This window comes from Paramormyrops kingsleyae, chromosome 11, assembly GCF_048594095.1.
Source record: "Paramormyrops kingsleyae isolate MSU_618 chromosome 11, PKINGS_0.4, whole genome shotgun sequence".
Taxonomy (NCBI): Eukaryota; Metazoa; Chordata; class Actinopteri; order Osteoglossiformes; family Mormyridae; genus Paramormyrops; species Paramormyrops kingsleyae.
In genome coordinates this window covers 28,285,659-28,428,673 of record NC_132807.1, presented here as the reverse complement: position 1 = coordinate 28,428,673, position 143,015 = coordinate 28,285,659, and the positions used below count along the sequence as shown (strand labels likewise).

The 143,015-nt window shown below is 45.0% G+C and overlaps 5 protein-coding genes and 2 long non-coding RNA genes across 12 annotated transcripts; 3 read left to right on the top strand and 4 right to left on the bottom strand.

Moving 5' to 3' along the window:
• Positions 1-15,782: 15,782 nt before the first annotated feature.
• cebpa (CCAAT enhancer binding protein alpha) lies at positions 15,783-18,109 on the bottom strand. Its single transcript, XM_023845571.2, has one exon. The coding sequence runs from the start codon at positions 17,838-17,840 to the stop codon at positions 16,947-16,949; it is 894 nt and encodes a 297-aa protein (XP_023701339.1). The 5' UTR covers positions 17,841-18,109; the 3' UTR covers positions 15,783-16,946.
• A 2,827-nt stretch (positions 18,110-20,936) lies between these two features.
• cebpg (CCAAT enhancer binding protein gamma) lies at positions 20,937-25,187 on the top strand. The gene is made up of 2 exons (XM_023845576.2): positions 20,937-21,101; positions 23,272-25,187. The coding sequence occupies exon 2, from the start codon at positions 23,377-23,379 to the stop codon at positions 23,818-23,820; it is 444 nt and encodes a 147-aa protein (XP_023701344.2). The 5' UTR covers positions 20,937-21,101; positions 23,272-23,376; the 3' UTR covers positions 23,821-25,187.
• A 32,116-nt stretch (positions 25,188-57,303) lies between these two features.
• abcc12 (ATP-binding cassette, sub-family C (CFTR/MRP), member 12) lies at positions 57,304-72,523 on the bottom strand. 2 transcript variants are annotated; one of them, XM_023790447.2, is made up of 31 exons: positions 72,484-72,523; positions 72,136-72,204; positions 71,877-72,040; positions 71,271-71,417; positions 71,029-71,176; positions 69,792-70,025; positions 68,714-68,887; positions 68,322-68,469; positions 67,761-67,909; positions 67,568-67,675; positions 67,034-67,255; positions 66,669-66,740; positions 66,338-66,462; positions 66,058-66,130; positions 64,992-65,195; positions 64,556-64,690; positions 64,294-64,384; positions 64,137-64,208; positions 63,724-63,813; positions 63,540-63,643; positions 63,107-63,307; positions 62,248-62,474; positions 62,025-62,162; positions 61,714-61,900; positions 61,292-61,381; positions 61,012-61,201; positions 60,291-60,450; positions 60,056-60,134; positions 59,757-59,870; positions 59,091-59,255; positions 57,304-58,876 (listed from the first exon to the last, which is right to left on the bottom strand). In XM_023790447.2, the coding sequence occupies exons 2-31, from the start codon at positions 72,190-72,192 to the stop codon at positions 58,784-58,786; spliced, it is 4,161 nt and encodes a 1,386-aa protein (XP_023646215.1). In that variant the 5' UTR covers positions 72,193-72,204; positions 72,484-72,523; the 3' UTR covers positions 57,304-58,783. The 2 variants fall into 2 exon arrangements, with proteins under 2 accessions (XP_023646215.1, XP_072574463.1); XM_072718362.1 differs by lacking the exons at positions 62,248-62,474; positions 63,107-63,307; positions 63,540-63,643; ... (17 more) ...; positions 72,136-72,204; positions 72,484-72,523 and having other exon boundaries at positions 62,074-62,162.
• Positions 72,524-74,928: 2,405 nt separating this feature from the next.
• On the bottom strand, positions 74,929-79,072 carry LOC111861195 (uncharacterized). Of its 2 annotated transcripts, none has more exons than XR_002842193.2 (5): positions 78,976-79,072; positions 77,664-77,867; positions 76,926-77,037; positions 76,478-76,578; positions 74,929-75,332 (listed from the first exon to the last, which is right to left on the bottom strand). It is a non-coding gene; the product is annotated as an uncharacterized lncRNA (long non-coding RNA). The 2 variants fall into 2 exon arrangements; XR_002842194.2 differs by having other exon boundaries at positions 77,803-77,867.
• Positions 79,073-80,625: 1,553 nt separating this feature from the next.
• On the top strand, positions 80,626-118,671 carry fhod1 (formin homology 2 domain containing 1). Of its 4 annotated transcripts, XM_023790336.2 has the most exons (25): positions 80,626-81,016; positions 82,918-83,024; positions 85,653-85,717; positions 96,111-96,178; positions 96,723-96,828; positions 97,215-97,309; positions 97,586-97,697; positions 97,818-97,912; positions 98,186-98,329; positions 99,266-99,531; positions 101,729-101,839; positions 103,528-103,623; positions 104,886-104,936; positions 106,299-106,429; positions 107,680-107,772; positions 108,838-109,721; positions 109,955-110,110; positions 110,548-110,730; positions 111,375-111,494; positions 111,756-111,917; positions 112,711-112,901; positions 113,359-113,551; positions 114,228-114,393; positions 114,588-114,761; positions 117,375-118,671. In XM_023790336.2, exons 1-25 carry the CDS (start codon positions 80,852-80,854, stop codon positions 117,452-117,454), a joined length of 4,014 nt encoding a protein of 1,337 aa, XP_023646104.2. In that variant the 5' UTR covers positions 80,626-80,851; the 3' UTR covers positions 117,455-118,671. The 4 variants fall into 4 exon arrangements, with proteins under 4 accessions (XP_023646104.2, XP_023646106.2, XP_023646105.2 ...); XM_023790338.2 differs by lacking the exon at positions 101,729-101,839 and having other exon boundaries at positions 80,627-81,016; XM_023790337.2 differs by lacking the exon at positions 104,886-104,936 and having other exon boundaries at positions 80,627-81,016.
• On the bottom strand, positions 97,361-100,476 carry LOC140593468 (uncharacterized). The gene is made up of 3 exons (XR_011993877.1): positions 100,277-100,476; positions 98,023-98,245; positions 97,361-97,849 (listed from the first exon to the last, which is right to left on the bottom strand). It is a non-coding gene; the product is annotated as an uncharacterized lncRNA (long non-coding RNA).
• Positions 118,672-119,377: 706 nt separating the features above from the next.
• Positions 119,378-142,806, top strand: slc9a5 (solute carrier family 9 member A5). The gene is made up of 16 exons (XM_023790377.2): positions 119,378-119,850; positions 124,398-124,700; positions 124,904-125,067; positions 129,112-129,190; positions 129,575-129,752; positions 131,692-131,912; positions 132,380-132,582; positions 133,720-133,809; positions 135,043-135,113; positions 135,362-135,488; positions 138,098-138,189; positions 138,891-139,017; positions 139,118-139,276; positions 139,676-139,748; positions 140,334-140,471; positions 140,721-142,806. The coding sequence occupies exons 1-16, from the start codon at positions 119,505-119,507 to the stop codon at positions 141,260-141,262; spliced, it is 2,913 nt and encodes a 970-aa protein (XP_023646145.2). The 5' UTR covers positions 119,378-119,504; the 3' UTR covers positions 141,263-142,806.
• The last annotated feature ends 209 nt before the right edge of the window (positions 142,807-143,015 follow it).

The following is a 143,015-nucleotide window of genomic DNA, read 5'->3' as shown; positions in this document are numbered from 1 at the left end:
TCCTGGGGGACTTTGTGGTCCAGCAGAAGTTATTTGCCCCAAGCCGGGCCTGAAATATTTTCACATAGTACATCTGGTTGTTCTACTGAAATCGGGCCAACCAGTCCGGGCCGAGAATCTCAGCTCTCCGAAAGACACTTTCTTACGGTGGTTAATGAAGTGATGTTGATGTTTTTATCTGTCCTTTTTGACGACTCCTGACTCCAAGTTGCTAAATGTAGTTATTCAGATGGGTATCAAATAGATGCAAAACAAGGGATTTAAATCGGAGGCAGGCCCAGAAAACCCAGCTGCATCACCGTCGACAATCACACTAGCACAAATGCAGCAATGTACGACCATAGATCCGTTGACATACGCAACCGCCACGCCCGATTAGTCAAGCCACAAGAGGCAGGCACAGACATCTTCATTTCCCCCTCTGCTTCTGAGGCGGTCTCCTCGCTGACATCGGCTGCGGTCCCGTTTCACACACCCTTTATGAGAACCTGGCAGCAAATCACAGCACCTAGAGCTGAAACTGAATGTACTGCAGGAAAGCCAACATCATGCACCAATTAAAGTGCAATCAGCATTCCGTATTCCTTTTAGAATTCCTAAATATAAACAATTAAACCAAAGCATGTCAGTAGAAATCTACAGTTTACGGTAAATTCCTTTGCAAAAAAAAACACACTTAAGGGGGCAGTAGATAGTGAAAATAATTATGAAATTAACTGCTGTGCGATGCATTTCACATCTCATGCCTTTCATGCCTGAAAGCCACTGGTCAAGAGACTGGAGGAGGAGACCACCATCGGTGTGTCGAGGGCGTTCGGCGTTCCTGGTACATTCCTGCATATTGGGGGGAACTGAAATGTCACAGGCACTGCGGTTGGTGGCGGCCCAAAGAGTCGGGGCTCCGTGCAGCTCATAAGGATAATAGCGCTCCGGTGCTTGAGCTGTTTATGCATGTCAAGTCCCATGAACAGAAAACAGCTCCGGTGGCGAGTCTGACCCCCGTGCCGCATCCTCGCAGCTACAGCTGACCGGGTGGAGCCGGCCATCAACACGGCGCGCTAGGAAGCGGTCCAACAATCGCTATCCGCACGGCGTAAAAGCTGTGGGTGTAAACGGTGCACCAATAAGTGAGCTTAATGATAACTCCAAAGAAAGAATGCTCTCCTTCTAAATTGCTGTTCATTTTCTCTTTTTTTCTCCGCTTTTTCCTCCCCCAACTACTGCCTCCTGCTTCTTGACAGCGCTGCCAAAACTCAAACAATAGTGTAAACCCCCAAGGCCTCCTGGCATGAAGCTGTACTATCAATCACAAGGAGTCTGTAACGCAGATACTCAAATTTATTAACTAGGCAAACTCAAGAGAAGACAACAGATCCAAACTGCAGGTCTTTATCAGAGGAGCCAACGTGGATGTCCGGAGAAGGATCCTCACGGTTGGGTATCGCATGGGACACTGCGCAGTGGAACGGTGCTGGTCCACACATGAGATGCATTACCATGCAGAAAGACACTCCCACACAGGCATAGTGCAGGTGATGCATTATTGTTCTGGGATCTGTAAAAGAATTGGGGCCGTGTGCAGCTCAGAGGGATAGAACCTGTGTCTGTATTTGTCTGTGGGTTTGAATCCTACAGCCAGCAGGTTCAAGGGCGTAACTTTGGACTGAACATTGGGGGAGTGAGGTCCCCACCCATTCATCATGACAATATGATTATTTGGGGAGGGTTGTATTGGCCAGTTATGATTATTGGGGTTACAACCCCCCCCCCCATAATTTACACCAATGAGCAGAGTAATATGTGTATGTGTCATGGAAAGCAAGATTTTACAACTACCTAATTTCCCTACAGTGATCAGGACTAGCGTGTCTAGGAATCAGTGCTGGATGGAAAATATTGTGAGTTTCCATTTGACTTAGAGTCAATTATAGGGGGCGATTCCAACAACGTCAAGAAGGCTGTTGGCTCTCCATCTGGGACGTAGGTAGGAGCTGGTGGTGCAGCAGGTATGGCTGTGAGCTTTGAACAGGTTGTGACAGATACAACACATCTATGTTCACTAACATAGAATGACCCTGGAATCACTCATTGGTTGACTGGGCAGCAGTTTCTTCCTCCTTTCATAAGTTTACATTACAGATTGGCTAATTGAAGAGCAAATCTGGTTTAGCAAGTGCCCCCCCCCCCCCCTGTTCTGTGGCTGTCCATTGGGTCACCTGTCACATTGTTGAAAGTGGCATTGAATACTATCAGCTCAGAATAGCCTTGCATTCAGCAGGTTTTCCAGATGTTTCTCTGGTATTGAGACAGCCCGTCTAAGATTCCGTGACAGAGGTCATTAAAATCGGCCATTGTGGAATGACTTACACCCCCCTCTGAGCACACATATTGCACACACCTGCACTCCCTTCCATTGCAAACAGACACACACCCACTTCTCCATTTATTCAGTTAGATATTTTACTGAACAATTTCCTGTTCCTAAAGGTACAACAGCAGGTACCTTGCTGGAAATTGGAACAGTAAGCTTTGGGTTACAAGTTAATCTCCTTAATTTAACTGCCCGTTACCTTCTCTGTTGACACCTGGTTGAATCCCGCCATTGGCATTTTCTGTGAATGAATGATTCAGAGTATAATATCTAATGGTCCCAAACAAGTCTTGGTAACACATAACTTAAAGCTGTCATCTATAATGTATTATAGATACCTTCATAATGCATTATAACGGTTGGTATAAGAATTAATAAAGCATTTATTAAGCATCTTCTATTGACAGTCATAAGGCATTATAGTGTTGATTATAATACTTCATAAGCTCCAATGAAGCTGTCATCTAAAATGCATTATAGATAACTTCATAATGCACCATAATGGTTGGTATAAGAACTAACGATGCTTTGTATTGCTTTATGAATCTAAAGTGCATTATAGATGAGAGCCTCATAAAGAATTCATATTCCATAATACACATAGCTATAATGTGTTATGCATTTATATAAATATAAATATTTATAGCCATGTTTACAGTGCTTTATGAATGCATTATACTGTGTTATGAATGTGTTCATAAATTTTTATACACATGGCATTCATAGGAAGTGTTACCGACGTCCCTGTATACATGCTGAGGGTAGATGTTAGGGTGAGAGGATCCTCCTGTCACTAAGATCACTGCTTGGTCCTTCTTTCTCATGGTGCTAAACTGCTGCAATGATCAACTGAACTTGACACTTTACAGATTTACACAAAGTAGTACCTTTCATCAAAGCACAAAAAGAGCACAATGGCCCCATTGTCCGCTGCTGAAGCGATTAACTTATCATAGTTCAGCACACTGATCACTCAAAGCAGGCTCATCGCAATCCTATCAGAAATATCAGCTTTCAGCAAACGGTTGCTAACCTGAGAACAATCAAACACAAGGAGGATGCAGTCGAATCGCAGCCGGTAAACCGAATAATAGTTGTGGTATTACATTTTCTTCATATTATCTGCTGTGCATCACTCTGACCCATTCCTCCTGGGCTGCTTGACCTGCAGTTCCGTGACCCTGGGCCAGAGGTCACGCCGCAGCCAGATAACAGCAGGCCACAGTGCATATGCTGTCGCTGGGCGCAGTCCAGGCAGCCGTCAAGCCTCCCCGCCGCCTCTGATCTGTGGTGGCGCCTGAGCCGTGTTCTCACGCAGGGTAATAAACACGACGGCCTGCTGAGATACGGACACAAGCCCCGCTGGGCTGCACAGCGGAGTTTCGACCAAAGATAAGATGAACAGAGGAATAACATGAAACCCCAACTGAGGAAGAGGGCAGGCGATAAAGACTGTAACCGATGATACATTGAGGAATAAACTCGTGGGCGGAGTGAGGAATACCAATGGCAAACTGAGGGGTAACACAGGCATAATGAGCCAGGCATCAATGATACCTTTAGGGATAAAACCCAGGGATAGAGTCAGGAATATCACCCTTCAAAACCAATCAACCATGGGAAAAAAATCATAAACTTCAGAACACGATCAATGTCAAATTAATGAACACTGCCAAAGCTGAAATGTGAAACAAAATAAAGCTAATGTCAAAGATATATTGGTAACACCTTACTTAAAGCTGTCATCTGTAATGCATTATCGATACATTCATAATGCATTATAATGCTCGGTATAAGAATTAATGAAGCATTACACTATCTTCTATTGACAGTCATAAGGCATTACTGTGTTGATTATAATACTTCATAAGCTCCAATGAAGCTCTCATCTACAATGCTTTATAGATACCTTCATAGTGCATTATAATGTTTGGTATAAGAATTAATGAAGCATTACAATATCTTCTATTGACAGTCATAAGGCATTATTGTGTTGATTATAATACTTCATAAACTCCAGTAAAGCTCTCATCTACAATGCACTATAGGTACCTTCATAATGCATTATAATGGTCAAGTCAATTTAAGGATACTTTGTATTGCATTATGAAGGTGTCTATAGTGCATTATAAATGAGAGCTTCATAAAGCATTCATACTACATAATAAACATGCTATAATGTGTCTTTTTGTAAATATTTATAGCCATGTTTAAGATTATTTTGAATGCATTACAATGTACCATTGATTATTATAGATATGGCATTCATAAAAACTGTTCTTAATGTCACTATATACATGTTGTAGGGAGCTGTTAGGCTGAATCACCATATCACCATATACTGTATAATATGTTCATAGATTCTTATAGACATGGCATTCATAGAAAGTGTTACCGAAAATTCTGTTTGTATGATGCAAACTAAATTTACCAATGAATTTTATTGCGCTTCCCTAATGAATCAATGGCCGCCTGAAAGTTCTGATTAATCAAACAGAATTGATTATTTTAAAAAGTATTGATTGTGAATATAAGATCATTTATCATATTCATTTTGTCTGAAAATTCCAGCCCTTTATCTGCCTGCAGATCTACAGTAACCTGTTGCCACATAAGGAATGTTTCACCTCATTGTGTACAGTTTGCCTCTATTTTAAAAACATACACTTTCCATTGGCAACAAGCACATGCAGAAGCTGCAAATAGCAGATCTATAAAACAGAAACCAGAGACCCACTGAGTTTAACGCGAAATCGTGAGGCTCCCATATTTGTGTCATCGCTTCTTATCCAATGCTGCTAAGCTGAAGGTTTCTTTTGGTCAAACAAGCTTTTATCAAATAACAGCCAATAATATGAAAGGCCGGCACCCTGTCTGACAGAGCCCACATTCAGGGTATCAAATTGACCGTGCTTTTTGGACTTTTGGCATTGATTATTGGACAGGCGCAGGAATGCCGCTAGCTGGAAGAGGGGCAGGTATCAGCTTGAGCACCGCAGAACTGCCTGCTGCTAAAACTGCAGGCTACAAAGAGGGGAACAGGTCACATGTTCCACATTCCCCGCTGCTCACCCAGGGTGGTGATGCTCCACAGGGACCCATTGTGGAGGAACATCTGATGGGTGGGGGGGGGGGGGGGACCAGAAGGGGTACAGGCCCTCGTTTTCCTCCCTCGTTACGTGTGATTATTCCTGAAGGCTCTCTGACACCCCCCCGCGGAGGCCAGGGGTGCCAAGGGTGCCCACGGCTGTGGTCACAAGCCTCTGCGTGGGCTGCTGCACGAAACACAGCCTCCCCATTGCCCCCTCCCACCCCCTTGCCCTGGGTCCCGGACCAGGAGCTAAAGCGGTGCTCAACTCCCAGGGGAACCCGGACAATCCCTCTGCTGCCAAAAGCAATAAAGCCCCAGGACTTTCTATCCAGGGCCTCCTTCAAAATCACACCCCATAATCAGTCCCGTTTCCTAGGACACAGGAAACCTGAACCTATAACCAAGTCCACTGGATCTGCGAATGAGAACAGTTAATATGTATTATTAAATCCATACAAGAATTTCGGAGCTTTAAACATCAGCCGTGACAGGCTATTTTTTATCTGCAGGTCTGCTAGCCGCCAGCGGTCATGTTGCATTTTCTCGTATTTTTAATCAGTCTGACCCCTTTGCACCAAACGCTTCATTTAAAGCTGCCTCACAGTTGGATGGTTGCAGATCAGTTTTGCACGAGTGCCACAGTTTATCCAAGAAGTGTACAAGTTTGGTTGTCTTTCCAAACTGGATCAGATCACAGAGACTTTTCACTCAGCAGCTCTTCTGGTTCATCAGTAGTTTTTGATGACACTTGATCCGTAACTGATCCAAAGAAAAATTTTATAATTTATTGTTAAAAACAGGATAATTTTTGCCATTTTAAAATATACTGGGAGACCGATTTGAATAGACCTGAAAACCGTGACCCAAACCAGTGGCTGCAGTATAAAGTCAGGAGAAGGAACTTATTAGTCAACCATAGGAAATTCCTGAACTGTGTCCACAGTTAATCACCTGCTCTAAGATAGGGCCGTGATTACATCGGTGGTCCCGACTATGTTTGTGAACCTGAAAAGTCCTTCTCTAACTGGTCTCCTACTGATAGTTACAGAAGAGTTAAAGCTTCTTGCAGGTACAGCATTTTTTTTCTGTCCTGCGTTTTTCGGTCTCAGTTTATTTTCCCACACAGTTCCCACAAAGCCCCAACAGGCTCTGTTAGCATAATATTGGCCTTTCTGCTCTCTGAAACTCGACCACAACGCATTTATGTCCACTAAGTACAGAGTATTAAAGAGCCCCCGTTTATAGAGTCAGTCACGTTAGGAAATGAATGGTGAGCCTTTCTCTGAGTGACAGCCGGTGACCACAGCAGCAGACAGACAGACATTGTAGCCATCGAGACGCTGTGTCTTAACCACGGGCCCGCTGCAGAAATACAGGGAGCCCCCCCATTCAAAAGATAATGAAGTGAGTTTGAGGGGGGGCTCTGAAGGCTGACTGACATTTACTGAAATGTTTATGCACTATAAATATATCTAAAAGAACAGCATGACGAAGAAAACATCAAAGTCCCTTAAGATCTATTGTGTTACATGGTTTAAATAGCTTTTGTATGAACATCTTTACTTTTCAACTTAAAACTTATACACCTTCACATTTAAACAGAATATTAATGACTTAAACATTTTAAATGAAAGGATTAAAGCAGATCTGCAAGCATGGTTTAAGGTCTAAAAGTTACAGTGAAAAACTGCATAGACTACAAACTCGGTGTTCCTCCTTTGAGGTGTTTGTGTACTTTCTCTGGCTCCAAACACACTCTGTGTCCTCTGCTTGGTCACAGAGCACCTTAAACACAGTAAACCTGTTCCCCGTCTCCATGGATACCTATCAGAAGAGTTTCTGAAAAACAAAAGGCCAAATATGTTATGCTATTCCGTAGAGACTAGTCAAAGAACTAGCCAAAAGTCACATCAGGCCACTGATTGTTTAAGCATTATTTCTGCGCACTTTGCTAGATTTTGCCACAAAATGACTAAATATATTAACTTTAATGAAGGAAAATTATGTGATCTCACTGATTGTATCAACGATTATTCCTGACACATTTCAACTCGTGATTCGTGCCTGAACCTGTCACCAAAGATTTGTCGCCAGGGGCGTAGGAACCAGGGGGGATGGGGGGGGACATGCAGCCCCAGTATTTAATTTAGCCCACCCTAAAATACCTTTGGATTGAAATTATTAAGCGGTGTCCCCTCCCCAGCACCAAACTCTTGCAGTCGCCATACCGGCAGCGTTCGTGCACATCCGACACACGGTCACGAGCGGTCGCAATTTGGGAAAGGCCATGCCAGGACATGGCCGCGCTCACTGAGTTTTCTGTGGGTTGGGGGCGGGGGGGGGGGCTTATCTCGCCATCACCTCAGGAACATGGTGCCGGCTTGAAAGGGGTCTTTAAAGAGCGCCGCCACGCATCGCGGCAAGGCGACTGTTCTCACGAAGTGGCCCTTCAACAAGCAAGATGCTATCGCCCACCCACCCCCCCCCCCCACTACCCACAACCACCACCATCACCCCCACAACACTCCACCTACTTCCACGTCATGTTACCCGGCTGAAGGGCGTCACAGTCCGCGTCTTGCCACTAAAAACAAAACACAATAACAACACTGAACTGCATGCAGCGCCCTGACTGACCTGCGCCCCCCCCCCCCCCTCTCTGACTCCTTCATTGGAATCAGTGGGTGTTTTCCTAACCCTCTTCTCACGCTGGAGACTAGTGGTTGCACACTGAACAATAGCCTTTTTCAGGGGGTGGGCATCGAGCGTGGCTGTGCACCACCGCAACGTCGGAGTGAAATATGGAGTGGGCATCAGCCCCTCAGTTCGTCTGCGCAGACGGACTGGCATGCCGGCTCGCGTCTGTCTGCCACCGTCTGAATTGCACATTCCCCCTTTCCGCCAGTCACTAAATGAGTACATTTCTGGTTTGAGGTATTCCACCCCCCCCCCCCCAGGATGTGTGCACGGAGACGTAAACACTCGCCATATGTCTTCCCGCAGCCGGCTAGCCCTAATGACAAAATGAGCGCTCAGCGAATGCGGCTCTCGCAGGCCTGCGTACGTCAGCGTGCTTTTGCTGCTTCACAGCGATGCATCAGCTGAGCTGCACCATGGCAGGTATACCTGCAAACCTATTAATTCCATAAATAGGGCATGTGAGTGTCACTGGATTATACAGATGTCACATCACTGGAATTCAACCCACCCCAAATTTAAAGCAAGGCTGAAGCACGATTAAACACTATAGTGGGGGACTTAACCGTTCTGTTTCCTTTTACACAAGAGCTTGAGGCTTTGTTAGCGGTGGAGGCTCACAGAAGGTTGCTGGTTTTGGTCCCTCAAGGGGGCCTGCTGTTGTACCCATTCCAGGGGGCATGTAATGTTCCAGATCCATAAGAGTGCTTTTCTCAATTTGAGACATATAGTTGTGTAAAAAGTACAGCCAACCCTGGATCTCACAATTAAACCAAATAGATCTTTCGTAGCAAACATCTAACAACCACTACAGGACAAGCTCTGTATTTTTTGTGTGTGATTGATAGCAGGGCCCTGTAATTCATTCAGGCACATGTGTAGCAACAATAACATACTGTAGCTTTATCATTTTAGAGATTTGTTAATTGAATTATTTAATTGATTTCTCCACCTGGTTAAATAATGTTGGTTAAAAGCAGGTGTGAGACTCAGTAAGAGCCTGTCCTAGCTGTTTGAGCGTACTCAGTATTTTAAATAGCTCACAGATGTTTGATACATTCTCTCTGTTTGGGTTTTTTGTTTAGTGGATGGAGTTTTGGGAGGGCCCACTGCCCACTCAAATGCACCAGGGAGATACAAAAGCAGAATAGAGCAGGAAAATAGCATGAGGTGTGTGAAAAAGCAGGATTGGGTGTACAGTAATTTTACTGTCAGAAATCACTAAATCTGTCATCTCAGAGTTTTGAAAAGAACACAAGCCTCGTGAGGCTGGCTACGTATGCAAAAAATACATCTAAAAGGGCGTAATCCCAGGTACAGAACCTGAAGTGAAATGACTGTAGGAATTTATGGCTGTCTGGAGAGCTAGTTGAACACAAGGCAGGTAAAACCGTAAATGATATTTTATGTTGAAATGCCTGAGAAAGACTGGTGCCCAACCCTGGTACTAACAAACTGGAGCTTCTGTGGGATTCCAGTCCCACACGGTCTCTAACTGAAAAGCTGGAGGTTCTGCTCCAAAGCCCTGAGAGGACATCTGTGCAAGCTGCTGAACCTGACACACGCCAGGAAAACACATAGGTGCATATGTTGTATATGTGTGTGTGTGTGTATATATATATATATATATAGACAAACTGACAGCATAAATGCACATAGACATCTTCATTTACCAGAGCATCATTTTTTGAGTATGGAAACCCAGGTACCCGCACCCAGGACGCCTAACATGACAACATTACTCGCTAAGCCTCTGTGCCACAGCTGCCCGCACATCCTGAGCCACTTTAATGTTTTTTCCTCCGCTATCAACAGACAGGCGACACCTGAGTACTGCTCAAAAAATGTAAACACAATAGGTGAATGGGGGACAGTCATATTGACAAATGGGGCCTCCAAAGGTGAGGCTCCTACATTAATTAAACAAGAAATATCTCAGCGTGCTTAGGGTCAGGAATGAAAAAAAAATAAAAAATTAGAGTGATGATACGCAAGGCAGAAGTAGTCGATCTCAGAGATGCTGTGAAATAATGAAATTGATTCGCGTGTTTTTCAGTGAACAACACAACTCAATCTGCTAAAATGTTATGAGTCACAGTGTGATTTAAGGTAAGGGAGGCAAGGGAAAGAAATTATTAGAAATGGAGGAAATTAGGCAGAAGGGAGCAGCCGTAGATCACTTAAGGGTGAATGTTAAACAGCTCTGCTGCAGTCAGCTTCATCGCAAGCATGTTGTAGCTGGAGACTCTTCACACTGGTGATATTGCTGTACACTACATGCTGCCTGTAGGGAGACAGTAGACAGTCTTTTGTCATCATCATCATCGTCATAGTTATCGTCCCCACAACCATGACATGACAAACTTCACGCTCATGCCACCGTCGCACATTACATGCAGCCCTGTTGTGTGTAGCTGAAAGTCAAAGCATAAAAGACCATAATAAAAGAACTCACTAAACTGCCAAACTCTATAAACGACAGAAGCATTCTTTTGGGATACAAGAAAGACAAGTCTGGACTGAAACCAAAGAAAATAAACAGCAAACGTCTGGGAAGAAAAACCAATGGCACCTATAAAAATGTTTAAGTTCTCGCAGCTGGTTTTGACTGTCAGTTACATACCTGCACTCCGTGTAACTGTGTGACTTTCTTTATCTTTAAATACCATGCATTTCAATGCCATGTAGACCGTCCATCCACCTTACGTACAATTTAGCCAGTACAGTACTATTGTACTATTGTAATCCAGACAGAACATACATAACCCACACGCAGAGTTAGAGGCGTGACGCTGGAGTGCTCAAACATGGACAGAACATACATAACCCACACGCAGAGAGTTAGAGGCGTGACGCTGGAGTGCTCAAACATGGACAGAACATACATAACCCACACGCAGAGACTTAGAGGCGTGACGCTGGAGTGCTCAGACATGGACAGAACATACATAACCCACACGCAGAGACTTAGAGGCGTGACGCTGGAGTGCTCAAACATGGACAGAACATACATAACCCACACGCAGAGAGTTAGAGGCGTGACGCTGGAGTGCTCAGACATGGACAGAACATACATAACCCACACGCAGAGAGTTAGAGGCGTGACGCTGGAGTGTTCAGACATGGACAGAACATACATAACCCACACGCAGAGAGTTAGAGGCGTGACGCTGGAGTGCTCAGACATGGACAGAACATACATAACCCACACGCAGAGAGTTAGAGGCGTGACGCTGGAGTGCTCAGACATGGACAGAACATACATAACCCACACGCAGAGAGTTAGAGGCGTGACGCTGGAGTGCTCAAACATGGACAGAACATACATAACCCACACGCAGAGAGTTAGAGGCGTGACGCTGGAGTGCTCAAACATGGACAGAACATACATAACCCACACGCAGAGAGTTAGAGGCGTGACGCTGGAGTGCTCAGACATGGACAGAACATACATAACCCACACGCAGAGAGTTAGAGGCGTGACGCTGGAGTGCTCAGACATGGACAGAACATACATAACCCACACGCAGAGAGTTAGAGGCGTGACGCTGGAGTGCTCAGACATGGACAGAACATACATAACCCACACGCAGAGAGTTAGAGGCGTGACGCTGGAGTGCTCAGACATGGACAGAACATACATAACCCACACGCAGAGAGTTAGAGGCGTGACGCTGGAGTGCTCAGACATGGACAGAACATACATAACCCACACGCAGAGACTTAGAGGCGTGACGCTGGAGTGCTCAGACATGGACAGAACATACATAACCCACACGCAGAGACTTAGAGGCGTGACGCTGGAGTGCTCAGACATGGACAGAACATACATAACCCACACGCAGAGAGTTAGAGGCGTGACGCTGGAGTGCTCAAACATGGACAGAACATACATAACCCACACGCAGAGAGTTAGAGGCGTGAGTGCTCCCCACTGAACCACCATTCCACTGCAGTCAAGACGATCTGAGCCAAATAAGCTACCACAAGTAAAGTCATTCTGGTGCCGGCTGTCAAGAAAATGTTGATTAAGATGTCATGGTTTCACTGTGGTCGACAGAACAGCCAAATCATGTGTCTTTCTCCTCAAAGGTGGCTTTCTGCTGATTCAGTACCTCTTGGAATACTTCAGAAATCCACAAGGCTTCACACCGGCATCTCCACAAGGCCTGGTGAAAAAAATTCTTTCTCAGTGGGCAGGATCCTTTCAATGTATGTGGGAACCCCGTTCTCATGACAAGCTTCCAAGATCCATCCACCCATTTTCTGTAACTACTTCTCCTACTCAGAGTCGCGGGGAGAAGATCAAAAAACTATGAAAACAAATGAATAAAGAATAAATAAACAATAAAATTATTTCTGCAGCACAGTGCAGGGGTTGTATACTGAGGGAAAAAAAACCTGAATCTCAGGGCCTTAGTTTCTTGTTCTGTACAACTACACCACTGTTAATGTAAGGTCATCCCTTTTGTCTTTGCTGAGTGCAACTAACTATGGTTTAAGGCTCCTTCACTAGTTGTAAAGACTATATCCGAGCAGAAGGTATATATTACAGCATGGGATTTGAAACATAAATAGGGACACTGAAACACACGCACACATAAACTCACACATTAACAAATACTGTCGACATTTCATTGTGCAGGTTTGTCCACGTAGAAGAGGAGTTAGACCCTCCCAATCAAGGTTTTCAACTGCATGTTTTTATTACAAAAATCTGAAAGAACTGTTTCAATCCTCTCCAAAGCAAATTGAGTCAGTTACCATGTTTGTGCTAAATCAATGAATTAATTTCCCCGAGAACATTAATCTTAAAACTAAGCCCTATTTTTTACCCTTGGTAAAGGGCCAGTCCTCCAAAGGAATCACACAAATATACTCCCTCGATAGCAAACTCATCTCAGCATTTCCAGCAGTTCAATGAAGTGGCCTTTGCCATTGCAAAACACATTAATGTTACTACATATGAAAAGTCCATGGGGCTGCCAACGCTTCAGTAAATGGAAAGGAAAACATTCACTCAAACTGCTTGTGATCCTGGAGTGCTGGTATTCAGCACGTTTTCCATCCTACCTGGTCTCTGATGAACCACATCTGATCTCAGGCAGATAGTAACTCATCAGGTAAGATAGAAAACCTGCTTGATACTGACATTCCAGGATCAGGGCTGCCTACCCCTGATGTAATGCTTAATTCCCTCCATCCACTGCAAGGTCCTCTTTCCAAAAATCCACAAATATGCTAGCAAAGTTTTATGATTATTTCTAAGGAAAAAAAAACAGCAAAAACAGGATGTGAATTTTTGAAGCATACTTGTCAGCTCTAGATGTGCTTTGCAGGTATGTGAGCCTGAATTCCCAAGGGAGCCTGCTGTTGTACGTTCAAGATCAATGCTGAACTGCACCTGAATCGCCGCAGTGAAACATCCATCTAATACAAAAGGGTAAAATTCACTGTGCATAAATGCAGCAGCAAAACGACGAGATGTGAATGAGATGAGGAACATCTGAAACTCTAGTGTAGGCATCCAGACTGTGGTGGAGAAATTTCCTTTGGATGGAACCTGATGGACCAGTTATGACTGATGCTGGTGACCATATCCATGAATTTGGGAAATGTAATGAGCTGCATTTCACAGATGGGTGACAGAACCTGCGTTTTTCTTTATTTGTTTCCTCAGATACTGTCCCTCTAAATTTGGCTGTTTCGAGTTCTAGCGAGAATAAGGTGACACAACATTTGCGCTCCTCTGTTTTGCTGTCTTGTCACAATGCCCACTTATTGTGGAAATTATATGGCAGGAGAGCTAAGAAACCTGTTGGAGAAGTGAAAAAAAAAACTTCTGATGGCAATTAGCCATCTGCAGGTACCTGGCAGGTAACAGCAGTCAGAAAAGACACCCGGCCAACCGTACAGGGATTTACAGGTCTACCAGAATCCAATGGTTCGGCAAATTTTTTTAAGTTAAGATAAATTTGGTTTTTTAGGAAGGCGTCAGCTTTTAGTGTGTAACAGAATTCCTGGGATGACTACCTCACGTGAACATGGAAACCTCAGTCTTGCCACACCTGACATGAGGTGACCCTGATCTGTGGCCAGCAGGACTGTCTGAAGGGGAAGAATCTGTGTGTCTTTTACAGCCGTCATGTGGATGCTCAGGAATAAGGCACCGACAGCCGCTCCCAGTGGTGTGGAGCTTAGATACTACCAGTCAGAGACTGAGTGATGAGAACAGTGGTGCCTTTGGTTTGCAAGCAATAATATTGTTTTTTGCAGCTCCACCTTCCAGAAAAGAGAGCCCTGCATGCATCATTTGCAGGGGAAATAAATATTAAAAGTACAGGCATTTGAGATCCCCCGCTGGCTGTCAGTATGAAAGACAGGAATATCTGATCACACTCAACTTACCAGGCTGAGGCGAATTTCTCAGGTGTGAACATTTTGTCGCAATGTCAGCACAGGAATGACTCACAGACAAAAAAGTGACGCTAACTCAGTCTGAATAAATACTGTCTTCTTGCTCTCGCTATCAGTGTAAACGTGTTCCTCCTTCTTCCTCTAGATTACTGTGCTGTGAATGTACCTCGGGCTTACTCGGCGCTGCGTGTCTCCGATCATTGCAAATTCAGTGACAGGAATCTGATACTGAGGACGTTATTTATCGTACTGTTGTCGTCAGTCAGTGAGTCCCGCACTGCTGGAGCGTACTGAAATATCCGCTGACATTATTTATGGCAGTATACCTGGTATTTATCTTAAATACTATACATATATAAAGTTTTGCACGAGCAAATAAGTCACCTGCTGCACCCATAACCCCTGATTCAGCACATACCTGTCTGTCGACGGTGATTCCATTGAAGAATCTTGGAAATTTTCTACTGAAATATGGAGCATCGATGTCTGCCTCCACCGATAAAGCTAACGAGCTGAAATCCTATAAATAACCTCAAATCAACCTTCATACGAGATATAAGTGGCACATACACATAAACAGAGTTTTTGTCATTTAGGGAAATTGTATAATTTATTCATATATCCATTCACCTTCCCGCTTGTCCTGAACATATAGTCATACGTATGAACGTGGGTAATCCATGAAATCTAGAGACTATGCAATCATACTTATGTCTTTCAGACTTAATAAGATTAAATTGTATCTGTTTCAATACATTATAGTAAACGGCATTTGAAAAGAGAACATATTGTTTCATCTGGTTTATTTAATTGCCTGAAGTCAACTATCACTTACAAAACGCTTGACAAGCGCCACCTACCGACCACATCTAAAACGTGACGATTTCAGAAATAAATGTATTATCCAAAACTTGATTTAAACTTGATTTAAACGATCATTTAAATTTTACATAAAAAATAATAAATTGTAGATAGAGTAAGTATGCAAACACGTGGTACATCATTTGTTGATTGGCCTGAATTGTAAAAAGTAATAAAATGGAAAAGGAAGCATGCATATTAAAATATAAGACTTGCACTGTCTTCGGTGTTCTTCGCCTGGGGGGTTATAAGTTCTGAATTATCTGTTCAACGATTCGCATGCAAAACGTAAACATTACAATATGCTTAACAACTGAACAATTTAAATAACACTAAATGAAAACATTAGACATTGTAACAATGTTCTTTATTAGAATTCATGATTTTTTTGGCATATATAATGTTCATTTTACAATTAGAATGTATTTAAACATTTGTATTACATTGGCAATATGATATTTGTAAAAAAAAAGTGCTTTTTTTCTTACTGTATATTTGTAGAATGAAAACATTCAACCAGTGAAAAGACGAGAGCAACCGACACTGAATTCCGACTATTGCCCTAGTATGATCGTTTAAAAAAATACAGTTCGTCCTACTCTAGATATCAGGCTTAAAACAGTACCTCACTGAAATCGAGTGAGAAAGCTCCGTGTAGAAAAATCATGAATTCGGCAACAGACGTTGTATTAGATGCACCTTTCACATTTTGAAAAATACAGCATTAATATAAAGCTTGAACCCTATAAAGCTTGAACCCTATAAAGCTCGCACTGAGAGGCGTTCAATATAGGAGTACCCGAGCCAATGGCAATTTCCAAAATACAATGTGCTTTATTCGCCGCATTTTGACGACATATAGTGCATAATACAAACTGCTTATATCAAGCAGATACCACAGTATTGCAGTTGCGTTCCAGTCCTTTACTTTGGCATATAATTCAGACTAACACTTCCCAAAAATATCAAATCAATTTTATGACATAATGTAAGAAAGGGTGTTTTGTACCATAAAGCTAAAACAGCTTGATTTAATTCGGGGTCAAAACATATCAAATACGAATCTCTGCACTTATCTATCCAGTTTTGGGGAAAAACGCGCCACCTGAAAGCACTATAGACTTTTGTGGACAGTTTAATATAGTTCAAAACGAAACAGCTCATATTCGATTTCGAGTAGAAAGGACATCCAAAAATGCTGTTTAAAACGAGACATATTAAAATGAAATTTATAGCCTAGAGTTTGATGCACTGATATGTTTTGCATAGCTAAAAACACACATTCAAGCATATCGTTACGTTAAGGCAAAAGACAATCGCACATCCACTGTTTACACAGTATACACAACTAAATGTTTGAGAAAACGAGCTTATTGTTTTGTACAAAAGGCACATACATGTATATTTCAGCTGCCTTGCTCCTTTAGAGAATCTGTCAGATCTATGGCGAAGATCCAACAAGATACAATTAAAACAGTTTGATAAGTCCTACGAACTTCAGGTTCATTTTTACGAACAGTTCCCCATGGCTTTGACAAAAGAGCCGTCGGGGAGCTGCCGGAAGATGCCCCTTAAAGTCTCCAGTTCACGCGTGAGATGCTCCACTCTCTTGCGCAGTCTGTCGTTGTCAGACGTCAGCTCTATCACCTTCTGCTGCGTCTCCACATTGCGCATTTTCGCCTTGTCCCTACTCTTCCTCACGGCGACATTGTTTCGCTCTCTCCGCAAGCGATATTCTGGACTGTTCTTGTCGATTTGCTTTTTGGTCTTTCCCCGGTCGTTGCCACCCATTATCTTCATCGATCCGCCGGGCAGGTTGTTCTGTTGGTGGTGGGGGCTTGGCACCGGGGTGGGCGGAGGGGTCGGGTGGCCAGGCTGGAGGTGCATGGTAGTTTGCGCACAGTGCGCGACCTGGTACTGGAGATGTGGTAGATGCTGGGTGTGATGATGGTGAGAATGATGGTAAGTTGGTGGCATGGACGACGGACTTGCGTCTTCGTCTTCTCTTGGTTCTTGCTTGATGGCCACAGGTCGGATTCTTGTGGCAGAAGTGTTGTCGTACATTGGTTCCTCCTTTGAGTCCATGTAACTGGCCATACAGCCGTAAATTTGTTGGTGAGCCCCAGGCGCGTTGCTGCTGCCGTGGGTGTAGTCGTAATCACCGCTGGCCAGCTTGGCTTTCTCTTGTTTCGAGCTGTGGTGAAACAAATCTGCCAGAAATTCGTCGTTAAATGCAGCGGGATCGATGTATGCACTAATGTCAATCGAGTTCTCGTTCTCGCAAATCTCACTCAGGTCTCCAGAAACTGGAGGTTCTTTGTAGTAGAAGGCACTTTGCTGATTCTGGGGAAGGCTGGTCATCGGTGGTCGAAAGGCGACCTCGTAGAAGTTCGGCTGCTCCATCGAGTATCTAAAACCCGCCAGACATGGTGAAGAGCTCCGGGAATCCAGCTTGGTCGCAGTACCGGAGAAAGCCGCAATGGCAAGGCGAATAAATCAGTTTAGTACAGGTGTTCTCGCTAGGCAAACTGTGAATGACAGATCAACAGTTAGCTGTAGCTACAAAGACCTAGAAGCCTTTGACAGTGCGCTTTGGAAAAGTGGATGGCTTCTCAGAGAAGGTCTAAAGTACTATCGACACCTCTAGTGGTCTCTAGGAGCAGCCGTAGATCACTACTGACTTACTTCTCTGAACTTAACCTATTTATACAAAACTTTCTGGCGGCATCTCCTGGGTCCTAGCGCCACCCCTTCCTGTCACTACACGGTGATTATTCTTCGCAACCGATTGAGCTGTCGGCATTTAAATAATTAAAAAAAACTTTAAAACCATGAAGTATTTGGCATAATCAGTAGAGTTTATTTTAAGCATAATCAATATATAAAAACCTATTACCTAAACAGTACTTGATAGTTTATATTTCAATTTTTTGGTTTACAGTAATTTCTTGCAGGTCTTAATCAATTGGTTAACATTAGCTTAGAGTCTGCCCTAATTTAACAGTGAAAAGTATGCTAATTTATTGAATTTATATAGTCAAAATGGTCGATAGTCACGGATTAATTGATTCTAGAAAATCATTTGAACTCGTATGCGTCATGTGTCTACATATCAAATTTATAACAGAAGTGAGTGCATATCTTGTAATACATATAGGCTATACATCGGGAAGGGATATATATATATTCATATGTTAATATTATTTCTTGCATACTACCAGCATTCTGATTCATTGTGGTCCTTTATGCTCGCCATGTATCATCACTGAATCGGGGTAAAGTACCACACATTTTAAATGCACGGTACGTGCTCAAAATATTGCATATGTTGTTTGCTTTGGACTTTTGTATAATTTACTGATTATATCAATTAAACAAACGTCGTCGAAGGACTTTTTTTTTTTTTTTTTGCAGATGCATGTGAACATGAAGTTCATATTAATCACCTAATCTGGGAGCATTTTGGTTATTGCCCCAGATCATCTTTAGCATGAACATGCTGGTTTTCTGTGTAATATGTTATACCGCATGCCGTCGGGTTAGTCCGGTCGCATTGTGTTTTAATGCTGTTCTCCGTATACGTACAACAACGTGACCAGCCTAGTCGTGTTGCTCGTTTTGCTGAAACTCTCGAAATGCACATGATTAGATACCTGCCTCTCGTTATCGGGACAGTCTTTTCATTTATAACAACGGGGGACTCCTGATTGCAGGACGATATTATTCATTATTTAAGAGTGTTAATTAATTAATGGTCACTTAGAACACATTTGTGACTGGTGTAATGAAGTAACTTTCAGCGACATTTGTCCATTAAACTCTGAGTAAAAATAAATGAAAATATGCAAGCCGAATCTACAATTACGATCGGTGTATTTAAAACCGGAGACCAACTGTGTGCATCCTATTGCTACTTACTATATGTCTTAGCCAAATCTCCTATAGCGACTTGGATACTATTGCATTGTGATTCTATAAAACAAATATATAACAAACACATGCTATACATAAAAACTCCATATAGGAGTAAGCATTTTTTTCCAAGCAATATCAAGTATAGCTTAAAGAAACACAGAAGAACCAGTCTCCTGTAGTTTGCTGTATTTTATTTAATTTTACACAAATAACAATGACAACGGTAATGAAAAAGGCGTTCAGGCTAATGTCCTCGGGTTGTCTTCCACAGTGTGAGAATGTAATACTTGCAGGCACAGGGCAGGGAACGGAGCGTGCGCGAGTCTCGCCTGCTCGGAGCTCCCTCTGTTGTTTAACGAAGAACAATGTATAAGGCTCTAGTTAATCGTTTGGCTCGTGGGGAAACTGATGTAGTGTACTAAAAAACAAATACGTAATTAAAAACTGCAAATATAATCCACATTCTTTTAAATTATTCTATAATCAGATGATAAATGATTTATAATAGATATCTAGTATGTTAAAGAAATCAGATAAATGTTAAAACCATTAATAACACTGACAAGTTGGGCACTTTTGTTTGTAGGTAGCAACGAATGAAGTCGTACCATTAGTGAAACGAGTGTCACAGACCCTAGGGCTTCACAGATGTTGTACTTCACGGGCGTCACGTGAAATTAGTACCAAGCGAATGACGTCAGAAACGCCTATTCGTCAGAGCTCAGTAATCTTGTCAATTTGTACCCGAAAAATATTATTTGAACTGTAGACGTTAAAAGAGGGGCTCCATACACACTTCCTTGAAAGTGCAATAAAATATAGAAAACAAAAAAAAACAGTCCTTTTAATAGCTTCCAGTATTCTTTGTAATTTCATTATGAATTATGAAGCTGGTTATTCGTGGGAAACCTAAAAAGGTTACAAATAAGTTTCTGACTTCCTATAGCACTACACTCCTGATACATTAGAAATCTTGACTAGCATTGATTAGGATTATAAGAAGCATACTTTAATCTAAAATACAATTTACAGTTTAAGTGTATGGTAACAATAAGTGTTGAATGGACATCACTTTTGGTCAAAAGATTAATAAGTTGCTATGCCTATCACATATATCTGATGACAAATATGAAATACGTGCATCCAGTTTGTGGTTTGGATCTGCAGTTCTTGGAGTGGCCCCGCTGGCCAGTTAACCTTGTTTACTTAAGTAAAAATACAGAGCTATACAAGACGTTAGTTCTCAAATGAAAAAATGTAGGCATAATGATGTCGGTTTTTTTAATATAAATAAGAAAGAAACTTTCACTAATTAAAAAAATACATATCGATCAAACATTCGTTAACTCTCTAACTTTTTCTTCTCACTCTCCTTCGTGGCTTCTACTCCTTTAACGTTTTAGGATACTAAAATAAATAAGACTTCCGTTTTTAGCACCCCAGTAAACGTTCCTGTTTCATAACTGTAAAATAGGAGTCATATTTTAATTCCACGAAACGCCCTAGAAGCTTCTCTGTCGTGCTATTGGCTACAGGAACCGTCACTCATTCCGCATGTTGCGTCACCTTCTCGGACACGTTGTATCCATTGGTTCGGCTGCTACATTTCCCTACATGGTGAATAGATTTCGCAATGCCATGCGAGTCTCTCTGTTCCCAACAAAAACAGAAACAAAAGTTTTAACAGAAAGGGGATTCAATTAAGAAATTACCATCGACGGACTATTAGTGCGATCGACACGTTTTAAGGTAATGTGTTTATTTACGGTTGTATTTCAAGAGAGTTGATCTGGTCTAGCTAGAGCCATATTTGGGTTGTTTTTTTTTTGTTTCACGTACGTGGTGGTGTGTACAGGGACAGATGTTAGCGATGATTTTTTCCCCCAAATATTTCATAAGTGTCGTGTTGGATAAACACACAACATGTTGTTATGTGTGAAAATTGCCGTTTTACACGAGTCCGAGCCCCCTATATAGCTGGCGAGATGTAGGTTATCAGAAGTACCCCCTGTCGCTAAGCAGCAGTCAGTGGGCGTATCTCGGCGGTGTGTCCATAACTAGCTAGTTAGCTAATCTCCTTTGGAACTTGTTGCCAACTTCAGCTACGATGCGGTTAGTTACTTATACAGCTGTCTGTGTTATGACAGAAGAGTAGGTGACCCAGATCCCTCCTTCAGCCGTCTAACTGAACACAGTCGGCTATATCGCTCAGGGAGGCACTTGCATGGACGCTGCCGCTCACTTTAGGAGCGACCCAGGAATTCCCCTTCCTGGTGGCACAAAGGACCTAGGGGCGCGAGCGGGCGATGACGCGATCCGCCGGCAACGCGCCGGTGACGTCAGCGGCGGCAGTTGAGCGCCCGTGGCGGTGGGCGGGGCTTCTCTCAGCATGAGAGTCGTGCGCGCGCTAAATAGCGGGTATTTCTCTTGTGCCATCAAGCTCATTAGAGCTGTATTCTTGGGCAGCTTATTTGCAGTCAAAAGCATGTTGAAAAGTTTGTACGCTGCTATGTTTGTCTTGAAGCTCTTTTGTTTGGTGGCGCCATCCCAGCCAGAGAAATTGAGCTGTATGTATTGATACGAATCGGGATTAAAACGCGTCGGAGTGTTTGTGAGTTCGAGACCGGTTCTTGGCTTCGTGCGCGTGGACTTCAGTGGATTGGCATGTCTGAAAGGCCCTACTGAGTTTGTGTGCACGGAGATGGACTGGCACACCGCCCAGAGTGCCCGCCGCCTAGTGCCCTCTGTTTCCCGTGATTAACTCCAAGCTGACCTCCGACCTTGTACTAGATGAGTGGTTAAGGCACAGGGTTGAATAAACGGCATTAATAACGATGTACTGTAGAGGTACAAGAAGCCAGACTACTGCCTTTACCTGGGTGTCAGTCATCATATTAAATATGAAAATGTTTCATTCAAGTAATTGCTTTATCTAAACAGCATTTTTTTACAATAACATTGAGTTTTCAGTCTTCACTACTTATCACCTGGAATTGCAGCAGTTTTTGTTATTGTAATGCAGACAGGGTTGCACTTGACTGTGGGGGTGTGTTCATATGCATTCAGTGAAATACTGCCCCAGGTTATTCATGTCTTTGTGGAAGGCTGTAGTTATGTAACCTAATGTCTACATATAGATATGCATGTGTGTGGCACAGTGGTTCAGTGGGCTGCACTGTGGTCTCACACCTCCATGGTTGAGGGTTTGATTTTTTTTCCCCCTCATTTGGTTGTGAACAACGGTCTCCCCACGTTCTCAGTGGTTTCTTCCTACGGTTCAGAAACATACAGTGTAGTTGAGCCCTCTAAATGCCCATAATGAGTGTATGTGTTCTGTGATGGACTGGCATCTAGTCTAGGTGCCTCCTGCCTTGTGCCCGGTTTCCTTGGCATAAGCTCCAGTCTTGCAGGGACTCTATTAGATGAACATCCATTCATCTGCCAAACGCTAAGTCTGGTCAGGGTCACGGGAGGCCTGGCGCCTTTCCCAAGCGGCACAGGGAACAAGGCTGGGCTACACCCTGTGTGCGATGCCAGTCCATTGGAGGGCACATAAATGCATGCACAACCATGCACTAGCACCAGTTTAGAGAAACCAATTAGCCTAACTGCATGACTGGTCTGCGGAAGGAAACGCATGCTTCACAGAGACAACATGCAAACTCCACACACACAGAGCCACGGGGCTACCCTTACTGATCAACATCTATGTGAAAATGAATAAATGATTTGTTTAAACAATTTAAAAATGTGTATTTCAAAGGAACAAATTATTCCAAGATTTAAGCATAATGACATTCATACTAGAAGTTTATATGATACTGTTTCTCTAATTAATTCACCGGAATAAACTTTCTCTTGCTTGAGCATATAAGTGAAACCTTTTAATGCCGATATATTTCTTTTTTTCTTTTCTCAGATTGTTACACAGTACTCTGTTGCTGTGACCCCCGTTCCCAAAAAAAGGCCACCGTGTGACACACTGGGGTACTTAGTGGCTGAGAGTGGCAGACACGTGGCGCAAATGAGCAGGCAGCCCGCGCAGAAGCTGACCACAGACCAGAACGGCGTGAGCGTGATCCAGACTCAGGGCCAGGCCCACGCCAGCGGTCTGCAGCAAGTGCCGCAGCTGGTGCCCGCCAGCAGCGGGGGAGGCGGCAAGGCCTCGCCCCCCAGTAAGGCAAGGAAGTCTGGCGGCGACAAGAACAGCGAGGAATACCGGCAGCGGCGCGAGCGCAACAACCTGGCCGTCAAGAAGAGCCGTTTGCGCAGTAAGCAGAAGGCCCAAGACACGCAGCAACGGGTCAACGAGCTGAAGGAGGAGAATGAGCGGCTGGAGGCCAAGATCCGTCTGCTCAGCAAGGAGCTGAGCGTGCTGAAGGACCTGTTCCTAGAGCACGCACACAACCTGGCCGACAACGTCCAGCCGCCGGGCACCGAGACCTCTGGCACCAACAACAACCAATGAGAGCTGGAGGACGGTCCAGAGGCTTGGTGGGTGATGGGGGAGATTTGGAGCCGCTCTTACCGCCTCTCTGCTTTTTACACTCCTAACAGTCTACTCTCCATCAGCCGAACAGCACATCAGCGATTCCACGTAGCACTTCTTGGTTCTAGAGATACATTTCTGAGACATCATGCCCTTGATACATTGTCTCTCTTCATCGGCTTGCTCTCATGACGTTTGACAGGTTCTGTTTGCCCGGCAACACACCTTTATGTTTTCACGCTTTTAGAAGATGTCAGTCTAAACCAATCAAATTCATGCGAAGACCCTCATTTGATTAGTGATTAGTCAATAATATGTTTAAGACCTAAATGATTAGGTCTGTACAATCTTTTATACATTTTTAGAGAAATGCACTCTACATCAGGATTAACTGGATTACATCCACCGTGCAGTTTGCTTGAAATCAGTTTAATCAATCCAAAGTTAGGGTGCAGGGGACTCCCTCTCAGCTCCTCCTTAAGGCTTTGCAGCATGTACATTTGACAAATTGTTCTGCGGATTAGCTGTTTTGGAACATTCGTGCCGCACAGGGAATGAAACCATGGCGTCTGACATACAGAAAGCATACTGGCTCCTGAGGTTTTTTTGGGGATATCAGGGTATTTCTGCTCCTCGAGCTTTTCTGCCAAGTGCCGGGCTGGATTGGTGACTTGCCTGAGGCATCAGAATCGCAGTTAAATCGTCTGTCGGGGTTCAGCGCTCTTCCTGTGCTGGCGGTGGTGGTTTCACTCACTTGGGGCACAGTGGGACGCGTTTTGGCCTGGACTGGGAGGAAGCTGTCAGGCTGTATGAATGTGTGCTGCACAGCAGAGGAGGGCCCCGCTTTTTTGATTGTCTGCGCTAACTTTGGAATTGCAGCTGTCATCGGATGCATTTCTGTGCCGAACAGGTCATTCTTTGTAGAAAACTGACATTGAGTAAAGGAAGAATACTCACCATTAATAGTACTTCAGGATATTCAAAGGAGGTTTGTTCCAGTATGTCTTTGTTACAAATATTTCTATTTTGTATTGAACAATTGCATGGTAAATGCTGTCAAAATATTCTGTTTGCACTGCTGAAACAAGGAACAATATTGTAACACTTAATATTTTGTAGGTGGATGGTTTAAAATAAGTAATAATGTGGACGAAATATGTGTAAAAATAACTAAGGCAGATTTTTCCATTTGGAGATCTGGTTGATATATTTTACTAAACTACGAATGTTGCTGGGCAGCGTTTGTCTGTAAGTTGTGACATGCTTTTTTTTTTTTTACAATAAAAATATTAGGTGTGATGCATACTGTAAATTAAAATCAAATAAATGACCTTGCTTAAAATCTCTGCCAGTCTGTTTGTTTTTAAGTTTGTGTCAATGTGCGATCCAGCACAAACAAGAAGATGAGATGAATGGAAAATTCAGTGCGATTAACCTCGATTAATTCAGTTAATTTGTCAGCAAGTCATATTAACCTCAGTCACCAAATCTATTATGGTAATTATACAATTAAAATAGTTGAAGTGATGATAAACATGAAATTGGTGTGGGTTTGCTGTTCAATACCACAGTCCAACACTACAGTCCTAGGTATCCCTTGACCATTAAAACCATGTATTTATGAAGCTTTGTTGATTTACTGGTTCCTTTGTATGAATTCAAAATCAAAACCAAACGCAGTTGAGTCGGGGTTGTAGACCTTTATGCTTTAAGTGGAGTAAAGAATGCAAGGCATTAATTTGGAAATGTGGTTATTTAGAAGAAGGTGAAACCAAAAAAAAAAAAACATTATCCATGCAAATGTGCGTGATAAAAAGCAGAGGAAATACCAGAGCAATTAAACCTTGATTAAAATGAAAAAGTCACGTACTAAGAACATACAGCTGGAGAGCTTGATCACAAACAAAGCTGCATTTCGAAATCGAGCTGGATCAAAAGGATGCCCTCAGCGGCGTGTGAATGTTTTCAAGAACTCATAAGGTGTAGCCAGGCCAGGGGACCGTATGTACAAATCCCACTCTGTCACTCCCCATTCCCAACCAGGATCTGATTCCAGAGACTGTGTAAATGAATACAACTCGTTTAAGCCCTGAGCAAACAGGCCAGGTAAGGAGAGGTGCTGCCATGAAGAAATGCAGGACAATAAAGTCAGGCTGTGACCACTGCAAATATTCAGTCGCTCCATTCACCCTTTGAACTCCCAGCCTCCGCTGATTTAGTGTGGCTTGTTCTGCCAAAAAATCATTTCTCCTCAAAGTCGTCCTGGAGACATACACAGCCACAACATGGGAGATGTAAGGACTTTTAAAGAGGTCTGTTGTGATTATTTTAGTGGCAGAAATGGGGATTAGCAAATCGAGTCATCAATCACTTGGTCTAAATAACGAGTGGATTTGGACGCTGACCCAGTGAAATGCGGTTTCCAATTGAAGGTTGTTCATCCTGGGCAAACTACACAGCTTACACCTTGCATGTGTTCCCATATACTTGGACATTTCACTTTTATCACTGGAAAAATAAAATGAGATGCTTCCCTTCAGTTTAATGCAGCAGGGATCCTCAGTCCACAACAGGCACTCGAACCACGCCAACAAATAATCCCAAAGGCTCCCAGTGCTCACTGGAGCCTGTCCTGCTCCAATATCAGCCATTTGAACTTGATTCAGGTAATATATGAAGATATGAGTTATCGGGTTTCCATTCTAGAGTGATGTAACATGGGTGGGGCCTGGTTTGATTCTCTAACAACCCTTTTTTATATGATGTAGTAAAGACTTTATTAAGGGCAGCTCAAACGTTGTTGCTGGAACGCCGGGCCCATTAAAATCGATATGACACAAGCCAGCCAGAGCCATTCTCGCTTTTGTCCATGCGGAACCAGAGGCCCGCACTGCAATAGCTACCATCCTCCTGCGCACACTGACTGTCACAACTGCACACAAAGCAAATCCGCACATCGGAATGAAGATTTTTTTAGAATTTACATTTTTTTATTTAGAAGTGACATGCCAGGGACATTTCTGCTTATTTTATTTTTCTTAATTTATGTTCTGTGTCATCTGAATGTACGCACCAGTGCTGCCAGAACAAGTCCCCAGTACGTCCAGGTGTACCTGGCAACGTGAATTCTGATTCTGATAACTAGGGAAATAGTCAGACCTTCTGCGCCCCCTGACAAAATGCCACCTTTGACCCTCGTGCCCAATTTTACATATTAGATTACATTTTATCTCGCTGTACAGCAAGTGGAAGATTTCTGAACTCCCCTCAGGTGGAGATTGCACTAAGCTTGAAAATGGCACTGGAGGTAGCTCCTTGAGCAGTCATGGTCAGTGGCACCCTGAACTTTCACAGGTGGGGGCCGCCTGTCCTGGATAATTAGACGCCGTAGGTGCGGTGGTGCACGGAGGGCGTTGCGGCTTGTAAAACCCACTCGGTTTCCCAGCACAGCGGAAATAGGGTTGGAACACGGTGAACCAAGCGGCAGAACCCCCCTCCCCCCCCCATCCACGTCCCACCGCGGTCTACACGCCTCCCCGCCAAATCTGGCCAGCACGAGTTTACATAGGAATGCCTTATCGCTCTTGACAGAGGTGGACCGATGAGGAGGTCAGTCATGGGACTATCAAATATACACTGAGTAAATTTGCTCTCGGGAAGCACAAATGAGAAACAGAGAAGCTGGGCTTTGGACCGCGTCCCAGCCCAAATGTAAACTAGGCAGGACGGTGGGGAATCAAGCCCGCAAAGTGCTCTCAAATCCTCAGTAGGTCCATCTTTAAACAGGCAGGGTGATTTAAAGGGTGAGGGTGAGTGTGACGTACCAGTTGCTTTCCCTGGGCAGTGCCCCCCCCTCCCCACCCCCCACCCCCAGTGGAGATGTGACTCACTGCAGTGCTGACTGTATGTTCTCAATCGGCGAGGGTGTGGGGGGTGAGGGGTGGCTATCACCAGTATCCAGACTCAGCTGGTTTGGATCAGCACGTGGCCAGTTTGGGGACAGTGGCTGCAAGCCCAGGTGGCAGATCGGTGGCAGACCTGCAGACACACGGCACAGCAGTACCACGCACATACACACCCACCTGTCCCCTTTGCACGACTCGCCTGGAGACAGAGAGGAGTGCCCGCGTAACACATTAACCAGAAGTGGGTCAGCGTTGGGGATATTACACTATTACACATTAACAGACCTGCAGGTTCAGTGGAGCACGAGCACCTCTGTGCTGTATCTCTGTCCTGAAACTTGTGCTGTCTATTATCCTGCTAAAAAATTAAAGATTAATAGACAGAATACCCGGTGACTATTCTGAATGTGATTAAAATCACATCTAAAAGTACAGCTGAAATGACAAACGGCAAAAAAAGAGGACCATCTATGTTCCTTAGGGGTGAGGGTGAAGATGCTTTGTTAGAACCCCCTTCCAAAGAGAGTGAGCTCTGTCCTGTCTGAGCTGTGATAAATCTATTGGGTTAATGTCCCGCGTGCCACGTCACTAAAATAATCACCCCATCTTCTGACACGGTCAATTAAAAATATGATGTGTTCTATCACTCTTTTTTTTCCCGTATTTCGACCGCCAAAGGAATGCGTTGCCGTCTAGTGCCTGAAAGTTTTTTTTTTTCCACCTTCTCCCCAGGAAAGATATTTGCTCCGGCCTTATCTGTGGTGTCGATAACAGCGTCTTATCCGTGTCCTCAGACGCTGGTGATAATCGTGTTAGAAGGAGTACTCAGACGGGCTGTCACTTCACACCAGGTAGATAGGGCACGCTCAGTCCCCGCTCACCTGTATCACTCCGAATCCTTGACGTTTCAAGGAGCTGTTGTCTGTGCTATCACTGGATAACGCTGGACAAATATGGCATAGCGCAGGGAAACAATGTGGCCCCATCTGCGGCCACGGCGGTACGAATGGAGAACGTGCAGCGGCAGGGCCCAGTTAGATACACTCTCCTTCTGCGGAAACAGAAACAGGTGGAGTGTGTCTCGCACTGTACATGCACGAGGAGTGCAGGAATTCTAGACATGTGGAAGCTGTTTACATGAAGAGGCTATCGGACTTCCTCCTGGGTCTCCATGCAATGATTTAACCATTTATGGGGACAGCTGTATCACTTATGCTCACTGCTGCAGTAACCGGTGTCAGCCAGTGGGAGGTAATTAACGGCACACTTGACAATGATTGGACTAATCATCTTGTTAGCATTTAAACTGGGTCAGCTGGTTGAAGGTGGGGGATCTAAGGCTTGCTTTCTATGTTGTGGCTTACGTAGTTTTTACCCCCTAATTTAAATAAAGGGGTGTCTTAGGATGGCTTTATCAATGAGCTTTCTTAAAGTGGCAGCTAAACAATTTCATATTGTAGTTTGCTTGTGTGTGTGTGTGTGTGTGTGTGTGTGTGTGTACATGCTTTGTTTATTTGTTGTACTGTTCAATTTTAATAGCTTTAGTTGTCCATCCCACCTTTATAACAGTCTTAACAGTCTCCACCCCCTGTGCCACTAATCCTAAATCACCCTGTGGATACCCTGACCACCAAATAATCATGAAATCAGAAGTTACAAACTAATGATATGATCTCATATTTTCTGTGCGCTTTAATCAAGAGTCAAAAATTAGTCTCTTGTGTTTTTGCATGGTGAAAGTTTTTGTCTTGTTCTCAATCTGAGTACATCAACATTTACAGTAAACTGGAGATTACTTGCAGAATGAATAATCCTCCAGAGTACAGCAGAACACGAAACCTGTAGCTGAACGGCAGATAAAATGGTTGATTTGTGGTGATATTGGTTTGCTAGTAGAAATAGTCCCTGACTGAAGCGATTCACAGGTTCCCGCGCCAAGTGGATGCCGTAATGGTAACCGAAATTGGCTCCCCTGAACATATTTGTGATATCTGCAGGCGGGGGCAGTGGACAGTATGTGCCAGGCTGTCTCTGGAACGTACATGTGGGCCAAGTTATTCTGACGAGGTGTCTAATTTATTACAGCTTTTTTTCTTGTAATTATGTCATTCTTTGTTTTTCACAAAGGTGCGCATATGTCCTGCACAATACTCTGAAGCATTCAGCAGAAATATCATTTTAAACTTCCTTAAATTCCTTTAAGGAAACTCCAGGGCAGGTCTGTTATCCAAAAAGCAGGTCTTGCCTGTGTAACTTCCATAGCTCCCCTGATACAGGAGTGGAGAACATTCTTCCACAGAGGCTTGTATCATCTATGTTTTTGTTTTGCCTTTCTCATAGCAACACCTTTGACGCCAGGTGGACATAGATCGCATTAGTTCGATCCCCATTCACTGATACTGGCCAAAGTCCCTTGACCAAACACGGTGGGATGGGAGTCAGTACTTCTGTTAGACTGACTGTTCCCAGAAGCCATCTGCTCTCTTTGTGCTATTTACAAGCATTTGGAGAAATGGCTCGTAAATGTTTTAACATGAAATATCACTGAAAGACTGAAATATTATTGCATTTAATCTAAGAGTTGTTCTTTCGTATCATTTTCCTAATGGGAGTTGCTACACTGGGAGATGCTGTCCAGTTACTGTTTTTATTGGGTGCTCCCAAGATGAAGATAATTGCACATTATGTGTGGGGCCTTTTTGCCCAATAGAAAGTTGACTCTTTCAAACGGTGAATATGCAATGACAGTAGGATGAACCAATCAAATTCCGGTTTACGTGGCTTCACCTGACTAATGATATTACTGCTGGTTAGCTAGCTTTCAGGGTCAGTTTGTGTGATATTTCTGTGGAGAAACACAAAAAACACACACAAAAAAAGGTTTCATTAGGAGGAAACTGTTATAATTTCCATTGTAAGGCGGTAGAGAACAAAATGTGTACCCTCTGTGGATAGATATTATTTTTAAGTCAGTGTCATTCTCTTCCATTTTTGTTAATTCTTTAGAAAATAGGAGGAACTGAGAGTACATGGACGAACCTGCAGAGGGAGAACATGCAAACTCCACTCAGAGAGCTGAGGTTACATTCACCCTCCCAGCCCTGATCGGGTGACATTTAGAGCTGTGTTGGCAGAGGCTGTATGAAATGTACACTGGTCCTGTACTGGATAAGCAACTGGAAAATAAATGGCTCCCTCCACAAAATGCGTGCACAGAAGGAAAAGTTACTAAAGAGTTGTGATGTATGTAGGATGGATCTAGGAGATCTAGACATGCATGATCAAATCCCTCTGCTTGCTAGATGACGTACGCCAACTGTCACGCCCAGCTCCGTACAATCCTCATGTGTGCCACGCCCACCTCATTACCTCATGTTAATCCCTGATTGTGATCACCTATGTCCTGTTCCTTTTGACTTGTCTGGTGTATATCTCCCACTGTCTCCCAGATCCGTCATTGTATTGTTTCATGTTCGTGGCCTGTCGTCTCCATTAAACCCCGTATTCCTGAAATCACGGCTCTCTCGCCTTCTCCCTCATTCGCCCGTCCACCGAATGTGACACTAACATCTGACTTTGTTATTTGTTGTGTTCCTGCTCATGGAGCAAGTTGTCACATCCTGTGCGCCACATCTGCCTGACCTCCCCCGTCTCCTCCCTCACGGGGCCCTAATGGGCCACACCTGATGCCACATCTGCCTGACCTCCCCCGTCTCCTCCCTCACGGGGCCCTAATGGGCCACACCTGATGCCACATCTGCCTGACCCCCCTGTCTCCTCCACACCTGATGCCACATCTGCCTGACCCCCCTGTCTCCTCCACACCTGATGCCACATCTGCCTGACCCCCCTGTCTCCTCCACACCTGATGCCACATCTGCCTGACCCCCCTGTCTCCTCCACACCTGATGCCACATCTGCCTGACCCCCCTGTCTCCTCCACACCTGATGCTTGTTGCCCCACGTTGGTCTTTGTATTGAAGTACCTGTTTGTCTCAGCCTCACTAGTCCGGTTATTACCCTCGTCCTTCCAAGGTCTAGCCTCCTCGTTTAGATCCCTCATGGTCCAGTTTAATTGCAGTGCCTGTTTGTTTAGTCTTGTTCTAATAAAGCCCCTTTTGTTTCGCTCGCAGCCGCCTGCCCTCGAGTTGTTCGCTCCTCCAGCTGTGACACAGGTGCTCACAGCACAGCCTATTGAGGCGCTTTGATTGGGGGGGCGGGGGGGCTCTGTACCAGCCCTCCCAGTATGCACAGTGGCTGGCATTACCACCCCAAAATTGTACCTTTGCTTGTCATTGGCACTGTACCCTCAAGTCTGGCAATTTTAGGCAGGTAATTGTACCTTTTAAGGAACAGAAATGCATTCTGAGGAACATTTCTGTACCATTAATGGTACATTAATACTATTTATATCTTTGGGATGTTCCTCAGAATCCATTTCTGTACCTTAAAAGGTGTAATCGCAAGGGTACAGCCCCAGTGACAAGCAATGCTATGAAGTTTTACCCTGTTTTTCTCAGAGTGTAGTAAACACGTGGCCACCCCTGTTGTTACCGCAACAACAAAATTTGGATTATTTTCTTAACAATTCATATTTCATAGATAAGACATAACGCGGCACAGCCATCCCCATAAATAACTGGCCCCCAAAGTCAAAATTTTTCTGCGGCCCCCACTGAAGTCATCATGGAAATGTTGAGGTCACATGTACATCACTGTACATTTCATTTATTTTAGCAGGAACTTTTATCCAGAACAAAACACGTTTTTTTAGCCGGTCCTTGGAGCACCTGGGGGTTTGCGGCTTGGCTCAAAGGCCCAAAGGTAGGATCACTCTGCTCAGCCTGCCATTTGACCTCATGACCATCCTGTCACAGCCAGACACAGCGCCCTAGTCCACTGAGCCCCACGCTGACTGCATGGTCGCGCTCGATACTGCCAGCCTAAACGGGCCGTCACCTCGGCTTTCACATAAGCAGATGAACCTTCCAGCAGTTCCAGGGCCCTCTGCCCTGTTCCACACCTCCAAAGTCACCCTGTGCTATTATCAATATCTTTAAATAACTGATTGCAAAAAAAAAAAATGCTAAGTGTAAATTCTTTAATTCAGGTGTGACTTGCAAGCTGCCTTAACAGATGGACGGTGTCTAAAAACACTTCAAACTTTAAACAAAAAAAAGAACCACAAATGTTTTCTCACGAAGGCTTTTGTTCGGTGATGATTCCAGATAGTTTTGCTTAAAGCAAACCTCCTTGAAGAATTTGGCGCGCAACCTGTGGCCAGGGAACATCTGGAAAACATGTCCTTTTTTGCCTTTTAAAACGAAAGGCCTTTAATGGTTTTTATAATTTAGCATAACGTTAGGGGTATTAGTTTCTGTAATCTTTCATTCATGGGGCCTCACTCATAAAATACAGTTGTGCTGGGCTGTCAATGGTGACAGAGTATTCGGACTTGTGAAGCCAAGAACACTGTGTTTCATTAAGCAGTTCAGATAAGGCAACAACAGAGGTATCATGAGAAAGATCTTCCTTCCAAAAATTTGTTCATGATGCTCTTTTGCAGGAAGCTTTATCTGGTGCCTCTAATACTCGGGGTCCAAAGGGCACGCTGCTCTTACACGCTTCATTAGCGTAACTGGGGAGAAACGGCCAGATCAGAAGGACACCTTAGAGCTAGAGAGGCTGCCAAGCCGCCGTGATATTCAGCTAAGCCACGCAAAGCGTTTCTAACCGGAAAGTTCCTTTGCTGCCACCTTGGCTGTGGTTATGCATAGAGCAAGAAAACATCAGAGGAAACAGAAAAGGAAACTTCTAATCCTGGGCCGAGCGCAGTCTACCCCGGTGCTGACAGTCTGCATCCTGGGCCGAGGGCGGTCTACCCCGGTGCTGACAGTCTGCATCCTGGGCCGAGCGCAGTCTACCCCGGTGCTGACAGTCTGCATCCTGGGCCGAGGGCGGTCTACCCCGGTGCTGACAGTCTGCATCCTGGGCCGAGGGCGGTCTACCCCGGTGCTGACAGTCTGCATCCTGGGCCGAGCGCGGTCTACCCCGGTGCTGACAGTCTGCATCCTGGGTCGAGCGCAGTCTCCCCCGGTGTTGACAGTCTGCATCCTGGGTCGAGCGCAGTCTCCCCCGGTGCTGATAGTCTGCATCCTGGGCCGAGCGCAGTCTACCCCGGTGCTGACAGTCTGCATCCTGGGTCGAGCGCAGTCTCCCCCGGTGCTGACAGTTTGTGTTGCGGCCTTTGGCCCATCTGTGTTCCAATAAAATCTGTGCTGCACAGCTACCATTGTCAGATACTCGGGGCGCTTCAATAAACTCTGCAGAAATGGAGACAAAATTAAAACAAAACATTCCCCCTTTGGGCCAGGAAAAGAACCCTCCTCCAGAATACAGCGCCACTCACACGTGTCTGAAAGAGGAAGGGGAGAGAAAAATACAGCGCATTTTGTGCAGACATGCAGGCTTCACCCCTGCGCCTGCCAACAATGTGAAGTTTGTGCAGACACAGCTCTGGATATCGCAGGCCAGAGATAAATGGACAAATTAGGGGGAAGGGAGTCGCCCGACCTAAGCCCTCACTCTCTCGGAGCGGAGTAAATCCCGACCCGGGACCCGGTGCCGTGGCTGGGATCTCTCACGCAGCCTGAGGGCCCCAGATAAAGCTGTGGGAAGGAGAGAAGGACCCGTCACCACAGGGGTGACATTGCACATCTGCCGCCGCTGCTTTGCCCTTCCATGCGGCTGACGCGGCCCATGACCCTTTTCTCCGTACTGCTACGCGGGAAGTCACATGACCGGAGGCAGCGGGCGTGACAAGGCGGACGCTGTGTGGCCAAAGCTCGGGCTGTCAGAAAGATCCACACACTTCTTCCCTCATGCGAGCAAGTAACATGCATATTCAGGAATGGGTAAACAGAATAATGTCAGCTGATAAATTATTCCCAGCATTTTGGCTCCATAAGCATGGCCCAGAACCAACTCATGTAGAACAGGCCAGCATGGACAAAGTCCAGATTGACAGGCATGTAGGCAGGTATATGGATTAAAAAAAAAACAGTGAACCACCTTGCTGTTGGCCTCATCTTCAGCTGCCTCAGATTTGGGAGAAGCTGTAGAGATACAAGAGGCTCCACTACACAGCTGGGTGGGGGAGGAGGGGGTGAGGGAACTGGTCCAGTTATGTGTGAGACAGGCATGCATTACTGGGTCCTGTTGCCGGGGAGGAATCCCTATTCATGTTTGAGAAGCACAGAATGCTACAAGAATAAAGTATCCTCAAAGGAAACGGGAACCACAGGCCAAAGAAGCTTCTCTCTCTTTCCCAACAAAAAGTTTGGGTCCAGATCTTTCAGGCTGTTTCTCAGTTTGTCACAGTCATACCCAGCTGTGTTTCAGCTCCTTCTGGCTGTCACTGTGTCACCCTGTGTCACTCTGCTCTTTCTGGCTGTGTCACAGTGTCTTGAGGCTGTGTTGCAGCTCCTTCTGGCTGTTGCTGTGTCACCTTGTGTCACTCTGCTCCTTCTGGCTGTGTCACAGTGTCTTGAGGCTGTGTTGCAGTTCCTTTTGGACAGAAAACCCTGGTGAACAATGAGAACGTTGTTCTTTTAATGTCTGGCAATCAGAATCACAAAATTAGTAGGAAAAACTACTCCTATATAAATACTAATTTAACAGCCAGATTTTATCTAATCAAATATTATATGTGAGTTCCTGCATTCTAGTTACATCTGTCCAAAGATTTTGCGCCGCCAAATGGAATAAGATACTTTAAAGCATGAAAAAGAGCAGCTGGGATCCCATAATAATCACACGGCAAACATCAGTTACATCAGCTCCATAGAGACCGCCCCATATCTGGCTAATTGTAAAGCAATGTAAAGAAGAACAATACAGACACTCCAATCAACATCAATTTAACAATAAAACTTTGGATTGGTTTGGTCAACAAAACTGTCAGAGAGCAGACATTTCTTTTGTTTTCAAGTTTGTTGAGCTCTGCACGAGAGCCCGGACAATATCTGGTTCAATAAGGTGATGACTTCTAAGGTCTGTCTAAGATTAAGTCTAAAGCATATAGTGGAATTTGTTCTCATGTAGACCTCTTTCAGCAAGAAACTCATAAAAAAAATAATAATTTAGGTGTCACTTTTTAAGAACTGAAGAAAAAGGAAGCAATGTGCGAGAATTTGGTTTGTGCCTTGCCGGTATGAAAAGATACTGACATTATAGTCTAAATTGTGGCTGACATTTGAGGGAGGATTAAAAAAATTAAAGTCTTGAGTTAACTCTTTTTCTGAAGGCACAAATGCCAAATCCTCCACACGTGGACTTTATATCTGTTGGGCACTAATGCAGTCATTTAAGTGAATAATGCAGAGCTGCAGACACAGACTGTAACTTAATCTGAGCACATAACCACAAGGCTAAAAGCCTTTGTTGCGACCAAGTCTGATATTTACATAACGTGTATTAGAGGTGAAATGTGCTGTCTCCAGGGTTACCGGATAGATGCTCTCTTGTAAGGATATGGAAGGGAATCACCGATAGGGCATTCCACCCAATTACCCACTACAAGGAACATCTGATCTGCTGACAACAGGTTTGTGTGAATCCATGTGGTTTGGAGGGCGTAAGATTAATGGATGCGATGCCAGTAATGCCTCACAGAAAGCAAAAAATGATCTGTCACTGTTTTCATATTTGTTCTCTACAGGGCAAGGATGATTGTGATAAATCACAATCATTTGCACAATCACAATCACTCACACGGTTACAATCAATTAACACAGGGCTGCCAAACTGTCACAAAAGGTTGTTGTTGGTGAATAATAATGATTGAAAAATGGCAGAATTTGCCATCAATCTGGTGGTGCAGACAACCTTCTAACAGGTAGATGCACTATGAAGACATGCTACGTAGAAAAGGGAGAGTTATGGCAACGTTTTGTAAACAAGTCCTTTAGCTCTGCGTGTAGGATACCCTTCGTGTCCATGGTCTGTGTGCTGTTACTGCTCTGAGTGCTCAGGCAGGATCATCTATTTCGTGCACATGGATCCCTGATTTGCTCTGGTCTCTCTCTCCCACACAGAAAGTCGTGCTCTTGGCTGCACTCTTGCTGCACACTCCCTTAGGACCTCCTGCAACATCACCTCTCCGTAAATACAGTCAGAGATGATAGTAGCATTCCAATTTCATTTTATAACAGCAGAAGACTAAATCCCATCCCTAAGATTAAATGTGGGGGTGTGAAGGGTGGGGATGCTGGGGAAGGTGGAGCTTAACTCTCTCTCCCCCCCCCCCCAGCCCAAACGCACCCACCCCTTGTGCATTCTCCACAATTCTCCATTTCCAACATTAGGGGGATTTGCTGTTTATTACAGGGAGGGGTTGGGGGGTTGGCTTCAGAGGTTGGATCAATACAAATAACCTTCAGTGCTGGGGTGGATTACCCAGGCCCGAGGTTGTGCAAAAAGAAAACATTTGGACACGTTAGCCCGATTCCGATCTAAAGACCTTGGAGAAACTGGCTGATTGGGGGGTAAGGTCTATGTTTAAAGGACCTATTGATCAAGAAACAAAGCAGAAGAAAACTGTCAAATGTCCAGATATCTGCAAGCAATCAGAACACATTTGATTGATGAGGCCACAATAAATAAATTATGCTGCAGTGAATTATGGGACAGACACATGTGACTCGTAATTTGAGTTGCAGCTAGATCGACGCCTTGTTGCTGGAGATGCATGTTTCTAGTTTGCCTGAGATATTCAGATTTATGTGTCTGATATCACTGAAGCATTTCAGGCCCATTTCTTGTTTTTTTTCTACACCATTTGTCTCACCCCATCTAGTGCCCTTTAGTTCAATATTTTTTTAAATAGATTAGTTGGTTTTTCAGCTTTTCCTCACGATCATTTGCTGTTTCTGAAGACCAAAGACCGCAAAGTGTTAAAGGGCGGGTAGGAGAGAGCACCAATCATGCTGTGTTTTTGTTAGAAATAAAGCAGCAATGGGTTTCTATTAGTAATTAACAGCCAGGCCACAGAGGGTCCCAGATGCGAGCGTCGGAGAGCTGATGAATGTAAGATGAAGGCTACCGACTCTTGGACGGAGCTGCCGGCAGTGATATCCAGCTGGAAGTCATCTGACACTGTCCATGAGGAAATACTGAAGCCAGGGGCCGCTCTGCTTGGGTCAAGCTCCGCTTCTCTTTCGGTCCAAAAATGTCCCTCCTCTGCCAGACTGTTGGGATCCACGTGGCCAGCGGTTGGATCGTTTGGGGGTCCGGGGACTAGGCCGCAAGAAGGCCTCACCTCAGCAGGGGCAGCTGCGGGGCTCACAATGAGACGGCATGTGTCCTTGGACTCCGCACCCCCCCAACTCTCCCCCTCGCGCACGCATGCCGGGGCCCGTGCCCAGGAAAATATGCCAATGAGCCATCTGCCGGCCTGCCCCTGGATGGGCCAATGAGAGAGAGTCGCGTCAGCCAACCAAAGCGCATGCATGCGACTGCATAGCAACTGGAAGGTGGATGGGGGGGAAGATACGAGTGCGTGTTCATTGGCTGCTGGGGAGACTTTGACGCTCGGGCAACAGGCGAAGCTGTCAGATGCTGGGGTTAGGGCTCTCCTCTGGGAGCCAATGACAGTCACCCTTTGCGAAAGATGAACCTAAATAAATACGAACATGCAGAGACCAAAATGCCTGCTTTGCCTGCCCGACCTCAGCCACGGTGCGTTATCAACTGATTTTAATGAACGAGAAACTCAAACATGCTCCGGGCCACAAGGAAGGGTCCAGCTGATAAAGCGCCGTCAGAAAATAATTAAACTGGGCAAACAGGCTTCGTACAAACCTGCAGTAGTGGCCTAGCACCATTCGTTGCCATTATCAAGCTCCCAGGATTATGAATTGCTCCGAAATGGAACCATGTAGATGCAGACCGACTAGTAAATTGGCCCCGTTTACACCAACTGATCGTCCTGGTGTCCGAATAGACGGGAGAATAAAGATGCGTTTTTTTCATCCTATACGAGCCAGATAGGATTGTCTGATCATAGGTCACTGTCTGCTGTAAGACTCGTGTGCATCTGAACATTACATCATCCACAACGGAGTCGCAGTTGCAGGCTTAAACATTCACAGCGACTAATCTCACGGCTTAAAGCCTGGTTCAGCCGTATTAGCACTTGTTTTGCAGCTCCGCTCGTGGAGAGTCACACGTATTGGGGGCTCGGGGACACGCTACAGCCGGCCTTATCCGGTATGTTTCCCCGGGGGGGGGGGGGGGGGGGGGGAGGTTTGTATTACTCAGTCGTCACATTTTCAGTGTTTCCCATGCTGACCTGTGACGTGTGTGACGGGCCTGTGAGACAGTCGTGTCTAGCCGGGCCGTGCAGGAGGGTCCGTTCACCGGGTCCGTTCACCGGGGTCACGGGGGCTTTGTGTGAATATCCTGCCCTTTGTGCTGCCAGATTGTGGGCCTCCTTTCCCGGTTCCTTGTTTTTGCCTCATTTTCAGATGATCTGACCCCCCCTCCCATCGTCGGACATGAGGGACTTAGGTCAGGCATTTCTTGAACACCAGTCGTATGAGCCAGCCGGTTCACGGGCCACCTTCGGCTCCGTGAGCCACGTCGAGGGGCACGTTTCGGGCTCTTCTGGATCACGGTGACATGTTTGCTCACGCGTTGTTTTCCCAGCCCGGAGACCCCCTAACCCTGTACTGCCGCAGGGCGTGTTCAGTCGTTAATGCAAAGCAATAGGGTAGAGGTCAGTTTCATTTGCCTGGACACACTCACTTTGTAACCGATTTCACAGTTGGGATTCTGAGTGACACGTCTAGGAAGGATGCCAGACCATCGTGACCACAAACATTATAGAAAAACCTTTTCCATATTGACTGGCTGTGAAAAGAACAGCTAGCATAGCATATCAGCAATAGGAGCGATGTAAAAGGCTACCCCATCTGACTTCATAAGCCTGATACGGTGGATAACAAGCGATCTTCAGGAGCCGGGTTGTAGATATTTTTCCATACATGTGCTTTATAAAACAATATAATGACATATTAGGTGAAAAGCATTGCATTTATTTGCTGAAATATATTACACTATCAACTCTTGGGCTGTGGCTTCTTATAAATAATATAGCTATGAGTATTAGCTTTTGAATCCAAAAGTGATGTTTCAAATAAATTCTAGCTCCAGAAAGTGCTTCACAATAATCCACGGGGCTTAGAGAAAATAATACTCCTTCTCTAGCGTAATAGTTAAAGTACATATAGATAAAGCAGCCAGAATCCATCCGTCCAGTGTCAACAGCAGCACTTCCAGTGAGGTCTGCAGTGGTCCATACAAAAGGGGAGCAGAGGGTCTGTTCTGCAGGGAGTTCAGGTCCACAGAAGGGGAACTGCAAACAAACCTTTCCTAAAAGCAACTTGCAGGCACAATTATATCCAAACTGCGCATGCTTGAACCTCAGGAATAATCACACACTTATGGAGCTGAGGCCAAATTTGAACCTGAAACCATGGAGCCTCAGTACAACAACGTTACCCAATAAGCCACTGTGTCATCCAAGCGGCCTGTTCAGTGTCACATGCCGCTTTCACGTTTGTAAAGGAAAAGAAGCGTCTCTCAAGGTGCTACCTCAAAAACTGCCAAATCCACAGGCAATATTTCCTAAATACAACTTCCTTAACACAGGAACTGGCCTCCTGTGGGCCAGAACAGGAGCATTCCTCCAAGATGTGCTTTCGTGGACATACACAGCATCTTGGTAAGACACTGGGCCCCTTGTTCATGCAAAAAAAGAGAAATTTGGAATATTTCCATAATCGAATGAATGGCAAGACGCAGACGGGGCAAAGGACGTATCCAACCTTGCAACGCGCATCATCAGATAATATTCAAAGCCCTCCGAGGTGACTGTTGTCACAAGGCTGTGCCACGCGGAAAAGCGGGCAGCCAACGGGTCCAACCCCTAATCAGAACAAAATGTCAACTCAGCATCTTTCAAATTTCCACGGGACTGATGAGTAAGCAGCTGAAACGATCCCATATAAATATTACAGCCTGTGTTTACTGGGATTTTCAACAAAGGGCTAATGCCAGAAACAGAGGAGCAACGGCAGAGGGGGTAATCGGTTTGATCAGGATTGCAGTTTGGGGGTTAGGGTGACCCTTGCCACCAAAATGTGGAAATGTCTTTTATTTCCGCTGGGGGCACTGGGCGCACGCTCACTTCTTCTCTGGGGGACAGCAGGAGCTACTTAAGAAGTCAATCAGCGTTACAGCAAGCGGAGCCTCGCGTCCGTAGGTGCACCGCGTCTCCGGGACATGCGAGCGCGGCACATCTGCGTGTGATATTCCGGCGCCGCCAGTCCAGGCGGCCACAGGAAATCAGCGGAGCCGCTTCGCGGTCGAGGGACCAGGCAGCGAGGCATTGGCGCGGAATGCCGAGGCCTCCAGCGTTGCCGGCGGCGATTGACAGGAAGGGTGTCGCTGCCCATGGATGACAGATACAGTGCTGTGTGAAACTGGGCACACAGGAAGGGGCCTGTCCACTTGGACTGCAATCAGGGTACAGAATTTGCCGAGCTCTGTTTGACTAACTGGTTTTTAACTTGTCTAAACAATAGTACCTCTTGTAGTTAAGCAGAACAATCAGTTCCCTCACCTAGGACCCCCCCAGCTCCTTAATTGATCTGACACCTGTTGCCAGATGATCTCAGAAAGAGCCCAATGCACTGACCAAAAGTCTGGGTGCTGCACCACTTTGCATCGTGCTGGGGGGGCCTTTCTTTCTGCTTCGGGGGCCAACCTGGTTAACAGCACATCGCATAATGGTTAAACCTGGATAATGGGACACATGACCTTCAATCATTCAGTGAGTTCCTGTCACTCCCAGTATTGTTGCCACCTGAGCCTCCAGCCGTCTTCCATAAGAGCGTATGCAGTATGGATTGATGTACTGAGATGCCAGTTCACCAAACTGCATGTCCTTGGATGTGGGAGGGAGTCGAAAAAACACAGGGAGACCATGCAAACTCTAACCCCAACATGGCAACCTTAACCCCTACCCAGCCCTAACCTTAACCATAAGCAACCAAACAAAATGCAAGACTTTTGGCATTTTTAGTTTTTCGATTGCAGTCAGAGATCTTTGTGGGGACCTGAAAAATGGTCCCCACAACGTCAAAATCTCCGGTTTTTAATACATTGTGGGGAACACACAAACACACCAACGCACAAAGCCCAGAGACAGGATTTAAAACCAAAACTTGCAAGTGTGAGGCAACAGTGCTGCCCACTGCACCAGCATACCTCCCCTAATTAAATTTAATTCTTAAATTAATAATAGTCACAGTGAAACCCATATTGCTCTAATTCTGACGGGCTCTGGGGCATACTGTAAGCTTGCAGAGAAAAACGCACGGGGCAATTTTAGCCGGATTCCAGTGGATCCGGTGTCTGCAGTGGGGGACCCACAGCTGCTGGTTTCGACTGTTGGTACTAATATCCCTCAGGTGCCACGTATCACATCTCCGCAGTGACTCCAGTTATCGTCTCCCTTAGAGCCCTATCGCATAATTCTGTTTCCAGGCTATATCTTGTGCATCTCGACAATGTCTTCGGTCTGGTAAAACCAGAGGCTCCCTGGGGTGGGGGTTGGGGGGGCCTAAACTGGTTCAGTCAAGAAATTTAGATCCTTCTGGTTCAGACGAGCCATTTGCCCACAGACACCGGGCACAGAAGGGCCTGGGCTGACTGACCCTTGGCCTGAATAGCTGTGCACACATTCTGCAAAAAGGCCTGACTCCTGCACCGGCCGCCCACCCACCGAGCCGCAGTGGGCCCCCAGGGTGGCGGAGGGATACCATCGTCATGGGAACCCCCACTCCCAGCTTGAGCAAGCTCACTGCACATAAGCAGTGCCCGTCATACGCAGGTGTTGCGCTTTGCTCTGCGGGGTGATCTGGAACCCCGGCCCTCTCACCTCCTCCTTAGTGCGCCTGAGGTCTGCCTGGATGCGGCGACAGCTCTCTGTGTCTTTCTGACAACGGCGCAATAAACAGAGACAACGCAAACAGGGGCTTGCCGAGGTATGTCTGACTCTGATGCCAGTCCATCCGCCGAGGTCCGGTTAGGGGACAGAGCCTGGCGGGGAGGGGGTTTATCCAGTCTGGCCAGACGCCGCTGGGGCCCAGGAGCCTTCTGCAGAACTGGTGGAGAGTTCAGACGGCAGGGCCGCACAAGGCCACGCGCTCCCCGATTGCTCAACGCCCCCACATCGAGGCAACGCCGGGCCGCTTCAGAGCGAGGACGCAGACGGAGAGCAGGCCGGATAGGGAGCTCTGTTGCAATGGCCCAGTTTGGACCACGTCGGAGAGGCCGTTTGTCAGATAGGAATGGGCGATCGGAGCCCCAGGCGTGACAGCGCACTGGAATGGGCCATGTGGCGTTTGCCACTGGACACACGCTCAGTCACACACCCACACACACAGCAACATCTCAGTACACACACGCGCGTGCAACATGCACACATTGACTCAAACGTTTGCTCACGCACAACATCACACACGACACCTACATACAGACACGTGGTCCCATAGGTTGAGACACCGTGCGGGGCACATTGGCTCTAATCTGCACCAGGAAAGTCACAGTGTGGTGGCCACGTTCACTCAGGGTGCATAGCAGGTCAATGTGGACGGCCATATCTCCCTTCTGCACGTCCAGCGTCTCGCACACGGAAGCGTGAATCATAACCCAGCTTCAGAGAAAGTCAAATGAATCTTTCCTTTCGTATCATGCTAACTGGCCATATGTCTGCAGTGGGTAAAAGTTCAAAGAGGGTTTCATTCTGAAACACTGCCTGGCTGTCAGAACAAAAGCTCAGGTGGCGGTAGCTGTCAAATCTGAAGGGAGTCTGTTGGAGACAGCAGTGTTCAAACCTCTTGTTCCAACTGATAATTGATAGCGTCTTCCCCTGTGCAGTTGAGAAAGCCCATATACATTGGTAAACGTCCTAACTTGCTCAATCTCCCTCTCTGCTTCCTTGCTTGAGTAGAAGACAATAGACTGTTAGGTGGGGGGTAGGAATGGTGTGGATGTGAGCGAAGATGCATGTCCTCACACTGCTCTTCCTGTCTTCCCTGGAACCTGAATGTTAGACATAGATTATGTAGGTTCTTGTCTAGCCAGTGTGCTGTCATCACTGGAAGCCTTTGCTGCCTTGTCTCTGGGGAAGGTTGGTTAATCATGCAAGTTAATCCTCCATTCCTCATGAGGTGCCTCAGAGCACAATTCTGTATCTGTCTGTTTTAAATGTGCTCCGTAAGAGATTAAATGCAAGTTCTGAATAATTAACTTTTTTACCTTAGGTAACAGTGTCACTATCTGTTGTACTTATCAAGTTAACAGTTTTTCGTATGCTAATTAGGTTTGTTTATGTGGATCGCATGCAGGTATTTGTAAAAGTTACAACAAAAGTTGTAAAACTTTACTCAATAAGAGGAGGAGAAACACTGAGTGGGGCCAGGGGTTATACTCAGAGAAGAAATGAAAAACCTTTAGATATAGAGACAGACTGAATTTCTGTGGTGGGTCCAGGTTGAATTCTGGCCTTGAAGGCTGCATTGAAGCATAAGCACTCTGTCAGTGCTTGAAGATCAGCCTAGATGAACCAGAAGCTCATACCTTCACCACCACACCCCTCAGGAGGGCCAGCTGCCTTCCGCCCCTTTGCCGGGGTCCCCTAGGATGAAATCCTTTGGCCAGTGAAAGCATTAATATCAGTGTATTCTGCAAAACCTTATACCTTCAGACCAGCCCTGATCCGTCTCTGAATGTATGTAAGAGATGTGACAACCACAGAATGACTATATATAAAGATGATAATAATATGACAGGGAGTGCAATACCGTGGTTAAAAATGCCAGGTTCTGTCGCCAGATGGTTGTGGGTTCTATTCCCAGAATGGGACTCACTGATGTGCTTTTGGGTCTCCAGCAAAAAAAAAAACAAACTCTGTCTAGCTGTGCAACAGAAAACAGAATAATAAGCAGCAGAACAATAAATTTTCCTGTCACTGTTCCTATTGCATATGGGGACTCATGATGTCCCCATATGCAAATAGTCCAGTTGTTCAGCCCACGCAGGGGGTTCCGGTATTTGGCTCAGGTGGGGAGGAGACCAGCCATCCTTTGAACAGAAATTAGGAAACTTCCCCTAGTTTGGCCTTTATCAGCACACTTTTCTGTTTGGGTCGGGGTGGGGGTGGGGTTGTCTGATGTGTGCTGGGGGTGCTTCCTGTGTAACGGGGTGCCCTAACCCCCCCTGTTCATTAAACCTTTTATTACCCACAATCCCCTGTCAGTCGCTACCTTCCAAAGATTAAACAAAGCAGTACAGTAGTTCAGTCGCTGTTGTTTTAACCAACGTCTCTTGTGTAACCAAAAATCATTGTGAACAGCAGAGGAAGAGATGGGAAAGAGACCCACATTTATTGGTAACAGAGCCGTAATAATTCACGCACAGTTACACGACTGTCCCCCATCCAAGAAACTGAAACAACAGTTTTTCCCCTAAGTAGTCTGTCACCAGTGTGTAATTTGGCCTTTGCTGTCAGAAAATGGAGACGCACTGCGCCTTCATGCTCAAGCTCTGCACTTTAATGAGATTTATCTTTATATATTCTCTGGGCGCTGAAGGAGATCTCGCATGGATTCTCTCGGGTGAGGACTTGTTTGTTTGTCACAAGGTCTTCTGCTGTTTGGGCTTCTCCAAACCCCCTCTTCAGGAGGGAAGTTCTTCATCAGCCCACGGTGCCGAACATCTGTGAATGTCGACCTCAAAGCCAAGCTTCCTTGCAGCACAGAAGGTCTGAGCGAAGCTGAGGGCGCCCCGGCGACTCGATTCTTCTGCGAGGACGGTTTCGGCTGTCGACTGGCGGGGCCGCGTGCATGACCGGGCGCGGGGCGTCAGGCAGGGTGGGCAACTATGTGGGGTGAACTCTGCCTGTGCCAGCTGCCGTCACACCGCGGCACGATTTACTGCACTTGGCACGTCCCCTGGCCTGCACAGCTGCCTTATCTCCTGCCAGTGAAGCGGGCGGGGTGAGTTCGGGACAAGTGCAGCCTTAAAGGAATTAGTTGATCTCAGCCATAAAGTGAGGCGAGCTGTAACCTCTGAGGGCGAGCCGGTGCCGGGCCCCACCAGGGCGCCATTCGCAGGGTGCGCATCCGGCCGCGTATTACACACCAGCTCCGGTGTGAAGTCCAACGTCGCGTCAGGCTCCGCTGTCTCCATGGCGAGGACCAGTGACAAAAAAGCAAGGCGTGGCTCAGGGTGGAGTGGCACTGGTGTGATTGGTCGAGAACTCATTCTCCTGTAGAGCTAACTGGGCTAAATCAAATTCTACATTCATATTTTTATTACGCTCTCATTATGTATTTGCTGTTTATGAAGAGCGACCGACCAAGGGATGGGTCTCCCAGCGAATCGCAACAAGTGAAATCACAACATCGCAAACGAGGGAGGGGGGCTGGGGAGTGGCGTTTCTATAAAGGGGTTTCAAAAAAAGAAAAACCTGGATACGACCCATTCTGCAGGATGGATTCGTTAAACCCGATAATTCATGTCAGATTTGTCGAGGTTGAGCGTGACAATGTCGGACGTAAATCTTGACGCTAACTCGACGCAGGTTTTTGCGTTGCGGGCGCGGGCCCGCGCATGCCGCAGGTCAGAGCAGCGTCCACTCACACGTGCACGCATCGTCGCCGAACAGCGCAGTGACAGCTGAGTCCCTTCCAGCTGATCGGGATAGCATGTGCTACGTGTTTTTCCCCGCCGCAGCAATGATTGATGCAGTGAAGAATTTTTTTTCCTTTTCTTTGCCTGTCATGCATAATTACATACAGTTTTATCATCCGTAACCCTTCATGGTTTCCACTATAGCATAGGTCAAGTTTTTCCACTGAGATAATAAAGAAATCAAATAAATCTTCTATATTTCATATATTTTATAACATTTTACCGGACATTAAGTCTGACTAAGCTTTTTGTTTTCCAAAATCTAGTCCTGCTTTCCTTTTTGCATGACAAAGTCCCTTAATCAGTTCAAGTCACTTTTTAAAAAATGCACTTCAACATTCAATGCCTTAGACATGACGATTCAGTATGCATGCATCAGTGACATAGCCTCAAACTTCATAAGCGTAAAACATCGTCCGCTGAGGTATTCTGCTTTCACTGCATGGAGATAATGCCTTCAAAGGTCTTTCTGGCCAGGGAGACACCATTTTCACTAGAGAGACTAAGACATGCTGTCATTACGGAAGAAGACAGAGGGTAGCGGTTAATTATCCAGCCACACTTTCGGCTCACTTTGTGCGGCAGGGAAATCTTGGTTTTTTTTTTGACTCATTTATGAGTCAGCTAACCTGACCTTCTTAAACACCCCCTGGCAGTGCCCCGTTCTGTGAATCGCAGGAGCGAACTGTCAGGCAGGGAAACATCAAGTGCAAGCCCACCCTGCCTGGGTTACTATCTGTTGCCATGGGCCCGTCTCCCAGCTGTCTCCTACAGTCCCGGGACGCTGTAGATGCCTCTCCGAGACGTCCCGATCAGTGTGATAACCAGAATCCAATGCGCAAGTGTTATATTGATAACCCACCTCCCATTTAGGAGGTGCAAAAAGACCAGCGAACTTCTGTGTGCTCTCAGTGGGTCCTGTTTGGGCCGGTACCTTTTTCCGTGACTTTCCCTTTCATCTCATTGGATATGGCTGGGTGCAATCCTGGCACCTGAGATACAGCCTGAAGTGAGTCAGAATCTCTATTTTTAGTTACCAGATTTTAATTACCCCCATTTCACAATCTTGGAGCCATGAGTCCTCTTCAGAAGGTCTCCCTTTTATATGTTTTTAAGATCGATGAACATTCAACCCCTTGCCCCTCCCATTTCTCTGGCTGTTATGAAAAGGTTAAGAGGAGGACTAGATGATGGTAAAATCCTCACTGGGAATTATATGAAATCGCTGGCCGCTATGCTCACGCCAGTGAACGGCGTACGAAGATACTTATTTTATTGACGTTACTTAGAAAAGCTGAACAACCTAAAAGCACAACATGTGAAACCGATGAGATTTCCCTTTAAGACGGAGGAATGGGTTGGATTGAAAGCGACCGTGCACATCACCCTCTTGGGACCGAGTTCAGCACTCCCGGGATGCAGTTGGCTCAAGGAGAATCCCCACCATCTCCACAGATATCCAAGCAGCCTTTCTGATTCATGCATCTGTGACTTACACTGGAATAAGGCTGCAGTTCCAGCTTACTTTTGTTGTTATGTAAAAACACAATGGGCGGACAAGAAAACATCCTGTGAGCAGACCAAGTGAAAACGTAAAACATTCGATGTCGGGTGTGAGTTGAATATATGAGGGGCCTAAAACAGCCGGAAGAAGTCGGGTTTGAGAACGCAGGATTGGGTGGCAAATCAAATTGGATAAGCCAGTAATCCTGTCACAGCAGTGGCCCCTGGTGATGGGCTTTAATCCCTAATGGATATCTGCAGGACAAGGCTGTCGACAGGAGGGTCAGTGGCTCCCCAGTGCTGCTACAAATGCCCCCCCCCCACACACACACACACACACACCCCAGACCTCATCTATCAGTCTGTCTGCGAGACAGAGACAGCAGACATTCGGAGATCGCAGTTCTGTTTGGGTATTTTTCAGCGGGGGTCGTGGTGGGAGGGGGGGGGGCGGGAGGAGGAGGCCATGAAAATAGACAGCAAGCATGTCAGTGAATCACACGCATCTTGGCCGGAGTTAAATGGAAACGTGTTAAAAAGCTGCTCCGTCCTCAGCAGCTGCTGTGATCATCAGGTGGCAGCCAGTTTGTCACGCATGACAGAAGCTCCAGGCCGCGCCGGAAGGTCGAGACACTCCAGCTAGTGATGTTTCCACATGCGGCTAAGTCCCTTAGCCCTCTGGAGTTCATTCTTGGAGGGGGGTAATCAATTACCGCCTGACAAATTTACATTTATTTAATTAGCAGATGCTTTTATTCAAAGTGACGTTTAATGAATGGAACAGCGTCAGCCAGTCCTTGGAGCAGTTAGGGTTAAGAACGTTGCTCAGGGGTCCAACAGCAAAACCACTCTGGTGACCCAAGGATTTGATCCAGAGAGGAACTGAACCACATGCCACCCTGAGCCAAAAGCTGGAGGAACAACAGGTCATTTGTTTATGTTGCCAAGGGCAGCATTGTTATTTTCAGGATGAACTTCAAACCCCCATTACCCCACCCCCCCACCCCCCCACAAAGCAGCAGTTTTGTTTCAGGTTCGTAGACAAGGGCTTCAGTCTGTTCCTTGAGTGATAAGAAGGTAATAATGGCCATGGGTGTGGTCCAGGACATCGACAGCAAGACGAGTGGGATCCAGCCCTAATCTGTCTGACCCCGCAGGGGTGGCCAGGTTCATGATCTCCCTGATAACCAGCACTGATAACAAGGCCTCAATCACATGAGCCATCCTAGTACTCTGAGCTCAGCTCTGCAATGATATCCAAATTCCAAAACTTTATCCACCACAGAATCAGGACTCCACTCAAAAAAGTGTCCATTACTTTTTCTCACAGGTCAAAGTTGATGCTGGACTCCTTGACCATATAATGTGATTCCTGTACAGGCATGTATCTGTCTATATGTCTAATTATATGCATCCATCCATCTTCTGCAACTGCTTGCCCTATTCTGAGTTCTCTGCCAAAGGCTACAGACGCAGGGCAGGGAATAACCCAAGATGGGGCACCAACCCATTGCAGGGCAGGGAATAACCCAGGATGGGGCACCAACCCATCGCAGGGCAGGGAATAACCCAGGATGGGGCACCAACCCATCGCAGGGCAGGGAATAACCCAGGATGGGGCACCAACCCATCGCAGGGCAGGGAATAACCCAGGATGGGGCACCAACCCATCGCAGGGCAGGGAATAACCCAGGATGGGGCACCAACCCATCGCAGGGCACACTCACACACCAGTCACACATACCTATTGACAATCAGGTAAGTCCATTTAACCGCAGCGTGTTTTTGGATTGTGAGGGGAGACCAGAGTACCCAGAGGAAATCCCACGACGACACGGAGAGAACATGCAAACTCCACACACATGGAGGTGGAGACTCAAACCCAGGTCCCAGAAGTGTGAGGCAACAGCAGTAACCACTCTGCTGCCTATCCAATTCTGTTATATGTTATATGTAAGGAACATTCTAATTTTGTCAGCACTTACACACACTGGGTGATGTGACTTGTCATGGACGATCAGTTATGGTGACGTCCTGTTGACAGACCACTTCACAGCTGCCTGCACAGCAACAAACACCAAAATGTGATGTGAACCCAGAGGCTCAGCTGGAGTCACTGCACATGTCTGCACCTTATCCAGTGCTGGCAGCTGTTCCTCACAGGTAGCAGGGAACAAGGTGTCCAGATAATTTTATGACTGACCCCCATAAGATGATGGTGCCTGACGTGTGCGGCCAACGTGTTGTAATCGAGAACATAAATATCACCGCTATCTAGCAGTCTGATGTCCTCTCTGACTATTGCAGAACTGCCCTCTTTCCCTGTGCCCTGTTTTCTATTAAGTTTCACTCATTTTAGGGAAGGGGGGGAGAGGGATGTAGTGCAAGATGCTATGGGGACCCTCCCCCTCACCCAGGCCCACCGGGACTCCCAACCCCCAAGACTGTACCTATAGCGTCTATTAAGACTAAGCTATCGACGTTTGCTACATCTGACTTTGCGTACCTAACATATGAGCTTTTCCTCAAAGCAGTGCGGACACTTTAGACAGTTTTAGCTTCTCCCTCATGTATGTTAATCTGAACAATATCTGGAATGTAACCGGGGCTCTGGTCATGCTTGAGTTGGTTGTGCCTGTATCAGACTGTTACCCTTTTACACTGTCACTCTTTCAGGCTGTTACACTTTCAGACTGTTACTCTTTCAGGCTGTTACACTTTCAGAGTGTTACTCTTTCAGGCTGTTACACTTTCAGAGTGTTACTCTTTCAGACTGTTACTCTTATAGACAGTTACTCTTTCAGGCTGTTACACTTTCAGAGTGTTACTCTTTCAGACTGTTACTCTTATAGACAGTTACTCTTTCTGGCTGTTACACTTTCAGAGTGTTACTCTTTCAGACTGTTACCCTTATAGACTGTTATTCTTTCAAGCTGTTACACTTTCAGACTGTTACTCTTTCAGGCTGTTACACTTTCAGACTGTTTTCCACCAGCAGGTCAGCAGCGACTGGACAATGGGAACCGTTACCATGGAGATGTTTCACATGTGATATTCACGGTGCACTTTAGTCACCATTGGCGATGCAGTAAGTGGGTGACCACTGAGTTGATTGGAGCCACCACGTGATACAGCGGTGGCCCAGTTAGGGGTGCAGATACACTCTGGGGGTGTCCCCTCCATGCTTTTCAGGGCCAGTGGGGTCCGGTCTGTGGCTGAGTGATGGGGAGGGCAGGGGGGGCGGTCAGCATCGAGGGTTCAGCAGCAGTGCACTCTGCCTCCTCGTGCTACAGAGCCTTGCACAACTCCCAACGACACCCCAGGCAGACATAACTCCCCCAAACTCGTTTTCCTGATGCGACATGATTGTTTTCTTTCCACCCTAGTGCTTAATGCACATATTGTGAAATCGTCGCTCCCAATGAATTTACGGCTCCTTCTATTCGGAGAGGCGTAGCGCGAACTCCTGCCCATTCCGCCACACATCAAGACAGGCCATCACCGCGCTGCTGTCACAGCGCTCCGTCAGGGGGGCGACGTCATCAGAGCTGGCTTGGGGTCAGCAGGTTCACGGCGAGCGCGTGTGTCGTGCACGTCGGCCCTGTGCTTTCACCTTTATAACCCTGCGACAGTAAGCCACCCTGGGCCAGATGGGCTACCACAGGCTGCACCAACCGCTGCGCTCGCCGACGCTCACGTGGGCTGGCCGTCTCAGTGCTGATTCAGTGTATCTGCCGCGTGGAACCGGCCCATGTGGGTGAAAGGTCAAAGTGGCAGTCACTTAGCCCTCGCTGTTAATGTGCAATGTGCTCTCGTAGGCTTCAGTCCCTGGAGACTCTGCATCTGACTGGAACTCTGTGCTCAAGGTCGACCTGTGGGGTCCGGCGTCAGCGTGGTGACCTTTGTGCAAAGGTCACACAAACACCATTATGTCACTTTTAAAGTGACTTCAAAGTCAGGGCAAGTTAAAAAACGTGACTAGATCAACTGAAGAGACGTCTCCACACTGCTGCATCAAATCAGGGTTGTGGGGCACTATTATTTATAATTATATGTATTTTTCATTATATCTTATTAGGATTACTATTAATGTACATTAATCATGGGTAAAATGAATATATCTCAATCTGCTGCCATTAGCCACTTGCTTAGCTAGAGCATAATTGTTTGATTTAATTGTATTATCTCTAATACTTTTTTTATTGTGAAATTAATGACCTGCCATTGTTATTTTTATGGTATTCACATGCTTTTTGTTCAATTTTGCAAAGACTCAAAATATTCATTTGGTTTCCCAAAGAAGCATCAACCATGTGCATGACAGATAAGGAGTGTAACAAGGAGTCAGCGAGCAGGTGAAAACTGACTCACGCACACGACCTAGATTAGCCGCGTTAGCATCATGGGAGTCCCGACTCCCACTGTATAGGGGTATGATGTAGGTCTCAGGTCAGTGTAGGACTTATTTGGCCCACTATGTTTTTGCTTCAACATTTCACTATATCATCCGCAAACTGGAAATGTCTAGCTGTCCACAATGGTTTCCTGTGACTCATCAGTAAATCTGCAGTGGGCCCGGTGGGTGGAGTGGGCAAGAGGAAGATTTAAAGTTCAGCCCGTAATCAGGGTTTGAGGTTTTTATAGCCTCATCATTGCAATCTTATCTGGGCGGGGCGGGGTCTTCTGTTCCCCCATTGACTGGACGCCATCAGAGGTGGAGCCTTGAAGTTGACCTGCCCCCCCCCCTCAGAGAGACAGACAGACACACATAGCCATTTATACATATACATCTCAAGAAGACTGGACAATCGCATTAAACATTAAACAATGTTTAATGGCTAAAGTACTCAGTAGGTGGCTAGATTGATTTAAATTTATAATCCACATCCGGGGATGTCATTAGGCCTATTTTAGGGGGGCTTTAACCTCCCTAAAATGTTTTTAGCCCCCCTAAAGAAATGTGTAATTATTGGCTTAAGTCATGGATAGCTTTGTATATTGTATATGTTTGCCATTAGCACCACCCCCCCCCCCCACCCCCCAGTAAAGACTCAGCCCCCCTATCCATTCATCTCTAACTACACCCATGCCCATGTTCAATATTCCTCTGTAAACCTTTAATTTTTTAAATACACAAAGAGTACCACAGTAGGGCAACTACTGGCATTTCAGCCAGCAAGTTCCCAAGCCCATATCCATATCGCCTGCGCCATCTGCTGTCACAACAGAAACCCTTCGCAGGTTTTGGACTCTTCTTAGAAGGCCTTTGCCTGCAGGCTTTCACAGAGACAGCTCTCTGCTTTCTGTCATCCTCCATAAACCAGCCTTCCTGTCCAGCCCCTTAGATCACAGCTGTATGAAACGGAGAAGGAATGCAAGGGGGGAATAAAACAGTCAGAGCTGAAGCTTTCTCCACGATGGAGCCTATGCCGTACTCCCCATTTCCAACTTCTTTTTATGACCGAAGTATGTAAACGAAACATTCCGCCAGAAGATTCATTGTATGGAGACACACACTTTTCACATTTTCACATAAAAATAGCCCCATCAGGTGTGGAGATGTTTTATGCCATCTCTCTCAAAGACACGTTGAACGCGCTTGCATATCTGTATGTGCGTGAATCAACATTCCATGGATACCAGCCACCCTGCTCCGTGCGTGTGAGGGAGGGAGGATAGGATATCCCAAGCTCTGGGAAGAGGGCCTAACGAGCCCAGGCGAGAGTAGGCCGCCGTGGGGCCCTCCCTGTGCCTCAAGCTCTTGTGGCAGGCCAGGTCACCTTTTCGAGGTCTAATGGCTTTGGCTGCGTGAATCTGCAGTGCCATCCCAAAATTTATCAAAGGTCTTTTTGCAACAGCCTAGATAAATGACGCACCCCACCAGAGGAATGAGCAGCTATATCCAGGGGGCACGATGGCATCCAGAGAGACGATGTTTGGCTCAGTGGTTTCAGGCTCTGTGTCTGTGTTCAGAAGGTTGCTGGTTCAAATCCTCTGACTGGTAAGCTGATACTGCTGTTGGCCCCCTGAGAAATGACCATAATCTCCAAATGCTCCTGTGTGCTAGACACTGCCTGACCCTCTGCTGCCACTGCCCACCGCCAGACGTACTCTTACTTGAAAGTTTCTCTCATGGAAAGCCAGATGGGATAAGCAAAAAGATCATTTGCTTGCTTGTCATACCAGTCTAATGTTGAGTCCATTTGCATTTATCCATTTGGCAGACGCCTTTATTCAATGTGATGTATAATCGCTCCAGGATCCAACGGTGAAACCGCTTGGCCGTCTGCAGGATTTGAACCAACCACCTGACAGGCAGAGCATCCTAAGCCACAGAGCTGGACACCACCCTAGGTAAAGAAAAACAGAAACCTTTCAAAACACAAACACCGCATGGAACATCTTGACAGACATCTAAGTTACGCCAGAAATGTATGACACAGCAGTGAGGTATTTATGTTTGAGTACCATGTGCAAGGACGTTAAGGCGGGCGGGCGTCGTTCTTACGGTAAGACAGTAAGATCAGGAGTCATGAAGCTGACTCAACCGTGTCAGGAGTCGCCCCTCCCCACCCCTACGCACAGAGTCTGTGCTGGCCTTAGCAGTTTGCTGTTTGCGTGGCCCACAATGGCAACTGACTCACCATCACACCCAACCGACCCACCTCTGCTCAGGCCTTTCATTCCGCCGAAGTTTGGTCCGCACAGCTGGAACAAGCAGAGGGCAGAGAATGGAGAACCAGGGTGACAAAAAAACCCCTTAATAAACAAATGTAAGATTAGCCATTTTGCTGAACAAGTCTCACAACAACAGCGCTCTTTTTATGGGTTACAGTTAAAACAAAAGTGATCGGCAGTTATGTATAAGGGCTCAGAGAATGAGAAACAGCTGAACTGGATCAATATAAACGACAGCGGTCACCTCCGTTCTTTCAAAGACTGCCATTTCTTGTAAATTAGCTTGAGATAACACCACAGCACGCCGTCCTGAAATAGCAGTTTCTTTGCAGAGGGACAGGGTTTCTGCTCCAGGGTTTCTGCTCCAGGGTTTCTGCTCCAGGGTTACTGCTCCTTAACCGGCTCTTATCCAGACACTTGGCCACGCTTGTGGGACGAGCCACTTTTCACTGCTGCTCCCCAAAATGTCTGAGTGGGATTTACCACTCAGAGAATCTGAATTAAGACCCAAAATGTCTTATGTTATTTCTTAATCAGAAGGTCATTCATGTCACTTGTAAAGGAAAAATATAATTTATCCTCCAAACTAAATGTGAATGAGACCCCTACCATTACAATTCTTCCAGATCCATCCACCAACTGTTAGCAGGGGTGTGACTGGAAATCACACCCCTGAAAAGATGTCCTTTTTGCGGGGCACGGGGAGGCCACACTGCAGAGCATCTCCTTGCCCATCTGACACCCCTGCTTGTCTCCTTAGCCAGGAACGGCGACCATCCTCCTTGTGTGATCTTGCCACTGACAACCGTGCAGAGCATGACGGAAAGTATTTTACAGCTCCCTGGGCATCTGCTCAATGTCTGTAACATCTTTAATTAACTCGCTGGCGAAAGGAAGGCCTTTTGCTCTATTCAGAGACAATACATTAAGCATTTTCCAAAAGAGTTAGGAAAGAGCTGCTCGGGGCCAATTGTAATATAAGACTTAAAATAGTCGACTCACATTTGCCAATGATTTGTTGTTCTTCCGAACAGGGAGTGTGTTATGAAATTGTAATTAGTATTGTTGAAGGGAAGCCTGCAAATTTAACAAAACACAGTAGATCACAGCTATGTCCAAGTGGGATTCATTGATGGACTTAAGAAAATAATAAAATACAGATGCAACAACAAAGCTGAGAATGTATTGTACCTGCAACAAAAAGCTCGCAGCAAAGCAGTTTGCATATGGACTGGTGGTCAAATGTTTGCACATGACTGTTTATCTGAAAACATTTAATAGTTGTAAATTCTGAAATAACCACTTACTCCTCGTCCAAGGAGCCATCTAAGATAAGTATTGGCATAGACACCATTTCTTATGGTGCAAACGCGCCCCCTACTGGAGAAGTGCATACACTGAATAATCACCCTAATCCCAAACAGGCATCTGTCCATATTGCAGCATTCCCAAAAAAAGAATAATAACCCATGTTGTGTTTATGCCCTACTGAGCACATAATCAAATATCATGCAAGAAAGAAAAAAACAGGCATGTTTCAGACCTCATACATCCAGGGCTGGTATTTGAATCCCTCATTTGTTGTGTGACTGTGAAGTTTGCATGTTCTTTCCATTGTGCATGATTCTACCTGCACCCAAAGACATGCAGCTGTCATTGCTAAACCCCACAGTGTGTGTGTGATGTATATATTATGTTGTGGGGACCAAATGACCCCACAATGTAATAAAAAATCTTACTGTGACGTTGTGGGGACCATTTTTTCAATCCCCACAGGAGGAAACTCAATTTTATAAAAATCTGCAACTGCAGTGTGTGTGTGTGTGTGTGTGTGTGTGCGTGTGTGTGTGTGTGTGTGTATGTGTGTGTGTGTGTGTATGTGTGTGTGTGTGTGATTACGTGCCCTGTGATGGACTGGCATCCTGTCTAGGGTGCCCACCTGCCCTGTGCCCACCTGCCCTGTGCCCATCTGTCCTGTGCCCATCTGTCCTGTGCCCACCTGCCCTGTGCCCACCTGTCCTGTGCTCACCTGTCCTGTGCCCACCTGTCCTGTGCTCACCTGTCCTGTGCCCACCTGTCCCTTGCTCACCTGTCCTGTGCCCACCTGCCCTGTGCCCACCTGTCCCTTGCTCACCTGCCCTATGCCCACCTGCCCTGTGCCCACCTGTCCCTTGCTCACCTGCCCTGTGCCCACCTGTCCTGTGCTCACCTGTCCTGTGCCCACCTGTCCTGTGCTCACCTGTCCTGTGCCCACCTGTCCTGTGCCCACCTGCCCTGTGCCCACCTGCCCTGTGCTCACCTGTCCTGTGCTCACCTGCCCTGTGCCCACCTGCCCTGTGCCCACCTGTCCTGTGCTCACCTGTCCTGTGCCCACCTGTCCTGTGCTCACCTGTCCTGTGCCCACCTGCCCTGTGCCCTGCGCTGCCTGCTAAGTAGTTAGAAGATGGATGTGTAGTGAGATAACAACACATTTATCAATGATCCTGAGAACTGAAAAGCTGACAAAGTAAATGTGGGAATAATAAAAATGTAGTAAAGTCATAGTTAGTCAGGGTTGGAGGAACACAACTTTATTTATTAAGCACATTTTTCATACATGAAATAATTTGAAGTGCTTTACATAAACGACAGAAAATGTGGAAAAAAAGACATAACAAGGATGCAAGACAAAGTAAATGTTAAAAAATGGAAATATAAAATAAATACAAGTATAATAAAATACAATTAAAGCAGTAGAAAATAAAAGTGTTTTTAACTGTGAACCACATATTGGCTGAAAGTCATTTCTCAATTTTTTTTTGGGGGGGGGGTTGAATCCTTTGGCGGTTTGAATTGCCGTAATACACACGCTCGCTCATTGCTGTGTATAGGGTTAAATAAACTTCGTTACTTAATTATTAATGTGCTTTGTGTTAATTGAGGGACGTTTTGAGGCTTGAAAAAGTGGTGGAACTTCGTCAGCCAGTCACTGGATAAACACAACCTCACATACACCAGTAAACTGCTGAGCAAACCACATACTCCGTAACTGGGAAACATTAAAGCAATGACAGACACCGGGCCCCCATATGGGATGGGGTTGTTACTGTCAGAGTTACATTCCAGGAAGCATAGAGCACGAGACAGGGCTCACATACATACAATCACACTCCACGGACAGCAGTGTGAACAGCCTATCGGAGACGCTGGTTTATTATTGCCGGTCAGAAGCTCCCAGCTTACGCCCTCCGCTGCAGCCAAGCTACAGGCGGTACTTATCTCAGCCACTAGAGGGCGCTCTTTTGCTTTTCTGCCTTACGGTGAGGCTTCATGAGTCAGCAACAGTAACTGGAACTGCTACCGTCATAGCAGAAGCAGTGCCTGAAGTGCGTAAAAAACAGGTGCCAGTTCTTCCCTTGTTATTATGTATTGGTACACAAAAAACATTCCTGATGCCAGTACTGAGTACCAGTGAGTACTGACTCACGTCAAGCATGGTAGAAGCAGTTTGAAGATGAACGTATGGATGGATCAGTTCTGGAAGCCAGGGAACACAGTATCATATAAGGGGATTTAACAAAAAGGTCAAATTCTGTATTTTAGAATGCCAAGTCAGAGTCGTGACCTTCGCCTTGAAATGCTGCGATATAATACATGTTACATTTAGTTTTAATTTTGTAGGAAATCAAATAATATAATCACTTTCGAAATAGGTTATGCTATGCAATAGTTATTAGTGTTTCATTCAAGCAAGAGAGGTCAACAGAAAGGAGTATTTGTACTCTACCCAGGTCACTAGAGAATTTATTTCTGGACATTTCTCCTCAAACAGCCACAGATGCTCAGAGTGGTTCCTGGTCAGGTCTGCCCTTCTGCCATCACAGCTAATGTCCCTGAGCCCTACAAGTACTGTATGTGTGTGCGCGAGTGTCCGAGTGAGAATACAGCACATGTGTGTAATCACAAACGCAGCCACAAGTGTCGTTTGCGTTTTCTGCATGTGGGTGACAATCCCCAGATTGGTGCATCTTCACGGTTCCATCGCTGGCTTGACCTCAGGTGTTCACCTTGTTTGCTGCATCTAGGAGGGATGCAAACTGAGAATCCGGTCTCTGCACCAAAACCTCTGGTCTGTCAAACTCTCCAACCTAAGATGAAAGAAGTTGCAAAGTCAATATTAGGGTCAACTAAAGACACATATCTCTGTGGTGTAGGAACTCTACAAGACTTTAGTGGCTAAAAGATTATTCAGGCTAATGGATACTTCAGATGCTACTGAAGATCCTTCTTAAAAGTAACTCAAGTGTGAAAGATACTGGATACCGGCCAGACGGGTCCACAAGGGCGGGTAGGGTGGTGTACCTTTCCACCGTCCATGACCAGGATGCGGTCACACTCCAGTACAGTGTTGATGCGGTGGGCGATGGTCAGCATGGTGCAGTGATGGAAGGCTTCCCGTATGGTGTGCTGGATCAAGGAGTCTGTCTCGGAGTCAATGGAGGCCGTGGCCTCATCCAGAAGGATGATCTGAGGGGACAGAGTGCTTGTAACCAGAGGTAGATATTTCAGGTCTGTTAAGTAAATATCCAAACCAAGATTTTGTTTCGGCCGACCAGTTGAGTATAAAGAGTCACAGTCACAGAATACTCAATTGGTTGGTTGAAGCAAGATCTTGGTTTGGATATTTATTTTCTGGACCCGAACTACCCACCTCTGCTCGTAACCCTGATACCATTGACTTGAGTTTATCATAAAGGGATAGTTAAGCAAATGGATGGTAAAGTTAATTAGAGTCTAGCCCAGGGTTATTCAAATCACGGTCCGTGAGGTCCGAGCACTGCTGGTTCTCCAGCCTTCCTTTACCTGTGAAGCCTCTGACCAATCAGAATCAGCAATTATTAAACTAACTACCTGGGAAAACTGAAAACAAGGCCTGGATTTGGAATCGAGGTCCAGATTTGAAGAACCCTGGTCTAGCCTCTAGGTTCATTGTTCTGCTGGCGTGGTCTGTGGTGGCCTGCCCCTCACCTTGGAGTTCCTGAGGAGAGCTCGGGCCATACATAGCAGCTGCCTCTCGCCCACTGAGAAGTTCTCACCATTCTCCACCACAGCTGACTCCAGTTTCCCAGGCAGCTTAGAGATCTGCACAAGGAGAGAGGAGAGATATTGACCACATTCTCTGCAAAAATCCACTGTGATCATAAGTCTGGCAGCCCAATAACTTCTGCATTCTCCTGCACCCCTCAAACACACAGGAAAGTGATTCAGTTACCACCAGCTCATATTTCTGGGAAAAAACATGATTGTTTGGAGAACTATAGACATACAGCATCTTTCATATACGTCCTTTCCAAAGCCTTCCAGATGTCCTCATCCTTGTAATTGTCAAAAGGGTCCAGATTATATCTGCAATTTAATAAAGAAATAAAAATATATTTAATACAGCTAAAGAGCCCTTTCTGTCTGTATATTTAAGGCTGGTGTGACTTTTGAGTTTTACTGTATATTCAAAAGCGGTGCCCAGGATACTGGCAGGTCACCGAACACACGGCCATTGCATACCTCACGGTGCCGATGAACAACACGGGGTCTTGCGGTATAACAGACAGCTTGCTGCGCAGGTCCTCCAGGCCGATGAGGCTGACGTCCACGTCGTCGATGAAGATCGTCCCTGCAGTTGCCTCCACGAGACGGAACAAGGCCACTCCGAGCGAGGACTTCCCTGAGGGTCCGACGAAACTTTCCGGTCAAGCAATCGTATTACGGGTTCTTTCTTCCTTAGCAAACATGTTAGTCATGAACCCATTGACATTGTTGGCAAAGTGTAGTAAATAAACCATTAGCATACGAGAAAGCAAGGCTGCCATAAACATTGCTTTCATTAATTTAATAAACATGACTCATAGATTTCCCTGCCTCCAGGATAAGCTCTGTACCCCCCCCCCCTACCCCGCGACCCTGAATAGGACAAGCAGTTAGATAAATTTGATGGATGGACTCATCGATCGCTTTAAACTTGACATGTACGGTATATTTGGTAACGCTTTACCTGGAGGGGGCAGAAATACTTAGCAGTAACTCAGTTACTATTGAAGGACAAATCATAAACAAATATAGTAGATAATTGAAATAAAAGATGCATCATGATTCATTAATGATGAACAAACCCGAGATTGATATGTAACTAAAACTTAATTTGTGGTTAATTGATATGTAAAGTAAAGTGTTGTTGTATGTCCTACATTCCCTTACCACGCTGTTCTGCCCGGGGTGACAAACTCACCAGAGCCTGTTCTTCCCACAATTCCAATCTTTTCATTTGGCGCAATGCTCATATTAAGGTTGTTCAGCACTATGGGGGTGTTCTCCCTGTATCTCATTTGGTAGCTCCTAAAGGTGATGGCTCCTTTCTGGGGCCAGCCACTGGGGATCTTAGCATCCTCTATCTTCCTAGGCGCCTCTGGGACACAGTTCTGGAAGTGAGGAAGCATCGGTCACGTTAATGTCGGTTTGAAGAACAGTGTACCTTATAGAACATTCAGCTGGCACTCCACCAGTCTCACCGTGATATATTCCTGCAGCCTTTCGACGGAGGTAAATTTTGCTTCTACCTCTGTTGATAGCCTCACAACATACTGCAACATTCCTGTCAGCTGCAATGCGGAAGAGAGTTATATAGGTGTTCTGGTGACTGTAACACTGGTAATGTGGTTATTATTGTCCTGCAAGCTCTACAAGCGCACCAGAATGCTGGATAATGGGCACCAGATGACAGTTCTGTTGTGGGATTTAACAGCGGCGTATCCAGCATATTACATTTTTAACTCCAAATATGCCGAATGAATGATGTTTAAATGACGCATGTTTAAATGCATCGCCAGATATTGACGATGGACAGTTCCAGTCCTCCAGGTCATTCAAAAATCACGCTAGCTTTTTGTTAGCTGCTGATGTCAACATCTATGCACTTGTTCACAGCTCTTACCTGGATTGTGTAGGACAGAGCCAGTCCTTTCAAGGCTGAACTTATGGTTTCTGGGCTCAGCACAACAAACAGTGCCACTAAGAGGGTGACGATGGCAGAGAGGAAGTCCAGCCTGAAGGACAGCCAGCGGGTCCCACAGTTGAAGAGTATGAAGTGGTTCGAGTTCATGTCACTCAACAACTTGAACCTGAAACCATGACAACCCAATGACTGGTGGTCTGAAGCACCACATTAGATCAGTACAGTAAGTGTCCATTCTACATTTGCTCAAACACTCTTAGACATTATATAAGTGTTAGTGCAGGCCTCACTTTTCAATGTAGTGTGTGCCTTTGTTGTAGGCATGGATGGTGCTGAGACCTTGGATAGTAGATGTTGTGTGTGAGATCCAAGGGGACCTGCTAATGTTCTCCATCCTTTTCATGTCCCGGATGCTCCTCTGGAAAACACTGAAGGTCATGGACCATCAGATCACGCTTATCAGATTGATTTCTCACACATGCATAAAAACGAAAACCAGGGGTGAGGACTCACTAGAGGATGGCGCTGAACACCAGCCCCAACACGACGATGCCAATGAGAAGGTAGGGAAAGACAGCAGAGACGGTGCCGAGGATGAAGACGACTATCAAGCAGAACTGGAGGAAGCTCTCTAGGTGGAACGGCAGGGCAGTGTCCACCTCGTCCTGATCCTTGGAGAAGCGGTTGACCATCCTGCCCGTGGGTGTGGTGTCAAAAAAGCTCATTGGGCTCAGGAGAATCTGAATGTAACACAACACGTTAATATAACCTCAGCAAGTAACCTCAGGAGGTGACCAGTTTGGTGACATTAATCTGTTCATGATGAGACTGCTTAACTTAACTATTCCCTCAACTTTACAGATATTCTACACATTTCACGAACTTCCACCTGCTTTAAAAATAAATTATAATATTCACAAATACTAGAGTCTTATGGCGCCTTACTGCTACTGATGGGTAACAGGATTAATAGTGTTAATAGTAGTGATGGCCAAATGAAGCTTCATGAACCATTTGCTGTATTTTCTGACACCACTAGATGGTGCTCAATATTCATAATAGGGCTCAAAGCATGCCTCAAAGTAAATCAAGAGCACCATCTAGTAGGGTCAGAAAATACAGCAAATGGTTCATGAAGCGTCATTTGGCTATCACTAGTTAATAGTTAATAGGTTATTAAAAAGCATTTTCCTCCCACTCAGTTTTCGCTCTTGTTCTGACCTGGATCACTCGCATTTACAACCAACAACCTCATGATTGTTAGGAAGCTGACATGTCCATCTCCAATTTACCACCCAGCCAAGAGGTCTGGCGCCCACAGACACCTGACATCTCAATGAGGCCACATGTGTACAGTCGTCACGGAGATCACCTTTCTAAACATTCTGTCGTGGAGCTTGGAGGAGGCGCGCAGGGTGACCTTGGTGAAGGAGTAGCCTTTGATGACACTGAAGAGAACCATGGCCACAATGACTATGCAGTACACCAGCTGGTAGAAGAAGAGGTCCGGGTTCTCCGATATGTTCCCGCTGTCATCATTGTTTGTGGAGTTTGTGGAGTTTGTGGAGTTTCCCTGTTTTGGTGAAATTTGTGGAATGTGACCTGTATGCTTGATTTGGGACCCAGCTTCTCTTGGCATTTACGATCAAAATATTTACGATGTACAAAAACAAAAATTAACAATTTCTCCAATATACTTCTAATGAGATTAACATAAAACCCTTGAAGAACAATGTGTCTCAGGGATAAGCCGACATAATACAGATTTGAGATTTTTTATGAAAATTTTCAACCAATGAGATTACCCCAGATCCTTGTTCCAACCAATAACTGAGCCACCAGCTGCTGAAAGCCGTCGTTCCCACCAGCAGTAGGAAAATGATGAAGGTGATCAAGACTATGATGTAACCTGCAAGCACAGGAGAGCTGTATTGAAACAACAAACGGCTAGCCCCGCCTCTGTGTGCACTAGCCTATCAGAATCCTTACCTCCGGCTGCTGTGCAGTACTGGTGATAGGTCCTCCATGTCACTGAGCCCTCCTGGGCAGATTCCTTGGAGACAAGCTGGTCACTGGTACCTATTACAGGAATTACAAATTTACCGTAAACACAGCCCATCATCAAGCTGCTGCTCAAGGAATCAGTAAAAGTTCATATATGACAAGATGCCTGTGAGTAAACATTACGAGAAGAATACATCTTACATTTCCCTAAAAATTATTAATTCGGAAGCCTGTTAGTTGCCTAGAGTAAAATATAAATTGCGAAACACAAACAGCAACCCATTTTAGCTTTCAAACATGACGATTTCTTCCAAGCTTTGTGATTTTTATGCCTTGGTTCGTTTGAACTTTGCCATTAATCAGTTAGCTTGGGAAGACCCGTTTCGTTATTAAGGTACCTTCAACATCAGGACTCGCGGATTCGGCTTTTGGCCCGTTCGTTCTGCCTGACTCGTCTGACATGTCGAATGCTGTGAAGAAGTTGCATATTTAGCTACACTAAATTTCAAGCGAAAAGCCACCACAACGTCACTGAGCAAACGAAACACAACTTACCAGGATTCTCTATTCCATTCGCTACACCGTCAGCATCATTTTTCTCATTACACTCTGCTGCATTAGGCTCGGAATCAGCCTTGCTTTCATTCTTTATGAAGAAGACGAATATTAATAATTAGGCATTTATCTGAAGCACGATAACAGTCTATTGATCAACCAATTTCATTTACTGCTGAACAACTTTAAATATGAATCTGAATAAAACAGTGATTTGTGTTGTTTTTTTTCTCCAATTTAAATTGTGACAAGTATGTCTTACATTCGACTGCTCCAGCTTGTAGTTATTAATGAGCTTTGCATAATGACGCTCTAACTTCATCAATTCCTTGTGGGTTCCAATTTCTTTAATCTCCCCATTGTCAAGAAGGAGGATTTCATCGCAGAACTCGAGGTACTGGGGAGGAGGGGGGGCAGAGAACCATCAGGCCACAATCAGGGTAGCATATGTCTACATCGATCAACAATATAATAGTAGGTCACATGTTGGCATTTGTGGAAACTCAGAGAGAATTAATTTTCAAAAACTGCTTGATAAATCGTGTTCTTCATGCATCTTGGGTCTTAAAATACTCATTATCAAATGGTTACGCTCACTTTTAAAGGAAAGTGCTCATCTGTGTGAATCACACCCAGGCACTCACACTGGCTGTTACACCTGCTACGTCACAATAAGAGAGGGTCACGTCAGCCAGTACCTGCAACTGATGCGTCACCAGGATGACTGACTTCCCCTTCAGCTCCTTCTTGATGCACTCCTCGAAGATGTGCTTCCCCACGTGGGAGTCCACAGCGGAGAGAGGGTCGTCCAGCAGCAGAATGTCCTTGTTCGAGTACACGGCTCTGGCCAGACTCACTCTCTGCTTCTGCCCACCTGAGAGATTCAGGCCCCTTTCACCGATCTTCAGGCAAGGGAATAAAGTACAGTCACCATCCATTCATTCATTCTCCATACTTGCTTGCCCTGTGTAGAGTTGTGGGGTCCAGAGGAGCCCAGCCCAGAAGCTTAGTGGGTGTAAACCTGAGTATCTGGAGGAAACCCCACAACGACACGGGGAGAACATGCAGACTCCATACTCAGGTGACCATGCCAACCACTGTGCCCGAGTCCCACTTCCCTTTTCGTCACCAGTTGAAAACTAAACACAACCATCCACTCAAGAAGTTATGTAAAGCCCAACCCTCCCCCACCCTGTCTGAAAACCTGCCCTGAACTGACCTTCTCAGCAAGCTGTAGATCATTTGAAGACTTCTCATAGATCATTGGGTATTACTCAGAATACAGGACACATGAGTCATATGTGTCAAGAGTGACAGCACTCAGCAATACTACTTAGACTGTTAACCCTTTGACCTTGAGTGATAAATGATTCATTAAATAAGTTGACCCTAAGCTGACCCTAAAAAAAAATAGCGGTGATAGCCAGCTGTCAGCTTAGGGAAAATGTGAGGATTACTGAGGCTACAAATCCCTGGCACATGGGACTCTGCCATGTTAATTGAATTAACATTTTTGTGGGAGTTTTACTTACACCTGATTGGTTGGTCCTGCCTCCTCTAGTTGCTTGGACCCACCTCCTCTACAATCTGATTGGTTATCTCTCTAAACCAATCATTTTTCCTTCTGCCCTCAGAACATTTTTATGTAGGTAAAGCTCCCATGAGCAGTTAACATGGGTAATGATTGACAGCACACCCTAAGCCCACCCCATTAAAGTTTAACACCTGCCTTCCCACAATGAGTTCAGTGAATGGCTGTCTTACCTCAGTTTTATCCCCGAAAGGGAGGATTTCCAGGTCTGGCTTAAGGCTGCAGGCACTGATCACTTTGCTGTACCTGTGAAAGGCAGGACTGGGTTCATTAAAACGCAGAGTCATTTTATTGGAGTCAGCCAAAATGTCACGTAGACTGTGAAAACATGACCCACAGCACAGATACATCCTTATTACACCAATAGCGCAGTCCACTGTCAATAATAGAAGGCAATAACATAGGTCAAAGACGCAAAGGTAAGGTCAGACTAAAACAACAGTTACATAGTACCTGTCCTCGTCAAACTCCTCCCCCATAAGAATGTTGTCTCGTACGGTCCCATGAAAAATCCAGGCCTGCTGGGCGACGTAGGCAAACGTCCCGTTTGCGGAGACCAAGCCGTGATGGAGGTGCAACTGAAAAAGGTGCAAAGTCATAGCCTTCATGACCAAGTCTTATGTAATCAGTTGCAATGTCAACTATTAAGCAGAAATGATTCACCAACAGTACAAGAATCTTAAACTGAATGACTACAATACTACTCATTCAGACAGAATTTGTAATGTTTTATTACATGATACTATTTAAAATGTACGTACTATTTTGTACTTGTCAAACTTACCTGCTCCAGAATGCTTGATATTAAAGATGTTTTTCCAGATCCTACATTCCCACAGATTCCAAGAAGACCTCCCTGAAAGGAAAGTATTAAAGGGTCAAAGTGTCAATTGAGATTCTGAAGAAATACAGCATGATTTCAATTCAATTCAATTCAATTCAATTCAATTAATTAAATTCAATTCAATTCAATTCAGTTTATCCAGAAGGGGCAATTAAAATGCATGTGGAGTAGCACAGCAAGGCATTGCCATTGGGCAAACCTTAATCTTATGTGTTGTAATAAAGTTCCATTAAAAAGTTCCATGGAAACCCTAACCCTAACCCTAACCCTAACCCTCCAGCACTGGCCAGCAGTCAGACCGATACCTTAGGTAGCACAAAGTTGATGTTTCTCAGCACAAGTTTGATCTTCTCTGGTGAACATGTCCCATTCTGAGCCTGGGCCTTTGCCTTCTTGCCCTTCACCCCATTGGCATGGGAGTCCTGGGCCTTTTCCCATGAGAAAGATGCTTTCTCCATCACCAGGGCATAAGGAGACCCTGCTTCCATCTTCACATAGGATTCCGGATTTTCCATAAGTAGGATTTTCTATACAAATGGTTAAACAAGTATTAGTGATGTTTCTGAAAGTACTATTTGCTATGTGCTGCTTCCAGAAAGGCTACCTGATGAATTCTTGAGGTAACAATGAGTGGTACGACGGTGGACATGTGGTACGACGGTGGACATGTGGTACGACGGTGGATATGTGGTGCGACGGTGGACATGTGGTGCGACGGTGGACATGTGGTGCGACGGTGGACATGTGGTGCGACGGTGGATATGTGGTACGACGGTGGACATGTGGTATGACGGTGGACATGTGGTACGACGGATACAGCGGGTAGTGGTGACCCCCACCTTCAAACGTGCCAAGGAGACCTTAGACTCTGCCATGGATTTAACTGCAAACGGAAGAAGGCCCAGGGTGAAGCGCATGGAATTGAAAATGGCGATGATGGTGAAGGCCTGCAACAAAGAACAAGGCTCCAGGTCAAGGTCAGCTGCAGGGGAGCACAGGAGCAGCAAGCGATGGAGGGACGGGAGCACTCACAGACGTCGAACTTAGGTCCTGCCCCAGGGATGTGTGTGCAATGAAGGCAAGGATGGTGGCCACAGTGGGGATGATGGTCGTGATGGCGTTATTCAGGCTCTGAATGTAGCCAGCTTTCTGCAGTAAGAGCTTCTCCTTCTTCCTGATATCTGAGGACAACCATAGCAAACATATCGCTGCCATGCAGGAAGGCATCCAAGCTCCAAATACCAGCCATTGAGGCAGTGGGGTCACATATTCAAAATCATGACCCAACACATTGATCTGCAGAAACCCAGATGTTGCCAGATGTTGACAGCATCTGGGCTGGGGAACCTTTGAGCAGTGGAAGTTACTGTGTCCAAAAGCTGCAGGTTTCTGGTTGAGGTTAGCGAGGTCGCCTGGATGATTCCACCTGATGCTTAGCGTGTAGAAACACTGGCCAGCTGGCTCTTACATCAGTGCAATTACAAAGGCAGTCGATGACTTCATTGGTGGTCAGTGGTTGGGGAGGGGTGGTCTGACTGGGGTTGGTTTAAAATAAGGTCACAATATGGGGATTGTATGAGGGTAGGTGCGTACCAGCGATTTTATCCTCGAAAGAGCTTTCCCATGCGTACATTTTGATGAGCTTGACACATGTAAGGATCTCATTCATAGTGCGCACACGAGTGTCCGTGACAGAGATGGTCTTCCTCCTGTAGAAGTTGATCAATCTACCCATAGCAAACTCAGGAAGAAAGAAGGGGGAAAGTTTAACTCTCCTATTGCATAATCATCCAAAAAAGTGCTAAAAAAAAAACTTCCACCATTATGTTAATGTTTTACAATTGTTACAAAGAACTTTAACCAATGTTTATAAGTTTTTTAACATGCAGGCAGCATGAGGCTGTACTATGTTATAAAACAAGGTTTGGTGAAGTAAGGCCGTGTGTGTGTGTTTATCACAAGATAGGAAGCAGGGTGAAAGGTACCTGTACTGGAATAAAGATGGCGTATGCGAGGACACCAATTAAGGCTGTGTAGCCCAGGATATGGCAGGCATATGCGACGCAAATGATCAGCAGCAGTGGCAAGCAGAAAACAAATGTACCAAATATGACAGCCTCAAACATCCGGTACCCATCATTAGTGAGCACATTAATTATCTGGAAGGAAGCAAAAGCAGAGAGAAAAAAATTATATAACCAGATAACCCAGATACCCCGGATACCTGCGTGACCAAAACATTCACGTTTTCAATGAAGGTTCAGACCCATGGTTCAGTTCAGGCCTCGATTTTTGAGCCACAGTTTGGTTCTTACCTTGGTTTTGTTTTTTTCTGAGGGTGGGGGGTGAATATGAATAAGACGGGGCAAAATGTCTTGTTTTTTTTTTTTTATCACCATCAATTATGAATACCAAAAAGAACACTAAAGAACATGTTACATTAGCTTAACGTTGCATAAAATAACTACGTAAAGAAAAATTTATTTAAAAATAAAATACTCTACTGGACCAGAAATGTTGCCACAACTTGAATGTGTCTGGGTGCTCTGCAGACTTATGGTTATTTTCCATCTTGAGCCTATGAAACTAGCCTGGCTTTTACTGCAGGCATGAGCACGCAGTTATGGTTGGACAAAAATAGTCACATGATATGCAGTTGGAAGACAATGAAATAAGTGCAATGTGTAAAATTTACTAAATGCCCTAACTTAAGCCAAAATAATAATTTTGCGATTTACATGTGTTATAGTGTTAATTGTGAAATGCGTTATTGAGTTTTGTAACATTAATAACGTTCTTGGCAGCTCAAGAGGCTGCATACCACGGCAATAGGTTGGGGGGGGGGGGGGGCGGGGTGGATATTGTGGTTCAGTCCAGAATCACAGCACTACATCATGAATGTTTGTGTCTTGGGTTTGGTCTCAGTTTCAGAACCGTTACACCCCCAGACAGAATCGATTATCTGTAGTTTAGACATGACAGAGCATTACCCCAAAGACTTGGCTTCTCAAAGAAATGTATTCTGACACGAAATACAGCAGAATTCAGTGAAAGTCCACCTACTTCCCCCACTGAGAAGTTGCTGAGCATCTTCAGAGAGATGATCTTCTGGAAGGCCAGGGTGCAGAAGGCACTCTTGACTCGGATGCCAGTCCTCATGTTCACCGCCCAGAGCAGCGATACCAGGAAGGCTTTGCAAAATTCGGAGGTGAAAAGGGCAAAACAAAGACCAACTCCATGAAGTACATTGGAGTCTTGAATCTCCACAAAGTGCAAAATTTCATAAACTAGGACAGACTGCAAATAAAAGAAAATGAGGATTATTAAAATGGCTAAATTCAACATACCACTTCACACAAACGCATTCAGGGGTTTTATATGTCACGTGTACGGTATACAGTCAGACTATAACCTGCAGTGAAATGCAAGCTGGTCAACTCCGACATAGTAAAAATACTTAAGCACAATAAGGCAGAAAGGTAACTATGTAATAAAGTAAACAGACTTGCATTTGGTGTTTAGATGTAGCTGTGAGAAATACAGCACACAGAACTACAAGAATAACCTCTTCACTCATCTATCCATCTATACATTTAGCATAGCCAGTTATCCTATTAGTAGTGAGCCCCCTTAGGGTCGGTCCCAAGAAGCAGTGGGCGTAATGACGGATACAGCCCAGATAAAAACTAAGGCTGCACAATATCACATCACACACGATATGTGAAATTTCCACAACTGCAATATTAATAACACAAGAAGAGATGAAATTATGCTAAATTAACTATAGACGCTCCCTGGGTTACGATGGTACCTGTTACGATATTTTGACTTTACGATGGGTATGATTACTCAATAAATTACATGATATATTCAACATTTTATTATAAAATAGGCTTTGTGTTAAGTATTCCGTCCAACTTTAGGCTAATGTAAGTGTTCTAAGCATGTTTAAGGTAGGCTAGGCTAGGCTATGATGTTTGTCAGGTTAGGTGTACTGTATTAAAATGCATTTTCGCCTTACGATAGATATATCGGAACGATGAACCTCATCATAACCTGGGGAGCGTCTGTATAGCCAAACAAAACTCCTTATTATCTGTGTGTCAGATACATTAGTGATGCTGCCATGATGTGTGATTATTGCACATGCACGGACTTGACAATGCTTAAACGATACATCCCAACTCATCCCAAAGCACTCACACAGATATTCACACACACAGTTACACACCATGATAACTAAAAATCCACATAACGAAAGCCACCTAAACTCATGAACCTAATTCTTGGAGACACATACCGGTCCAAGAAAAACTGCTACTGTGAACAAAACGCTGATGAGGAACGCCACAAACATTCTCGTCCTCTGAAAACGAATCATGACTCGTCCTAAGGATGCCTTCTCAAATCCCACTCTGGCAACCTCTGCTTCCCAAAGTCTCTGGAACCTACAAAGCATGAAATCACAAAGGGATTCCACTATTCAACAAGTCAAGAAAATGCAGCAAGTTCTATTCCGTTAAGGAAGGACAGCCTGAGTACCTCTTTCCGTTAACATGAGCACTGTCTTGTGGAGACAAAGACAAAGAACTGGGGTCCAGCTTCTTCCTGAAGATCTTCCACATTAAGGGTGTCATCCAGGAGAATGACGTGAAGGAGAAAAACCCAGCATCATCCATGGGGTTAGACCTGCAGAGAGCACCACTGACTTTAGATATTGGCGCGCCTGTCCTTGTAGCACATGCCAAGCGATGAAGATAACAGATTGAAAATATTTTGATACATGGAAGCAGACATTGGTATGTTCCCATCAAGCACAGGCAGTACTACACCCTATTTAGTGGGGTGTCAGCCCCCCTCTTTTTGTCTCAGTCCCCCTAAGAATGATTTTTCTAAAACCATCTAGCAATTTGTCCCATATTTCCATAGTACCCGGCTCAGTACATTTTATCATGGGGACCCCCCCCCCCCCCCGCTTTAATGGTGCGGGTGGGTGTCCTGTATTTTTACAGGAGGCAGAACCTCCCTAGGGGTCAAATCCTAGAATTGCCCCACATTCCATGCATGGTGGGTGCTGCCAGGGCTTCCCAAAGGCCAGTCATCATTTAAACCCAGCGGAGGCGAATCACCACGAGCACCGGTACTCACTGAGACGTAAAGCGGAGAGGAATCAAATTCTGACAGCTGGCATAGTACTTGTGATGTTGGGCTGAAGGCTCCTCGTCCCGGAAGTCTAGAGATGGCAGTAACTCAGGATAGCCAACGATGCTGTTGGATGTGGTCTCTGAAGGGAAGCTCTCTCTTCTCTTTTTCTTTACAGGAAAGAGGGAAAACAATGGAAATGAGGAGGGTAGGAAAACAGACCATGGACAAGACAGAAGAGGGACGGGAGTGATTGTGAACTCACAAAAGAGATCCCCTTAACCATCTCGGAATCTCCAAAGTCATTCATTTTACTTTTCATATTTGCCAGGACCTGCAAGAAGAACAATATCACAATGAGGGCCTCCATCAAAGACAGACATCCAAAAGCAATTGTCTTCATGTCTACATGATATTTCCACGCCACTCTTTTTATCTCCATTTAAACTCCAATTAACAAAAAAAGCCGTGAAGAATCATCCACAGCCATAACAGCATATCAGATCAATCTTTAAATAAACTCTAAGCAACTGCTCTTGTGACAGAATGTGCTCCATGGTACATTCTTATTCAAAAACATTTTCTATCATTTAAAATGAGAATTAGGTGATACCTGAATGTATAGGTGGTATGGAAAGGTCCAGTGAAATGTGTTATTGAAGTTTGGCCAAAAGCTTTATATATGTCACAGAATTTTATGAGGCTCAAAGATCACTTTGTACAGAGGTGTCATCACTCTCTCAGTTCTCTTTGCCATCTCATCTCTTAAGTTTGGCTCTGGTACACATTGGTTTTAATATTTAACTAAATCGCCCCCGACATTAGGGCCAAATCACAGTTTAGGCAGTAAAACGGAAATTGCTGTAACCTAATGCTACCATTCTCATAAAAGATCACTTCATCAACCGGAGACGGTAAAAACTTCAGGGTTTTCAAAAACAAATATAAAGTGATGTCTTAACTATATGTAATATATATTGTATTTCATTCTTTATTAAACCTTGTAATTTCTGTCATTGATTTGTCATTGGCTTTGCCAACCAAAGCCAGCCATTATCGTGGAATGTGGAGACATTCATACCGGCATACTTTCAAAGATGTGACACCGACGTTCCCTTCCTATAAGCAAAAAAAAACGTACGTTTTACGAAACGAATGTGATCATCAGTAAAAGAACAGCAGGTTTAAAAATGGATGGATGTATGGATGGGTGGGTGGATGGAAAATTAAGTGTTAAATCTCAGCAGGAAGGTTCTTCCCCTCGCTTTGACATAAAAAGCAAACAAACTCATCGTTCATGTAGATGTATAATCGCTAATCCAAGGTCGGTAATAACAGTGTCAATTGTTCATGTCGTTCCAAGCAAGTCGGGTGAACCCAGTGTGTCATTACATTACACAAAAACTCAGAAGGCAGAGAGGATGTCCGTAGGTAGTACAGCGGCATTTAACCTGCGCACGGCGGGGAAGCCGCCGCTGGGGGGCGCTCGGCACGGGGCGGGCGCTTCATCGCAGCGATACTTACGCGGCTGTAGGTGAAAAGCAGTAAGGCATGCAGTGCAGTTCTGTGCCAGATTATCAGTTTTTATAGTTTACCGAGTCGGCATACACAGGTGAATTCTATATTATTAGTAAATTGCGCGTCAATAGCCTATAAAATATGATCAAGAAGTCGATGATAAGATTTAGCGCCCGCCGAGCGTGTATTAGAAATGTACAAGTTAAATATAGCTACTGATTCGTGTAGGCTAAATTCGCTATTTATTTATATACTTCCCTAACTTGAGTAAAATGGATCGCTTGTAATATCACCAATTTAAACACGAGGGGTACAGACCAAGCGTAAATTTAGTTTGACTTGGGAGAAAGTAACCACATTCACAAAACATAAAAAGATACACATATTAAAAGAATCGGACGTGAAACTCATTAGATCCAGAAAAACGTCATAGTTTTAATTATAGTTTTATGTTTGTTCGTTTCATTTATCCATATTAAAAGTCTGTCAGCGTTTGATACACGTCACAGTAATTGTCGTCATTCATTGAATCTCCGGGAGGTGGCAGTAAAGGCACGTCAACGCAAAGCAACTAGTCAGTACCACAGGGATTTAATATGTTTAAACAAGACTAATTCTTGTCTACAACGATAATGATTTGTTTTCCTTAAATTTCCATTAATTGAACTATTAAACAAATGGAAATGTGTTGATATGCTCTTCATATATAACGTCCCCAATGCTGGACGACTTGGTCAAAAGGTTCATGCGGGGCTGACGCCAGCTAAACGATTCAAGGGTTTTTATTTGTCACATGTAGGCTATACAGTTAGACTATAACCAGCAGTAAAATCAAAGTTGGTCAACTTCATAAAGCATAAAAAGTAACAGCAATAAAATAATTAAAATCTAAAAAAATACAATATAATAAATATGCAAACAATCAGTGACATGAAGCTGTAGTGAAAAAGAAAGAAAAAGAAATAAAAATCATACAAAACAGATGTGCAGCACAGCTCAGATAAAGTGCAGCACAGCTCAGATAAAGTGCAGCACAGCTCAGATAAAGGTCAGCACAGCTCAGATAAAGTGCAGCACAGCTCAGATAAAGTGCAGCACAGCTCAGATAAAGTGCAGCACAGCTCAGATAAAGGTCAGCACAGCTCAGATAAAGTGCAGCACAGCTCAGATAAAGTGCATATGTATGGAGCAAGTGTGAAACCATAAGTGCTGTAGAGGTATTCAGTAATCTGATGGCCTTGGGTAGAAGCACCTGGGGGCAAAATAGGCAGTTGCCTAAGGCCAAAGAATTACCCGTCTTCTGGAAGAATTGAAATGATCATTAATTTTCTTGGTAGGGAGGCCTCCCAAGTAAGCTTTCATTAATAAGATGTTATAATGACATTTCAGCTTGGGATGTTGTACTACTGTCATACTGAACAAGTAAATATATGACATATCATCCTCATTGAAATGTCAAAGCTAAATTGCTTTTAAATTACCTTATGTTTAAAGGTAAACTCTCCATATGTCTGATACAGTTAAAAGTGTAATCTCCTAAGGAAGACCTCATTAACTCTTTTTGTACCAATTATCAGTTATAAAACCAACCAATAGCTGGGTTATCACTAAAAATCACACCCAATTAAAGAAATACAGGCTCCCAGGCTTATTCTGATCCAATGACAGATAAATTAAAGATAAATAACAGAAAACTGAAGAATAGATTACCGCTATGTGAGCCGAGAAAGCCTCAGGAAAGCTGCGTGTCCTGTGGGTCCCAGTGTGGTTCCGCAGAGGTGTTCCTCATCGTCCTGTCTTGTCCCGCACTCGTAGGCCCGGTCCTGCCTCGGCTCCGGCTCCGGATTACACCGTCCATGTAACGGCTCGTCTTAACTTGTAGTCCACCGGTCTTCAAAACAAGGGATCATCTTGTTCTGTGTCTGCCTCCGAACGTGATGCCCTCTGACACAGAACCCCGAGTGTTCATACAAGAGCGAAATAAAATGCAAGTGAGCATAAGAGGCACAGGGAGGAGAGTCTTCAAGGATGGTATTGGGCGGGAAACATTGGCCATCATTGTGTACAAATCTGAATCACATTGGCTAAACACAGACCATTTTAATACCTTACACACTTTGTGTAGTGAATGCCTTAAGCTCTCACCAATCAGTCAAATATTGATGGTAATTTATACCTCTAGACATTTACACATGCTGATTCTCACATACGATTTGATCTTCTAATATACTACATACAGCTTCAGATCCTAACACTCTATACCTGGTACAAACTACCACTGACATTCATTTGAATGTTTGATGTTACATCATTTATTATTCAAATATTGATAAATATATGCATGCATAGCCAGACAAAGCTTAGTGGTGTGAAGACAGGATCAGTCTCTGCACTTTCGTACTACTGGCATGTTTTAAAACCACAAGGTTCATGCATTTGAAGAAGCCAGGTGCTGTTTGTCCTTGGCCAGAACCATGAGGACAATCATTACTAACATCAAGATATGTGTGTGCTTATTTTTTACAAGCACAAATATTGCACACAAAATTAGAGGTGGAGAATTCAGGAAAGTACAAATCCAGACCAAGATTTTGTTTCAACCAGCCAGTTGAGTACTCTGTGAATGTGACTCTGTGTCTGTGACTCTGTGCCTGTGACTCATTAAACTGAACTGTTTGATTGAAACAAAATCTTAGTCTGGATTTTCACTCTCTAGACCTGAACTATCCACCTCTGCAAAAATGGAAGTATGTTGTTATTTATTTAAAAATAAAGCATTTTTGTGTGATTATTATTGGGGGGGGGTGGGGGGTGTGGTTGCCCTGCAGTGGGTTGGTGCCCCATCCTGGGTTATTCTTTGCCTTGTGCCCATAGCTTCTGTGGATCTGGACCCCATAGCCCTGAATAGGATAAGTAGGATGGATAAAGCAAAGTAGTATTTGTTCCAGGAAAATTTTAAGTTCTGAAAAGACTTGTGGGAGTTTTTAGACCTTCTGAATCCGAAGTGGGAGGGGGGTATGACAGTGGAATTAGCCTCCAGTGGTCATAGGACCAAGAGGATCTGGCAGTATAACCATCTGAGAGCTGACCTCATGCATCACTGGAAAATTCTTGCCTTCTTCTTCCATGATATGTGCCTCTGAGAAGCCAGAGTGATTCTTCAAGCAGAACTCCAGACATGCTCTGTTCACTGTATTCAGTTGGGGGGGGGGGGGGGGGGTTACTCCTATTAATAGCATAGAAGAGTTCATTCAATATATGAATATGCTATTCAGGACAATGTCAAGGCAGGATGAATGGAGCCTAGACTAGACAAGGCAAGATTATTTTAGTGAAGATAAGATTATATCCTGTTTACTGACACTTTGACCCAATTCAGTGTGCTATTGGTGACTGATAAATAAGGAAAAATATGTTATTTCACTTTTTTGCAGGACGTTTCATCCAAAGCGTCATGAGTAGCTTTAAGTATTATGTCTTGGCCATTCATGTAGCTTGCTGTGTTTCTTACTGAAATAGAAGAATAATGGTTTTCACCTAACTTTTGTCGTCACATCCAGCTCCTTGCGCTGTTCTGTGTCCTCTGCCACTTGCTTGTCCCTTGACTCATTCATCCTTTGCTGGTTTGATCCTGGTTGCTTGATAGCTGCTATATAGTGATGGACAAAATGATGCTTCATGAACCATTTGCTGTATTTTTGACTCCATTTGACATACACGCATATATATCTATACACACACACACACACATAATACATATATACACAATCAAAAGGATAGAGGTAAGATAGTTTTGAATAAAAAATAAAAACTAGCACCCTAAACATTTTTTTGAGTAAACATACTGAGTAAACTGATGTAAGTAAACTAAAGTGAGTCCTTGAAGGGCTTCTTCTACAATAAAAGATAAGAAAACAAGATTTTACTACAGATGTTACAATTATAATTTTACATTTGTGAATAAAAAAATAAATGTGGTTAATTGATTTGGCTCATTTTTGCTCCTTAAATACAAAACAAATTAGAAAAGATCAGCTCAATATATGAAACTTGTTAAATGTTCTGATGGAAGCATGCAATGGAAATCAGTCTATAGTCAGAATAGTAGCCTAAGATCGGGGATTATAATGTATCATTTTTATATTAACAAAAGTACTGGCTGCAGCACAGCAGCATTGTTACATTAACTTGCCCTATGGGTGACAGCTGGTTTGCAGCTTTGGGTGTGGAGGCTACACTGGTGTCAGAGTGGGATAAAACATTATATCTGGCAACCCTAGAGTTGGGAAAGGTGAAGAGTAGAATCCAAGTTTCCCCAAATAGTGTGGAGAGGAGAATGCTCCAGATGCTGATGGTCTGTCAGAACACCAATGAGGGGGTGCAGAGCGATGATCCTCGTAGAGCAGACTTTGACCTAGAGCCGATGTGCTCAGAGCTGCTGCCTTTGATGGGGAGTCTGATGTGGTGTCTCGCCAAGACCTGTAAACAAGCCGGATGTCACCGTTTCAAGCTCGCCTCAGGGATAGCAGTGCTATCAGCCATCAGTCGGTTAAATGTCACAATCTGAATGATGACAACCAGAGTAAAAGTTAAAGGTCACCAATTAACATCTCACTTCAGTAAAAGTCAAAAAGTGTCTGATGTTAATACCATGTATCAAGCGTATTTAGTTAGTAGTAAATGCAGTGAACTTGTGGTACAAGATCAGTCAGTTAGATACAATAGCCATCTGCATGGGATTCCAAACGAAAAATGAGATGCTGTTTTTAATGACAACAATGTATTTCTGTCGCCCCTTTTTAAAGTATTTTCCTGTTTAAAGTTTTACTATTTATGCATTAAAAAATTTCAGCAGCTGTCGACGAAAGTTTGTCAAACTCATGCATAGATATTCATTAATCACTTTTAAAATCTGAAAAATTCTGGATATTAATTCAGTTATAACATTTCATGGTAATGATTTGCAAACATCTACCACATTGTCTATTGCGTTTTTCATTCTGGATACATGAAATACATTTTACATCAGGATTGAAATAGTACTGAAGCAATATCGTCACATAATGATCATTTTATTCTTTTATTTTATTCTCCTTTGTGCATGCGAGATGCTAAGTGTAGCGAGGCTTGGAAATGGCTAATTTTTCTGCGCATGCGTGAACGAGCCTGAAAACACAAAGTGCGTCTGTCTGCGTGATGTCATTGTGTTTAACTGTGGTTTTAAAATGCTGAACATTCGAATGTGATCAGCATGCAAAATCCTTGTTTACTTCTATTAGATACAGTATGCTGGGATTTCAAATACTGGGCTAGTTTCAACTTCCGTTGTGCGGATTTTTAGCAGAGCTCGGACTGGAGATTTTTGCGGGGCCTGGCAGCACTGCTGAGAAGGGGTGCTGCAGCCGTATGCTTCTCCTGGACTTACTGTACTTCTGTTTTCACTGTGCCACTGCAGACAGAAGTGAATTAAGTATAAAGTTGCCAAAATAATACTTAATTGCTGCAATAAAGTACAATTGCTCAAGTACTGCACACCACTGCCCGTAAATTACAGTGCACAAGTACTACACCATCAGTGGGGTTTCACCTCTCATTTCTTCCATTAGTACCCGTCTCCACTGTGCTCTCCTGCATGTTTCTGGAGCCTGAACTGCACTGGAGCTATAGCGTGAGTTGGATGGTACATTACTACTTCCGTCCAACAGATGGCAGTGCGATCGCAAGGTAAGGCAAAGGGAATCACGCTGACTACATGATGGATTTCCACAGGAGTCCCTTAGGACTCAGGATTCCCGTCATGGGAACAGGAGAAAGAGAAAAAAAATCTGTATAATACCATGAGACGGTGCAGGACACAAACCAAAAGGAACAGGTTAGGATTTTATTTTTTTGTCAAAATTAGGTACAGGCAGGAATAGAAATATTCTTTAACACTGAAGCAATTAATGTGCATATTGCATGGTTTCTGTGCTGACTGTCAAGAAAAGGGGATTTATGGGGGTAGTGAAACCATTTGGTTCAAGGCATGTGATACCCACTTGTAAATCTTTCAGTCAAGGAGCCTTGCCCAGTAAACACTGTGAGCACCAGAAGAAGGTTGCGATGGAAATATAAAATGCAGCGTACTCTGCTTGCACAGCAGACCTGTGGCCAAGCCGCTTATCCAAGCCTTATATTAGTTTGACAGTACATTTTATCAGTGAAGACTGCAATCTCACAAGCAGATGTTTGCAGATGTGTTGTTTTCCTGGTGATCACACAGAGGTCAGGGTTAGGTTAGGGTTAAAGTTAGGTTAGGGTTAGAGCGACGGCTGAAGTCATGATAAAAGCTATGGAGTTGATCAGCAGCATCAGATGGCAGCGTTTGGGACAGTCTACACATCGCCCACTGTTTACATTAGCTTGTCAAAATACAAGACAAGACAGGAAAAGAAACAGGACAGGATTGTTAAAAAAATGTCAAGCTAAGACAGGAAGTATTACACACAGAACAGGACAATACGGGATCCCAAAAATATTTTAACAGGAATGGAAGCTAGAAAATTGGATAAGATGGTGCAGTGCAGGAATTAAATTTATACTCCTATGTAATAATACTGACAACAAGCCAAAACGATAATTTATTATTGATTATAGATTGACATATTTATGGGGGGGGGGGGCACAGTGGCCCTATTGCCTCATGCTTCTGGGACCAGGGTTCAAGTCTCTGCCATGGTGTATGGAGTTTGTACATTTTCCATGTGTTGTCATGGGGTTTCCAACAGGTACTCTGATTCCCCCAGTCCAAAAACATGCTGAGGTTAATTGGAGTTACCAAATTGCCTATAGGTGTGACTCTAAATAGGATGAGCGGTTATAGAAGATGGATGGATGATATATTTTAAATACCCTAGTCTCGTGTCCCCCATGCACCCTAACCAAGGGGATGAACCGATACCGTGACCCATGGGTGTGTTATTATGGGAATTGTAAATGTCCATCAGATGGCGCTTTAAAAACACTAACGTACAAGTACTTGTCAAGTTGCCCGATTTTTAATTATTTTAGCAATATACTAATATGACACGTGTAAAACGCTTCCAGTGTTTCAACATCTACAACGTTACAAATAATTAACCATTAAAACAGCCCATTAGTTTGAAAACTGTAATCATTATATTCTTAAAAGAGTAATATTGCAAGTTAGAAGGTGTATCTGCAGTGTGCGCGTTCTGAGGTTCATTCAGGGTTTTGCTTCCTTCCTGATCGCGTCACGCTTTCCTAGTAGGACGGGTCTCCCAGTGTGGCTCATTCGGCTTTAAGTCCGGCAGCAGGAGGCGCCGGGAGTTTTTACCTGCCTGACTTTTAAATGGATGTGATCGACATACAAGTCTGTCAGCTACGTATTACAGCACGTTAAACGTGTTTAGTGTTTTTTCCCCTGAGCTGGTTTACTAATACTGATATTAAGCTCATTAAGTATGGCTATTATAACATGCCGAGTGCAGTACCTGCAGGACGCGGACCCCTTCGTCTGCACGAACTTTCCCGAACCTAGACGGCCGCCGCATTACAATTTCCACGAAGACCTGCAGTTAAGCGAGCAAATCGCCGGTGTTCATAAAGTATTAGAAGCCCCGTTGAAGGTAAGCATTTCTGTTCGTGTATACAGTATACAGTCATATAACACTGGAACGGCTCTTTTTTGTTCCATACAGACTACCTTGAGTTTTTACGATGTATTTTAAATAATTTGGCACTTACGTTTAAATATATGCCTATTTCGTAAATCGTATTTGGCCAGTTTTAACTGGTTTTAAATGTTTTAGAATCAAAAACGAAACCCGGCACTTTCGGAAGATGACATCATTTGTTAATATAACTTTTTTTATTAAGTATCTATAGTAATCCATTTACTTTCCCCCTATTAGGCCTATAGTATTATTATAATTATTGCGCGTTTTGTTTTGTGTATGAACTCTTTTGTCCGCGTTAAAGCATTCTGTTTAATTTATGTATGTAACACGTCTCCACTAATTAACTGCATGTTGGTTTATCTTTGAGTGTTATAAGTATTAAATGCCTTTGATCGCGTTTTTTTTGTGGTAGTTGGGTTTGTTTGAATAAAAGGTGTTTCGTACAAAATATAAAGAGTGGGAGTTTGAGTTGCATTATCATCAATTGGGCGTGAATGCAAGGAATGACCAAAAAAGTGACACATTGGACTTCAGTGGGTCCAGGAGGTTACTTGATACAGATTTTAATCTGTGTATATTTAAAGTCGTTAGTGAAATAAAAGTAAGAGTTTATAACTGCTATGCTTCAATGAGTCCTTTGCTAAACCCTCTGTTTATAGAAATTAATATTGTGTGTATATTTATTTGGGCATGGAGTACATTTAGATTTATAAACTTTGTACAGATTTGCTATAATTAATGGATGCTTTGGGTGGGGAGGGGGCATTTTCAGATGTAATATCCTATAGGGAAACTGCATTTCCCCAGTCGCAGGAAATGACTCACTCAGGCTCTTTTGTCACTATAAGTGTAGCATGTCTTTTTTTTAACCCTGCTGTAGAGAGATGAAGCTTTTCTGCACTTTCTTGGCTACTGCTGGAAGCTACTGAACCAGCAGCGTCTTCCGGGATGTTAGATTGGGCTTAATTGAGGCTTATTCTTAAGGAAAGGGTGGGATCTGGTAAGCAGAAGATAAGGGACAGGAATGTGATGCGCTTAGCCTGTTCCGTGGGGGATGGAGATTTGGTCAAAATGAATATTTCCTCTATAAGAAAATGGGTGCCTGCCAACGAATCCACAAAGATGGCCTGAAATAGTTTCTTGCTGCAGTGTGTATCAGACAAGGTGCAGAGTCTGTTGTAATTGATTGTACAGTCAATTAGCTTAAAGGAGAGACGGTGTTATTCCCATGTTTATTTTTTTGGTTGGTGGAGGGCCACACTTTTATTCAGCGTGGAGGGCCCCCCGTGCATGTTAATGTCTCGGAAGGCCAAGTCCAACTTAAAAACATTGCTTTCCTGAGACATACTTTCTCATTTAGAGAAGGCATTGAAGGTTTCCATGTCAGTTTTGTGAATTGTTTTAATAGCTTTTGAAACCAAGTGTGAGGAACTTCACCGTTCAGGGGCTGCGGCAGCTTGTTGAGGTTCTTACTGTGTGGGACACCAGTTGAGGTCTTTCCTTCCAGCCCAGAGGATTCAAACCTTGGCCCTGGGTAGACCCAGTCTCAGCTTTGGCATCTCCTGAAGCATTAGCATGATATAAACAGTTTTTTTTTTTTATCCTTGCAGCTCTGTGTTGGTTTGTTTGGTAAGCGAAGACCCTTCCACAATCCTCCTGAACTTCAAGTTAGTGCAGTATGTAGACCTGAGAGGATTGTGGGTCTTCAAGATCAAATTTTAACATTTTTGGTGTAAATCATTAAGAGGTGTGATGGCCAATCATCTCAATGTTTTTGGGTTGTTACTTGGGATGATTGCACTCTGGATGAAGACCTCAAACCTGCATGGTGTTCGCTGTGTTGTCTCCAGCTGGAAGAATGCGCACTGCAGCTCTCTCCAGGGGGCAACTACTTAGACTTGGAGTCATCCCTCGCCGAGCAGAGAGATGACCTGGAGCAGCTCTACAGAGATGTTGCGTAAGTATCCCTTCATTGGTCGAGCTGAGCCCCTTCTGGTGAGAGTTACTCCCTTTGGCGTGTACTTTGTGCTTTATGATTTTGCAGACAGTTTACACGCACACAAAGCTATATAACACAAAAAATGGAACGCAAACCAACATAATAGGGCCCCTTTAAGCACCAATGTGTAAATTGACTCTCATAGGTACAGTGCTGAGTTTGCCAGTTGTCTGCGGCTAGGGAGGAGTAGGAGGAGGTAAGGAGCGAGCACTGATTAGGAGGAGGTAAGGAGCGAGCACTGATTAGGAGGAGGTAAGGAGCGAGCACTGGTTAGGAGGAGGTAAGGAGCGAGCACTGGTTAGGAGGAGGTAAGGAGCGAGCACTGATTAGGAGGAGGTAAGGAGCGAGCACTGGTTAGGAGGAGGTAAGGAGCGAGCACTGGTTAGGAGGAGGTAAGGAGCGAGCACTGATTACAGCGCGACAAACCACCTCAGGGATGAGAACCTGAGTGCAGCCATGTGACAGGTGATACCACAGCACCACACCAGTCCAAATGGACCAGTGTGAGGTTTTTTCCAGTGGCTGGAGTGCCAATCCTGCCACCAACCCCCTGGTTATTCCCAGTAAGCTGGAGGACCTCCTTATAGGACTGGATGTACATTAACGTCATACCCAGGATGAAGCAATTGCAGGTTAAGGGCCTTGTTCAAGGGCCCAATGGAGTAGAATCACTCTGGGCATTCCCGGGATTTGAAGCAGCAACCTTCCAGTTGCTGGCACAGACCCCTAGCCTCAGAGCCACCAGGGAAGAGTGATCTCTTAGAAAAGTTTCTAAAGAGGGGTGTGTAATGAAATGGGATTAAACAGTGGGGTGTTTGTGTATTAGACCCCCGGGCTCTGAGTGGAGTGTCAGTGCCGTGCTTAGGAATGACTGGCTACGCTGCAGTTAAAGAATGGGCCAGAACATGCAGCAGGCCACCCTGCTTCTGGAGGGGTCCGTCTCTGGTTCTTTCGTGATTACCTCCCTTTACGTCCTTTTCACAACTCCTGCACTATACAAATGGCGACAGTATTGGTAATGAAACGTGCTGGGTGTCTCATTGCATCATCAACACGTGGTCGATTGTACCGCAATGGTGATGATTTGGATTCTGGGGGCTGAAAGAAGCCGTTGATGGATGAATGCCCCATTAAAATTGAATGGATTTTTATGGGCTTCTAGTTTTATATTCAGAGTATTAACATATTCCCTTCTGACAGATGGGGATTGTTTGGTCAGCTGATCTGTGGGCCTCTCAATGAAAATCTTTGTCGTCGTGGAATGTAATCTGAATTTAATATATAATTTTTTTTTTTAGAAATATCAGAACCGCAGCACTTCTGACGCAACCATTATCGCAGTGAAACGTGTGTAATTACTGCTTTGTTGCCCAGCAGTGCAGCTGCGGAAGTACAGACCTGAATACGGCCCAGTTGTATATGCAGGGGCGTCACGACAAAACTGTGATTGGGGTGACCGTCAGGGCCAGTTGTATTCATGGGGGTGTCCACGCTGCACCCGCTCTCTTCTGTGGAACCGCTTAGATAATATGGATTTTAGTTTTTATTATTCTGACATTGGATGACAACAGCTATGACCATGACCCCCCCCCGGCCTCCCTTCAGATGCACCCCCAGGTGATCCATGAGGTATTGATGGGGATTATAGAGCCATGAACCTAATACTGACCAGGAGGGAAAAAAACCATCATTTTCTTAATGTAATTTTTATTCCAGTTTCGCATAACTGAGTTGTTGTTTTTTTTTTTTCTTTATCGCCATAGCAACATTCGAACGGTAAGCGTTGTTTATGCTGGGAGCTGAGTGTGTAATTGTACAGCGTATGTGTGGTTACGGCTCGGACAGCTGGGGGAAAGAAAAGCAGAGCGCGTCATGTGAACTGGAGCCCACTGGAAAGTGTGGGCCAGCCGTTCCTCAGACTGGCCTTTTAAAGACACACACACACACACACACACACACTTTCGCATGTGGAGGTGGATCGGCAGAAAGATCTTGCTGTCACCCCCCAAAAAAATTCTGAACCGAGTTGCTCTTATTCTTTAGTGGGAATTAGAGCTCAGGTTCAACTGGGCCGGACCTGGCGGCTCCTATTCCTTACCACCCCCCCCCCCACCCCCCCATCACACTGCACACGGTATTTTAGTTTTATACACCATTTATTATATTGATTGTCCTTCATTGCTTTGCCCAACACCCCAAAGTAAATTCCTTGCTTAAAATGACTTAATGGATTTACGAATTAATCAATTTGATACCTGAAACCAACCAAACAAAATTATATTTACACACTAAGATACGGGTCGTTCAATTATGGCAAGAATAACAATCAATCAGTATTCCTTGACTTTGGAAATATCAGACATTGTTCAGGCGCATTACGTAATCAGTCTGCTGTGCCGATTAACATGGGGAATCCCCAGCTTTACCTTGAGGTTGTGTTTATATAGTTATAATGTGAGCCATGGGGTGCCCTGCCCCAGGACTAGCGGACGTGTGAGTGGTGATTCCCACATGCCACGTGTCAGAGTCAGGGTTGCTGTTGAGGTTGCTGTTCAGTGGAAAACGTGTCTCCTTCCTCTTCCGCAGACAGGGGAAAAAGCCAATCTTAATCCTGAGGACCCAGCTGTCTGTCCGCGTTCACTCCATTCTCGGTAAGTACCTAAATTCCTGGCAGCCTTCAAACAGAAAAGTATGAGCAGTGAGGTGCTTTCCATGACGCAGGCCACTCCATACTCCTGTGACTAGAGTGTTTTTTTTTTTTTTAACTGCCTTATGACATCACACTCGTTGCCATGGGAGTACTTCTCACTATTTTTCCACATTTCAGTACTTCAGCACCATTTAATTTGTCCCTGTTTTTACCCTCCGATTTAAAACTTACCATGTTCCTTCCCATGCACTTGCATCATACAGTGTAAGTTCCAATTCCCAGGGTTGGCCATGGGATTTCAAGGTGTGCAGTGTTTTGTCTTACAGCCCTTACTAAAAAGAGACAAGTGTCTTAGTATGAAGCAATTTACTTCACTGTTTTCTGGGGGTGAAAGTGGCTTAGTGGGTACTGCTGGTGTCTCATTCCTCTGGGTATGGGTTCAGATCCCACTCTCATTCTTATTGAGGAGTTTGTTTGTTCCTCCTCTGTCACATGGGTCTCTAATGGGTACTGTGGTTGTCTCCTGCCGTTCAGAGATGTGCAGCTTGGTGACCTGGAATGAGTGCATGTGCCGTCGCATAATAAACTGGTTTCCAATTCAGCATTCCAGGTGCCTTGGGCTCTGTCTTCTATAATAGGCTTCTCGCTCAGCTGAACTCCTATACTGTGAACTTGATTGGGCATAGATTGCTCTTAAAATATTTGGTTGGAGGATGGATGGATGGATGAATGGATATTTGTAGTTTTGAATCAAGCTGAAAGGGAGTGGTTTCCTGTCATAGATGCAGTTGAATGTTGTATTTAGTTTCTATAGAAACTTTTTAGTGGATCTGATGGTGGCTGAAATCCCCATTTTCTCTCTGCGGTTTACTGAGGCTAGTTTTGCATGTGGGACAACCGGAAGCTATCCCAGCATTCAGAGGGAGTCTTCCCAATAAGGGCCAATGGTCTGCGAGGTACAATGCTCAGATTCATCTCAACCTATATAACCTCTTTAGCAAACTGTTTAGCATCCCGGGTGCATTCAGTTCTGTTCATCCTCCCTACACTGTGCTATGGTTTCTAATGCTCTGAAGGAGGCTTGAGTGCCACAAGGCACCCTGGTTTCTAAAATGTTTTAAAGAATTTGTTTTTGCTGTCTTTGAATAGTTCTGGACCACACCTTGTGCCACGTGGTGTCTCTCTTTCACTGGATCGATGCTCCATTGTTCCTTCTTTGTTTTTATTAAATTCTCTTGCTCACTCTAAGCCTTCACCGGGAGGAGGCTCAACCTGACCAAACTGGTCTGGTATGTCACATTCCTGTCGCTCCACTGGCCTACTGCAGCTCAGTCATGTTTATAGTACAAGAGTTAATAAGACTAATGGTAGCTTTTGGCCATCAGCATTTAATTTGTTATGAATGACTGTAGGGAGGCGCAGTGGCTAGCACCGCTGCCTCACACCTCTGGGACCCGGGTTCGAGTCTCCGCTTCTTCGTCCTGGGTTGTCCCTGCCTTGTGCCTGTGGCTATGCTCCAGGCCCCCGTGACCTTGCATAGGAGCAAGCAGGTACAGAAAATGGATGGGGTGATGCAACAAGGTATTAATGTGTATTAATTGCAAAAACAGTGAGCTTTGGGAAACAAATGCAAGGCACTGTCTCTGAATATGATGAGGTCAGTCTCAGGACAGTTGTGATGTCATATACACAATCTAGAGTGTCTGCATGTGAATGCTGCCAAACTAATTCAGGGACCTCTGTTTTTCATGAAGACATGCTTTCTCTTTTTCAGGTGAGTTATGGTCACTCTGGACTAGACAGTTGGCATACTGTTCTAAGTTAGGCCTGCTTCGCTTGCTGCTGGTTTCACTTGTGCTGTACACTGTATTCAGGGTGTTCCGGTGAATCACTTTTGCCAAATTTTTCCTTGCAAGTTAATCACATGATTACCTTTGTCTTACTTTGATGGCTCATTGTGTGCTTTTTTCTCAGGTATGTGCGCAAATAATCGAGAGACGAAAATTCTTTTAGCATGTTTTTGTTGAGGAAGAAATGGCTTCAGTCTTTCCTGTTTGGATTAAGCACATGTGCCTCTGCCGTTCTGTGTCAGCCTGTCCCTCAACAGCTTCCAGAGTTACTGTATCTTGATGTTAGCAAAATGAATGTGTGTCCATCAGTCTCACTTCCCCCTCAGGGAGTCGCGGTTAAATAAGTGCCCCAGTGCAACCGGGACGGAGAGGCTATTTGTTTGTTTATTTTAAAAGCCGCGCCCAGAACTCAGTGGGCGTTTGGTCACCACGACAACATCAAGGAAGTCAACATCACCTAAGTGGCACTGGGGGTGGTGGTATCCCCAGAGGGATACACTGTGGTCTTAAACATCCCCCATGGTGCTTGGATCATGTAACTGTGATCAGTCTTGAAGTGAAAGTTCATCTGCAATTCTGAAATTTTTGAGTGTGGGGAGGCACAATAAGGAAGTGCATGGGAGTGGATTCGCCTCCTTCCCAGATCCCAGTCTGCGGAGGCCCTGCTTCCCTTTGCCCTCATCACGCGCTGCTAGCTGAGGTACTACCCTGTCTTTTGTTCCCTCTCACTCCCTGTGGGTCTGTGCCTCAGCTTGTATGCAGTGTTTAGAGCACTGATATGCAGGCAAAAGCCTGGGAGCTGAGGGCTCTTTTCGCCACATGCATGCCGGCAGTGACATGAGCAGCACTGGACTGTGACATTCCAGTCTGACAAGCTGTGTGCACAGGCATGCTCAAAGGCAGCTTTGCCTAATGTGGTTCATAAGAAAATGACATGAAATCATGACTCTTTCCCTGTTTTTCTGTGGGTGTGGAAGTTCGATGTCTTAGCTGTCAGCGAGCCTGAGGTGTCCATGTACATTTGATCACATGGAAACATAATCATTTCAGTCATACTTAAGTGGAATGAAATGGATCCACCCCCCCTCCTGGGACCTGAGTTGGGAACCTGTTTTACATGCACCTACATCACCTACCCTTAACTGCCGTAAAAGCATAAACCTAAAGTTTACTGGTAGGCTTATGGTGCCTGTAATTTATTCTGTAACTATAAAGAAACTAGCACTTTGAACTGCTTTGAACTGAATTAGCACTGTAGCATCACTTCTTGATGTTTGCGTACTGGATTATTTTTTAAAAAGTTGTAGGTATAAGTTGAGATACATTGCTGTGTTCATCCAAACAGTTATAACATGTAATGTAATGACAACCCAACCTAAGGTAAGATGATCTAAGCTTGTCCAGTTGGTGGAGTTCTGGTTAATTGGTGTTACTGTTAGTAAACAATGGAATTAAGTTTCCATAACCTTCTTTAATGGTGAGGTGAGGACAAGCTATATTATTTAGACAAAGTAAATCATTCTAGTGTTTAGTTGCCTGGCCTATCATGGCTGTGTTTTAGGAGTCATGATTGCCAATAAACAGTTCCTTGTCATCAGGAATCCTCTTAAGGGGCAGCAGCAATGGCTCGTGGGATTGAGAACCAGAGAAGGAAGCTAAAATGAACGTCACAGTATATAAGTCCTTGAAACCGGTCAGCTGAACCCCGTGATTAACATGAGATTGTTCAGTCAGAGATGGTTCCGCGAAAAATGCAGCTGCCGGAAAACATTTCTGCTTTTACTTGACATTTTACATCTTAGTGCAGCGACGTGTGTTGCTGAAGTTGTTGAAATCATTTACAATAATCTCTTATTTGTTTTCGTGCTTCAAAGCATGACATTTTTCTCGTGTTCGGGATGCTAATTTGGCAAGTGCTAATGTTTTGACTCTTCGCTTAGCAGGTGCTTGAGAATGAACTGCGTAGAGTCATAGGATTAGGGTTAGGTTATGGTTAGGTTACAGTCATAGGATTAGGGTTAGGTTATGGTTAGGGTTAGGTTACAGTCATAGGGTTAGGTTATGGTTAGGGTTAGGGTTAGGTAAGGGTTAGGTTACAGTCATAGGGAGCCTTATCTAACCGTAACCTTGCCTGAGGTGAAGTTGCGTCATGAGCCCCCAGTTTGACAGCACGACTCCGCAGCGGACGAGATGTGGCAACAGGGGCAGCCACGTTACTGCAGTGTCAGCAGACAACAGATCATCCGTGTCGGCACCGTCCCTTCAGGGGGGGGGGATGTTCATGTGGACACTTCTTGTCTTATTGCTACACATTGGCAGTAATGGAAATGTGACTGCTGGCTCCGCCCCATCAGTCAGTCAAACTACCCTTTGTAACTTTTGTAGCCATATGGCCGCATAGTTTGCTTGACGGGGTCTCCCTGCTTAATCTTAGTGGTGCGATGAAGTGGCACGGTCCTTTCTGGAATCGGAATGTTTTCCAAAACGAATGGCCCCATAAAGCCCCGCCCCCCCCTTCTTCCCTGAGGGTGGGGTGGACTCGGGTACTCTGCCATCTTTGGTCTGGTCTGGAGTCCCGCTGAAGCCATGCGTGTGAACTGTGCTGTACAGGATTGTCCCTGGGGACCTCCTCACTTACCCAGTAAGTAGCTGTGCCCCTCAACCAGTTATATTTGAGTTCCAGAGATCTTGGGAATCCTGTGCTGTTATTGGATGATGTGTTTTCCCAAACATTTATGTATGTAATAATAATAATAATAGATTTATTGATCCCTTTGGTGAAATTCACTTTATGCCTCCCCCAGCTTGCTCTCTGTAGGTGAGGCTTTTCCTTGTTCATGGACAGGAGAGAGCAAGCTGGCCTCCAAGGGCAGCCACCCATAGCAGCACCCAGGGAGCTGGGAGTTAAGGGCCTTTCTCCAGGGCCAACAGGTGTGTTCTGGCTGGGCTTGAACCAGCAACCTTCTGCTCACAGGCACAGAGGCTTAGCCCACTGAGCCACACGCTGCCCCTTGTTGGGTGGGTGGTTTTTTTATAATAATAATAATAATAACAATAATAATAATATTTAACCCCTTTCCTTGTTCATGGACAGGTTGCGCATAGTGCTACTTGACTGTAAAGGGTCCCTGAATGTGTGCATTATGGTTGTGCCCCCGGTGACTCCAAAGTGAGCAAATGGGACCAGTATGTTTCAGGTCTCAGGCTCCGAGATGACATGGGCGTCACCCAAACGCTGGGCGTTTCCTGCCCGCAGCTGCCACTGTGTAAAGATGAAGTGCACGTCCTTTACCCTCAGGGAAGGCATTTCGCAGTCTGCTGCTTTTGCCAACCCCCCCCCCAGTTCCCAGCATTCCCAGCTGCCAAGCCCAGTCCTTCTCACTGATGCTCCCGCTCGGGTGCTGCCCAGCTTCTTCTGTTGGTCACCAGCCCACGGCGTCTGTTTTCCGCTCGTGCTCCCATCTCAAGGCACAGAGGAGCTTGCCCTGTGTCATGGCTTTCCAGAATGTTATTCAGTCCCTGGTGGTTTTCCTGGAGAAGCACGAGCGCTCGGTTTCTAGAAGAAATGGTTGCCACAACATTTTTTCCCTGTTGAGTCACTGTTCATGCAAAATAATATTCTCTCCTTTCTCTTCATTCCTTTTCGTGAGCTATTTATAACTTATTTGCATGTATGTGAGAGCAAATTCCTAAATCATTTGCAATATTATATAAAAATATAATGCCTGATCTGCTGACGTGTACAATGTGCCCAGTGATTCTGCCTTTGTACATCAGGAGGTCTGACTTCTGGATTTTAAAATTTTTTTTTTAGGGTTACAGTGTGATATGTCCCTTTTAGGTGAGGTCACCCAATGTGCAATGACTTGACACAATGGTGCCGTTTCAAACCTGCATAAGTTACAATGAAAGACCGTGTGGCTACATTTTGAAGCATCTTCCATAACTTCCTGACCAATGTAGGGTCTTGGTGAGTCAGACTGGCATCCTGTTGATCATTTCTATCTCGGAGCAAATTTACTGAAAAGTAACACCGCGTGTATCGCAAGGAGGAACCCAAAGTGCCTGGGAGGACGTGAAAATTATATTTACACAGAACCGGGAGTAGGAATTGAGCCCACTGTACCCATGAGCCTAATCCTTTCTTGCCTTGGTCATGTAGAATTATATAGTTTTCATTTTGCTTAAACTCCTCAGTAGTTTGACTTTGGCAAAAAGAAAAAACAACAGGACAAAAATAGAATTATTACCTCAGGGTTATGTTTCTCCACAGTTATGCTTAAATTAGCTTGGGGTTTCATACTAAATGTTACACTTTTGCATTGTTGTCCTACCAAGAAGGAACCTGGAATTAGGCCCAGGGAGCCGGTCAGAGGTTACATTCGCTGAACTGCTGTGGTTTGATAAGGCCGGTTCTGTTTGTCTAGTGTTTATACAAAACTGTAGGGCAGACTTGTTGACTGATGTCACTGATATGTTAGGTTGCAGAGCCATATTTGTGTTAAATGTATACTAATGGTCTTCTGCCTAGTTCCACGACTATAGAACCTGTTCTGTTGCTTATCTATGGGAACTGCAGCAAAATCCTTGCAAAGTTCTATGTCCAGCCCAATCTTTGCATGTTTGTTTGAACTTCTGGCCGCTAGACTATATTGCAGTAGGACATAATTCCAGTTGCTACAAGTTTAGCCACTATCTCAAGAATCCAGAATTAATGATTTCCTGCTGACACAAACATGCCATATAACGGTCACACGGAAATGTCTCACGTGACTGTGGAGAGCCAGATCTTATGAATAACTGGAAGATCCTCCCGGTCTACCTGGCTACAAATGCACTAGGCTGCCCTCTGTATCGCGCTGATAAGTATAGGCGATAAGGTCTGCTGCACGCGAGCTATGCTTCCCGAAGCTGACTTTGATGTTTTCGCAAGGCGTTCGCGTTGGGCTGCATTAAGTGCTGCTTGGTCAGGGCCGTTTCTTTTGTTTTCAACAGTTCAGCTGCAACATCCTGAGGAAAACATAACAGCAGGATATAATGCATGAAAAAACCTGCATCTTTTTCACCCATTTACTTAACTGGAAAATACTGGAAAAAATTGGGCTGTGTCAGCGATTGAACGTCTGAAGTCTGACTCTAGAATAATTCTGCTGATTCTGTGACATTACGGGCAGATCTGTGTATCGTTTGGAAGTTGCTCATTGCAGCAGCAAGGCTTGGATTATTAGGCAACTGAACACAATGTAGGTCTTTCATACTATGAACTGACAATTAGGCCAGGGAAGGGGGGGCATTTAAAGAAATTAAAAATTAAAGAAATTTAAAGAAAGGAGCTTGTTACTGTGAACTTCCCATCTGGGATTTAGTTTATCAGCATTTCCTCATATAACATAAAATGTTATGATTCTTGAAAGTATTTTATGCATTTCTAAATGTAGATATGCCGTATTTATGGCTGTGGACATATTTCCCAGGGAGGGACAAAGTTGGGTGATAAACTCGTACATTTGCTTCAGCTATGGCGTAGAACCTGTTACATTAGACTGAACCTGTGCCCAGACGCTGAGCCCGAATCCTACACTCCACTGCAGCTCTTCCCCAGCCCTGCTGCCACTCCGGTCTTTCTGGACGTTTTTGTTGCTCTAAAGCCAAAAATGTCTGTCTGTTTCGGTTCCTCTGCGCCGTTTTCTTAAACCCAGCTCCACCACTGTACTGTACCTAAATAAACTCCGTCTTCCTTCCTGTCCCTCCCGTGTCACGTGGTGACGTCATGCTTGGAGATGGCGCTACAGTCATGGGGATGAGTATTCTCGATGCAAACAGAATAGAACGTGGCACTCAGGTGTGCGATTTCGTCCCCTCCTAAGGTGTCCCTTGGAGCCTGAGGTGGCAGGATCCTGAATGTTACCTTGCACTCAATTTTATGTGCCCCCCAAGAGGAGCGCACGCAAATAAGGCACCACCCCATACGCTGTAGAATTTCATCCCATATTTTTCCCCCCTTCCAACCCCAGGAATGTGCTGATTTACTCCTCAGCTTTGGACGTTTGCGTTCGCTTACTTTTATCCTCAATGGTATGTTGTATTCAGCCTTCCAGACCCCAGGAAATCTGATCAAGTTCTTACCACTCTTGATTCAGCAAGGGTAGGAGCCTTAGAAGAATCATTTCAGGACTGTGAGATCCCTGTGGACCATCAGACACAGTGCTTCTAATCCTGCTAATCTTCGAGCTGCAGCACTAGGACACAGATCATAGCCCTTGGTGGAGGCTGTGTCAAAGGCATCTTGTTAAAATCCAACAATTACTTGCTTGCTGTTTCCACTTTCTGCTCATTCTAATGTTTCTCCCTTTGGATTGCATCATTCCAATTCCTGGCAATATCATCTACCACAGATACGGTTATAAGCTTGCAGCCGTTTTTTCCAGCCAGTTTTTCTGCCTCTTACTGAACTGATGACTAATCGTACACAAGCATGTGCTACTTAAATGTCCGTAGATTTTGGCGCTCAACTGCTCACCTTTGGAGCTTCCAATTCATTAGGAACAATGGATAAAATTTTGTCAGGTGATAGCCTGAAGACGATAATCAGTCTTCATCCCCACGCATGTTCCCGCTGTTATATTTCAGTTAGGAGTTTTGTTTGTCCTTAAAGATCTTGGGTATTTTTCCTTCGGCCTCTGTACTGTGAATCCATGATTATACTCATGATAATGCTAGTTGCAGAAGTTTACAGCAGCACTATGACTCATTACATTATCATGTTTGTGGACCGATTAGCTTGTTGTGTTTGTGTTTCACCCTGTACTTCAGAACAGCGTTCTGTTAGCCAAAGAGTAACAATCTGAAACAAGGATTGTGTCATTGGCATGTTAGACTTGCCGAATACTATAAAAAAAAATTGTTAGCCATTTGTTTTTTTTGTTTTTTTTTTCGTCTTTCCCGAAAGTCGTTTGCTGTTCTTTTATTTTTAAGGATATTTCCGAATGGACTCATCGCACTGAGCAGGGTCGCAGTATGGGTATTATCGCCATGCACAAGCTTGTTGAGGGACATTGTCACAGGAGAGCAGCGTTGTGCAGCTTGGCTCTGGGATCTCCCCGTCTTCCTTCCTGTTCGGCGTGACACGAGGTGTCTGCGTACATTGGGGAAAGGAACAAGCTCATGGCCTGAAAGCTGCCACCAGCACGGGCATCAGGACAAACCACAGGTCTTGAAAATACCGTTTCTCCTGGTTGGGAGAACAGCCATTGACCTACTGTAAATAAAGGTGGTTTCTCATATGAATATTAAATGTCATTGTATTGTCATTGATCTCAATATTTGTGAGTTGGGTGTTTGGATACCTTATCTTCCCTATAGGAATCCTTTTCTGGACTTTGGTGTGGATTGTTCCAGCCTTAAGGAATGTGAGTTTGTAAACTACCATGGCTCTGGAGAGCGTTTGATTGTTAGGTTTATATATGTCTGAACCAGTTTCCATACGTGGCCCAACACAGGCCATGAGATCTTCCCAAGGAATTAACTGCAGACATGGAAGGATTAGCAGATTGCTGAGCGTGCTTGGAGCAGTCTTCTGTTTCTCTTACATGCCTTAAAGGGTATTACTGGCAGAAAACGCTCCATTTTTCTGTGAGATGATGGCTTCCAGCTCTCTGGTGTTTCGGAAAAGCACCACCTTGTGGCGATGGTACTGGAACTGTTACAGGAAAAAAACACTGAGTTGATGGGCTGTTTATGTTTGAGCATGAACTTTTGTATGCTTGAATAATGTCCAATAATAGACACATATTTTAGCTAGAGCGCTCACAGCAAAAAGGCATGTTCTCCTCACCTTTTAAAGAGAGGATCAGCTGTACTGTGACGTGTTGCCAGTAACACAGTATAATCTCCATATGTAGCGCTCTAGAACACAGGCTGCTGATTTCTAGGAGAAAGATATTTACACTGTGTGATGAAGGAAGCAAACAGCCATCGTTGCTTATGTTGGAGAGATTTTTGTCTATTTTATTAAAAGCAAAGATGTTATCACACATTGTGGAAAAGTGTGTCTCTTAGAATACAGATATGACATGCCACTAAAACAGACGTTTTGAATTAACTACTTTTGTAGTTCTAATAATTTTTTTTGCTTCCCTATTGAACTTTTTCTCTTCCAGTAACTGAACTGGAACACATTATCCCAGAAGCATTTTTGATAACACGAGCTTCCTAAATGAGATTTGCTTGTTTCCAAATGCTCCCATGGACTTTCTCCGACACCCCAGAAAGTCTGGTCCTCTGCGTTACTGTGATTCTGCCTTAAAATAATAGAATTGGGTGACTGTGGTGTAAGACCTGACTGGTTCATTAGCTGGGTGGCTAACTGGGCCAAAAACGGCAGATAACCAAAGCCTAAACTGGCTTTCTAATGTGTGAAAGCTAACTGGCTAACAGGCTAAAAGCCAACTGGGCTAAAATCATTGCTGATTTGTGTCTGTATGATGCTGCACCTTGTCTGGTCATCTGTATTTATTTGTGTGATTCTTCTCTTTGCTCCTTCAGAGAAGCTGTACAACTCCCATGGACCGGAGCTTAGAAGGTCCCTCTTCTCTCTGAAGCAGTTGTTCCAGGTACTGACCCATAATGTGAGGTGGAGCAACTGCTACCAACCCAAGTACGGGGAGAACGTGTGTCCGAAGGGATTTTAACCCCTGACCTCTTCCCTTTGGAAATGGCAGCCTAGAACTGGGGAATGTAAATGATTTTAATTTTCAAGCTGCTTAAAGTGAAAGCGTTGGGGAAAAAAAAGTCTAAACAGTGAACTTTACAAAATGCAACTGAGAGTGCAAATTTGTAAACTGTTTGCCTGTGAATCTCCAGCTGTTTCCCATCATGCTTAAAAAATGTCTAATTACATTCTGACTGGTTTATGTTTTGAACGGGGAGTTGTGCCGTTTGACCTTTGGGAGTTCAGTGGTGACTGAGACAGGATGCAGGTTAGCTGATTAGCGATCTGTACGATGCATTCTCTGGTAAAGTGTGTGAGAACTTTATTATCTCAAAACTTTTTTTTCTGACATTTTTAAGACATTTTAAAATGTGAGCCTGCAGGATTCTGTGCCGTGATGTTCGACTTGGCTGGACTGAGCTCTGTTGTGCTTTTTCGCAATGCAGGACGACAAGGACCTGGTGCCGGAGTTTGTGAATTCTGACGGCCTCACCTGCTTCATCAAAGTAGGGGCTGAAGCTGACCATAACTACCAGAACTACATTCTGAGAGGTGGGTGGTGAGCGGGCCCTGCCTAAGGGGTCAGAGGTCACGTTCGTCCTGGTGGATGGGGCACAGTCGGCGGGGAATGCGATGGCATCGCTGTTGCTGCTGCTCCGTTGTCAGGGTAAACACCGGCCGCTCTGCTGTTGTGTAACGGGGCGATGGGAACGCTGCGTTCTGAAAGGCAGCTGAGGACTTTGGGAAAATGTCTTGTTTATCTCTGTCAGTGGAGATCACACTCAGGCTTGTTTAAATCAAGAAAACAAGGAAAAGCCATTGTTTACTCTGAGGGCTCCTGTTTAGGTGCAATCTGCATTAGCCCTCCTCTTCTCTGGGTATTGATGGACCCCCCCCCCCCCACACACCTCAACTTATCCCCAAAATTTTGCCTATAGCCCTCAGCCAAATCATGCTGTTTGTGGACGGGATGAATGGTGTGATTCACCACAACGAGACCTTACAGTGGCTGTATACCCTGTGTGGGAGTCTGGTGAGTGTGTTCAGCTTCTCTGTAATTAATCCATTCATTCATTTACAAATGTAAATGAACAAAAATAACTTTATTAAGTCATTAAGTAAAATTTGCATCAACGTATCTAACAAGATTTTGTTTGCTGGTCTTTTCATGAGTAAGATTCAATGAGTTTGTTGGATGTTTTGCGTGGAAGGCCTTATCCAATGTGAGGTGCAGGGACTCCATCTTGTGGTGGGACATGTGTATTGCCTCCCCCTCTATCCGCTCACTCTCCCACTCTGTCTGGCTCAGTCGCGGCTGGTGGTGAAAACAGCCCTGAAGCTGTTGATCGTGTTTGTGGAGTACACGGAGTCCAACAGTCCGCTGCTTATCCAGGCCGTGAACACGGTGGATGGCAAAAGGGGTGAGTCAGCTTGCCCTCGCTGGAAATGCAGTACCTTAAACAGCACATACTCGCCGGTCACTGCGGCATGATCTGCATTCTTCTGAGGCTGCACTAATGCTTTGGTGTGTTTGTTTCCAGGTGCAAAGCCCTGGTCCTACCTAACAGAGATCCTGGAAGAGAGGAACGGTTCAGACAGTGAACTTCTTATCTATGCCTTGTCACTTATCAATAAGGTATGATGTTCTCCTGACCCATGGGGCCCCACATGGGGCCCCACATGGTGCCTGTCAGATCAGGCCATGGGAACCACAATGACAGAATGGCACTTTTCCAGCTCAATTACCAAAACACAGATCTGCCAGGATCTTCACCAATCAGCTAGCTTGTTCCTAATTCCATCAGGTTGGTTGTTAGATAGGTGTGGTGGTCTGGGTTCTTGGTTCATCAGCCCATGCTGTCTATATGAAGGTATGGTTTGTAACTGTTTCCACTGTTCTTCTGCGCAGGCCCTGGCAGCTTTGCCAGACCAGGACTCTTTCTACGACGTCACTGACTGTCTGGAGCAGCTGGGGATGGAGAAAACCATGCAAAGGCACATGAACATCAAGGGCACTGACCCCGATTTGAAGCAGCAGTTCACCATATATGAGGTAGGATCTCAGTCTTCTACGACTAGGCATTCTTGTGTCCTAAAGCTGGTGAGGAATTTTATTGCACTGATTATTCAAGGGTTGTGGGTTCAAATCCCACCCCTGCTATGAGTATGAATTTATTCAGTGTGTTGTGTGAGTTTCCTCTACAAACTCTGGTTTCCTTAAATATATACTTTTAAGTGATATAACGTCTGTAAATAATGCTCTTGGATCTCAGTGTGAGTTTGTATATGTCCTGTGGTGGACTGCTATGCAGGCTGGGTACAATTTTGGCCTGACTAACAGTGACAGAGATTTTGTTTGTGAATAAACACCTTGTATCTGATACTTTCTTGTTAATATGAAAAGCATTTTTATAGTTTTTATACATGTAGTAGAGTTTTGTATGACCGAACCCGGCTGAACAGTACTGGTGATGATACAAGGCAAACAGGTGTGGTCTAATGGCTGTGTCACCCTGCCCTGCTGGCATCACATTCAGGGTGTCACCCGGCCTTGTGCCCTATTCTGTCTTAACAATGGATTAGTGTTAATAGTAATTGAGATCACTTGGATATGATTATGAAGCTGAAGTGTGTGGTTCAGTGGGTTAAGCCTCTGTGCCCATGATCGGAAGGTTGCCTGTCCAAGCCCCGGCCTCGGCAGAATACTCACGTTTTCCTTTGGCCCTTTGAAGGCTGTTAATCCCCCATAATGCTCCAGGGGCGCCAAATAAATGGCCTGACTGTCCTCCGACCCCTAAGCTTTGCACTCAACTGTATATGTGTGTGTGTCTCAAAGCAGAGCATGATGGGATATGTGTAAAGAACCATTCCAATGTACCTGTACCTTGTGCAAGTAAAACATGATTTCTACTTTTTATGTCAATGCTTGGTTCTGTGACTGTGGCGTTCTGTGCCGGTCTGTAAGCAGTGCGCTCCCACTCCTATGCAGAACGCGCTGCGTTACGAGGACGGCGACGTGGAAGAGGCCATGGCGACCACCCGGCGGGACCGGCGCAAGCTGGCTCCGAGTGCCGAGGAGGGCAGGAGGAGTCGCAGGTCCTCTGCGCAGAACCTGGTGGACGGTCCTCTGCCCCTTGTCTTCCCATCCCCTGATGGGACCGCTACGGACCCGGGGGATATCCCAGTGCCCCTGTTATCCAGGAATGGTTCTGCTAGGAGTTCCGCCAGCTCAGAACCGCAGGTGCCATCAAACCCGTAAGTGTCCCTTCTTACCTAGAACATGCTGCTCTGTGGCACTGTTTTGTTTGCTTTGTCTAAGTTTGTGTGCATGATAAGAAACTTCGAATAGATACTTATTTCCTTTTTTTAATTTTATTTATTTTGAACATGCACGGCTCGCCATAACTTCTCTAAGATAATACCTACCATTAATTAGGCATGGCTGATAATAGACACAAAGCTCTGACTGATGCTTCTGTGGGAGCACTGTGATCATTGATTAAAACTAATAGTGCAGTTTTAAATGAAGAAAATGCAAGTAAAATGCTGCTGTGTCTTTAACAACAACCCTCCCCCCACCCCACCCAGCTTCCCGGAGCGTGATGTGAGTAATAACGTCAAACTGCCAGAGACAGGAAGTGATGGGGCATGCGGTTCAAATAAAAATACTGAAGGACCCCAGGTGGCTGAAATGAACCCTGGGCCTGCCAGCTCGGTCCTTATGTGGTCATGGCTGGTTGTGGCAGCTCCCTGTTGGCCGAACCGGACGGTGAAGTTTAAAATGTCACTGCACCTGCAGTTCGGCGCAGACCTCTGTCGAATGAGCACTGCGGTTTCTCTCGACAGCCTGTGCTGTAGAGGACTCATTTCAGTACCTACTTTTGCACCATTTCTCTGGAGGAGATGAGCTCATAACTCGTTAATTATTAGGCTCAGCTCTAATGTTTTAAACTTGATTTAAAATTGTCAGATATAGCGAAGCTGCGGAGGTGAGGGATACCTTCTGTGCTCTCTGCGGCCTCAGTCACGGAATGAAAAGCAAAGTCAGGTGCTAACAGTGTCCATCAGCAGTGTAAAATTGTAAATCACTCCGGGAATTGCGTAAACGCCGCTGTGTTCCCACTGCGCAGTGCCTTTGGAGTGATTAGCACTAGGACCAGGGAGGCATGGAGGGAAACCCCCGTTTCTGGGCCTTCAGGATTCACGCCGCTGAAATTTGCGCCTGCGCAGTGTGAGTCCGTCTGCCTGTTCAGTGGAGCCGGAACAGTACAGCCATAATTATGTTCAACTGTTAACCACACCTATCGTGGTAGAAACTTGTATATCTAAACCAGGTGAACAGCTGATATTGATGCTTCGGTATCAGCTACTAAATCTCTTAATTAATAAAATAAGCAGAAATAAGTTTTTCCCTAGTCTCCTTATTGATATTTGAAAAGGGTTTCACATGTAACGTACCATTACAATAATTACATAAAAAATGATTACAGGTAACTGATAGTAACTCAAGAGGCGTTGCAGCTGCAACGTACTGGTTTTTTACTGAGCGTAAAACAAATTTTAACCAGTTAACAATAAATGTCCAATGTGCGGATCGGTAGAGGGCTTGGGTGTCTTAAATCAAAAGTCTGGAGTTTAACTCCACTGAACGTATTAGAAGTGAACAACTCTAGATTGATCTGATAGGCAGTATTTAATTTAGTTTTATGCCTAAGCATAAGCAGTACTGTTTGTTCTGCTGGTGTTTTTACGCGCACATGCTGGTGACTAGAACGATAAATATCGCAAATATTCTGTGACGTTAGTTGGCCGAGTAAATACCAAAACTGCCTTTTTAAGTATAATCCGTGGAGGCTGCGTGACATTTTATTCTTCTGACAAACCATGTGTGTAAATGTTTCACTTGGAACATAGCTGTCCTGGCGAAATATTTCTTTATTTAAAAATAGAGTATGAAAAGTTTCTGTAGCATTTTGCCCCCGGCCCGGCTACGTTAGCAGGTGATTACAGCCGGGGATGGGGGGCCTTTTGGGTCATTTGTCGCCTTGCTCAGTGTGGAGGCTGTTTGTTTAAATGCACAATTTGCACTCGCTTTCGCAAATACACACTGTTGCTTATGCTAGATTATAATGAATGCGGTTTAATTTGACACCTCGGCTAACAACACAGCGCACTGCATGCTGTACTGCAGCCTATTTTGTTATAAATGACAGAAAGCATATGCCTGGTGACAATATTTAGTAGCAGCTTAAAGTTATTCAGTAACGCATACATTTTCTTTTATGTATGACTGATTTATTTTCTGGGGTCACCTTCTTTCAGTAAACATTAAGTTAGTGTTTAAAAGCTGTGATTGCTTACATGGTGTGTTCCATCCCCTACTAACAACATAGGCTCTCCCACGTCATTCAACATGCCTGCCTTTCTCTTACTATCCTGGTCCTTCCACTAGGGGGCGCTCTTTCATCAGTCATTATCTGTCCAGTAAGGGGGGTTCTAGACGATCAAGGTTGCTTAACAAGGCAAGGTCAATAACTGAGGAGTCCCCTGCTGCTGCTGTCAGGTCTGTAAACCGAATCATTGCTTCTGGGTCTCTCATCCTTATCTAACTGATCCATGTAATTTTTCCTTCATTTCATACATTTCTGTTCTTTATTCTTCTCCTTAAGCACCAGTGCATTAGATTTTAATTTCAGGTGCACATCAGCCTTGCTTACAAAAGTGTTTAAGGACTGGAACACAATATGGTAATTCTTTTCTGCTTGTGCCGTACCAGGAAACCTCGCTGTGTAGCCTGGTGTTGAATTGTGCATTGTGTTGACACTGTGATTATTAAAATGGGCCCTGTGCCTGGGGGGATTTGAAGGGTCTCCCACCCCCCCCCCACTGTCAAACTATACAATCTGCCACCTCCACCCTGTCGAGACTTGATAGAAATGTTAGAGAGGCTTTGTAAGGAAGGGATTAGTGTTTCCCCCACTAAAGAGGGACTTCTAGGAGTTCTCTCCCTTCCACAGCTGAGGGGATTTGGAGAAACTTACCCCCCCCTCCACCAGTGATGTTGGCTTTCCAGAAATGAATAAAGGACATATTGAGCCAAGCCTGTCTTTGGGTGTCGATGCCCTGTCCCTCCCCAGAACCTCCACATTCCCATGGTGCCTCACTTATCAAACAGCAAAGAGCCAGAGGTGTTTATTTGTGCTTCCTGTGTACTTCATGTTAGACGTTTCCCAGGAAGCATTTCCTCAAAGCATTCTCTGTGAGATGGGCTTCCTTTAAGAACACTTTTGAGTGTCGGCCAGTCAGTTTTGTGCTGTTATACGAGATTGTGAATACAAAATACATTTTTTTTTTTATTTCCAAGAAAACCTGGCGTTGCATGCATCTTTCAAAATGGGCAACAACCCGGAATCCACTTAAATTAATCCAAAGTTTTATATAGTTAGAATATTTTAAATTTTGAGTGTTTCTTTTGGAGAACGTGAACTAATCCCTTCAGCTTTCAATATAAAAGAATGTAACAACCATTCAGCTCCTCAAACTTTTTGAGTTCATGTCTTAATCTTTTATTTATACTTGGCCACTGTTTTCAACATTTATTCCCTTTCTGTCTGGGTAAATGAAACGACGTTTAAATTATCATTTAAATATAAAAAAGTTTCAACTTCTAACTTAAATTTTCAGAATATCGTAGTGTTTTACCACACTGATAAACGTGCAGTACTATTGTCTTCTCAGGTATTGCACACTGGCAACGTGTGTGTGTGTGTGTGTGCATGAGTGAGAGACGGAGAGTGAGAGACGGAGAGTGAGAGACGGAGAGTGAGAGACGGAGAGTGAGAGACGGAGAGTGAGAGACGGAGAGTGAGAGCCATTTACTTGTTCATTTATTTTTGTTTTTGAAGCACTGAAAAGGACTTGAGTCTGTTCCCAGAGTTGACGATCGGCAACCCAGTGCAGTGTGTCCATGGGGCCACACACACACACAAACACACACACACACACACACACACACACACACACACACACACAGAGCCGCCTAAAGCAGCCCTGCTTATTAGAAAAGATACAAACAGACTTTTCTGAGTGACCAGTTGCACACAAGCTTTAGTGTGAGTAACTGTATCGGATGGGGCTGTCATGAGGGGGATCGTTGTTGCCTTGGCTGTGGCTCACTCTGTGTCTGTGTCTGTGTGTGTGTGTGTGTGTGTGTGTCTGTGTGTGTGTGCCTATGTCTCCTCCCGTTTGCAGTCCATCTCCCACAGACGCCACTTCTGTGGAGAATCAGAACCAGTCTCAGCCTCCACTAAACACACAGTCTCAGACCGAGGACAGCGGCACCTTCAAGTAAGTACCCACTAGAGTGATTTTGGACATGGTGAGGTAAAGAGGGTCAGGTGTTAGGAAAACAGGCTTCTAATCACACGCTGGAAAAAACTTTACTGTTCCGATTGCCGGATGCTCCACATGTCATTGTAAGCAGCTCTGTCACCCTTTCGAATAATGGCTCAGCATCACGGGTCGGAACTTGAAAACATGAAACTAGAAAGTTTTTGAGTCTGTTATGAGAAGCTTCAGCTGTGATGCTTCTCGGCATGGAGAATAGATTGTGCTTTATGATTTGTCTGAGGGGGGTGGGGGGTGGGGGACTTTGTTGGTTAACTGTCTGTGTGGAAGTTCTTGTGAAGAAGCTGTCCTGTGGAGATGAGGCAGATTTGATTTTGTTAACCTTGTTATGGGTTTTACACTTACGGACTGAGTCCTGCTCTCCCGTGAGCTTCCTCAATCATGTCCTGTCCCTGCACGTTTCATCTCTGCTTCGTCCTTTACTCTTCTCTCCCTTATGATGTTTGGCCGGCATCCTAATCTCATTCCTGCATCGCGCCGTCCAACATTCCTCCTGTCCGCGGTCTTCTCTCCTTTTACAGACTGCCCCGCGTCGAATCTCTGCTCGCCCTCTGCCATGAGGGACGTGGCACGGGAAGGTTCCAGTCATCCTTCCCGAACGTTCACACGGCACGATGATGCGGGACGGGAGTATTTTCGTTATTGAGGATCTGCTCCCTCCATACTGAGCTTTTTATTTTCATCCAGTCAGCGTAGTTGTCAGTCCAACTGGTTGTTCAGGATTTTTAGCATTTTGGGCTGAAAATTGAGATATTTTGGGAGCGGTATAGGAATATTTCTGTAGAAAAAGGTTTTAGGCTGGTTCTCTGTGGTAGGTCAGCCATGTTCTCATCTCTCTTACCCCTCTCTTGTTCTTCATCCTTCCTTTTGTTTTGTCAATTAGCGATAAACCAAAAATTTAAGCATGGAAAAGTATTGTTTTGAAGCTCTTTGACACTGTGATTAGCGCAACATACTCATTGTTTACTTAACTTAGGTGTTTCCAGTAAAATATTAACAAGATTCTCATGGTTATAAACATCTTGGGACTTGAACTGGTTCTGCTAATGTAACCAAATCCTTAAAGCTGCCATTACCTGGCCTGTTGTAGGCGGCTGGGTGGCTTCTTATTGGTCAAACTCTGCCCAAGTGGCTGGTTTTTGTCTCATTGTGTCTAACGACTGGACATGCCTTCCTCTCTTAAACAAAGCGTTTCTCCTCAGCCTGGAAGCCTGTATTATAAATATGGACAAACCAGTTCTCAGAAGGTTTCAGTAAGTATGGGGGGGTTGGGGTGGGGTCGCTCTTATGAGAAGAGGTGATCAGGGGTGGTTTGGTGATGGTGCTGGGGAACCTGTTGCTTCTGCATTCTCTCATTTTATCCAAATCTTATGGGTTTTCCTCCATTTATATTTTTGAAAATTAATATCTCTTGGTAGCTTCTTGCACATTTCAATTGGATCCTTTCTCATCTCACTGGCAAACGTACCGATCTGTTTATACGGCTTACATTCAAGGGATGCACCACAGTATATTAAAATGTTTCTGGAGCGACAAGAATCAAAATCACCATCTGAACAAAAATTTGCAGAACCCTCAGCAGGCAGGGAAACCAGCAAATATTTGTAAGTCACCCTTCAATGTAAAAATGCAAATGTGATTGAAGGGAATGACTTGCTTTCATCATGTGATTTTTTTACAAAGGAAAACTGAACAATTGACACAAGGGCAGTGCAGTTCTGTTGGTTGTAAAGATGGACCTTTGCCAGGTATTAAGCTTCCTGGAGTTCCGTCTATTATGAAATGTTGCACAAGTATTTTTTTTTTTTACTGCAATGCATGTTAAACATGCTTTTAATTGCTTTTAAATGCAGTGACTTAATTTTTTTTTGAAGGAGGCCTTATCATAAAAATTATTGAATTGGCTTAAGTTTTAACATGAGTGTTTAATTAGTCACTGCTCTGAAAACACCTTCATCTTCCACCTGCTCATTAAAGAATCCCATAAAAACGTCTGGTTAATCCTCTTCACCACTTCACAATGCTGAACTATCCAGATCATCACTGCTTCCTATCCTCAGTGAATCAGGCCTGCCGATTTGATCCTTACAGTACGGAGACCATGTGCACCGATGGCACGGTCAGGTCAGGACTGAGACGGCCTGTTCTCCATGGTGATTTGGGTTGGTCATTGGATGGGATATGGTCAACATGGCTTTTGTGGCTGGGGACAGGTTAGTGGTGACAGGCCCTACTCGTAGGTTGTACTATGAGTGTGAGACTGTGTGATGTCCCTATATACACTTAGCCTTTTCTGAGGAGGACGCCGTGTCCTCTGAGGGCTGCGGATTGCTGAATCAGCCTGTCTCTGCTTTTCAAATTAATACCACATTCCTTCATGGTGCAATCGGTGACTTGTTTGTGAATATTTGGGTTTTCTTTCAGAGGTCATATGTCAATAAGCTAACATTTTTGCACTAACTATTCTACTTAAATAGCAGCTGGTGGTGGCTGAGGTTTTGGCAGCAGCATTGGGGTGCCAATGACGAGGGAGTGAATCGTTTAGCCTGTAGGGGGGCCTCTGGGTGGGAGGGGGGTGCGTTTGCCGTGACCTCACGGTCCGCTTCATCCCACAGGGGGATCTTCCTGCGCAATCTGGAGGCGACCCAGTGGGAGCGACGAAAGAGGCAGTCCATCCATGGCACTCAGCCGGAGGGACCCTCCCCCGAACCTGAGGAGCCCTGCCAGAACAGCACTGCTGCTGAAGGTACACTGGCGCCCCCATCTGGAAGCATGTGGGAAACCTTTTTGTCCAATTATGGCATTACATGAACATGTGGTTGGAGACCTTATTACCAACCTTCTAGCAGGACCTGCTCCCCCATCTCTTACTATTTGTGCTCTTTGATGCTCAGTTTGTGGCTGAACTGCAAAGTTGGGCTGAACATCTGCCATAACTGATTGTAATGTTGCCATTAAATCGCTATTATGAAACGGAACAGAATGTCCCACCAGGGGAAATTCTCCTTTGCCGATCAAAGCTTCGGTCAAGCTGTCAATAGCCGGTTGCTAGGTAACTGTCAGTCCATGTGTAATATGTAGTCAATGGAGAAGTTGGCCTCTCTAGGCAGTGAGGTCACAAGGCAGGAGAGGGTGGGATTTCTGGGATGGTGGATGTGGTCGGAGCTCTATGGGGGTGGAGTTAAGGGTGGGGGCTGCTTTTCTGCCCCAGTAAATGAAGCGTCACTGGCAGAGTTTGCGGGGGGGGGGGGTCACAGAGAAGCATAACAATGGTTGCTTGGCAGAGGGGCAGAGAGGGTACCACTGGCATAGTAATGAGAAAGGAAAACATTGTGAGGACTGAGGTGGGGGGGGGGGCACGATCATCTGTCACACATGCTCTCTTCGGCTTCATTCAGACCGGGAACTTTCCATTTCATAACCCTAATTACGGCAGTTCTGATAAACGCTAGGGCCATTAATCCTCCAAATGGGTTTAACGGCCTGTTATGGCTGCTCCTGCGATGCTCTGGGACGCATTATGAAACCTGCCTGTTTTGGGCCTGCCGGTCGTAGGCAGCGTGAACGTGGTGTGGTGACCTTTCTTGCGGTTTGGGGGCCAGTGGAGTGTGATGTCTGCTTGTGGAAACATTGCTGCAAGCCAGCAACACACTGGGTTGCAGTTTTGGGGTCGGAGTCCTACATGGAACCTGCAGGGTTGGTTTGGTTTGGGTGGAATTTGGCCATGTCTGGTTACAGATGTGGATTATTGTTTGGCTTTGAAAAAATAATGTAAACACATCAGAATATTGCCTCAGTGATCTATCTGACTTGTATGTCACTTTGGACAAAAGCCTCTGTAAGTAAATGCAATATGAATCCAAAAATAACATCAAGCAATTTACATGTTAAATGGATCAGTCCGTGCTGTTAACTGTGCTTAATTATATTCTGTGTGTGCGTGCGCGTGCTTGTGCGTGTGTGCGTGCGTGCGTGTGCACATGTTTGTGACTCCAGACCGCATTCAGCTGGAAGACAGCAGAAAGGCCGCTACCTCTGCTGTCGACCTGGAGCAGCCTGAAGTTAAATGCGTGACTCCTGGTGAATTTGGTAAGACACAGGGCATCTCTCTCCTCATCTCACCTGTGCCTTTCCTCCCTGCCCACGAAAGCTTTAATTCTTGGAATTGAAACACACCTGAAATGCTGGATTATGGGATGCCCAATGGGGCTCACTGGAAGGAGTAGATAGCATCCAGTGTTTTAATTTATCAGATATGCGGTTTCCACAAGCTGTAGGAAATCAAAAATGAAAATGCCATCTGTAAAATGAGTATTTATATTTTGTCCCTGTATAAGAAGAGGAAAACATGTGATTGATTAAATGATCAGCTGATCACACCATAGCGCTCATTCACTCATTCAGTTTTTTGAGGTGTTCGGGGGGGTGGCCGGAAACGGGGCACTTGAGTTCTTTCTTTCAGGCGAGACAGAGAAGCTGTTGAGACTCTTAGCTGTTTCTGTTGCTCTCAGATCCTTAGCAGGGTAGACAGCAAGGCAGCAAGGCTCAGCTCCCCTGCTGGGAGCCGTTTGGAGTATGGGCTCCCTTTTCTGCCCCCCTCTCTCCCTGGCTTGGGTGAAACGTTGGAGGTGGTCTGAAATACAAGTGTTCAGATGTCACATGGATCAGACTTTGGTGCAGAGAAGGAGGCAAATGGGGATTGAGGGAGACTGATTGCTAAAATATGAGGTGATGCTGCTGGTTACTCATGGAGATCAAAGACTGGATAAATGGCTTTTTCCTTTGTAAATTCAATGTGTTTTATTTTTAAAAACCACGTCTCCAGATGCAGCTGTAATTGCTGTATGCTTTAGAATATGCAGAGAAACTGTCAGCAATACTACCTGATCTTTGGAACATTTTGAGGGAACATACTGTATACATGACATTTTGTTTTCAGTGTTCTTATGTATTTAGGGCTGAGATTTGGCTGCCCTTATTCTGGTCTGTATCGTGTAGAGAGAAGGTGTGTAGAGATGGGAGCTGTAGGTGCGTCTGTTTCAGGAGTATGCAGATCTGGTTCTTGTTGCAGTTGTGGTGTAGCGTTGCAGTTGCAGTTGCCAGAGGCGATGCAGTGTGGGTTTGTGTGACTGTGTGACTGTTCTCTTGGCTCAGGTGGAGAGATCAAGCGACAGGGCAGCGTTGTAGAGCAGCGCAGCACCCTCTCCAGTGACAGGAAGTTCATGCTGGACATGCTCTATGCCAAGGACCCCGTTGGCTCCCTGACCATGCCGACAACAGAGGAAGAGAGCCCTACAGCAGGCGAATCTGAGGCTGGAGATGGGGAGGGGCCTGACTCTGAGAGGCGGGGCCAAGCACATCGGCAGACGGAGCTGGAGAGCTTGGAGGGCAGCACGCGGGCGGCCAAGGCCCGGCTGGCGGAGGAGCGGCAGGTCCGGGCCGTGCGTCCGCAGTACAGCATCGACGCGGAGACCAACACACTCAGCCTGGAGACCACCCTGATGACTCCGCTGTCTCGGGGTAGCCAGGGCGGCTGGGACCGTCTGCAGCCTTCCAACAGGCAGCTGCGCATCAAAGACCTGGACTTCTCCGACCTTCAGGAAGAGGAGGACATCGACGTGCTGGATGTGGATTCTTTTGACGCTGGTGTGCCTAACGGGCTGCCGCCACCCCCACCGCCCCTGCCTGGCTTGGGGTCTCCTCCGCCACCGCCCCCCCCACCTCCCCCGGGGGTCCCAGGTCTGGGCTCCCCTCCTCCACCTCCTCCCCCACCTGGCATCGGTTTCCCTGGCATACCTCCGCCACCCCCAGCCCCCGGCATGCCCCCTCCTCCACCCTCGGCGAGTCCAGACCCCGCTTTCGCTAAGAAGAGGAAAACTGTCAAGCTCTTCTGGAAGGAGCTAAAGCAGTCGGACAGCCCAAGAAAATGCAAGTTTGGCCGTGGCACAGTGTGGGCATCGCTGGACAAAGTGACCGTGGACACGGCCAAACTGGAGCACCTGTTTGAGTCCAAAGCCAAAGAGCTTCCTGTAGCTAAGGTGTGTATGACAACCTTCTCCATCAATGATTCTTTATTATTACCCTAATCCATCATACCTGCACAGTTCATTTACCGGTTTAACATTAAAACTGTCATCAGCTCTCTCCCGGATGCCTTTGAAAATACAAGGATCTGCAAATAGTTGTACTTGTATTAAGTAACCAAGGATGGAGGTGCAGAGTCTGTTTCTCTCATTTTGCGGTTTCATTTCCTCGTCCTCTATGTACCCAGAGAGGGTCTGAAGTGAAGAAATCCGAGATTGTTGTCCTGGATCCCAAGAGGAGCAACGCAATTAACATCGGCATGACTGTCTTACCTGCTGTCCACATCATCAAGACCGCCATCCTTAATTTTGATGAGTTTGCCATTAATAAAGAAGGAATCGAGGTAAGTCTGTCTCATGGTCAATTTCATAGCCTTCGGATGTGGTGCGAGAGTTGACTGTAGCACCAGCATTCTGAATATCAGGGGTCAGCCTATTTATACTTTTTGGGAGAGATTGTGTGCCTTTAGGTTAGGACCCTTTGCCTGTAATCAGAAGGTCATTTGTTTAAATCCCAGGCTTAGCAGAGTTATTGAACTGTTGGGCTCTTGCGCAAGACCCTTAACCCTTGTTGCTCCAGGGGCTGGCTGCTGCTGTCTTAAGTGCTTTGGATAAAAGCATATGCTAAAATAAATAAATGTACATAGATTTTTATATATATATATATAAAATATATATATTCCTTAAATAGTGTAGCTCCAATCTCCTTGATCAGATGCATAGTTAACTAACCCCCTCATCCAATTCTGCCCACTCTGTCTGATCTGTCTGGTGGTGCCAGAAAATTTTGAGCATGATGCCAACAGAGGAAGAGAAGCAGAAGATCCAGGAGGCACAGCTGGCCAACCCAGACATGCCACTGGGCACAGCGGAGCAGTTCCTGCTCGCCCTGTCCTCCATCAGCGCCCTGGGAGCCAGGCTGCAGCTCTGGGCCTTCAAGCTGAACTACGAGACACTCGAGAAGGTCTGTCACACTCTACTCTAGAAAGGAAACGCACTCTTACCTCCATGTCTGCACCGCAGAAGGATACAGAGTTGGCAGCTTTCACGCATCTGGTGTGACGCTCTGGCTTTCTGACTCTCACGCTCACGCAAGAAATCTGACTGCGAATCTATATTATTCCATTATGAACCTAAAATCAGCTACATTAAAAGCTTTGGGGTAGTTTGCGAGCCCTACAGACTATCTACAAGGTAATAAAACTATTATATGCATGTAAATGAGTGTGCAGACTTTTTTCGAATTGAAAATGTCACGCGAGCCAGCTGACACAAGTTGGCACAACTGTGGATGTGAGGTCCAAATTATGTTTAACACCGTACAACAGGGGTGTCAATCTCCAGTCCTGGGGCCCCCCAGGACTGGAGTTTGACACCCCTGCCGTGCAGCGTTGTATAACATTGTACAGTACCTCATTCAGAATTAACTGCCTATGACTGTATGTTTATTTGCTGTTAATACATCAACATAAATGTCTGCAAACCAGCTACTTTTAATGTTGTTAAAACTGCAATGACAGATATCACCAGCAGATGGACTCTTTGTCCAAAGCAGTGGTGGTTGGCAAGGTTCTGGCCTTTAATGTCTGCTTTCGTCGGTGGATTTAGGAGGTTGCAGAGCCCCTGTTCGACCTTAAGCAAGGAATGGAGCAGCTCGCTAAGAACCAAACATTCAAGCACATCCTAGCAACCATTCTGGCCATAGGAAACTTCCTGAACAACTCCAGCGTAAGTGCCCCCCTCCCCCCAAGCCCCCTGGTATGCCATTAGTAACTGTGTCCTCAGGCAGCTGGTGCGTTTCGTTTTTCAAAAAGCAAAAACAAATGCAGCAAAAGAAAAGCAGTTGTGTATTGTGTGAGCCTAAAACCAGCCTAAAACGAGTCGTCGTTCTGACTAAGGGTGTCCAGCTGTGGCGCTGCACAGATGTTGGGCTGACTGACCCTCCCCACATGAGCCCACTGTCACATCGGTCACTTTGTACCCCTGCAGGCCAAGGGCTTTGAGCTGAGCTACCTGGAGAAGGTGACCGAGGTGAAAGACACGGTGCAACGACAGTCGCTCCTGCATCACATCTGTAACTTCGTGGTGGAGAAGTACCCAGACACGTCAGATGTGTACTCTGAGATCGGCTCCCTCACACGCTGTGCAAAAGTGAGTCCGCCGTCAGCCTCTGGCCCTCTGCTCATTTCCACCCCTCCTGTGCTTTGCATGACCTCATGTGCAGCCTAAGTAGCCACCATTAGAAGATCCAATGAATACAACGAGTACAGTAGCTTAACCCTCAATGTTCCATGTGTCTCCCAGTCAGTAATTTGTGGGATGTTTTTAATAAAGTTAAACCTTTTGAACCTTTGTTTAAAGCCAATGAAAAACACCTTTTAATTTAGGATGTTGAAAAATGAAATGAAATGAAATAATGAACTAAAATGAGTATACTATTGTTGATCCCCGTGGGGAAATTCTCTTTTCGCCTGCCACATCTTGCACTCCCATAGATGAGAGCCAGCTTGGCAGCGAAGGGCAGTCACTCATAGTGGCACCCAGAGAGCTGGGGGTTAAGGACCTCACACGAGGGGCCACAGATTTGTAGATAATCTTGTTGTTGCCATGTGTGCATTTTTTACCTTCTCCGGTTTTTATTTGTTTTTCACAAATTAATATGGCCCAAGCTGCTTGCATGGCGTGAACTTAAGTTAAACTTCCAAAAAAATGTATCATCTGAATGTCTCAAAGTACAGTAATACTGTAAGTTAAAATCTTACAGCAATCTCAAACTTGATGCATCACAACATTGATCGTATATTTGCATTGATGGTGCCGAATTTTCCAAAGCAGAATAAATTTAATCTAAGATCAGTAACAAAACAGTGTACAAATTATGGTAAAATCTAAATGTTTAGCATGTAGTTTATTGTAGTTGCCATTATGGACTGTTCCTCCCCAGGTGGACTTTGAACAGCTGTCGGACAGTCTAGTGCAGCTGGAGAAGAGGTGCAAAGTTTCCTGGGACCATCTGAAGGTAGTGGCCAAGCATGAGGCCAAAGCCGGCTTGAAGACCAAGATGACAGAGTTTCTGAAGGACTGTACGGACCGGATCATCATCCTGAAGGTGGTACACAGGCGCATCATCAACAGGTGGGAACCTCCTATTACCCCCCCCCCCCCCCCCCCAAGCTGGAGAATGGACAAACTGGTATGACCAGCATTCTGGAGACCCAAAGGCATTCAGCAAAACTAAGACAAGACATGACTTCACTGATCCCACAATGGGGAAATGTACTTCTTACAACAGCCAATAGAAATAAATAGCACTAGAAAACTATAACAACAGAAATAATTAAGAAAATTTTGAAAATACACATATGCAGTGAATATTGCCCAGATGTAATGAACATTCATGTATAATGAACATTCAATACCTAATAACTGAACTAGATCAAGAAGATCAGAAATTCTACTTCTATAGGGAGAGAAGTTTAAATGTGTAAGTGCTGCAGGACCATTATATAAAGTACAATGGCTAATAGATAAAGGGTCCAGGCTGGTTGATGACCAAGACTGTAGCATGATATATGATTTGTTGCCTCAACAGGTTCCACTCCTTTGTTCTGTACCTGGGCCAGCCATCCCACTCTGTGCGGGACATCAAAGTCACCCAGTTCTGCAAGATCATCAGCGAGTTCTCTTTGGAGTACCGCACCACAAGGGAACGCGTCGTAACGCAGAAGCGCAAGCGGGCCGCCCACCGCGAGCGGAACAAAACGCGCGGGAAATTAATCACAGAGGTCAGACGGCACCAGCATAATCCTTTGGCTGTTTTTTTCTTCTGCTGAACTTCTTTTGTCTACTTCAGCTCATCAGTTCTGTAATCAGGGTAGTGAGAGGGCTATGCTGTCGAATGGGATGTCATTCACGTTTTATTCATTTGTCTGATGCTTTTATCCAGCACGACTAACAGTAGAGAGAAGGCTTACGTTTCTTGGTGTGCTCCCTGTGATTTGAACCCACAACCTTAGCACTGTTAGGGCAGTGCTCTACTTACTGAGCTACAGGGTACACATACACAAACAATGGCAGGATACAGCGGACTGTGTCACCAACTATGATACATGCCTCAGAAGGATGTTTATGATGAGGAACCAGAATCACAGGAAGAATCCCCACAGACACTGGGAAAATACCTCCACACTAAAGGACCAAAAAGGGAAAAAAGCGAAATCTTTTATAACCCAGGGTTCAAAACACATTACAGATCATATGAGAGAAGAATTACATGTAGTTAATGACACAGCATAATGACACGTGCCACAGATGTCATTGTGTGCTGAGAGTAAGGGCATCCTGGATGACCTTTGCAAGCGAAATGTTCCCATATGCCCAAGGGCTTATTGCTAGGGCGCAATCACTGACGTACTAATCAGCATCCAAAGGCCGCTGAGTATAATTTCCTCTGTGTTTCAGACCGAGAAGTTCTGCGGAGCAGTCTCCTCTCCAACTGAGAGCAGCCCCACCCCTGTCTCCGTGGCAGCACTTACTGAGCCGACACAAGAGGAGCATGAGAACATGAAGAATTTGCTGACCGCTAGCGTTGACCATGGCAATCTGCGTCGTAGTCGTGCTGTACGGAGTAAGTGTGATTTCCTCCCTTCATGCCAACTTATGGTACAACTAGAAAACCTGAACTATTTCTGTGAATAGTTTAAGTGTAGAAATGCAGCTATCCAAATGGCATGTCAGTGTGGGGATGTGGACAATCTGTGGCATATGATTCTCCACGCAGGTGTACAAGGTGAACATGCTCATTCCTTTGTTCTTCGTCAGGCTTAGGTAATGTAAAGCCTGTGAATGTATCTACCAAAGATGACATCACAAGTTCCCATGACGACGCCACTGATGAGATCATGGACCGCCTGGTCAAGTCTGTAACGCATAATCCATCAGAGAGGCCCTCCACTCCAAAAACGCGTAAACGCTCCCGTTTGAACAGGAAATCCTGTGAGTATAGACGGAATGCTTCCACTTCCAGAAATAATACTTCATATTAAACAGCGTGTCCTAGAGTACAATGACTTTTCCTCTTTTTCTGTACTGATTATACCCATGTATTTACATCAAAGGAAACCAGTGAAATATGTTTCACTGAGCACGAGATATAATGACCATGACCTTTGCCAGGCGAAGCGTAATGAAGATATGGTTTATAATGGCTGTAATTTGCAGATGCATGTTAAGCAACTATTGATTCAACCTTCCATCTTCATTCTTGTCTATTGATAATTCAGTTAGGGTTGTAGTAATCTGGAACTCCCCATGGAATACATAGTATGCAAGTCATCAGATGCATATCAGATGCCTGTCCACTGACTCAAGCACCTCATTCGCCCCCCCCCCCCCCCACCCCGATTATTGTTTATTTAAATAAAGGTGATTTATCCACCCATTTGCCTGAACGGCCTGTCTGGCAGCTGTGAAGAGACACACTTGAATATACAGAGCCAGCGTGACAACTAGAGCTGTTCTGGGCTAAGATTAGCTGCTGGGAGATGTTTGGGCAAAAATCCTTTGTGTATTTATCCTGCCTGTCAGCAGTGGGGATGTTGATTTAAGTACTTGTATGTCAGGAATCCTATTGAATCTCATCAACTTATCTGTAGACTCAGTCTGAGTGTAGAGCATTCAGGCTGATGTTCCTTCACAGGATGAGACTAATATCCTGTATTGTACTGCACCAAATCCTGCGAAGCCTTGGGCCCTAAAATCGGCCGATTTGAAAGTCTTAAATGGGTTGCACTAAATGTGCTCAGAGTTTGAAGTGCCACTGAGGTTTCTGTGTGTGTCGTAAGTGGTTTGCTTTCGGATTGATTGTGCTCGCAGACAATAGGATTTTGTGTCCAAACTAAGCTGTAATCTCCTTTGTTCCATTTCTCTGTTTTCTATTCTACATTAATGCTCCCCCTTAGTGCAGTGATCTCCTGACCCTTTACTCTCTCCCTCCATCCCTTTGGTCATGTTGCTGTAATCTGTTCCTTGCCCCTCTCACTATAAATGGCAGGTCATTTAGTGTCTTTGCCTCCAAACTCTGAAATTCTCTTCTCAGTCTCTCTGTGGCTGTTCTTTACGTTATACTTTAATGAACATTTTTCTCCCTGTACTGCCTGTTTTTTTTTTCCTTCTCCTTGTAAAGCAGAGTGGTGGCACTGAGGCTTGGGATCTGTGCTGGCAATCAGAAGGCTGGTGGTTCGAATCCTGTGAATAACCGGAGTTATTCTACTCTGTTGGGCCCTTGAGATAATCTCTTAACCTGCAATTGTTTAGTTTGGAGTATGACGTTAATCTGCATCCTGCCCTGCAAGCAGGTCCTGCAACTTTCAGGCAACACATTGGGGGCTGGCACTCTATACACTGGAAAATTCTTCACACTGCTCCATTCCATTTTAACTAGTGCGCTGCTGAGGTATCACCTGCTGTAGGTCCGCACTCAGGTTCTCATCCCTGAGGTGGTTCGTTGTGTGGTGGCCGTGGTAACACACGATATCAGTGCACTCTCCTTACCTTGTAAAGTGGCTTTGGGTGTGTGAAAGCACTATACAAATGTAATTTGCTAGTCATTAATAATCGTAAAGCTAGATCTCTGTCATGCATCTGTTGGGTTCCCTCTGTACAATTAGATGTTTTCTCCTTACCATGACAGACTGGATTGCATCTAACATCTCTTGCTGAAATATCACAGGAAAGCAATTCCTGTTTTTAGTTTTCAGTGGAATCAGCTTTTCCTCCTTTTATATTTCTTCAACTTGTTCAAAAAAGTAACTCAAAAGTTATTTCTCCTGAATTTCCGTGTCGTAATATCATGCACCTCATTAGAACATGAGCGTCATTTTGTTGAAGTTATAGTTGCATTTCTTTGCCAGGTTTCACTTTCTCTCCTTAACATGAATTCCACAGTGCAGACTTTAGTCTTCTGTTTCTCCACTGTGGAGCCAGCAAGTGTCTGCTTCTTGAGTCTGGGTTGCAGCCATGAGATAGCGGGGAAGTTGTGCTGTAGATTGCCACTTTGGGATCGCTCTGTCCCTGTGAAACCAAGGTTAGAGACTATCAGCATTTCTCTGGAGAAATCACTGTAGACGGCAGCCTAGTGGATCAGATATACAGCAGATTTTCAAAGTCCCCAACTTTATAGTTAAAACGAATCCCTCTGGCAATGCCAGATAGTCCGCGGCTTGGCCAAGCTTAAAAAGAATTTGGACTACGACACTTATAATGTACAACCAAAAGTGTCCAAACATTGTAAACATGTCATTATAATAAACATTATCATAGCCTGAAGCCACTTTTCTTGAAGGCCTCATCCCTCCTCCAGTGCACTACTTTAAAACTGCAGTCTCAACAAGTTTTAAAAAATTCACATTGACATAGATGGGGTTCAAGTCCTCCTAGGTGAAGATTAAGACTAAGGCCAGTTTTATTGCCTTCCCTTAAGTATTTTGGGATGTGTGTGTTTGTTTTTGTGATTATTACAATGTGGGGACCACATATGCCCACAATGTGATGAAAGTCTATAACTTTTTACCTTGTGGCTAATATCTACTGAATCTCGCCATATTCCAGTGCGGCGGACGCTGAAGAGCGGCCTGAGTGTGGACATGGTGCAGGCGCTGGGCCTCAGCAAGCCCAATGATCAGCTGTGACAGCAGGCTCCCCTGGGACACAGCATGGGAAGACCCAGAACAAGCCCTTAAAGGGACGGGGGAAGATGCGGCAAAATGCGGCCACTACGAGAGAGGATATGAACGGCACCGGCCATGTGGCTGCAGGGAACGTCTCGGCTAGAACACGACTTGGACTTGAGTTTGTTTTATAGGTGCTAGAACTGTGTCTGAAGTATGTTCTGAAATATACCACAGGAGTGGCCTGAGTTGCTTTCACAGCGGGGGGTGTTGGTGGAGTGCTGGAAGCTGAGGAATATTCACAGTATATATATATATATATATATATATCTACTAATGTTACATTTATTATTTTTTTGCACAAGAGCAAATGGGTTAGTGTGTGTGTGTATGTGTGTGTGTGTGTGTATATGTGTGTGGAGGGTCCTGTAGTATCTGGATTGTGGTATAAGCTGCCCCACCCCCCTCCCTTAGGTAATGTTTTATATGGGATGGAATTGGGATACCTCTGTGAGGCTCTCGAGGAGGTTACGATGATATGGAAACTTAAGAATTCTGAATTAAGGGCTGTACGCTTGTTGGCATTTGTTGTTGTATATTATTGTTTAATTTATTGCTGGGCCATTTCTCTTGTTGGTGAATGCGCATTTGAATCTTATTTTAGTCTTTGTTGTCAGGGAGACGTTTAAAGACGTCCTTCAGTTGGCTTGGTCCTCGCTACGACACACGGCACGGAGTCTAGGCAAGATGGGAAACACATCCCTTTCAGTTAGGTCAGCAGTCTGTTATCTGATGAACTTAGTTTGTTCTCGCTAGTTTTTTAACTGTTCCGCCCTTGTATTTAAACAACAGATTGTATGCTCAAAGGATAAGCAAGCAAATGTCTTAACTTTGCATTGTCAGCGCAATTAAAATGCCAGCAAAATTAAATTTTTTAATGTCTAACATCGGTTAAACGTTCATATTGCGGATATTACGGTTTTGCACTGCGAGGTTAGGGTGTACTTATCTAATTATGTATCAATTCTGTATTGTGTGAGAGACATACAAAAATACACGGCAGTCACTTTTTGATGTTCTTCCGGTGGTTTTACAATTAGGATTTAGCCGAACTCTTCTGCTAAATCATTTATAACACACCAGCTTACCCTTTTTAAAATGTATTAATGTAATGTTTGTCATATGACCCAATAACATGTTTGCATCTCAAAATAAAATATTGTTTTAATTGTTGTAAAGTATGACTTCTGTCCTTACTCCAACCATAGTGTCATTGTCGGGTTATTCGGGGTTGTTAAATGATGACTAATGCATTTCGTCCACGGTCACCACAGGACCATAATGTCGCCCATTCTTCGCCGTCCACATGGGGGAGTGGTTGCATTTCATATGCTCGATTTAGTACTCCTCAATTACCGCTAAGGTTCATGAAAATCCTTTACTTTTCTCAGTACATTGCACGTTTTTAAAAGTTTTTATCTTCCCAAACTCACCTCACTTTTATGCCCGTATTTGACGTAGGCCTAGAATATATATTATACCCAACTTAACGAATATTACGCTATATATAGTAATCAGACAGCAAAACCATTTAAACAAATGCTAACTCCCCCCCCCCCCTCGGAACTGGTGTTATTCTATATTTTTGTTTATAGCTCCCTGGTATTCTTGTACCAAATATATTCGTATTTCCACTCTGAATTTTTTTTTTCGTCAATTTTAAAGAAATTGCATTTTTTTGATCAGTTATAAAATCACAATCGTTGAAAACACCTTAGAACTGAATTTTCACAGAAATCAAGAATATTAATGCATCGTGTAGAATCGCTGAAGAGAAGCTGCGTTCCTCCCGCTCGAAGCGAAAGCCCCGCGTGCGAGTGCCTTGCCTCTTTAAAATGGTATTTTTGCGGCTCGTGTCACGTGCTGAGATGCGCCAGAGCCGCGCCTCTGCTGGAAGCGGACGCCAAGGTGCTGGCGCTGTGAGCCGGCGGCTCGGTACGTGCTGTCCCCGTGTCCCTTAGGACGTATATAAAAGAGCGTGAGATGGCAGCTCGCTGAGGACACGCTGAAGATGCTCTTTGTCACTCCGCTCCTGCTGGTGACGGCTGTCGGGGTAGCTGCGGCTGACCTTTACGGAACTGAAGCGTCCGTCCGTCCGGAGACGGCTGTCAGCGCTGCCCCGCCGGCGACCCTCTCAGCGTCCCCTGCAGCCTCTCCTTACCCTCCCGAAGAGTACGCCGAGGCTGGCATTGCTTTAGCCAGATCCGCCGATGCGCACGACCCCGTCGAGACCACTGACAGCGGCGATGCGTCTCATCACGGCGGTGGCTATAAGATTGTACAGTGGGAATGGAGCTATGTCCAGACACCTTATATTATTGCAATTTGGATCCTGGTGGCAAGTGTTGCAAAAATACGTGAGTGCTTATTTTTCCCTTTTTAGGAAAAAGTTTCATGTTGTAAAGCCTGTAGGAGCGTACGTATGCTTTCCAACATGTCAGATTGTTCGATGACGAACGAAAGCCTTATATCAAAATCTGAAATCTTATTAAAAACTGGCGCATTTGCTCCGTGTAAGTTACATTTACCCACCACAGATAACCAAAATACCACTACATTGTCCCGCGTTTCCTCCACAGACCCAAAAAGAAATAATAGTTGTATTTTGATTGCTTGTTGCCATAGAAATTGAAATCCTGTATTGAGCAGGATTATATTGTAAAATGGCTTATATATTATAAAGTTTGCCGGCAAACATGTTTAACGGGACATTTCAGGTTGTGCAGTCACAAGTATAATGACTGCGTTCATATAGTCTCCAGTTTAGGGCCAGCTGACACTGGGATCGCATCTGTATTCTTACTGCGGGAGTGGTGTTAATTTTTTTGTTTGTTGTCATATTCTGTTTTCCTGTGCACGGGTCAAAAGCTCTCTACAAATCCAAAAGCCCGGCAGCTTATAGCGAATCTGAGCTGCCAAAGCATTTTGTTTTTGATTTTTTCCCCCCTTTCTTGTTCTGACCGACAGCTTGATGCCGGTATTTTTATTGGATTAGTGGTTTACCGGGGCCCGCTGTTACTTTGTGTGCAGCTGCTAGGGCGTAAAACTCCTTAGATGAGATTTAAAAAAAAACAAGTTCTTAAGGTAAACCCAACTTTTCCCATAATGCTATTTCTACACGGCGGCCACTACAAGCAGCTGTACTATTATTATAAAAAGAAATTCTGAGCTGGGATTATTCTGGATCTGAAGCACCCAGTCCAAAATATTAAAAGCCGAACTAAATTAATCTAAGCCACCTATCATGAATGCATGACACATGCGTAAATCACAAATAGCAACCTGAAATCCAGTACTTACGACGACTTTAAGGACCACTGATACATTCTGTTTCTTTAGTTTCTTTTTGTTACAGTTTTTAATAACTATTAGCCTACTGCGGTATGGTTTCAGATGAGCTGATCCATGTTAATCTCCTGGCTTTAGGGCACTACAGACAGCCACCAGAGTCTTCAGCTGTTTGTTCCCATTCATGAGCTGTACTAAAAGCGTTGGTTTAGTTTCAGCATTGGTAGGGACCAAAGTAGCCCCCAACCCCTTGCCCCCAAACACACGGTACTCCTACCACCGTACCCACATTTCTGTGGCTGTGAATTACCTGTTGTTTTGATGTGGCGTGTTGTTATGTGATGAAGCCAAAGTGGGTGATGACTTACTGTAAGTCTGCGTTTACATCTCAGTCACCAAAGTGGGTGATGACTTACTGTAAGTCTGCGTTTACATCTCAGTCACCAAAGTGGGTGATGACTTACTGTAAGTCTGCGTTTACACTCAGTCACCAAAGTGGGTGATGACTTACTGTAAGTCTGCGTTTACATCTCAGTCACCAAAGTGGGTGATGACTTACTGTAAGTCTGCGTTTACATCTCAGTCACCAAAGTGGGTGATGACTTACTGTAAGTCTGCGTTTACATCTCAGTCACCAAAGTGGGTGATGACTTACTGTAAGTCTGCGTTTACATCTCAGTCACCAAAGTGGGTGATGACTTACTGTAAGTCTGCGTTTACACTCAGTCACCAAAGTGGGTGATGACTTACTGTAAGTCTGCGTTTACATCTCAGTCACCATTCACCCCTTTGTCCTTCTTGCCCTTACTTTCCTCTTTTTAATCACCATTATCTCAATGTGCAGTTTTTAGTTTAACAAGGGTCATGATCTGCAGCACTGCTGGAATTTTTCAGTATTTTCGCCACGTTCAATGTGATTGCATAAGCGAGTGCAGTGAGTGGACAGGACCTCCTTCTGGCTCCCTCCCCAGTCATGACGCCTCAGCCACAACTTCCCCATTCCCCCAGTCCTCTTCCTTTCAGTTACCGAGTCTTTCTAGCAGACTCTGCTTCCTTTACATGCATAACTGAAAACTGATTCTTGCCAAGAATGATAACAATTTGCCTACTATTTCAGAGCAGATTCTTAAATAAGACTGGAAGTGTTTTTTAGATAATAATGTGCTAAAATGACTTACATGCATTATGCTGGTAAGACTTGTAGGTAACACTTTACTTAAAGCACCCATGTATAAAGCACTATAAATACCTTCACTATGCATTATAATACTATAATACTGATAATGCTGACCATTGTAATGCATAATGAAGCTATATATAGTGCACTATAGAAGCTTCATAGAGCATTCATAATGCATAATACACGTGGCTATAATGTGTTATACCTTTTTTAGTTATAGCATTTTTTATAATACTTTATGAATGTGTTGTTATACATTATGAAGGTATCTATAATGCATTATGATGACTGCTTTAAGTTGAGTGTTACCAGCATGCATTATTGTTAATAATAATTTTTTCCCTATTTTGTAAGTTTTTTTAGGCCTGGCTTTTATGATTATATATTATTAACATTCAGACCTCATTTACAAGAACAGAAGAAGAATGGTCCTTCTCAGATTTGTTGCAGTGGCGTATGTGGTCCCCCTGAGGTCTGTCTCCGCATTATTTCCACACTGGACTTGTCACGTGTTCTTAGCTGGCCGGTGCAGACCTCCTTACACTGTGTGGGCTTGCAGTGGAGCCAGCTCATCACCTGGGCTCAGGAGCACACCCACACACACCTCCCTCAGCTCGTTCGCCTTCCACTCCTGTTCTCCTGCTCCCCTTTATTTGCAGCTCAGTGACGTCCCCCCCACCCCCTTTGCCCCCAATCACTGAGAAATGGTGACCCTGTGTGTGTGACATAGTGTCATTGGTGCCTGAGCCACAGACTCTTGGTAAACTGACTAAAAATGACTATAATTGACTGTAAAATGGTAAAAATGCTCTATGCAGAAGTGATTTTGATGGTCGGAGCATCTGGTGGTTAGAACAATGCGTGGTCATCATTGGTGCAAGCAAACCCTTAGCTGTCTGACTGCACTATAGAAAGTTTTCTTCTCCTCTGTCGGATTTTTCTTTAGACAGGAGGATGCAGTAGTGGAGATGTAAACGAACTGCAGGCAGGCTGTTGCTGCGGTAATGATTTCTCATTAAAGGCACCCAGGATATGCCTAAGGATGATTTTTGAGGTGGCGACACAGGATTTGAAAAATTAAAAGTGATGCTTTTACGGATTTTTCCTCATAAGTTCCTTGCGGTTCAAATAATGGATGTGATGCATTATTTTTCTTCCTGAGTGCATATATTCACCTGTTTGTTTTGTCAAGGTGTCCAGCGATTAGCCAGCACAGTCAGGACGCTGATGTTTCTTCAGTCATTCAGAGAATTGTCATTTTATAGTTCATGCGTTAGTCTCTGGACAATAATCTCACATGCGACAGGTGGCCGTCTATGTGGCAGGTAGTGTTGTGATCCCCCCTCCCCCCACATAGCAGGGGCCCCGAGATAGCGACTCCCCCCTCGCCAGGCCCACCCCACCCTCTTCATTTCTCCAGTATTTCTGTTGCGCAACGAACTCGGCATTGACCAGAGCAAACAAGGTGTGGCAATAATCGTTTGTCATTCACAGCACCCTGATCACCATGGCGTCTGCACGGGCTGTAAAATCCACTCAGGACACACTGGAGCAGGAGAAGTACAGACCAGATAACACTTTAAAAATATATATATATATATGCACACTGTTAGTTGCCAGCATCCAGAAAACAAATCCCTTTTTATTTCTGGAATGGATCGTTAACGCCGACCAAAGTCTTATGGCAGCCATCTTTACTCCCCACTCAGTGCAGTCTGCTAGATCTATTAGGCTCTGCCATTCTTGTCGCTAGAACTGGGTGTGGCACCAGTGGGTTTTTAGGCCAAGAAGCGGGCCGGCACCATGCCTTTGGGGACAGGTGATTGGGCAGGAAGAGTGTCATGTGACAGTATGAAGCGCCGAGGATCCAGCCTTGCCAATTGTTCAGTCAGTGTTCTGCTGTGCTGCTTGGCAACCCCTGTGCATGACTTCCTGTTTATACTCTTGTCTGTGTGCGGTTGCTGCACTTCCACAAGTGGACAGTAAACATCCTTTTTTTTTTAATGATTCAAGTGGTCCTATGATCCCACAAAGTTGCGTCCTTGATAACATTTCCAGTTTGTATGTCCATCACCATTCTGTGCCAGCTGCTTCTTACCTTAATGCTCTTCAGTGATCATAAGAAAGGACTCACACCTATTTGATTTTTGCACCAACTTAGAGAGATAAAATTGGGTGTGGGCATGAATCTGTGATGTTTGAGAAGATAACTGCATCTGGTGCAGGAGGGGGAGAGGGTGAATTGGCAGCATGCAGGACGGTGTGCTGAAGTAGATTAAAATTAGCTACATACGTGCACGTCTCGGTGGGTTTCCATACTCCAGATAAAGCTATTATGCTAAGCTGGTCAGGTACATGGTTCAGTAACTGAAAGGTATCTTCTGGGTTATTTTGATGATTGGTAGTAACTGTCCCCTTTCAACCCCCCACCAACAGTGTTCCACTTCTCCCAGCGTGTCACCACTGTCGTTCCGGAAAGCTGCTTGCTCATCCTTCTGGGCCTGGTTCTGGGCGGGGTCGTGCTCATTGCGAGCAAGAAGCAACTGTACCAGCTGGAGCCTGGCCTGTTCTTCCTCTTCCTGTTGCCCACCATCGTTGGGGATGCTGGCTACTTCATGCCCAGCCGGCTCTTCTTCGACAACTTGGGCACCATCCTGGTGTACGCTGTGGTGGGCACCCTCTGGAACGCTTTTTGCACGGGGTTCTCCCTCTATGGCATGAAGCTGGCTGGTATTATCGGTGAGTCATGCCGGGGATGTGTGGGGCAGCGGCACCCCCTGGGGAGTGAGGCAGCCCAAATAGGCTGTTGTGTGTGCTGGAAAAAACAGAGCCACTGTGGATGTTGCACCTTAAATGACGTCTCATCCTTGCCATAAGGGTAGCGCTCTCTCTCCCTCTCTGACATTCGCTTCCTGTTTCCTGGGGGGTGGGAATATGTACAGATGAAAAAGTGGAGGGTGGCATGATGGAGTTCCTGCTGTTTGGTGCACTCATCTCGGCGGTGGACCCTGTGGCGGTCCTGGCCGTGTTCGAAGAGGTCCACGTCAACGAGACGCTCTTTATTATCGTTTTCGGGGAGTCTCTGCTCAACGACGCCGTCACTGTGGTGAGTCCGTGCCTCCATCCTCGCCCCAGCAGATCCAATCGCACCTCCCTGTTCTGATGCCAGGTATCAGGAGAATTCCCATCAACCCCGTCCTGGGCCCCCCCTGGTTCAACTGAAGGCATTGGTCATAGACTGGCTTCCTGTGCTCCTTCCTTCGAGCCCCGTGACAGAAAGCACAGGGGACTGCATTGGCAGTACCAACTATCAGCCCACACACCCTCCGTGAGTGGCGATGACTAACTTTGCCAGCATTGCCTGCCGCCGTCGAGAGACGCCGCGGCGCCACGGGGCTCTCTGCCTCGAAGAAACCCGAAACACAAGCTTCCGAACCAGGCCTGCTACACTGCATCTGTAACACGCCTCAGTCGTGCTGGGCTGCAGACAGCTCCGTATGGAGGCTGATATTGCAGCGTGTAACTTAAGTAGCTTCAGCGATGCACCCAGCTGTGTAAAATCGCTTGGGGTGACGGCTTCTGCAGCGCAGCCGCGCAGCCCATGCGGTCATCCTCTTCCTCGTGCTGCACGGCTGCCTCCGCTGGCCTTAATGGCCCCCACAGCCGTTATTAATGCAAGGCCGAATTAAATCACAGCAACAAGGTCCTTTTGTTTGCCCGACCTCTCATAAGCCAGGCATTATCTGCAGGCCGAAATGTGATCTCGCCATTCTCATGGCCACAGCCGTCTACATCGTCAGGAACATACCAAGCGTGTCACCCTGAGAGAACTTTGTTGGTTACACAGCAACATGTCTCCAGCCCCAGTGAATTTCGCTGAACCTTTCCTTATCATGCTTCCTTTCACTGCTCCCTGCACACCGAGAAACTGGGATTAGCGGTAAACTTTGGACCCTCCTGGGTTGCAAGGGCCCTTTTAACAGGATTAATTGGAATACAAGTACAGAAATCCTCAGATTTCACCAGCGTCACTTAGCTTATTGTCTCAGTTTCTGCCGTGTCGATTTACTCCCACCCCATTTTGAGTTATGATTCTCTTTCACTTCCAGATGGTTTATGGCTGGCAACAGCTTTGAGATACAAGTGTGGCCTCTAGGAGGTGCTGTGTGAAAACCAAGACCCAGGTTATTTCATGGGTGTAAATGACTAGGAAGTGATGTGGCCTGTCAGCTGACAGTGAAGCTAGGCCTTTGTGGAAGATGACCCAAATACCTTCTGAGGTTATATGCAAGGGAGCTTGGCCTGCCAGACCAGTACTCAGTATCTGACAGTCATACCCAGATGTTTTAATGCTGCATATTACTAATTTCTCATTTTCAAAGTTAGTGCAGTTAGACATCGTGCAAGTTAGAGTTGCCCTTGCACTGAGCTTACTCAGCAGAAACATCTCACACACAGACAAAGACTTGAACACCCTTGCAGCTTCTGCTGGGTTCCAGGTGGTTCGTGTCATGAGGTTACATCCATGCATTCCGTGTAAAATGCTATGTTTGCTCGTTTAAGGTTTGCAACAGTCATTCAAAGCTCAGATGAGTGTTTCCGTTAAAAGACCATGTGCACAGCTTGATTTGTTTTTTTCGGTGGTTAAGTTAAGTCACGTCAGGAAATGATTGTCTTTAGCACTGGTTTTCTTTCAAGTAACACAGGGTATCAGCAGTTAAGTGTTCAAGCCTAATCTGCCTGAAGAGACGAGATAAATAAGCATTTTTGGTTAGACTTGACCGATATATTGGTTGGCTAATATTTAGCCAGTATTTAGGTATTGAAATGTATCTGCATAAAAAAACCATTCGTAATTACTCAGACGTTTATGATAAGAGCTCTCACTGGAGCAAATGCCAAGGACAACTGTGCTTCCTGCATAAAAAGTTATGCTTCAGTCTTGGGTTGAACCGTTATGTAATGATTGTGCAGTTATGTTCAGTCATGACCAAGAGAAACTCATTTTGCTGTGAGTCCGGTTTATAGCCGTCAGTCGTACACAAACTGAGAGCTGGATAACTCACCTCGGACATGGATTTTGCCAAAACAACAAAACACAAACTCACATCTAACTAAATGTACAAATTGCAGGTGACATACAAACTTTTCTACACTGAATATAAAAGACGGCACATTAACTCCCTAACTAACCCAGAAACAGGCATCCAAGGAAACACTCGTTTAACCTTGGTGTTTCTTTAAATTTTGGCCAGATAAAATTGGGTTATTGTTATTGTGATGTTTAGCATGTAACCCCCTCGTAGCAACAGGCAGGCTCCGACCAGCAGAGTCAAGCTACAGGACCCAGGATACATTAGCTTGAAGGCGTAATGTAAGACAGAACTACAATATCCCAAAGCTTATTATTAAACAGGATCTTGGGTTCCCAGCTGATGATGTTGAGCTGACTGGATTTTCTGTTCACCAAACCAGTGTTCTGATAAGCCAATTAGCACGGTGCCTCCACTGGAAGAATAATATACCACCAAACAATGTAGTATGCTACATATTTCCCCAGGATACAAGTTGTCTAAATTATAAACCTTTTCTGAATAAAATGCACGGAGAAACTGACTATGTTTGGAAACTCAACACACCTTCACTTTTATTTCCCGTTTACCCTTGAATAGTATAGAATAATAAATAAATAAATAATAAACACACAATCCCAAAGATCAACTTCAATTACTTATTAGGGATCGCGCCACCTAACTCAACTCCTGATTGGCTTTCTGTCTGTCAATTAAACAGCACCAGATTGGCTAAAAATGTGTATAGGCACCACAACTTTTGGCGGGAACCAGTAGCAAGGAATGTTGGTAATGTTGGTAAGTCCTAATATTAAATCTTGAACTATAGACACTTGTTAAATAACTATTAGGCACTCATCTACTGTAACATACTTTTTCCAAGGGACATGACAGAAACTAAAAATCCAGCTCTATCAAGTCAGCGCTTACAGCCGACAGGAAACAACTGCATGGGGATTTTTCAGTTTTATATATGGGTTTGTCTCCCTTTGATTAAGACACCGCACTCAATTAGATAGTGAAATTAGCTGTGTCTCCTCTTGAGCCCCTTTGAGTTTTAGATCAAAAGCTCCACCTCTATGTGCTCACAGAGGATGAGTTTGCTCATTTCATGCAGAGTCTGGCAGAGGGTATCTCTGCAGGGTTCCTGATTAATGGAACAGTTTGGATTGGATTTACAACCCCTCATCTTTTGGGTTTGGCAAACCTAGAGAGTGTCTGTGGATTTTTGTTCCTGCAGGATGTTTGAACCACCTGGTTCCACTGGATATTGTCTTGATAGATCTAGTGATGGCTTTATCACCCGCTGGTCTGTGACCCAGGGGTGGGCTACAAGCGATCCCTATTGGAATTGTGGCAGGGAAACGTGGTCTGGTTCTTAATGGATGCAAACCCATTGGCTGCCCCAGAAAATTCGTGAAATATCCCAACGGCGAAATTTACGGAAGAGGACAACTGGGCTGCCGACGTGATAAGGGACGATTAGCTGGTATTGCTAACAACGGCTAACAATGAACCTGGCTAGAACTGGGGCTTGTTTAGGAGAGGAGGATTTCTTGCTTAACCGGATAACTTGTTGGATTTTAGGTAGTCTGGGTTAAACGTAAACAAAGATAATGGCCATTTAAACTACAGTACCTTAAATCTGGCAAGTTATCCAGCTGAGGAAGAAATCCTGTTTTTTGAAGCAGGGCCCTGGTATTGCTAAATGGCTTTCTGACTTGTTGTACCGGAACACAGTTGACTCGGATGTGACGTCATTTTCAGCTCTGACTTCCAACCCCTGAGGTAAATGGAACGCAGCAGTAATGTAAATCCTCAAGCCACAACTGGAAAGACTCCCGGAGTCCAGATCAAAAGTTTAATTGCTTTTTGTGGTATAATTGTTTATGTGTACGTTACACAGTGGTGTGTAGCTCAGTGCCTGCATCTGGAAGGTTATGAGTTCAAATTCCTGGGCTGGCTATCAATTATGTGCTGCATCATGTGGAAAATTTCTCCATACTGCTAGCAGATAACTTGTGGACTCACCTATATACCAGGGAAAGGTAAAATGAAAATGGATTTTTTTTCTGCAGGTGCTGTACAAGGTTTTCATCTCCTTTGTGGAGGTAGGACCTGGGAATGTGCAGACAGCTGATTATTTTAAAGGAGTGGGTAAGTGAGATGAGGCACAGCTCTCGTGCTCCGAAAGGCTCCCGACGGCCTCAAGGACGTTGTCGTTCTGATAAGGGATGTGTCACACTTTTAGCTTTTTAGATAACATTGACGTTGTGTTAGTCCAAAGAAAGCCACCAAATTACTTTAAAAGTTAACCATTGAATAGGGTCGCAGGTGAGAGAGGTTTTTGTGGGGCAGATGTGGCTTGCATGAACATGTCACTGCTACATTACAGTTCCTCTGTAGTCCAGATGAGGACACAGCTGTGCTCACTGGACCCGCAAAAGGTGATGGATGGATGCTGGTATGTCGTTATTTGAGTGATGATTTTCCTCTCTTCCTGGTGTCGCTCCCCCTGCTGGACCGGACCTGGTACTGCAGCCTCCTTCCTTATCGTCAATGTCGGGGGCACCCTGGTGGGCCTCATCTTTGCCGTGTTGCTGGCCTTCGTCACACGCTTCACCAAGCGGGTGCGCATCATCGAGCCGCTCTTCATCTTCCTGCTGGTGTACCTGGCCTACCTGACGGCCGAGCTCTTCTCCCTTTCCGCCATACTGTCGTGAGTAGCCACGGTGCTCCTTGCTGGTGGGAGGGGCCATGAGAGGCACAAGATATGAGGACTCAGATGCCTAGTAGCTGAAGCAGTGGATAGCAGGTACTATGAGGATTGAAGAGAACCAGGGATAGGAAAGCGGTAGAAGATGGATGGATGGATGGATGGAATAGGAAGAGGTCTGTTACTGTATCTTCAAGGAGGCTACTTAATTTTTAAACAGTGTTTTTTTCTTTAAAACAGAAAAAGATTTTAAGCTGTTTAAGGAGCTTTATATATCTGTAGCCAACATAACCACTTCCAATAAAGAGTTATTTGATTATAGCTAAATGAACTAGAGTGCATTACAGGAAGCATGTTATCTACTCTCATACAGTTGTTCTAGAATTTCTCAAACAGCATGGCTGAATATTTGGAGTGATATAAACACCGGGGTATGATTTGAACCGACAACCCCGGTGCCCGTGGGGCAACAATGCTGTACACTGAGCCATCCAGCTCAATAAACAGGCGATTCTATGGCTGCAGTGAGTCCACAGGCTGCTCCAGAGCTGTTCGACGCCGAACCATGAGAGTAAAACCATCTGCTTCCAAAAAGCCCCGAGCTGGCAGCCAGGAAAAGCTAAACCCCTCGCTTCTGTTAGCGCCATAAAGCGGTGCTCCGATGGTGCCTGAACAAGGACGTCGTTATGTCTTTATGATGTGCCTTCACGAGTGGGATCTGCTGTTTCTTACTAGTCGGTGTGAGAATATTTTTGTAGATGCTGAGGCTGTGCTTGGGAGGAAAATGAAATGTTGTTGCAGCCGCCCACATTCTGCAACAGCCTAATACTGTATCGATCTCCCTGCATCTTCTTGCGTTTCATCAGTTTACTTGAACATGATATTCTGGCATGTCTGAAGATAAAAGCATTTGAACGATATTATTTATTTATGCATGTGTCTGTGTATACAAACATATTATGTGTGTCTGACAGTATGGATCTGGTATTGCTTATGTTATGTGCAGCTTGTATTTTCCACATTTTATGAACCAAAAAGCAAGATTCGTGTAGCATTTATTGCATATTATCGAGCAAAATGGTGAAGATATTAAATGCAGTATTGTTTTCATGTGACGTTCCTCTGTGCATTATCTGAAGAATATTGAACAAGAGTGCCTCCTTCTGGTCATTATGTGTAACAGTCATCAGGTAGATGCAAACTCTTTGTTATACACATTAGCAAATGATACCTAATGCCTGAAGCATTATTGGATTTACACAAAAAATGGCACATCTGGTGTTATTATTACGTTTTTTGCCTTCGCTCCAGAAGTTAAATTTCTGGGCATGTGTGCCGTAGCCATAACAACCTATTGACCTGCCTGCATTTAGCTTAGCATGGAGTTGTCAGTTTTGTACAATGTGTATCCTTATCTGTGCTTACACTACCCAGTTCCAGATAGAGCATTGTGTGAGTGGGTATCTGCACCCACCTGTGTCCATGCATCCAGCCATCACACCCTTTTTCTACTGCTTCTCCATTTGAGCTTCACGTTGCACGATTAGGTTTATGTCCAGCTTATAGTACGGAGCTCACTCTTTCTCCATTCAATGCGTCATGTCTGGGATAATGCACTATCATAACAGATAGGGCAGGTAGCTGTCTTTGTTCTCCATGTAAATATGTGTAATCTGAAAATATGCTTATCCTTCAGGTGTTGGGTGTAAATATCGTTATCTAATTTATGAAAGGAACTTGATAATGATGTAATGATAATACCAAAAAATAGAACTACATAGGAGGACAAATTGTTATACCTTCATATTGAGAATAGGGCTAACATGCTAAATTATTTACAGACTGAATGGTAGCTTTTGACATAATAATGCCAGAGGTGTCTGTGACATTCGATTTTTGCATATTGATTTTGTTCGCTTTCTGACCAACTTCTGTTTGGCAGGATGACTTTTTGCGGCATAGGGTGTAACAAATATGTGGAGGCCAACATTTCCCAGAAGTCTCGGACCACCGTGAAGTACACGATGAAGACCCTGGCAAGCATCGCAGAGACCATCATCTTCATCTTCCTGGGCATCTCCGCAGTGGACAAGTCAAAGTGGGCCTGGGATACAGGCCTGGTATCCTGCACGCTCATCTTCATCTTTGTCTTCAGAGCCTTAGGTTGGTAGTATGATTGTACCTTCATTTGCATTAAAATATTAATCTTTAGGTAAATGGTCTTCAGGGGTTTATTAACTTTAGCTCAGTTCTGGAGCTTTCAGTAATACTTTTATGTTTTAATATTTATAATTAGGATGATATCTTTAAAGTGAGAGAGAAAGTTAAATTTCAAACATTGACCCAGTTCACCAGTAAACACCCTATTCTGGTTAGGTTTAGGGTTAGGTTTAGGCAGTACCTAGAGCTTTTTATGGTAGCAATGGGCATAAAGCTGAACTGGACCAGATGCCAGACCATTGCGCACACAATCACACACTACGGGTAATTTAGAGAGGCCATTTAGCATAACTGCATGTCTTAGGACTGTGGATGTGGAAACTTCAGACAAACGTAGGATAGGTTTCAAAATTAGAAAGGTTTCAGGCTTGGAGCTGTTACCCGTCCTACCTGTCCTGCTGTTTTTGTAGGTGTCATTGGGCAAACCTGGGTGCTGAACTGGTTTCGGCTGGTCCCACTGGATAAGCTCGACCAAGTGGTGATGTCGTACGGTGGCCTGAGGGGCGCTGTTGCATTTGCATTGGTGGTGCTGCTGGACGGCCATAAGGTGAAGGCCAAGGATTACTTTGTGGCCACGACGATTGTGGTGATCTTTTTCACGGTGATGTTCCAGGTAGGAACTTCCACATTTTATTCACCTCGTATACTATGGAGAAGCTTACGTGACCGGCCAGGTCTTGTGTGAGCCTGAGTGACCATATGCTAGTGAGTTAGGTCCATACAGTGGAGTTACACATGTATGGAATGGAGTGAACTTAAAGGTTATGTGACTCATGTCCATTTGAGATTAGTCATTGTGTTGATTGTTCTTTCTGCAAGCAGATGGTCAGGCCTTCAGCAGGACCCAGTCTGGTGAAGAGCTCTGTAATCAGCTTGTTTAGTTCCGTCCCGCTATTGTCTCTGCTCTGCGGTGGCTCTGAGAGATGTCAAACTGGCAGCAGGGATGACCTCTGACGCTTAGGCTGTAATTACGGCAAATGGAAGACATGGGGGGGTGGAGGGGGGGTGCACAGGAACAGGGGAGAGTGAATTGACAGTGCATGACACAAGCCCCCTTTGCACTTGCGGTCTACACAGTAGGCAGTTGGGTGATTTTGTCACTCACATAGGGGAAGTAGAGACTGGGATCTTGAGATAAATGAGGGGGGTCTGTAACCTATTCACAGTGTTATAGAGGTCAGTATTCTTTACCCAACAAAACCCAAAAACATTATGTGTGTCTTTTATCCTCTCTACATAAACTTGATGCTGCAGTGTTCTAATCTTCTGTCTCATTCGTTCATATCACTGGAGTCCTTGCTGTCAGCTGAATCGCAGATGTTCAGCCTTGGTCTGGATAACTGAATGAAGAGTTTACATAAATTAGTTGAAATCACTGGCTGTAAAATGGCTGAGCAGGCCATGCTGTTCTTGTTGGGGTTTTCAGATGTTTAGCCAGCTGAAACCAATAAATATACATACATTTTCAGTCTGAAAGCAGGTTAGAAATATCCTGCCTTCTTGTTATATTTGTTATATGTTTGCAGTTTGCATCATTTTTACCAGGAGCACATCTGTATTGTGTTGAAATTATCTTGTTCCCCATTTGATTTGTATAATGGATACCACGGAATTTACATTTCCGTTATTTAACTCGCTTGTATCTGTGTTTATCTGATGATCAAAGACATAAGTGGGCATGGTCACGCACACGTGTGACCGCTGTTAGCCTGAGAGCAGGCTGGGTATCTGACGCTTCTCTGGCACCCAGGGTCTGACCATCAAGCCGCTGGTCAAGTGGTTGAAAGTTCCCCGCAGCACCAACAGCAAGCCCACCATCAACGAGGAGATCCACGAGAGGGTGGGTGTCGTAGAAAGCTAGGCCGCTTTCCCATCCCTGCTGTCCTGTCTTTCTGTCAATCACCCCATTGCCATCCAAAACCAACCTTCCACAAGCTAGTGCCCACCAGGGTTTAAGGCCATTTTCATACTGTACATCGTCAATCGGTGGGTTATTATATTGGCTTTACCAGGATGCCATTTTGGGGTGAACATTTCGGTTTGTCAGGTGGTCACCTGTGCCTAAACTGTGTCAGAGGTCCTGAGGGGTCCCCTGGGTGAACACCAGTGTTTGAATTGTCTCAGAGGCCTTGGTGGATGTTGATGGTAAAAGTTGTCGTCTGTGTTGGGTGGCCAGGTGATCCATTTGGGTTGGGCATCTACCTGTAGCTGCACCCCTTGGTTACTATTAATGTTAATACTAATAAACTATGAATACTCTGATTCTTGTATGACAATAAATACTTAAAGATACATGAATGTTTCAGCTTTGGCAAGTGGTTTGATGAGTTATACTGTGTATATACTGTCGTGTAATTAACCATCCGCTCTTCATTAGTATTAGTCAGTATGAGTCACTACATGTGCGATTACTCGGGTGTTTGGGTGAAACAAGGCTGGAAACGGTGACCTTGCTGAGGTGATCTCTATAGAAAGCCAAGTGTATTTTTAGACACTGGCAGCCAGCTACGTGAAGAATACAGCGTCACTCCTGTCCAAGTCGTATAAATAAATCACCAAGGCTGATGGGCTAGCGGGCTGTTTGCCTCCAAGTCAGACTCATCCCTGCGACGGCTGCTGCGGAAGTTACCGAGGGCCTGAAGCTGTGTCTCGCTGCGGCCTCAGAATGCCCCCCGTCCACTTGCACTCAATCTGTCTGAGCGGGGAAGGGGGGCCGGACACAGCTGCCATCAGTTCCTCCCTGATGACTTGGGCAACCACCTGGCTAAACCGTAATTCTGAGATCAGTGGCCACAGCAGGGTCCCCCCATGCAAGGTACGAGCCAGTGGCTCGTTAGCTGTTTGGCCCCCGCAGGTAAATCTACAAATTGACCAATCGCGCCAATGGCTGTGATGCCGCTATCAGATAACAAAGGCCAAACTGGAACTGCGGCATAACATTAAGGATGCAAGCGCATCTTATTGCTTTCACAAAGCTGTTGCAATCCCATAAACGGGCTAATCTTCTCGCTCAGAAAGTCTGCTCTTGCGATGTCCTTCCCTTTCATTGACCCAGTGTGCTCTCTCGCATAAGGCCTTTGACCACATCCTGGCTGCCGTGGAGGACATTGCTGGACTCAATGGCTATCACCACTGGAGAGACAAGTTGGTACCCCATGCTATTTCATTAGCTGCTAATATTAGCATTTTGCTTCTGCTAATGCTAACATATTGACTGACTGCTAAGCATTACATTTATTTTTTGGGCTAATGCTAACTCATTGTTTCTGCTAATCCTGTTTTATTGGTGCCCACACCCAGCAGGAACCTTTCAAGCTTTTTTTTTTTAAACTCCCAGTGTTTGTGCAGAGGGTAGTCCTACAACGGTATCCCCATCTTTATGTGCCGTATAGGTGGGAACAGTTTGACAAGAACTACCTAAGTAAGCTGCTGATGCGGAAGTCTGTGTATCACAAGGGCGAGCTCTGGGAGGTGTATCAGAAGATCAACATTCGGGACGCCATCAGCGTCATTGATCAGGTGCTGCCAACCCTTCCGCTTCTGATGGCATGCTGCACGATATCCTGCCACACCGTGCCATCCTACAAATATGAAACCCACACAGTATTCAAAAGTGCCCACTAGGTGGTGCATTTTGCAAACATATTGCCAATTAACGACACATAGGAGCTCTGCTCAGCTTGCATTCGTCCCCATTTGCTCAGGTCGCAGTTTCTAATCTAAAAACAGCTGTTCCTGACGTATTGAGGTCTGCGATTCATGGCAGAAACTGAGTCTGTAGACCTTTGCATAGTTCAGAAAGGTTACAGATAAGAGTTTCTTTACTCTTTTGTATGCAGACATACAGTAGATGCCTTCGGCTGAAGTTCCAGTTTCTTAATGTAGCAGTATTGCCGATATCGTATCTGAGGGCTGTTTGTGTGGCAGGATGCGAATAACTGTTAACTTTGGAGACGACAGATTATGTCTCATTTAAGTTCAAGTTATCAGCGTTCCACAAAAAAATCATTTAAAAACCGCAGATTCTGTTATGGGAGTCTGGGTGTCGTGGCCTAATGCAGTGAGGGCTGATGGAATTGTTCAGCTAGGCCGGGCTGGGCCAGCGTGCAGCTTTGAAGGTGAAGGTGAGGTGCAGGCATGGGTGTCGGAAATGGGGGGACATGGGGACACCCCCCCCCCCCCCAATAAATAAATAAATTAATAAATGAGCGTGTTCCTTACCTTTCATTATAAATCCATGCGTTACTGAGGCTAATTTGCTGTGCATGTGGAGCACGAGGATGAAACATATAGGAAGACTGTAATGCTATATCAGACAAAACCATTTTATCATATGAATCAGTGATTTTTTTTTTTGTGAAACTGTACCCTAAGCAGTATTAGTCTTATTTTAAACGATAAAAACTTTATTATTCTAAAATTATTTTTAAATCTTTCTGGCATCGCACCTTTGCACGTGTGCCCATTGCGATGTCAGGATGTACATTGCACCCCCCCGCCACCGCCGCAGATTCAGCCCCCCCAGTGATAAACTCCTTCTGACGCTACTGGGTGCGGGAATTACATGGATGCCAGAGCGTAGTGTGGAAGTGTTTTGGCGACCGTCGGACATGGGAAGGCTCACTAGTCTGTCTGACTAGCAGGTAGTCGCTACTCCCTCACTCAGACCTCCCTACGTAAACACCGTTCTAGCAAACCAAACAGGCTGTGTTCTTTATCTTCCCTCATTTTTGTTCTCTCTAAAACTTCCTTTACTTTTCCCCCCCACGCCTTTCTCATTTTCTGTATTTCCGTTATTTCTCATTTTAGATCGTTCCATTTTATTATTGTAATAGAGAGCAGCGCCTGCCCACAAACAGCGGTATCCTTGACAGCAGTCGCTTACTCTCGCTTTTGCCACATTGGCCGTGGCGAATTTGCAGCAGTGAGGGCGCAGGGTGTGAGAACAGTGCCCTGGGGCTGGGCAGTGACCTCATCAACAGCCTGGCACAAGCCAACATCGTTAGCCAACGTGATACGGTCAGACTGGACACTTAATGTTCTTAACGAAGTTAATAAAAGCACGATACAGGAAGTGACCTGTAGCAGTAGGGGATTTTGGCCGTTAGTCTATTTTTAACAATGTTGCTTTTTGATGAGTCTGGATCCCTGAAAAATATCATTTCCTGCATCCTTGGGCTGCAGAGCTTTCCTGAGTTGGGGCTGACAGCTAATATTAGCGCAGATAAAGTGCTTCATAGACCCGAACTTTCCACAGACCACCCAGCAAACTGCTGTTAGGAAGGAAGTGTGGAAAAAGGTCCTTCTCGACAGAAAGTAGGAATAAAGCATTAAATTCAGCAGAAAAATGGCTATAAATAAAATGATTAACTGGTCAAGGTGAACTTTTACACAGATACATTTCATTTGTGTTAGAAATCTTGTGAAACACCAATAGTAATAGAGAATACATCTTGACATAATGAAATTGAACACGTCTAGTCCCAGACTTAACTTGTCATCCCCCCCCCCAATATGTCTCTGAATCTCTTGTTTGCCTTGGACTTGGTAAAGCTCCTTGTATAACCGTCTTCACTTTCCGAATGTTTTCTTTGTTTTGTTACCGCAGCACCTGTGAGCCGCTCCAAAAATATATATATTGAAGTCCAAGCTGACATTCCTGCAAAGCTGGAAGACAATGCTGAATTATGCCCCTAGTATATTCAAGCAAATACTGGAATTCTGGGAAAACATCCCTGAAAGATAACGAGTAGTTTGAACTAAGACAGAACAGAGTTATAGATAGGGGCCAGGCTATCTAAAAAGCTTTAAATCATAGATAGGTTTGAGACGCTCTTTCTGTCTTTTCTGTGTCGATCGGCAGTGGACAAGGGCTCCATTCTGAGACAGGACAAGCAGTAAATATACATATTTGTGTACATAAAAGAGGGATTGAAGTATTATCTGCACAAAGCTGATAATACTGGAGTCCCAATGGTGTAGTATTTCAGCAGTTTAACACCATTCAACACTTAGGCTTACTATAGTATTACACTACTGGGTGAAATTAGCTGGAATAAGAGGGCTTTTTACGGAGAGATGGTGCTGAGAGCAGATGTTCGTTATTATATGCTACTCTGTGTGTCCAGGGTGGTAATGTGCTGTCATCTGCCAGACTATCTCTGCCTTCCATGGCCAGCAGAACGTCCTTCTCTGAGGTCACCAACGTCACCAATTACCTGTAAGTATGGGTGTTAGTGTGTGTGTGTGTCTGGGAATTTATATATTACATTGTGGGGACAAAATGTCCCCTTAATGTGATAAAAACCTGTTATTTTGACTTTGTGGGGACATTTTTCCGGTCTCCCCAAAGAGAAACTAATCTTGGAAATTAATCTGTGAATGCAAATCAAAAAAATAAAAATCTCATTAAAGTCTCATATTTTGTTTGGTTACTTATGGTTGAAGTTAGGGTTGGGTAGGGGTTAAGGTCGTTATGTTGGGATTAGAGTTTTCCCCATAGAAATGAATGGAGAGTCTCCAGAAAGGTATAATTAAAAACCTGTGTGTGTGTGTGTGTGTGTGTGTGTGTGTGTGTGTGAGAGAGTGTGTGTGTGTCTGTGTGAGTGTGTGTGTGTGTGTCTGTGTGTGTGTGTGAGTGTGTGTGTGTGTCTGTCTGTGTGAGTGTGTGTGTGTGAGTGTGTGTGTGTGTGAGTGTGTGTGTGTGAGTGTGTGTCTGTGTGAGTGTGTGCACACATGAGCCGTCTGTCGACTATTTTTGTGCTGACCAGTATCCTCAGTGGCTGATTCCAGACAGATAGCAGCATTAGCCGTTAAATGGATAAAGTTACCAGCTTCACAGTCCTGCTGGGCTCTGGCTGGGCATTCCCAGGGCAAAAGGGGCAGCAAGTGACAGCACTTGTGCCCTGTGTCCCCGGGCAGGCGGGAAAACGGCAGCGGGGTATGCCTGGACCTGCAGGTGATCGACACGGTGTCGGGTGGGAAGGTGGAAGAGGAGACGGAGACGCACCACCTCCTAACCGGAAACCTGTACAAGCCTCGGAGGAGGGTAATGGAGCCACGGAGTTTCTGTGTAGCTCTTGGGGCCGCCGCCCTAAGCTCCTGTTTCTAATCCGTCCATAATCTGACTCTCGCCTTCTGGCCCCCAGTACCATGCCCACTACAGCCGGCACTTTATGACCGTGGGGGATAAGGAACGCCAGGACCGGGAGGTGTTCCAGAGGAACATGCGCAGCCGCCTCGAGTCCTTCAAATCCACACGGCACAAGGCCAAGGGGCGGCACAAGAAAGAGCGCAGCCAGAAGAAGGCAGGACCCCCCGCATACAAACACACCGAGCTCCAGTTAGCATCCTCAGTCACCATAAGGGCTGCCATCTGGGTCAGCAATGGATGGGTCTGGTCTGGCCTGCTTGGGCGTGGCCCCCTCACGCAGTGCCAGGACACCAGCCTGGGAATAAGCCTACAGTCTTTGTCATGACTGATTGTCCAGTGGTGGTCAGTCAAGCCAGCACTAAATGTCACAGTTTCGCTGACCCTCCTGAATCACCGCATTTCATTTACTATCATCAGATGCAAAAAGTCAGTGTCTGAGAAGCATTACGATACGAGTAGTAATTTGACTGGGAAATACTATTGGCATCCTCTGTAAAACCAGTCTAGTACGTGTGTAGGATAGTTACATACTCACAGCCACTTCCCTTTGCAGAGAAAAGGTTCGGATGCAAAAGAGCAAGAGGTCAACGGAAAACCCAGGAGAAACGTCAGCTGGCAGGACACAGGTACCAACCATACTTCCGCATCGTCGGTGTGGTTTTTCATACACTGCGGCGTGGTTAAAGGCAGTGTTCCTGTTATATTTATTGTGCAAATGAGTTATCTTTCATGTGGAAAAACTGCATATTATGATTAGCGTTGGGCAGCATGATGGCTCACACTTCCAGTGTTTGGGGTTCGAATTCCACCCCCGCTGTGTGTGGGTGGAGACTGAATGTTCTCATCAATGTGTGGATTGCCTCCAGATACTTTGATTTCCTCCTGCGTTACAAAGATGTGCCGTTATGTGAATTAGCATCTTTAAATAGTGCATTTGTGTGTGTGCTGCATCAGAACGGCGTTTCATCCATGCTGTTCCCTTGGCCTTTGTTGCCAGGGATGAACTCCAAGACACCAACAACCCTGTACTGGATGAGTGGTTATATTATTGGATTATGCGTTATGTGGTACTCAGCATTTCATTAGTCGGTGGCCTATAACTTTAATGGGAATGCAATCCAGTCAGCTCATCGCTTGGTAGTTGTTTAACTTGTTGGGTAGCAAGCACAACAAGGCTACTAATGTACTGTGTGCCCTCTTGTACCCCACAGATCCTGTGACAGCCCCCGTTGACTCACCAGAGGAGAGGAGTGAGGAAGAAGCTGACAAGGACGAGGACGTGGGCATCACCTTTGTGGCACGCAAGCACGAGACTCTTAAGGAGCCCCTCAAAGAACGGCCAAAGTCAGGTAGGTGGGTCTGTTGTGTGAGGCCAGTGCAGCTGCTGTTGTTGTAGAACAGGAAAATGAATGAGATCTTTACCGTGGTCGGCTGAGGGACTTCAGAGTATCCTGTGCTCGAGTACAAGGTGATTAAACCTAGAGAGTCCTTGTTGATGTAGTTTCCATGTGAATACTAGGGTTGACCAAAAAAGGAACACATTAATGAGCCAGCGTTCCTTCTTATGAAGAAGGGTTTCCTTCCTCTCTCACTCCCAGATATGTTGGAAGTATATCAGAGCCTAGCAGTCATTCCCCCGTCTCCAACCTGCGCAGAGAAGCACCTGCCCTGGAAAGGGGGAGGTGGTACCCTCCCAGTGTGTGTCTCGATGGAGACCACCAAGATCATTCCCATTGACCTTCAGCAAGCCTGGAACCAGAGCATCTCCTCCCTGGAAAGCCTAGCCTCGCCTCCAGTGCAGGCTGAACCGCAGCACCCACGTGTCCGGGCCCTTAGCAGGGCAGAGGCGGCCCGCGGGGGTAACAGTGGGGGCAGTGACAGTGGTGGGAGTGGCCCAGCCCAGGACCCTCGATTCCATTTCCCAAATGATGAGGAGAATGGCCAAAGCCTCCAACAACAGGAAAGCCAGCCACTCATGTCCTCCATGAAACCACCTGCACCCCCCCAAGTTTCCTCTACCCAGGGCATGGGGAGGAGACCACCAACCTTCAACAGGAACCCCTGTGTGTACCTGAGAAGCCTAGTATCAGCATCCCCCCCAGGCAGCGAGCCACGCAGCAGAGGGCCCACGCAGCTCTAGTCTGCCCTGCTGACCTCTTATTCATGACATTCATACCAACACCAGACTGACTGCATGGAGAAGGTCTCTCTCATCCATCGCTGGATGTCTGGACAAAGCCGGATCTAGGCACAGACAAAACTAGGCAGTGACCTAAGGCTGTCGGCAAAATCTGCCCGCGAAACCATTTACACTATGTCACCTTTGTAAATTACAAAAGACCCAAGTCTGACCCTAAACACAGATCTCTCCAGGTCCTGTTGACCTAACTGAAGAGCAGATTTCCAAAACTCACTCAATCCATGGGATTCGTTTTCGAGAACATTTCTGTGGGCTTTTGAGTTTTAGATATTTTATGAAAGTTCTTCGTTAGATTACATGAGCGCTGAATGCGTTTTGGTTCCCAGTACAGTACCTCGTGATGAGGAAGCCGGATTTTAGGTCATTGGCAGTCTCAGCAACAAACAACAAAAATGGACTGAGTTTTAGAAATTTACTATTCAGTTGGGTATGTGGATTTTATCATCTGTCATATTCAAACCTATTCATATCTGACATGTTAGTTATTGTTGACATACCACAGCATAGGGCAGGTTTACAGTCACCTGACATGGGAACTTAATGCGGGGAACCACATACACATTTATAGAATGTGTACCAGAGACATGTGCACTTAGTAAACCATGACAACCACCCCCCGTGCACTTAGTAAACCATGACAACCACCACCACCACCACCACCCCCACCCCCCGGAAGAAAAAGAAAAAAAAAAAAAAAGAACACTCCAAACATGCAAACACTGGACCAAATTTCCTGCTATGGAATGCATTAAAGTTTGTTTCTATCATCCACAATCATGGTGCCCAAAGTGACTTGAAGCCAAAGCGGGCATCCAGATGGGGTGCGGCCTGTGCAGCTTCCCCTCGGGTCATGTGCCATACCTGGAGTTCCTGTCCAAATGCCCAGGACTCTCCTCCTCCGGGGGGCGCTGTGTAGGGCTCCCCTTCATCTTCTCAATAGTTCAGGGAATTTCACCACAGCTTGTGCAGTGCCTGTCTTGTCAGCCCCCTCTGTTCAGTAGTACGCATTTATGTAGACATAGGCTATCTTAAAAAGATGTGCAACTACAAGTCGCTGTTTTATGTATACAACTGATGCCTTATTGGCATAATATATGGATCAAAGATAAATTTAAGTTCTTCTGGAGCTGTGTATTGGAAATTCACAATGAAAAGTAAGTGTTTTTTTTTTTTTTTTTAAATATATGCAGGTACCATAGTACAGAGTAATAAAACATGTCACTATAGTAGGTGGTATTTCCTCTTGTACTGGTGGACACCATCTTCTGTTCCATACTTGTGAAATCTGTAGTCATGCAATAGCTGTGCTTTTAAATTATTTTTGTCTCCGTTATTATCCTTTAATTTGTTTATGCAGCCTTATTGTATTTATTTAATTTGTGGTTAACTGATGAAACAGAAACACTGGGTAAAGAAGATAACCGTTACAAGGATATACGGTAACTACCAAAGTGAATAAAAAGGAACTTCTAAGTTTTCTTAAATTGTCTTTTTGTTTGATCTTTCTCCTTTTTGCAGTCTGCAATGCAACTGGACGTGAGAGAATTCATTTTGATCATTTTGATGTAATGGGGAGGAAAACTTGGTTAGAATATTAATAGCGCCTAATCAGAAGTTAATTATTAATGAAGCTTAATGTGCAATTAACATAGTCCCTTCCTTTAGCATGTTTTGCAATTTATTGCTGTAGCCA

Excerpts from the sequence above, each read along its gene's own strand:
- cebpg (XM_023845576.2), top strand. The coding sequence starts at position 23,377 with ATGAGCAGGCAGCCCGCGCAGAAGCTGACCACAGACCAGAACGGCGTG.
- cebpa (XM_023845571.2), bottom strand. The coding sequence starts at position 17,840 with ATGGAGCAGCCGAACTTCTACGAGGTCGCCTTTCGACCACCGATGACC.
- slc9a5 (XM_023790377.2), top strand. The coding sequence starts at position 119,505 with ATGCTCTTTGTCACTCCGCTCCTGCTGGTGACGGCTGTCGGGGTAGCT. Across the intron at positions 125,068-129,111 it reads TCAACGACGCCGTCACTGTG|GTGCTGTACAAGGTTTTCAT; the intron begins GTGAGTCCGTGC and ends TTTTTTCTGCAG. Across the intron at positions 135,489-138,097 it reads CCATCAGCGTCATTGATCAG|GGTGGTAATGTGCTGTCATC; the intron begins GTGCTGCCAACC and ends CTGTGTGTCCAG.
- fhod1 (XM_023790336.2), top strand. The coding sequence starts at position 80,852 with ATGGCTATTATAACATGCCGAGTGCAGTACCTGCAGGACGCGGACCCC. Across the intron at positions 101,840-103,527 it reads TCCCCTGCTGCTGCTGTCAG|TCCATCTCCCACAGACGCCA; the intron begins GTCTGTAAACCG and ends TCCCGTTTGCAG. Across the intron at positions 112,902-113,358 it reads CACAGGCGCATCATCAACAG|GTTCCACTCCTTTGTTCTGT; the intron begins GTGGGAACCTCC and ends TTGCCTCAACAG.
- abcc12 (XM_023790447.2), bottom strand. The coding sequence starts at position 72,192 with ATGAAAAGTAAAATGAATGACTTTGGAGATTCCGAGATGGTTAAGGGG. Across the intron at positions 66,131-66,337 it reads GAGGAGTTTGACGAGGACAG|GTACAGCAAAGTGATCAGTG; the intron begins GTACTATGTAAC and ends TGCCTTTCACAG. Across the intron at positions 62,163-62,247 it reads GTGTTCAGCGCCATCCTCTA|TGTTTTCCAGAGGAGCATCC; the intron begins GTGAGTCCTCAC and ends CATGACCTTCAG.